This window comes from Nicotiana tabacum, chromosome 22 (genome assembly GCF_000715075.1).
Source record: "Nicotiana tabacum cultivar K326 chromosome 22, ASM71507v2, whole genome shotgun sequence".
Lineage (NCBI taxonomy): Eukaryota > Viridiplantae > Streptophyta > Magnoliopsida > Solanales > Solanaceae > Nicotiana > Nicotiana tabacum.
In genome coordinates, this window is record NC_134101.1 from 2,982,332 (window position 1) to 3,126,510 (window position 144,179).

Below are 144,179 nucleotides of genomic sequence, written 5' to 3' on the forward strand. Positions count from 1 at the left end.
TGACATGTTGGGGCTCGTCTTGTTCATTATATTTATTGGAATCCCTGTTTCTGAAATGATTCTTAGCTCGGTCGCTCAGAAATTCTCGAAGATGTCCGTTATTGAATAATCGGGCTGCTTCTTCTCTCAATTGTCGACAATCCTCCATTCTGTGGCCATGTGTGCCATGATATTTGCATATTTGGGTGGGATCCCTTTGTGTTGGATTGGTTTGTAGAGGTCGAGGCCATCTGGTATCTTTGATACGTCCGATAGCCGATACGATGGCGGTTGCGTCAACACTAAAGTTGTACTCTGATAACTGAGGTGCCTCTTTGGGTCCGATGGGCTTGTCGAAGCTGTTCTTACTCATGAGCCCTCGAGAGCTCTGACATCGATCACTTCTCCTTTCATTTTGTACAGGATTCCGCCCAGGTCCGCCGCTCCTGCGATCTCCATTATATGGCTGATATCGTTCTCTGTTCGACCTCGGTTCTCGATCGATATCCTTCTTAATTCTGTCGACGGGTCTAATAGGATAAACGGGCCTGGAAGGAGCCCCGAGTTGGTAGTCTTCAACCCTGATCTTCAATTGATACCGATTATGTACATCGGCCCAAGTGATAACCGGGTATTTTATCAAATGCTGCTACAACTGTTGTGAAGCCATCGAGCTTCAAACATTGAGTCCTTGGGTAAAAGCTTGAACTACCCAATCGTCGGCGATCGGTGGCAGGTCCATTCATTCCATTTGGAATCAAGATACGAATTCTCTAAGCATTTCGTTATCCTTTTGCCTTACCTTGAAAAGGTCTGATTTCCTAGTTTCGACCTTGATGGCTCTGGCGTGTGCCTTTACGAAAGAATCTGCAAGCATAGCAAACGAGTCAATAGAATTAGGTGGCAAATTGTGGTACCATATCATAGTCCCCTTTGACAGGGTCTCTACGAATTTCTTTAGCAAGACTGATTCGATCTCGTCATCCTCTAGATCATTCCCTTTGATAGCGCATGTATAAGAGGTGACATGCTCGTTCGGGTCGGTCATTCAGTTATATTTAGGAATTTCGGGCATTTAGAATTTCTTGTGAATCGGCTTGGGAGTTGCGCTCGGGGGGAAAGGCGTTTGCACGAACCTTTTGGAGTCCAGACCCTTCAATAATGGTGATGCCCCCCAGGATTTAATCGACCTTGGAATTGTAAGTTTCTACCTTCTTATCGTTTGCCTCGATCTTCTTTGCCCCTGACTCGATTCATTTTGTCAACTCTTAGAGCATCTTCATGATTGCAGGGTCGGTCCCCGATTCTTTCTCGTTCGATTTCCTTGAAGCTGATTCGACCCTGTGGACAACTTCCTGGGATGGCTCGGTCTCGATCATGTCCGGTGGGAGATTCTGGTTTTGGGACTGGGCTATCGCTACCTATTGAGCCTGCAACATTTCGAAGATTACTCGCATGCTGATCCCACCCTCTTCGCCGCCATAGGTGCTTTGAGCGGCCAATTGAACATCCCTATGGACACTGCCCTCGGGATCGACGGCCAAATTTGCGTTGATGGCTATATGCGAACTGACATCAACCGAATCTACAGCTGGAACTCCATCGAGATCGACCGGAGGTACGTCGTTCCCTTGTGCTATGATGTCATTCTCGCTGTAGTGGCCGGAATCATTGTCCACGTGAAGGGGTGTCGATTATGAGTTCGACATTTTGGTCCTAGAATCAAAAATACTCCAAAGAACAAGTTTAAAATAGTGTATGTTATGAAAGTTTGCACCAAATAATCACTATTATCCTTAGCCCCACAGTGGGCGCCAAACTGTTTACCCTAAAAATGGATAACAATTGAATTTATACGTGGTTTTAAGAATACGTGATATAACTTGGCACAAATTAAGAAGATAGATTAATATTGAAATTGACAATAGAAAAATAAATGCAAATCACACGTATCGAATTGCCTTGGCCTTGAGTTTGACCACCTTCGAACCAAAGATGTTTCAACTGAAGTATGAACAGGCTAATAGAGTAACAAGATAATAAAAGCTAGAAAGTGTCCGTATATTGCTTTATGTTGCGTTGATGTCCTCTCTTTTACAAATGATCCGACCCCCTTTATATAGTAGGGGTGTCCTACTTTTAGTACAATTCTATATAAGGTAAAAATCCTATGATTTGTTAATTATTCGGCCCCTCCTTGATACGCGCCGAGATTTTTGCCATGATTTACAACCGATCGCGGATATTTTATCTTTCTGTTATCCAGCTCGGCAAATTTTCCTCGACCTTGCCTGGTCTCGATTTTGCCCGATCCCGGGGTCAAAACTCACCTTAGTTCGATATAATTCGCCATCGAACCTTAACCGATCATATTTCAGTCTCGATTGGTCACATAAGGGGCGAGCCCGGTTTTGACCGTATACAAATATTTTACCTTGAAATTATATTTTTATACAGGAAGTAAAAAATAAAATCATGGGTTTAGTACGAGTACCAGCTTTTATACTATTTGATTAATGGGAATTATGATTTTAAAGTAATCAAAATGAGTAATTAAATCGATCAATCATCGTTGGCTTGCCTGATGGCGGCATTAGGCGCTATCATGACCTATAGTGGATTTTGGGTCGTGACACAAGCTTTTCTGGTAAACTTCAAAACCCACTGTGTCTCGGCAAATTCCAATATCAATTCTCCTTTCTCTAAAGTATTTTCCTTTTAGGTCATAGAAGACAAACCTATTTGACTTACTAACTATTATTTCTTCATTCCATGACCTGAAGATAGGTGAATAACACCTAGGCTCAACCAAATTGATGCTATACTCCTTCACCCAAATGCAACTTATTTTATCTTTAAGTATCCACAGGTCTAGAGTTGAACTCCAGTAGTACTGAGCCATGTCCAACACACAAAGCATCCCTTTCAGATCCATCAAATTCAATTCCATCATCTCATCAAAAGATGATGGGCGAGATATAGTTAGAAACTTTTCATTTTTGAAGTCAAACGATTAAATTCGATCGCAAAAAGAAGGCATATTAGCCTGCCAATACAAACATCCATTTACTAGCAGTCCTGGACCAAACGGACTACACGGAGAAATCTCAGCAATTTCTTTCCATCATTTAGAAATGCCACCAACTCCATTTAGGGTAAATACCTTGCATCTTATCTGAGGATTCCAATCATTTAACACGGGATTTGCATCGAAAATAAGCACCACTTTGTATTCATTAGTGGAATGAAGATATCCAAACCCAAATTTGTCACTTCCATTTAATACAGTAGGTGAACATTTCGGCAATTTAAAGAATTGTTGCATGACATGATTGCACAAATAAATGCAATTATCACCCGATAAAAAGAAAACTAAACCAATGGATACATGGAAACCGGATACGGGGAGAGGGAAATGACGTAAAGTGACAGAGTATACCTCATTGCTTTTTACCTTTCCTTCCATGTCTACGGAAACAAACTGTAGCGTGCACGTTTCTGACCGTCGGAAATAATTGATTTGCAGAAAAAGAAGTTGGGCAGTTTCCGTTGAATGTTCAAGGTGAGAATGAACGAAAAAAGGACTAGTAATCAAGCTATTCCACGACTTAGATGCGCACCTTAACATGGATAACGTATTCACGGGGCATCTTATAAAAATAGAGCTTATAACATCACCACACTACTCGAAAACTGCCAAATTTTGACCACCAATTTCGATCGAGATCGGTCGGAATTAAAGAAAAAGCAACCGATTTCCGACCGCTTTTAATTCGTCGGAAGAATAATGATCGCTAAGGCTTTGCGACCGACGGCAGTCGAAATTTTTCGACCGATTTCGATCGGTTAATTCAACTGTTGGTTGACCGCATTGACAGACAAAAATAATTATACCGACCGAAATAGGTCGGAATTATTTAAATTTTTATTTATTTATTTTTTAAATTATCGACCGACTTCGGTCGGAATTATAAATATGTAATAATTTTAATTTTAATAAACTGACCGAAGTTGGTCGGAAACAAAAATAATAATTAAATAAAAATATTTATTTTCGACCGACCGTGGTCGGAAATTTCAATTTTGGGGTTTTTGTATGAGAATTTCAACCGAAATCGGTCAATTTTCTAGGTAAAACCAGGCAGAATATGCTTGCTTTTAAGCTACACGACCTGCCAATTACAACTAATATCTATCCTATAATGACATCATTACATTACTGCCATTCAACCACAATTAACCAACAACTACCACAACAACAACTATGATTAACCAACAATAACCACAACAACAACTATACAAATATTCAATAACAAAATAATATCAACAATACAATCAACATTCAAAACTATTCCCAACTAAATATTTACAAGTTCAAAAATGTGTTTAGCAATATACACCATTCAATGAGTATTTTGTATTGCATCATGTCCATCTTCACTACTAGAAGGTTCATCGTCGGCACGGTTCGAAGGATTATATGTTATATTAATCTTAATTCAAATTAATTTATATAATTAAATTACATAATAAACTTTAGTTACAAAATCCCAAATTGTAAACCCTAATTTATACAGTTGAAAGAATTTATATAACTAAAATTAACAAATGTGGATAACTAATCTTCAAAGAGAAGAGAGGGGTATGATTTTGGGAGTGGCGCGGCAGTGGCGGAGGAGCAGTGGTGACGGTGAAGCAGTGGTGGCGCGGGAGAGACGAAGTGGGGGGTTTGATTTTGGGTTAGAAGGGAATGGTGAGGCGATTTGGGTGAGATTTGGGAAGGATTTTCGGATATGGAAGAAAGAGTGAGAGAAAGAGTAAAGAGAAAAATGGGGAAGAAACCCGTTCTCTGTGCCCTTAATTAGTTCGGTCAGAAAATTCCTTTTGACCGTTTGACTACACATATCCGACCGACATCAGTCGGTAATTAATTTTTAAATTATTTTTATAATTAATTTAATTATAAAACCGACCGAAGTCGGTCGATTTTTGTCAATTATATTCAATTGTACTGTGATATATATATATATATATATATATATATATATATATATATATATATATATATATATATATATATATATATGTGTGTGTGTGTGTGTGTGTGTGTGTGTGTGTGTGTGTGTGTGTGTTGTCCATATAAAAGTAATTAAAAAAATACATACAAGTTAGATTAATTAGCTTAACTAATATATGTGTGTGTGTCTATATGTGTGGGTGTATGTGTATGTATATAAATATATATTGAATTTGGGATATTATATATACGTAGATTGTAAGTAACAATAATCTATAAGTGTTTGACCATTTTGACCACTAATACCGACCGATTTATATATGTAACTTATTAAAAAAATAATTAAATATTTAGTGCTATAAGTTGTAGTGCTATATTAAAACTTAAGTTGTAGCAACAACAACATATACTAATATATATATATACACACACACATATATCTTTCTACACAAGGTCACACACACACACGCATATATATATATATATATATATATATATATATATATATATATATATGTGTGTGTGTGTGTGTGTGTGTGTGTGTGTGTGTGTGTGTGTGTGTGTGTGTGTGTGTGTGTGTGTGTGTGTCCACTAATACCGACCGATTTCGGTCGGTAACTTATTTAAAAACAAAATGTATAGTGCTATAAGATGTAGTGTTATATTAAAACATAAGTTGTAGCAATAACAACATATACTCGGTCAAATCACACAATTTGAGAATATATATATATATATATATATATGTGTGTGTGTGTGTGTGTGTGTGTGTGTGTGTGTGTGTGTGTGTGTGTTGTGCATGTGGCAAGACAAGGTGGTAACATTGTTATGCACGTGTATAAATATATGCATATACAATTTACTATTTTCGATCGATATCGGTCGGAAAATTTATAATTATAAGATAAATAATTATTTATTATAAAAAAAAATAATTGACGTAGGGCGGGCAAAAATTAAATTAAAAATTTCGACAGACATCGGTCGGTATTCTATATATTTTTTAATTAATTATTATTTTTGTAGATAGTATATAAGTCTGACCAGTCTTTGGTCAAAGATTGACCATTTTCTGACCGAAGGCTGTCGGATTTTGTTTTTTTTGTGGGACTACATAAACCGACCGATATCGGTCGGTATTCTTATTTATAATTTTTTATTTGATTTTTTCGACCATTTTATTTTATTTCAGATCGATTTCGGTCGGTATTTCTTTCCGACCGAAAGTCGGGCGAAATGTCTTGGATGAAATTTACCAGTTTTCTAGTAGTGGCAGGTAGCTTGTAAAACTCATTATTATTATTTGCATTATTCCCCTCCTCCTCCTCCTCCTCTGTACTTTTCCTTAATATTGATCGGTTCTTCTTCTTATTAGGCTGCAATAGCATCAAACCATGGCACATATTACGCTTTGAAAAATAAACATAATATTTCAGGAAACAACTTCAATCAAAACGGTAAAAATCTAAAAATTGAGCAAAATCCCTTATGGTTCAAAAATTAAGAGGCTAATAATATTGTGAATTTTTACCCACGTCGAGTAATCGTAAACTCCTTTATTGTTTCAATTTTTATTGGACTGAATAACTAAAAATCTCTCTAAACTTGACACGGATTATTAGTTACACCTCTAAACTATTCGTGGTCTTAATTACCCCCTGAACTTGGCCTTTTGAGAGCCATTACCTCCCTGGACATTGATGTGGCAAAGAGTGTGGGCGCACTCTCTTTAATTTTAAGCGTGTGAGAGTAAAGAAAAATTAGAAAATCAGCTTACAAGTACATTATTTTTTAACTTTTAATTGCATATAGTCATATATAATAATTTGTTTATTATAACTATGTATTTCTTCTTGCTTCATCTTGACATATAATGTGGAGTTTACTTTAACTTTTATTCTTTTTAATTTCTTCTATAGATATAATGTCTATTTATTCCAATAGCATATTTTTTCTTTTTTTTTTGGGCCAAATTTGTAAAAGTTTGGTTGAAACTCCATCATTTTAGCCAAATAGAAAACCTTTATTAAAAATAACGGAGTACTAGTTGTGTATTTTCTGTTATTTATTTTCTTTAGAAATAATATCTATTTATTTTTATTATTTATTTTTATTTTCGAGTCAAATCAGTTAAAAAATGGCTACAACTCCATTATTTTTTACCAAATAAAAAGGTATAGCGAAAATAATGAACTTGCAACCGTATACTCTTTTTATTTCTTCTTTTGATGCAATGACTATTTATTTCAATAATGTATTTTTACTTTTTCCGGTAATTAATATCTGTGAAACAATAATATTTTTAGAGCTCCATAATTTAGAGCTATATAAAAAATTATAGTCAAAATAATAAAAATCAAACTATGTATTTTTATATATTTTTAGATGCCTTGACTATTTAATTCAAATGTATAAATCTTTATTTTCAGGTCAAATTCAAAAACAATAACTAAAACTTTATTTTTTTTAGCCAAATAATTATTTTTAGCCTAAATAATGTAGTTTTAACCAAGGTTTATTATAAATATTATTAGAAAAAGATGATCTAAAAAAGTAACACATTTAAAAAGGTATAAAATATATTTTATTTTTTAAAAAATGCCACATGGACAGGAAAATTCACGTGGCAGCGAGTGCATGCCACTTCCTAGGAAGAGATCGTCCAAGGGAGTAACAACTATCGAATAACCAAGTATAAGGGGATAATTAAGACCATAAATAGTTCAAAGATGTAATCAATAATACGTGCCAAGTTTACGGGGGTTTTAAGGTATTTTGCCTTTTTATTGCTATGTCGCAAGGAAAGAGATGAACGAGAATGTGGGAGGGCATAACAGGGTAAAAATTGCATGGGGCGCCCTATTTGGTCGTCCCCATTTAACCTATACCCATATTTTTAAAATTATTTAACCTATACCCTAATTTTGACAACTTCAGATCCCGCGACCTATGCGCTCCTTTCTTCCTCCTCTTCTTTTCCTCTTCTTCTTCTTTTCTTTTTCAAACATGTTATCCTGTAAGTTACACATGTTATCGTTTCTGGAAATTGGACAAAGCGACAAATCAAGAAGAAAGAAAGACTCGCCACTGCCTCTCAAATATTAATACATCCCAACACAAAAGTACGTAAATAATAAAATAAGAGTTTATTGTCAAAACTCGAAGAAGTATCAACTGAAGTTTGGGACTGCAGGGACAAACTTCAGACATTACCAAGTTAAATTTTGTCTGAAGTTTGCAACTATCATGCCAGAAAAAATTATCTGAAGTTCAAATATAACAAGCTGATTTTGTCTGAAGTTTGCACCACAAACTGAAGAACTTCAGACTAATTTGTCTGAACTTTGCACCCCAACACAAAGTACGTAAATAATAAAACAAGAGTTTATTGTCAAAACTCGAAGAAGCATCAACTGAAGTTTGGGACTACAGGGCCAAACTTCAGACATTACCAAGTTAAATTTTGTCTGAAGTTTGCAACTATCATGCCAGAAAAAATTATCTAAAGTTCAAATATAACAAGTTGATTTTGTCTGAAGTTTGCACTACAAACTGAAGAACTTCAGACTAATTTGTCTGAAGTTTGCACCTCAAATTGAAAAACTTCAGACTAATTTATCTAAAGTTTGTACTACGAACTGAAGTTCTTTTGATTGCTTTTGCAAGTCAGGCCAAACTTCAGACGAAAAATCTGAAGTTTTACTTTGATAAGGTCACACTTCAGGCAAAAAATTCTGAAGTTCATACTTCAGACATAAATTCTTGCTACTTCAGGTCCCGTATATCTAAAGTTATCCGAATAGTGGGTACGCTTGCAATTATTTTTGCAAAGTGGGTATAAGTTAAATTGTGACCCAAAAACTGGGTATAGATGCAAATCCCCCATAACAAGCTATAAAGAAGAAATAAAGCCCAGGTTTTGTCGATTGGGCCTTCGACGGCCCAAGTTCTATGGCCACATAAAAATACGACGCCGTTATAACGGGAGCTTATTTCATTTTTGAATAAACCCTGGCGCTGCTTTGCCCTAAACCGTGGTGGTCGTGTTCGATCTTGCTTCGACTTAAGCCCTAGCGTGTTCTTCAATTTCTTCAGCAACAAAATGAAGCTCGTCAGGTCAGTTTAAAATCTTCAATTTATTCTCAAGTTCTTTTTTTTCCTTACGGTGAGCTTAAGTCATGGATTTGACTTTAAGTTTCTGTGCAGATTTTTGATGAAGTTGAACAACGAGACCGTATCAATTGAGCTCAAAAACGGCACCGTTGTTCATGGAACCATTACAGGTCACTCTCTCTACCTTTCTGTCAATTATTTTTGGCTTCTTATTCTTAGTATATAATTCTTATAGCTGTTTACTTACTAGGTATGGCCATAATTAATTTCTTAAGTTAAAAAGAAAAACCTGCGCTTTCCTAGTAGCCGTATTAGTCACGCCAATTCGATACTGTAGTTGCTGGGAGGAATATGCAAGTTGCTGAACTGAATTTTGGTTAACGTCACATGTTAAGTTCGTTTATACGTCATGAATGGTAACTGCAATAGCTTACCTCACTCTCCGTCATTACCACCACTAGCAGAGTTTGATTCTGGATTTGAAGTTTATGGATCTTTTTGTTGATTAAGTGATTTGTTTCATTAAAAGGAAAGGCATCAAGAAAATGCAGGATTACAAGGAGCTTAATTACAGGAGTGCTAACAAGTACCAAAAAGTGTCCAATACTAATTACTGGGACAATTTGTCCAGCAAAAACAAGTAGTTAAACATTTGTCTTTAGGTGAGTGGTTTGGAGTTGAGATGCCATCAAAACATCTTCTGTTTCTCTCATTCCATAGACACCAAAAAATAATTTCAGGGATCATAAGCCACATCTTTTTGATGAATTTATCAACTTTCCAAAGATTCCAACTCAAATATGCCTCTCAGATTCTGTGGCATGACTGAAGTTTATGGATTTCTACAACGTCTCAAGTTAATATACTATATTACATGAGTTTTATAGATATTTAGTGAATTGCTTAATAAATATATATGGTCTAAGCAAAAGCTACCAGGTGTTGAATTTGATGAAATAAGCACAGACTCAACGAAGTAAGATCTCTACTTCTCTTTCATGGCTGTACAAGTTGAAAGAAATTGATGTGTTCTATAGTTACTCTAATTGTTCAATAATTTCTTCCTAAGAAATTTTTTTCCCAGTACTATGGCAGACTTTGTTTTAGGCTTTCTAACACCGATATAATATCCTTCTCAAGAAAATATGTACGGACCCACATGAAAATTCTAATCATCAATGACCTTTTGTGCGTGCAAATACAACTATCTTGCCTCCCAAATAGTTGGGTTGGCTATACGAATGATGAATTCGCTATATCTGTTTTGCGCTATTCAGACTATTTCATTAATTCACACTTATCTGTACACTGACATACAAATCTCTAAGCAAACTAAAAACGAGGAACTTGGTGGCATGAACATGGTATTCATAGCATGCTTTTTGTTATTTTCTTAAGATCTTTAATGATTTAACTCCATTTCACATAATCTTTTCTTTAAAATTGGTGGCACTCCTTTGTGCATATTCTGGACTATTTGGCTGAAGAGATATAGAGTTTGTTTTGATGGACAGAAATGTTAAAAGTAAGTGTTTTCACTTTGGTGTAAAAGTAGTCTAGTTGATGACGAAGATCATTGTATGGGGTTTCCGGAGTTGTTAGGGAGATGCTGTAACTTATTGCATGGACATTCCCAGTAGCCCTGTGTAATTCAGTGGTACCATCTTCTTGTTCAAAAAAAAAATCTGTGGTACTATCTTGGTACTTTCTTAATGAACTTTGACCTTATACAAAAATATTTAAAACTATGTCTGGTTGGGGTAAAAAGGAAAAAAAAACAAAGAAGCTTAGGAGGAATGCAAATAAAAGAGGAAACTTACGAATCATTTCTTTTTAAGTAAAAATGTACAGGAAGCGAAAGTAGAGGGGTGCATATCCCTCTATCTATATTACATAGTCTATCTAAAATTTGATGGAAAAATGAAACGTATTTGTCTTTCTTCTCTTCCAACCATCCAAACAACCAGATGTACATGGCTACCCTGCACTTAAGGGAGGAAAATCAGCAGACAACCGATTCTTCACTTAAGGGAGCTGAGTAGTATGATCTATCTCCTTTATGCTACACATCCCATTATAGAACCAAACAGTGTACAAGTTGCATCTAAATCTAATGGCCACTTGAGTTTGAGATATAGTATTTCAAATACTTCTAAATTTTCACGGTTAAGAGCGTCCAACAATTTCACCTAGTGGTCAATGGAGTGTGTATAAACCTCGGAGGCTAGAGTTCAACTCTATGTTGCTTATCCTCCAAAGGTTCCACCACACCCGTGTCAGGTCGTTCAAAATTGCATTACTTTTGGATTACCCGATACAAACCGGTAGTTTTTTTGGAGGATTGAGTAACATATGTTTAAATCCCGGTAGAGACAAAAATGATACGTGATTTCTTTCCATCTTCCTAAGTCTTGGTAGGTAGAGTTACCTGATACCTATGCTGTTTGGAGGTAACAGGTAACGGTGGAATAGTCGAAGTATGCGCAAACTGGTCCAGATACCACACTATAAAAAGGTCCATAACCATTATTTTGTTGATACAATAGGTGTATAATGTAATGCTCTTCAGGAAATTAAGTGATGTAAGTCAACTATGTTTTGCATGTCGCTATAGATTATTTTGAGACCACTGCACTTAGTCTTCTATACAAGTGAAAAATTCTATGCTCAATCAGTTGGTCCAAGAGCTTTCTCATTTGCTGTGCAGAACCATGTTCCTTCACCGCATTGTTCTCCAAAATGTGCATTAGTTGCTCTTATCTCCACAAATATGACATTGATTGACAATCTTATGTTCAATGGTCATTTCATCTGTATGAAAAACTTGATTACCTAGTTGTTGCTATACCATAACTTTATGGTGTAAAATTGATTATATAAAAAATAACATGATGATCGATGCCTTTAACTTGTGTGAATTGTCATTGTCTATGTGAGGTGTGAGTAAGCTATTATTTAATGTTCGAGGTTAAAGTTTTAGGTACGTAAGGACAGAAGCTTAACACAGCAAGTTGAGTACTAAGGCTTGTGGTATTTGATATTTAGGTATGTAGAACTAGTGAAAATAGTGATGTCGTGTACTCCTTATCAAAAGAGAGTTTTTTTATCAAAAAATATGAGAGATGCCCTTTGCTTTCTTTCTCCCCTTCTCTACCCTCCCCCCTCTTTCCTATAAAAAGCACATACACGATTTAAAAAATAAACAGAACAAATAAGAACTTTACCATGCTAAATAGGCATGCCATGCAATCACGGGTCCTAATTTTGCACGGAAGCTCTAGTTGATGGCTATCTCTGTATTGCAGTTTGAAAGCTATCTCTGTTTTGGAGAACGAGGGTGGTCTAAAATAGATATTTGCCCTATTCTCATATTTATAGACCTCTATGAATTCTTCCATAATCTGTCGGATGACCTCTCCATGCTTTGTGATTTTTATTCTGTGAGTGGTTGCTTATGCTAATAGAAAATTGCTAGATATATTTGGGATATAGATATATGTTCTCTAGCCCATTGTTATGTGTTTTTGTATTAACTAGTCACAATGGCTACTGGTCTGTCTCCTTATTAGAACTGCTGAATTAAGGGTTGCGAGTTAGTTTCTAAGTAGAGTTTAATTTTTATAGGTGTGGATGTTAGCATGAACACACACCTGAAGGCTGTCAAACTTACTCTAAAGGGAAAGAATCCAGTGACGTTGGATCACCTGAGTGTGAGGGGTAACAACATCCGTTATTACATTCTCCCTGACAGCTTAAATCTTGAGACTTTGCTGGTGGAAGAAACACCTAGGGTGAAGCTGAAGAAGCCAACAGCTGGTATTGTCATATTCTCAAGGACTCTGTTCAAAAGTTTTTTTATGCCTTCTAGCTGTATGGGTTAAATTTCCTTGATGCTTGGTCATCCTACTAATATCCCCTTCCTGTGATTCTTCCTCTTCAGGAAAGCCTTTGGGACGTGGTCGCGGGCGTGGTCGCGGGCGTGGACGTGGTCGAGGCCGCTAAATGCATTCCAGCTCTTCTAATTTTTTGCAGTATGTCTATGTTAACGTATATGTATGGATGGAGAGATTTGCTCTTAATTTTCCAGCGGAAAAGAGATCAATCTCATGCAACAATTTATTCTGGATCTTTAAAATCAGAGCCTGTTATTTTGTTGCATCATATGGACCACTAACATTACTACCCAATCTCGTTCACTTCTGCTCCGCCTAAACAAGGCAGAACAATTATGGTTACTTTTGCATCCGGCCAGGTGCATTCCTCCCTTTTTATTTTCCTTACTATAAACTTTAAGCTTTTTTCACTGCATTAACCTTTACCCAACCTCCATAGTGCTAACACTTGAAGGAAGAAAAAAAGGACTGTTGGGACATCGGCCTGATCTGTTGAGTACAGTTGTTACTGAAGTAGGAGAAAGGCCAAAACATTTCTATCAGTAGCATTTGTCTAATTGAGTTAGTGATATAGTTATCTGTAGTGTTTGCAGACCGGCACACATTTTCCTTCATAATTTAGTCTTTTACAGTAAAGGATTTTATGCATGTGTGTATCTGGGCTTTCTTTTCCTAACTTGTTTATCTGTCAACACTATTAATCTATCAACTAGCGCTCAATCTATAAATCAACATTCTGTAATTCATTTTGGTTTTCAAGCTGTATTTTTGCATTTTGCTTCATTTCACCCAATAACGTTTTAACCAAACCGTGAAAACAATAGCCAATAGTAGTGCTTTCTCTCTTAATGAAAATGAGTCTGGTTGGTGGGATAAGGGATTATAGTTTTGATTCCAGGATTAGCAATCTGAGGATTGTTTATATCATAATTGTGGTATTATTTTTGTACCACATTCTGTATGGGATAACAATTTCCAGAATAAAACAACTAAATGACATTTCTTCTTTTTTCTCGAAGTTTTTTAAGAAAGACGAGGTAAAAATTAGAAATATGTGTATCCCAATTTATCTAGTTTAAACAAAACTCATATTTATAGTATAATATCCAATATTTTTATTCTAATGAACTAAACATATACAACAACAACAAGCCCAGTAAGTTCCCACAAGTGAGGTATGTGGAGGGTAGTATATACGCAGACCTTACCCCTACTCTAGGAGGGCAGAGAGGCTGTTTAGACCTTCGGCTAGGGAGTAGATGAAAAGAAGCATAGGTCATAAGTTAACAACAACAATATATTAAAAAAAAGAATCTTGTTATTATTTAATTCTTTTATTATAATTTAGGAATAACTTATTGCCCAACCAAACAAGGCGAATTATCCAAACTGTCATTCAATAAACTTTCCCAACCAAAAATAGCCCAAAACAAAATATCTACTAAAAAAGGCCCAAATGTCATTTTGGGCCCAAATAGTTTCAATTAATGTCAGTTTTTTTGTATTCGTTATTTTTGTAATACAGACACCGAGTTTTCTCTCTCTCTCTCTCTCTCTCTCTCTCTGCGATTTTTTGCTAAATTGAACCAAAATTGCTGAAATTGGCGACAAAACAAGAAACATTTGCGGTTATTTTCGTCTGATTTCAGGTAATTTGGAGTAAAATAATCTCTTGTTTTGTATATTTTTTCGGATTGCATGTGTTTTTGGAGAAGCAATGTTGCTTTTTTAGGCTTTTGCGACTGAATTGTTTAGTTAGAGTTCGTTGTATGTATCTGTTATAGACGATTTTGTTAGTTTTGGTCGAGTTTTGTATCAATTTCTTCACAAAACTCAGTAACCGTTTGTTCGTATAATTTTGTTTTAAAAAATTCTCGTTGAACCTAGTTTCAATTGTGAAATAGAGTAATATGACAAGACAAACTCGTTCGATGAGTTCATCACCTTATTCAAAGTCGGTTTCAATTGAGAAATTGAACAACATGAGAAGAGAAACTAGGTCGATGAGTTTATCTCCTCATTCAACCCCAGTTTTGGTTGAGAAATCGATTGATGAACGAAATATGGGAAGACAAATTCGTTCTGACAATGTTAAAGTGTTAGAATCTCGAAAGGATGTTGTTAGACAATCTGAGAAAAAGAAGAGCAAACTGGTTAAAGTGGATGATGCTGAAGGTAAGAAAAAACGTGTAGTGGAGGACGAAGTGAATTTGGGTGTCAAACTAAAAAAAAAAAAGAAGTAAGGTTCAGAAGGCAAAAAAAGTTAAAATTCCTGACAAAGTTTGTAAGGTACATACAATTTCAGTTATATTTTTTTTCTTTCTATTATTGAATCTTCTTTTAAAATTGGATTTAGTTTGTATTTGTTTGTTTTTAATTCGTGTCATTTATTTGTAGCCTAGGAAGCTTTATATTCCAGTTGGTGAGCCTTTTCCTATTACTCATTGGACATCATACACTAATGTGGACATCGTATCAGTTTTACAGTCAAAGCTGACTGATGTCCAGCTTCAGATGTTTAGGGAAAGCTGTTTTGGCTATTTTCTTGATTTACCTCGAGTTGCTATCCAGACACAACTTATTCGTTCTTTAATGTTTAGGGAGTTGGTTCAAGATAAGTGTGATCAATTTTATGTGAAATTGAATGACGAATGTGTTTTATGTTTTGGTCTTTGGGAATTTGGTGTTGTAAGTGGTTTAAACTATTGTGGCAATGAACATGTTGAGGGTAACTTCAGTAGACCCAATAGGTTGGTGGATACTTATTTTTCTAGTTTTGAAGCGGTGTCAAAGAAGTCACTTATTGATTGTTTTGAGAAGAAGAAATGGCAGTCTGATGAAGACGCACTTAAGATTACAATCATTTATTTCATAAACACATTTCTAATGTCCACTCTGGCTCAGAAGACATTTATAAGTAAACGTGATTTCTATCTTGTCGAGAGTGGTGAGTATGTGTCCTTTCCTTCGGGTAAGATTGCGTTTCGAGCTTTAATGAAGTCGGTGAGGGATAAGTTGATTTGAAAGTCTTGCACTACAGGTGTGGTTCTATGAATGTTGCACTGTAGTTGATCAAAAGTTTTTTATTCGCGTTGGAGATCATACACCACGCATGTTGAATTGGGAAACGACAGACAAGCCAACGCGTGAGGACGTCTCTACTGGTTTTTCAACAGCACAGGGAATACGGTACCAGCTTTTATGTATTGATGGGTTATACATATATGATACATTATAATTCATTGTGATACATCAAATATACAATTTTTATACATCTTTGATACATCTAGGACTGAAGCACTTTTTGTTACATTCGCAGTTTAAAAATATTTCTCCTACAACTGAAGAGCTAATCTCCTCTCTCTAGGCGATTCGATGGAAATTTGAGCAGCCATGGCTGCTTCGATCTCTCCCCAGCCTTTAACTGTGGGAGAGCAGATCCAAAACACAAATGAACCAAACCAAAATATAAAATGCCATCAATCATATGCTGCCCAAGTTCTGCCACCGAAATCTGATACAAAAATTCAAAAAACTGACTTGAATGCGGTTAAAATCATCCATGGAGAACCAACAATTGCATTTACCATGGAAGAAGTTAGTAAGTTCACAATCTCAGAAGGATTACACCAATCCGTCATCGTCAAATTTTCTTACGGAAAATCAGATCTGCGCGACTTGAATATTATGTAACTTGAATTTCATCATATACTAGTAAAATTTGATTTATATGAATATTATGTTCAGTTCTTATCAAGGTCGACAGGATATGTTAAAGCCAAAGGGGAGTAATTTTTCTTTCGGACTTTTCCATGGACGCTAGGATTCAATCCTAGGGAGGAAACATCGAAAGCAGTTGTCTGGATTTCCTTTCCAGAACTGCCGCCCGACTTCTTTGCAAAACAATCGCTACTATCAATAGCTTCAGCAGTCGGAAAGCCACTGGCCGTGGACAAAGCAACAAAACATCGTACAAGACCGAGTGCCGTAAGGGTTAAGGTGCTACTTGACTTACTGGACAAACATCTTAATCAAGTTAAGTTAAAAATTATTGATAAAATAACTGGGAAAGCTTTTGTATTTTATCAGCAGGTTATGTACGATAATCTACCAAAATATTGCTCGTATTGTAAACATCAAGGGCATGATGAACGATCATGTCGTGTGATGCATGGGAAGAGTAATACAACTGAAAAGGCTGGAGATAATGTACTGGGTATACTTAATGAGATAAATAATGTTGAGCAATATAAGCGAGACGCTAGACAGTTACTAAACGCAAAAAAATCTGGGCAAAAAGATGGAGTCCACCAGGCTGCTACAGACAAAGTTGCTGCCATTATTCCAATGGAGCTTGTTCAGTTAAATGTAGGGAACAAGGCAGTAGGTGTTGCTCAGTTTGTTAATCCTGTAGCAACATGGAACCAAGTCAAAGATAGTAGACCAAAGGCAAACACTACTTGCAAAGACAAAGACACTACTGGTAAGGAACTTGCTCTGATCGAGGCTATAACTGATACAGTAGCGGCAACAACAACTAATAAAGCTGTGATAATTGCAAATAAATTTGCAGTACTTGAAGAGAGAATGGAAGACATTGACTAGAATCGACAAGTCACAATGGTGGAAGAAGCTAGGGAAGTGCAGAAGATGGCTGAGAAATATCCTGATTCGACAAGGAAACAAGTCACTAGGTCTCCAACCAAGAAGCTTAACCATAAAGCTACTAAGTTTACTCCTGTTGGTCAAGGGAATAAGTCAGCATCACAAAAGGAGTCCACATCACAATGGGTTACTAGAACTTTTGGGCAAGGTGTTACTACAAATCAATCGTGCAAAGAAATTCCTTCACAAACCATTGACTCAAATGCAACAGGTGAAAAAGCTACTGCTACAAAAGAGAAGACAATTGACGGGGTTCAGAGGAGCTTTGGCATGCACAAGGAACATATTAATGTGCCCCTCAACCGTTCTTGTCAAGACATACCATTGCAAACATTTGTGAACTCACCTGAATCAGATGGAAAAACTACAGGTTCTATACAGCAGATGTGTTTCATTACCGAGGTACATCCTACACCAATTTCTGATGATGGAAGGGAGAACTCACTACCAGCACAAGGTCATAAATATGGATCCAGGAAGCCTTTACACAATAACACAACTGGGGAAGTAATTGCCAATGTTGGTTGTGAATTTACAATAGTTTCAGATAAGGAGAAAGCCAGTAATCATGATGCAGAGCCACATCAAAATACATTTAGGTCAGAATCTAAAAATGTCACTGTGAAGGGTTCACTGATTATGTATGAGCAACCGGGGTCAGCCATGGTCCCTATGGAATCTACTGCAATTGAGACACTGCCTACCGCATGTGCATCAGTAACTATATCTCCAATGCAGATTCAAATCAATGCACCATTAAAATCTCCTAACCAGATAATACATGACATTATTACTCACAACGAACTACCTTTGCAAATTCATGAAGCTTTTGCCAATAAAGAGCAGCTGGAAGATGACAGTGATGATGAAACTACTGCTGGGAACTTCAAGGCTATCGCAAGGGAAGGAGATTTGTCACCTAGGGTTACAGCTAAACATGGGAAGAAAGGAAAGAAGTTAACTCAACACAAAGAACAACAACCACCTATAAGAATCCTGCCCAAGAGGGCAGCCTCCACGACTAGATGATGATTAAGACACTCATATGGAACATAAGGTCTGTAAAGACTCAACATGACTTTCAGAGAGTTATCAACATGCACAGGGAACATGGATTTTTCATTATAGCACTCATGGAGCATTTCCAAAAATAGAGGTTTATTCAGAACTACAGAATGAGACTAGGCATTGAAACTGTAGTCTCAAATGTTAATGGCAAGATATGGCTTTTTCTTGACTCTGTTGTTCAGTGGGATTTGGTGAGTGACACTGATCAGGAACTAACTATCAAAGTTTATCATCAAGATATTGGTAAGCACATCATGATGACTTTCGCGTACGCAAAGTGTTCATCTCTGGACATATTAGAATTGTGGGATAATCTTTACTACCTTGCCAGAGACATGGAACTTCCTTGGGTTGTTGGAGGGGATTTCAATGTAGTTCTTAATGAAGAAGAGAAAATTGGTGGCTTGCCAGTGTACCCTCTAGAATATGAAGATTTTACTTTCTGTGTAAACTCCTGTGGACTGTTTGACATGGGTTACAAAGGAAGCCCATTTACTTGGTGGAATGGGAGGCCAAATGCAGAATGCATATTTAATAGATTGGAAAGAGTTTTTATCAACTTACCTTTCCAAACGTTATTCTCTAGTACTAAAGTGGAGCATCATATTAGAACAGGCTCCAACCATGCACCTCTCTTGATGAGTTGTGGTGATCAGACTATGCAAATTGCCAAACCATTCAAGTTCTTGAACTTCTAGACAAAACATGAATCTTTTATCATAGTGGTTAGATAGAACTTGATAGCATATTTTACAGGAGATCCCTTCTAGATGTTCAAACAGAAAATGAAGAGAGTCAAGACAGCTCTTTCAAAATGGAGCAAACTTACTTTTGGGGATATCTTCAAACAACTTACTTTGAGAGAGAATGTGGTCAGAGTAAAGGAAATTTTATTTGAAGAAAGACCAACATGTTGAGAATAGAATTGTACTACAGAAGGCTCAAGCTGAATTGAAAAAATATCTGAGCATCGAGGAACAATATTGGAAACAAAAGGCATGCATGACTTAGCTTGCAAAAGGGGACAGAAATACCAAATTCTTCCATAATCATGTGAATGGTAAAAGGCAAAAGCTCCAGTTGAAAAGAATTCAGAACAATGCTGGTACATGGATTGACTCACAGGAAACTATAGCTTCTGCTGCAGGGGAATACTACCAGAGGCAGTTCACACAAGAGGATGAGCCTTCCAACTTTGACATGCTAAACAATGTTCCAACAATGGTATCTTCTGAGTAGAATTTAGAGCTATGTAAAGTTCCTACATCAGAGGAGGTCAAGGTAGCAATTTTTTTATTTAAGTGGGGAAAGTGCAAATGGTCCAGATGGTTTCACTGACTAGTTCTTCCAAGTATGCTGCGATATAATTAGTGAAGACATTTACACATTGGTTAAGTTGTTCTATGGAGGGAGATTATTGCCTAAATCCATAACCCATACAAACCTTGTGTTGTTGCCAAAAAACAAAATGTCTACACTTTCTCATACCTCAGGCCTATAAGTTTGAGAAATTTTATAAACAAGGTCTTCTCTAGAGTTTTTCATGACAGGCTTGAGAAGTTTCTACCTTCTTTGATCTCCTCCAATCAGTCAGGCTTTGTTAAAGGGAGAAGCATATTTGAAAACATCATCTTAACTCAAGAAATTGTTATTGGCATAAGACTAAGGGGTAAACCTACCAATGTAGTTTTCAAACTTGACATCGCAAATGCATACGATAGGGTATCTTTGAGGTATTTGATGCATGTATTGAGGAAAATGGGCTTTGTAGAATGCTTCATCAACATGGTATGGAATTTAATATCCAATAACTGGTACTCAATTCTTATAAATGGTCAAGCTACAAACTTTTTCCACTCAACAAGAGGTGTCAAACAAGGTGATCCACTATCTCCAGCTTTGTTCATCTTTTCAGCTGAGGTACTATCTAGATCATTGAATAAGCTTTTTGAAGACAAGAGTTTCATAGGATATGGCATGCCTAAATGGACTGAGCCCTTAAATCACTTAGCCTATGCAGATGACACTATCATATTTGCTTCTGCTGATCAATATTCTATACAAAAGATTGTGGATGTCCTGAACAAATATGAACAAACCTCTGGCCAACTAATTAACAAAGCAAAAACATCTTACTATATGCATTCCAATACTGCTGGAGCACTGTTCGACAGAGTTGGAGCCCTTGCAGGATTTTCAAAAGGAGAATTTCCATTCACATATCTTGGATGTCTAATTTTTTACAAAAACAAAAAGAAGAAAAGAATACTACAGTGAACTAATTAAAAAGGTAAAGGCTCAACTGCATTCATGGAAGGGTAAACTTTTGTCATATGGAGGAAAAGCAACTTTAATCTCAAGTGTACTACAGCGTATACCTACTCATATACTATCAGTCCTTGATCCACCAAACAACGTTCTGGAACATTTACATAAAACATTTGCAAGATTCTTCTGGAGCAACAAAGATGAAGGAAGGAGCAGGCATTGGAGTAAGTGACAGAATTTGTGCTTACCAAAGGAGGAAGGTGGACTTAGCTTCAGATCTCTGTATGATGTTTCAAAGGTACTGTTTGGCAAACTGTGGTGGAAGTTCAGGACAACAAAATCACTCTGGGCAAATTTCATGTGGAATAAATATTGCAAAAAAGAACTGCCCACTACTGTCCAGTTTAGGCATGGCTCACATGTTTGGAGAAAGATGTTGGAGGCAAGGGAAGAATTGGAACATAAAATCTTATGGGAAATGAACAGAGGCACAAGCAACATATGGCACGAAAATTGGACAGGCCTAGGGGCATTATATCATGTTGTTCCACCAGAATTTGTCATCAATGAAAACATTCAGGACGTATCTGACCCGAGAGAAGGAAATGATTGGAATCATCATCTTCTGGCCTTAACTTTCCCAACAGACATTGCAGATCATATAACACAGAAAGTACATTTTGAAAACAGTTGTGAAAATTGGGATTCACCTAAATGGATGCCTACTGCATCAAGGAGATTTTCAGTATCCACTGCATGGCAATTAGTTAGGCATAAAGCACCAACAAATCCTGAGTACAAGCAGCTGTGGACTAAGGGATTACCTTTCAAGATTTCTTTCTTCCTTTGGAGATTATGGAAAGAAAAAATACCAACAGATGATATGTGGAGACGGAATGAATACATGGTGGTATCAAAATGTTGGTATTGCATTCAACCGGAGAGTGACACATTTCAACATATATTCCTAACAAGCTTAACAACAGATATAGTGTGGAAATTCTTTGGGCAGGCTGCAGGTATTGTTGATAACTTAGTGAAAGTACATCAAGCCATAAGAACTTGGTGGAATCTCTCATGTTGTCCCAAACTGAAGCCCATATTCCAAGCAGCCCCGACAGTGATAATCTGGGAACTTTGGAAAAGGAGAAATGTCATGAAGCATGGTGGATTAGTGTCTTGCTGCAGAGTTATTCGTGAAGTGAATAAAACATTACATAACTTAGCAAAGCTCAGATATCGCTGGTTAAAAAACATACCACTTCAATGTCCAGACATGATTGCATTCTTTGAAGGATATAAACCATCTTTAGTAACAAAGAGAGTTGCATGGAATTCACCCTATGAAGGATGGTTCAAATGTAACACAGACGGAGCATCGAAAGGCAATCATGGACAAAGCTCTTACGCTTACTATGTTAGAGATTGGAAAGGTGACTTGGTTTTTGCTAGGGCAGAAAAAATTGCAGATACAACCAACATGATTGTAGAAGCAAAAGCAATTGCTGAAGGGTTGACATTTTGTGTCCATCAACAACATCATCCTCTTATAATTGAGAATGATTCACTGGTAATGAAAAAGATAATAAAAGGTGAATGGAAAACACCCTGGTGCATAAGCAAGGAGGTGAATATGATCAAAGGAATCAAGGACAATTTCAATGTGATCTTCCAACACGTCTTAAAGGAGGGAAATACACTGGCAGATTTTTTAGCTAACCTGGCTTTTTCTTATGCAGGTACAATAACATTTCACTCATTCATTGAGTTGCCAAGTGCAGGTAGGAGAATACTCAACCTAGATAAGGCCCATATCCCTAACCTTAGGATAAGGGTAGCAAAGAGGAAGGCTCCAAGCTGATGTAATGCTGGATCAATACAAAAAACAGAGGAATATAATCACACAGGCTGCACACGGGATCAAACAGAATACTACAAATTCATGCATTATCACAACATCGACAATTCAATATCCTCCTTCAGCTATTTTTCAACTACAGTTACTCAGCTGACTCACACAAAATCACAATAGATTCTCGAAGACATCACACACCTGCCAAGCATCGGAGTGTGGCTTCAATCACCAGTGTTGTTCCTTTGGTTAAATATAATTACTGTATATGAAGAGGCTCCCTTTTCTACATATGCTTCAAGAGGAAATAACTGCAGTTACATCAAAGTTATCAGCACTGCTAGATACTACGTTGATCAGTGTACACTTTGAACATCTACTACATCTATCTTTCTGGAAAACAGTCGACAGTATACTTACTATTTGGAGCTGTTTCAATTCTCAGTGGTATTAGCTTTTATAATGCTCATTATGGGCATGCTATAGTAACAAATATGAAGGAACTGCATTGCTTATTCATGAGCATGGTGAACATTCTGTTTGTAATGGATCATTCAGCGCTGGGTCATAACTAAAGTCATAACATACATTTAATTGACAGAGTATATGGACATGAGAAGGTTGATCAGATGATCCTCGATTACAATAGGGAATTACTTTCAATGGTTGCGCTGGATAGATTGATTCAGTTGACTGACTGTATGGAGATGTGTGATTTTCCAGTGGTATTAGCATTCTATAATACTCATTCTGGGTATGATATATCACCATATGGGAAGAAACTACAGTGCTCCTTCTGGCTTGCACAGATTCAGTTGTGCTTAACTGGTATGTTTACGACAATTTACCACTGCAAGCTGGGTTTTAAGCAAAGAAATATCAAACATCTGTGTTCTATATCAACACTGATACTGGAGTTCAACCTTCTACACCATACAATGAAGCTATTTTATCTGTTATGTTGTACCTGTTATGGATTTACACTTACCTACTCCTTTGGATTGCAAAACATGGCGCCTGGTGAGAGCTTTGGAGGTGCTACATAGAGTTGTTTGCAATTGGTGTGTGAATTCATATACATCATTATCAGTTGGATGTCTTACATTAAAAATTGTCTAGCTTCAATTTTTCTGTTGGTTAAAGCTACAATATTTGGTAGCAATAGACATCTTTTGCAATTTTCTATTATTTACTTTTTGTAATTCAGCCCCAATTTGGGATTTATTAGTATATTAGCTGTTAGGTGTACCACCTAGTAGTATATTTGCTAAAAAGGGGAGATTTACTTTGCATGTTGAAGTTAACGATGAGTATCAGAAATATTTGACATCACGTAACAGGGAAAAACTTCCTATTGATGATAGTGATGATTTTGTCACGCCACCCCCGAAACAGATTAAAGAGCCTGTCCCACCAAAAAAGGCATCGGGTGTCCAACCTGTTTATTATGACCGTGAGTTGCAGAAGTTGAAAGCTGATGTTAAACAGGTTTGTATTGGTTTTTTTATATATATTATTTTTGAAAGTTTTATTAAAAATGTATATTCAAAGTCTATTATTTTTCTTATTTGTTACCTTCTTTTGTATCTCCGTAAGCAGTTAAAGTCCTTCATGGAATATGTTTATGATAAATTCAAGGAAGTCTTTGAGTTGATAAATTTCAAGGTATGTGTTTCTTTTCCATTGTGTATTTTCTTTTATTTTTTTAGTTAACTTACTGTATCCTTTTTTTAAAAATAGTTTGGTGCAAACGAAGACAAATATGGTGCACATCGAGAGAAAGACACGAATGGTCGTCAAGACAATAATAATTTTGTGAGCAATATGGAGTTTGGTGGCAATGAAGATGTTGACATGGATGGTTGTAAGGTGTGTTTAGTTATGCATTCTGCACTTTTCCTTTTTATTTTCTTTGTTGTTTTTTATACTTCGATTCTTTTTAAAAAAAAAATAGGTCGGTGGAAGTGAAGGCAAAGATGTTCCACATTCTCAAGGACATACCAGTGCACATCATCATAATAACATTGTGATCGATGCAGCAGATCAGTTAAGTGTCAATATCATAGAAGAACCTTCTGGTATGAAAGTTAACATGTTCATCGCTAAAGTAACTTTCACACCAGATGTAGCGCATGCTGGCGCTATTGGTGAGAATGCAGATGAGGCGGCATGGGAGATGGAGGCAGAATCTGAGAAAGAAAAGGTTCCCGAATCTCATACTGGCGTTGTTTGTATGACTGCAAGTGTTGATGAAGCGACAGGGGAGATGAAGGAACAATCTGAGAAAGAGCTTCCTGAATCTCAAATTGTTCTGTACCAGCCTGAATTACTTTCTGAAGTTTTGCCGCAAATGGAAAAAAGAAAGAGATATCCTGTAAAGGCCGTGCAGTCTCCGTTCATTATTGTATTTGATTCAGGATCCAATACTGGTGTTGTTGCAGCGAAAGAAAAAAAGCAATTTTTTATTGTTAAGCATCATTTTCAAAGCAAAATCTGAACTGGTGTTAACAACTCTTTGTTGAATGTATTTGATGCGTGGGGAGAAGAAGGGAAGTCCAGAAAGAAATGTTTCCAACTTCTGAGTTTTGTTCAGTTTTATATTTTAATATATTGTCATTTGTAGCATTATTTTATATCAAATCACTGTATCTCTTTGTGTATATCTGTTACATGGAATGAAATTTACCCGAACCATGTTAGTGAACTCAATCCTACTTATGATCTTGGGGTATATCATATTGAAGACAAAAAATAATTTTACACTTTGGCATATAATGGTCAGCCTTTGGATGACGCGGTATGTAAGAAGTTACTTTTACAATTTTTTTTTAAATTTTAGCCAGTGTACATGTGATCAGGACTCTTAAGTTAGAACAGATTATTAATTGTTATCTTGCCTGGCACAAGAGAAGTAGTGAGCATTCATTTTCCTTTATTTTCTGTGAATTTAGTTTGAAAAAGCGTAGCTGCTTAAAGCTTACGACCCTTCAGTGATTAATTATTTGTTATGTTTTGTTTCAGCACATTGATGTTTTGTTCTATTATTTGAGGAAGGAGGGAAAGTATGACAAAGACCTACCTGTAACATTCACCACCACAGATTGGTACTTCGACGAGAAAATTAATGAGTTGTGTCAAGCGTTTATTGATACGGATGGAGATAGTGAAGTGTACAATCTGAAACATGTCATTGTAGAGTATATTTAGGGGTATGTCTTAGATGCCAATATTCCATGGCACAATGTCAATCACGTCTTAATGCCAATTAATATTGCAGAACAATGGCATTGGATAATGGTTGTGATGTCCTTCAAGGATAGGTGCATTTATGTGTATGACCTATGCACGGTAGAGCTGCTCATCAAGCCAAAGTTTATAACACAATGCGAAAGTATTCTGTGTTGCTGCCTCATTTTTTCGTGCACATGCATTTCTATTTAAACAAAAAAGATATCAATTGGCGCACTAGTGTCTACAAATCAAAGGACTTGATTACCCCTTTTGATGTAAAACTAGTTGAAGGACTGCCTCAACAAGTCGAAGCGTATGAATTTCTTTTAACACAATCTGTTTTGTTTTTAGATTCTGCAGTTTGATAATTGTTGTTATTTTTATTTTTGTAGTGATTGCGGTGTATTTGCGACATCATTTGCCGAGTATTTCATTGAGAGCAAGACGTCTCCTAAAAAATTCAATGCCTATGCACACCAACGCAGATTTGGTCCTCTCTTGTGGGATTATGCTAGAAAGAGGATGGAACTGAACGCGCAAAGTGATGATGAGATTATTGGTCGATAGAATAAGTCGCGGAAGCGGAAGAAGTAGTTACCTTTGTCATTGTTGTAGGATGAACGCAATAATTTCGTTTTGTATTGTGTTATGTTATGTTGTCATTGTTGTAAGACGAATTAGATTTGTTTGTGTTTGAATTTTATGAATACTTTTAAGATTTGTACGACAAATGAGTTGTCTGCTCTGTTATAAAAGTTTAATGAGTTTTAATGCAATATTGGAGTATTGCAGTTTAGTTTATTGTGGTGTTTTCTCCCTTGATTTTGTATTGTGAATTCAAGATATAAAAAATATATGGTAGTTTGTGATACACTGTCTTTTCCAAATACACGCATGATACAGATATGATACACATATGATACATAAATGATACAGTCATTTTGGATTGCTGCACAGTTAGTTTCTTCACAATGAGTTCAGCAGTTTGTTTGGTTTCAAAATACGTATTGATGATGCCACACTCTTATTTGCAAATTTCTAAAACTATTTACACAGTTTTCTAGCTGCTACGACTATTTTCCATTAGTTAGCTTTGTTATTACACAAATACAGACATGAGTAAGAGCCGATACACAGAGATACATAGTTGATACCCAAGAGATATATAGATGATACAAATATGATACATAGCTGATACAACTTCTTTTTTAATCAAACAGATGTATAATTTACCGATACACATAGATACATAGGTGATACACAAGAGATACAAATATGATACATAGCTGATACAACTTCTTTTTTAATCAAACAGATGTATAATTTAAAAAATACACTTGCAACACGATTTTAAATGATAGATCAAATATTTGTTTATATCTAAAATTCAAATGACATTCTGCATTGATACAGTTCTTAATATATTGGGTTCTTCTAAATCTCTATGATATTCAGTAAAGTAAAATAACAAGTAATTCTAAGTTTGACATATTTCATCATCTCTTTGGATTATATCTACAAGTTTTCCTATTGTGATCTTATTCTCCACATTGTCCACATAAAATCGATATTTTTCGTTCCCTTTCAGATATTGGCTTACACCTCCCCTTCCTTGGCCTTCCTATTGATTTAGTCACGTTTGGTGGCAAGATTTTTTTATCTAAAACTTCAACAGGAATTTTTCATGTGCTTTCATCAGGAACCGGATAAATTAGAATTTCATAGGTCTTCAATAGGTACTTCGAGCAATACTCAATGTGATCAATGTATTTGTATTTTAATACTGCCCAAGCATGTGCACATGGCAGCTCATCCAATTGAAACCTTTCTACAGTTGCAAGTTCGATCTTTTAGGAGCACCATTTTTTACTTACCCTTGTCAAGTACTTAATATAAGTAACTCGTCGAAGGGGTCACCTACAAAATTTATCAACTACCACTAGTGGCAAGAAAGCATATACCCTCAAAACACATATACTTGAGAGCCTACAAGATTCAAAATAGCTTAATATGATGTCAAACTAACCAATATTTCAGCAGTGGGGTAGGCATAGATGCTACATTGAATTGAAAGCCTTATATACATGCAATTTGCTTACATAATGACTAATTTCTTGCATGCCCTAGAAGAAACAGAGAATAGAGGTAGACCAACCAGCTTTGAAAAGAAACAGAAAATCTGAAGCCTCGGGTAACAGAGATAAGACCCTCAATTACTTGAACACTATAATATTGTCTTTGTGCAAACAATGAATATTAGAAAACGTTAGCTTTAATCAATTTGGTCTCCATGTGCCTTGCAGGTGGACACTAGTTTAACACAATCACATAAAGGGTTCAAGATATAACAGATCCATGAATTCGATATGATTACATATTATATGCACAAGTATCTACAGATTCTAGTCATACATTCATCCGATGTGACAATTCGAGATTGTCCATCAGTATTGTATCATATTTTTTCCCAAGATCAATAAATGATTCTATTGCATTCTTTTGGTTTGTAACGTTCCATCATCCGATCAATTGCCTTATGTACTCCAGTAAAGGCAGTACTGGGAGTTCCCTAGCAGCCATGAGCGATGCATTGATCGACTCTGCAATGTTTGAAGTCATTGTCAATGTTTTGTTGACAGTGGAATGTGCTCTGGACCATCTTTCATACCCAACGTTAATTAAGTAATCTTTGACCCTCTTATCAATTCTCTCTACCTCAGCCATGTGGTAATCAAACTTCTCAACTGTAAATTGAAAGCCTTATATACATGCAATTTGCTTACATAATGACTAATTTCTTGCATGCCCTAGAAGAAACAGAGAATAGAGGTAGACCAACCAGCTTTGAAAAGAAACAGAAAATCTGAAGCCTCGGGTAACAGAGATAAGACCCTCAATTACTTGAACACTATAATATTGTCTTTGTGCAAACAATGAATATTAGAAAACGTTAGTTTTAATCAATTTGGTCTCCATGTGCCTTGCAGGTGGACACTAGTTTAACATAATCACATAAAGGGTTCAAGATATAACAGATCCATGAATTCGATATGATTACATATTATATGCACAAGTATCTACAGATTCTAGTCATACATTCATCCGATGTGACAATTCGAGATTGTCCATCAGTATTGTATCATATTTTTTCCCAAGATCAATAAATGATTCTATTGCATTCTTTTGGTTTGTAACGTTCCATCATCCGATCAATTGCCTTATATACTCCAGTAAAGGCAGTACTGGGAGTTCCCTAGCAGCCATGAGCGATGCATTGATCGACTCTGCAATGTTTGAAGTCATTGTCAATGTTTTGTTGACAGTGGAATGTGCTCTGGACCATTTTTCATACCCAACGTTAATTAAGTAATCTTTGACCCTCTTATCAATTCTCTCTACCTCAGCCATGTGGTAATCAAACTTCTCAACTGTCTATGCTTTGGCCATAGCAAAGAATATGTCTTTGAGCTGCAAATGGTTCTTCTTGCAATTCTTTTTACATTATTCCATAGATGCCATATGCAGATACAGTGAGGTACTTGTGGATACAATGTTGCCATTGCATTTTCAATGCCTTCATGCCTGTCCGAGACTTTTCACATTCCCTCCCTTTCCCCAAATGAATCCTTGAACCTCATGAAAAACCACTCCCAGGAAAGCAATATTCTCTGAATCTACTATGGCATATACGAGTGGTAGGATACTACCTAATAAATTGAATCATATATATATATATATATATATATATATATATATATATATATATATATATATATATATATACACACACACACACACACACACACACACACACACACACACACACACACACATACAATTCTTATTTTTACCTGCTGGATCTTGTGTGGATGATATCAATAATGTTCCTCTGTATGTCGATTTAAGAAAGGTTCCATCTACAACAACAACCGATTTACAATACTGCCATCCTTTTATAGACGAATATAGTGCAACGAAAGCATACATAAATATGTCTTTCTCTATTTTTTTCAAACTTACCACCGACATAGGATTTGTAAGAACCAGCATATAAAAGTAGCTTGGCAGCTTTTCATATGATTTGCTCGGGTTCCATCTCAGTAGTTGAACTGCATATTCCTTCGATCTCCATGCTTGCATATATGTCATTTGAAGACCATACTGCTTGTTCATGTCTCCAATTATGTCATTAGGAGTGTATATTATTTTTGGGTCTTTATACTTGTTTATCAGAAGACTGCCGATGAGTTTTGCAGTAGCTTGACGTTGTTCGTAAGATCTGTCTTTCAGTGGGCATGAGTGCAGTTTGCTGAAATTTCTTACCTTGAAAAGTTTTACTTTTTTCAGGCTCGAAGATTCAAAACACCAATCGCAGTTGTTGTTGATACACATTAGGCAGTACCTACAGGAAGGATATAAACTTTTTCATCAATAAATAGAGCGACATGAAATACAATGATATATAGTGATACACACTGCCATTAACAATACAGATGAAAAGATACAATAACTATACAGTACTAGACGGTGACAACCACAACTTAAAAGTGTACATCCACAAACTTACAAGCAACAACTTATTTTCTGCATAATTATGCTTCTAACATCAACTACGATATACATTGAGATACATAATTATACAGTAAATATTCTGATACCTGCTTTCACTTGATCTATTTACCTTAAACTGGAATTTTTCCTTTACCGCCAACTGCTTCATGACTTTGACTATCGTAGCCTTGTATTTATAAATTTGACCTTCTTCTACATCTATGTGTTGAGGGTCAGTTATTATTGTATTTTTATCAGATTTTATATCCTGCCAGTCTTCTCCATCCCCAAACTCAATTATGTTAATTGTATCGCCATTGTATCTCTCCTGTATAACTGAGCTTTGTGCACACTCTGAGGAAATCACAGTAGGATTTGAATTGTAGAAGATCATATCCATATCCTTTTCACTCGATGTTATACAAAGGGGATACATTGTAAATTTCGATCTTTTTTTCAGCTCAAGATATACACATACACCCATATTATTATGTATCACTATTGGTGGAGAACCGTTTTGGACAGTGTATTTGATTTCAATAACATTCAATGAAGTATCTATCATAAGTTATTTCAAAATCACGTCAACAAAATCTTCAAAACTTATATTTGGAGTAACTATTACAACATCGGCATTGTAATCTACAAAACTGTTGTCAACATTCCATCGGCCACCATACTGAATAAAAATTGGTAAATTTGCCATTGGAGTAGCTGAAATTAGGTCAAAACTCACTAATTCCTTGATTGATTTTGATTGTAGTTCGTAGTTCCTTCATCAAAGATGTATCTACAGAGAAATCGCGAAAGGAAATTGTTGCTTCTACAGTGAAATTGATCGATTTTTGAGTGAAATTTGGAGCTCCTTTTGAGAATATTTTAGGAGATAATATCGTGATTTACAGAATGTAGGTCTCTGTGAAATTAATACGCTTGAAAAACAGGGAAAGAAGGAAGATCTTTAGCGTGATTCTCGAATGGAAGAATCCTTCCTTGCATGTATCTCTAATTTTTGGCTAATTTTGGTAAGTGTCTAATTTTGGGCTAAAGATTGATAAGTTTGAGTTTAAATTGGCTATTTCTGTACTTTTCCCACCAAACAACCCCTAAGTACTTAATTTGGACAAAATTTGGGAATTTGAGCCCCCAAGTAATCGGGCCCAATTGAATTCTGTCTTAATAGCGCTAACCCGAAACTTTTGTCTCACTATAAAGAATAGACTCAAGAGTAATAGTAAATTGTCTCGAGAGCTGCGACCCAATACCCTCGTCTCTACGGCAAAAAAATTGGAATTTGGCGGTCAATCATCAATGGCGAAGAATAACTCGTTGAAATCGACAGCAGTTGTATTCGGAGCCCTAGCTTTTGGATGGCTGGCAATTGAGCTCGCTTTCAAACCGTGGCTTGATAAAGCTCGAGCTGCCATGGACAAGTCTGACCCTTCCCGTGACCCCGACGATGATGACGCCGATCAAACTTCAGAAGTCGATAATTCTCAGGTCGATGTTGATCCTCCCGAAAAAAGCAACTGATTTTAGAGTTCGGTTTAATTTTTGGGCTGTTGATCCTCCCGAAAAAAGTAACTGAATTTTAGAGTCCGATTTAATATTTGGGCTGTAAACCCTGGTAATACAGTAAAAACAACTCTTAGGAGTATTATTAATGTGGTGACTTCTTCATTTCTGTTTTCCTAGTTCTTATAAAATATTTCAGTTTCTAATTGTTACTATTTCCCTTGCGAGATTAAAAAAAAGTATTGCAAAAGTTACTAATTCGATTCAAGTTGGAATTTCAGCTACCTGCTGGTGTTGAAACATATGCTTAAAGTTAATTAGAGAGAATGTCACGGACTAAATAAGCTTTAGAAAGATTGCATTAACTTGATTTGGTATTCATAGGATGTCATTAGATTGTCCTTAATATAAGCTTTTGAAGTATTTGCTATGTTGATATGTATTACGCTTTATCTTTTGAAAATGGAAATGTGAAAGTAATTCGTTGAGAAGATGTCACACAAGACCAAAAATGATACATAATGTAAGATTATAAAGAATTTGATTAATATCAGGACATACAAAAATCCAATGCTACTTTGTTTAAAAATAATGTTTTTATGCCAAATTAGGGGTCTTTTAAAACTATATTTGTTTAAATCTCATTTTACAACATACCACATTTAGATGTCATCTCTGCCCAACAGTCCGGTTTTTTCTTTAATCTGTCTTAAATAATAACGTGTGGGGAGTAGTTTTCCTCTTACAATATTTCTGTACAGTGTTACACATCTCTACATACATTTTTACCACCTTTCCACCTATAAAAGAATCACCAAGAGGAATAATTGTTTATTGATTGTTTTCTATGGTTTCACTTCATATTTCTCTTTCCGTAATGGTAAATTTGTATTTTATATACATGAATACCCTTAACAAATCACAAATCTCAAAAGGAGATTTAGACTTTTAACGTGTTGTTGTTGATCCATCATACATCAAATAATATACTAAAAGATTGTCTATAGTGGATACACTGCATATAGCAGCAAATAAGAATTTGGAAAACTGTTTTTTTGCTGATTTTTCACACACAGACAGAGATTGTTGAAAGGATGCTGTCATTAAATTCGATTTGACAACTTAATTTCGCATAATCTCACCAGATTCACGGGCTATACATGAATAATATGCATATCCAAACGCCAATAATTTTGAAACAAATTCAGTTTCACTAAAAACCTCGAATTAGTTTTTAGTATTGAGGACTGTTATAGACAGTTGAATAGCAACTAATCACTTTTCAGTTAATGAAATGGTGAGGAGGACATGCGGAGTCATATCCAATATTTAAATTTAATGGGTTCAGTTTTTAAGATTTCAAGCATTAAACTCATTTTCATATTAAATTATGAGCTCAAATCTAATACTTGTTGAGATTTTAGTAAGTTTTTATATGTAAATTCATATTCATAGGTTAATTGAATCCATAGTGAAAAGGTTAAATCCGCCAGTGACAGGTGCAGCACGAGCCTGTTTGGATTAGCTAATTGTAAATAGCTGATAAGCTAGAAGTGCTGAAAATTATTTTAAGTACTGAAACTGATTTTTTAAATAAGCATTTACGTGTTTGGATAGACGGGATGAAACTGATAATAAGCAGTTGATGTGTTTGGTAGAAAAGTGCTGATAAGTTGTTCTTTTATTAAAATGACTAAAATATCCTTAAAAACTTTACAAAAGGTTATAAATTAAAAAGTTTCTTTGTAAAGAAAAAGATGAACAATGAATATGGAATGAAAAGAAAGTTAGAAAATTTATTTTGGGAAAAATATTTTGTGAATTAAAAAATATTATTAAGGATAAACTAGTAAAAACTTTGATCAAATTAAAAGTGCTTATAAGCTAAAAAGCCATAAGTTGAGGGTGACCAACTTATGACTTATGACTGATTTTAGCTTATAAGCACTTATAAGCATTTTGGGTATTTACCAAATGCGTAAATAAGCCAAAAAATACTTATAAACCAGTTTAACCAGCTTATAAACTTAGTCAAACACCCTTTTCGAAAGTTAGCTCTCTTTTTTACAAGCACAAAACAATAAACAACACTTGTGGCATCGTGGGTGAATTTAAGTTGGCTGACATATGTCTTCTACTTATTAGCTGTATTAATTAACACTCATTTCGGTACTTTCTTATCTCGATTACAGCCATTCGTTTAACAAATCAAAAAATTTAGCTACTGCTATTGATGTTAATGTGATGTACATTTTCAAATTTTTATCTCTAATAGTTTAAGTAACATTTAGGAATTGTTAACTACTAAATATTCAATAAAAAGATACTCTTTACACGTATTGATATTTCTTTGTATTATTACTCCCCGACTTATAATGTACCCTCTATTAAGAACGAATGAACGTTTCAGCCGCAGGCACATGCAATGCGAGCATTCGGATCCCATATATTAATCACTCCATTAGCTTTGTACTTATTTGTATTCAGACGGTTATTCAATTTTTTAAAATTATCTATCAAAGTTATCTTTCTTTCATTTGTAACAACAAAGTCACTTAACTATGTCTATAGCTCTCAGAGATCACTCAACCACATTTATCAAACGTTTGATCGCCAAATACCTATTTTAACATCTAAATTATCAACTTTTATCTTCTTCTTTTTTTTTTACTTTTTTAATATTATGATTTTTTCTCTTTTTAATCAACATTATGGACTTACCTATAGAACAAAAATATTTTTTTTAAAAAATTAAAAAATTATTTTTCTAGCATTATAATATCGAAATAATAATATAATTGAGCATAATATTCAAGAATATGTAATGTATATTAAAAAAATACTTTTATTTTAAATAATTATTTTCTATAGTACGTGCATGGAATATATATTTTAGAACTTTATTTTCTTTCATTCTCAATTATGTAAATAAATTTTTGAGTTTTTTTTGTTAATATCAAAAATATTATTACGAATAAATTGTTCTAATTAACTTTCTATTATGCTCAATATTTTATTATTCTAACACTATATATGCTTAAATACTATTTTAATTTTTTTAATTATAAATAAAATTTATTTATTCTAAGGTAAGTCCATAATATAAATTAAAAAGTGAAAAAAATTATTATATTAGAAAGCTAAAAAAAATAATAAAAAAGAAGATAAAAGTTGATAATTTAGAGGCTAAAATAGATATTTGGCGATCAAAAATTTGAGAAATCTACTTGAGTGACCTTCTGAGTGTTATTGATATAGTTAAGTGACTTTGTTGTTACAAACGAGAGAAAGTTGACTTTAGTAGACAATTTAGAATAATTGAGATGATTATTTGAGAAATAAACTCTTATTTCTGTTTTTTTATTTGCACTATGTAGCTCTCTTACACCGTTATCTTGACCCGAACTTAAAACATCTGATCAGATTAAAATAGAAGGAATAGTCTAGTCCACAATTTTATTTGACGGTTCATCTCATCTGTAAAGCTCATGCCATTGCTGCAAAAGAGTATTACATATAATATTACCTCCAATTAATAATATCTGCTCTTTAAAATTCTTACATCTATTTTTTTTTTTAAAAAGACATCTATTAGCATTAATCCAGGTTTTGTCTAATCAATCCTTTATTTCGAGAAATTTTACTATGTGAGTCACATAACTAACATTACTAATGTGAGTCTAGTTTACTTCTTGACAAGTGCACTCATGTTCCTACTTATTTATTTTAAAGCATAAGCTAAAAAAAAGTCAATGTTTAAGTCTACTTTTTTTCCTAATCAGAGGCTTAACCGGTGGCCAATAAAAGAAAAATAAAACGGGAAAAATCTTTTTCATTATATTATTATCTTATTACGGTATATTATTAGGTATACTCTTTCATAAAAAACTTTTTTATTGAAAATCTTGCATTTTAGCATCCAAGTAAAAATTAAAGGTACGAGCAATCTCCATATTTGTAAAATTTAATGCACCATATCTTGAGCTATTCAACCAAAGAAAATTTTAATAAATAGTACTCCACTCCAGTTAATATGACAGGTGAAAGAAAGTAGAAAATTAGAAATGTGAACTATAATAATTTTCAATTAAAAAGTACTCATTAGTTTATCATGTTTTGAATAATAAAACTTGTAATTTCGAAGAAATAAGATTTTCAATTAAAAAAAATTCTTATCAAAGCGTTGATCTTGGGAGATTTTTTTTTTCCTTTTACTGCCCATCACTTAAATATTGTCTTTTTTAGTTTATGCTTTAAAATAAGTAAGTAGGAACATGAGTCTATTTGTCAAGAAATAAACTAGACTTATATAAGTAACGTTGGTTATGTGAATCAGTAAAATTTCTTTTTTCTTACTACTTACCCAATAATAGTCTATAAATTGAAAAAGACATATTTTAGCACAAATTTAGTACGTAATTTGCTAAGATGACTAATATTGGAATGCAGTACTAATATCAATTCTCGTAAAATTTTGAGATCCACTTAACTACTTAGAAATTCGAGTTTAGGAGACAAATTTGTGCATTTTGTAAGTGAAAGTGAAGTGCTCCACGAATAGGAAATTCCGTTCTTTTTTGACATCCCACGTTAAGCCCACGTTCCCCAGAGATTCTGGGGAAAAAAAATTCCCGGCGGTTCCACCGGCTTTGTACACTTTCTTTTCACCGCTTTTCCGACATCTTCGCCAAAAAATAGTACTGAAAAATTCAGTAAAAAACAAATAGTACTCAAAGGTAAAAAATGTGTAAAAGAAGCCATGGAAATTTCTCCCTGTTGTCCGTTTCTTCAAAAAGAACATAGCAAAGCTTTAAAGCTCACCTTTTGTTTTTATTCACTAGAAGCTTAATAAAAACTCACTTATTACCAGATAGCAATAATAAGTGTGTAAACTGCATTTTCTGCAGGGACCCATTTTAGCCGTTTTGTTTTGAATGTTTGTCTTTAATTTGTCTACAACTGTCCCCACCTCATCATCCTCAACTTCTTCTAACTCTGTACTTTTTTACACACACACACACACACACACACACTTTCTCTCTCTAAAGAACCCCACTTAGCTGTATTCTACTGAAAAAGCTCTCTGTAAACACTTCTCAAAACAAAAACCCTCCAATATTTTTCAACTTTTTTTATTCTTTCCTCATTCTTTTGTGCTTTTTCAAGACTTGTTTATTCTATTTTGCTAATTGTGTTCATCCCTAGACACTCTTTTTTTAAGTCTAAAGCAGAGATGAGTGAAACCCCATCTCCTAGATTCTTAAACACAATGACCCAATTGAAAATTTTCAAGAAATTCAAACGCTTGAAGCTTTTTGAGCCATCACCAGGAGTACTTGGCTGCTTTTTCTTCACTGTTTGCTTATTCTTGTGTCTGTTCTTGTTGGATTACAGAAAAGTAAACAAAGGGCCTCGTTTGTATCAGCAAACATCCTTGTTTGCTACGTGGATTGGGCTCAATGGATCGTCTATTCCATATAACAAGAGTGAAAAGTGGGATTTTTTGGAAAAGGGAGCAGAAAGTTGTGATCTTTTTTATGGGAATTGGGTTTGGGATGAAAGTTATCCACTGTATAAATCAAAGGATTGTAAGTTCTTGGATGAAGGCTTTCGTTGTTCTGAGAATGGTAGACCTGATAATTTTTTTACTAAATGGCGTTGGCAACCTAAAGATTGCAACTTGCCCAGGTTTATTTACTTAATTTTCTTCTTATACTGAGTACTTTATTTACTTTGCTTGAGTTCTACTGGTAATTTAACTAATGAATTTAAAAGAGAAGAAAGTGAAAGAATTGCTTAAACCGTTTAGGTGTTGATATGATATGTTTTAGAAAACCCCTAATTTGATTTTCTTGCATAGCATTTCCTGCTCGTCTAGCTGATTAAGGTTTTGCGGATTTAAGTTATATATACTTACAGTTTAAAGAACTTTTTGTACTGAATTTTAACCCGTAATAGCAGGTAACGGGTTAGTTGACTTGTAATTAACTAATAAGTGACATGATTGTGTAAATATTGTTTACTCTTCAGTGCATAGAACTTAAACTCAAGTTATCCACATTGAATTACTATGTGAATTTAATTAGATATATACACTGACAGTGGAAACTTTGTTACACAATTTAACTGGTCGTAGCAGGTTCACATTCTATTTTGCAAGTTACCATTTCAGTCTTGACATAAAGAATTACCTATTAGGCCAATTTTACCTGATGGTGTGTATAAAGAATATGTACATCTGTCTGTGCGTAGAACTTAAAATCTTACTATGTTGGCTCTCGTTGAGCATCATCTAAAGTTGTTAGCTTAATGCTTTAAATTTAACATTGTTATTTTAAGAGGACTTTGCCGTCAGTTGGTGAGAGCTTTTCATAATCTTTTCCATGATTATTGAATGCAAATTTTGGTGTTTTGATTACTTTAAGCAGATTCAATGCAAAAGTTATGTTAGAAAAGCTGCGAAACAGACGGGTTGTATTTGTTGGGGATTCAATTGGAAGAAACCAGTGGGAATCTCTTCTCTGCATGTTGTCTTCTGCAGTTCCTGATAAAAGCAAGATATATGAAGTCAATGGAAATCCGATCACCAAGCACATGGGTTTCTTGATTTTTAAGTTCAAGGATTTCAACTGCACTGTTGAGTACTATAGAGCTCCATTCCTAGTGTTTCAGGGTCGTCCGCCTTCGGGGGCTCCCAAAAATGTTAAATTGACATTGAGGTTAGATCAAATGGATTGGAGCTCTGCTCAGTGGAAAGGGGCAGATGTTTTGATATTCAACAGTGGTCACTGGTGGATTCATGAAAAAACTATTAGAGAGTAAGCTCTTTTCTTTCTTTATCAATTTAAGCTCATAGAGCTGCTGCAAATAACTATTGAACACTGATTTTATTTTTATGTGAAGAACTAAGTCCAATAGAGCTGCTGCAAATAAATTATAGGCATGCTATTATTAGAATCTTTCCCAACACAGCCAATAGTTGTATTATACTGTTTGTTGCTATGGTTGTATATATTTCCTTTCTAGATTTCGCATTTAGAAAGCTAGAAGTAAGGCCCCATAATAACTAGACATATACAAAAAATCTATTAATTAAAAATCTGCAAAAGATTGGTAAAACATAAGAAAGTTGTTAGCAACCACAAGATATGTAGTACATAGTGAAATCTAGCATAACCATTTGCCACATATTGCCAGAACCTTCAAATTTGTTGAGCTACTTTATGGCAAGGATTTTCCATGGAAAAGAATAGTACACAACAGAAGACCAAATAACTGATAACCATTAGCGAGCACCCCGGCTACTATGCGCTTTAGATCTTCCAATGCTCTCTTTGCACATTGTGAAAGGAAAAATGAACGGATGGGAGGGGTAGAGTATTGAAAATTATTGGTGCTCAATGTCGTTTTTGGATTGTGCCCATGCACTAAGCATGTTTTGCATAAGATGTGTGATGTCCCCTCATTCATGGTTAAATACGTCCTTATGTTATATTTGGCAGTGAAGGATTCAGCTAATTGATCTAAACTAGGTACCTTAAGTACTGGATATGTTTAGCAAATTAGGTTTGGCAGTGCAGTCACTGGAAATGGTTCAGTAATGGATTGTCATTTAGCATAAAATAAGATTTAGAATTTGACTCCTCCGTCATGTATCAATAGGAAATATAAAAAAGCTATCATGAATTCATGATATGCATAATTGAAGGTGGTAAATTTGAATATCCGCATATTGAAGCTTCTTTAAATATGTTTTAGCTCTTTCATTTGGCCTTTTTTGTGTTAGCCTTGAGGTTGGCCTTCTTTCTGAAATTGCAAGGGTTCAGTGAGGTATGAGTGATTAGGATTTGTCGTTGGATTCTATTAGCTAAACAATGCTACCACTATTATGTATTCCCTAGCAATATTTATTAGGGAAAAACAACGTAATTTTTCTAGATAAGTAGCTTAAGAGGTTTGTATGAAGCTGGTGACTTGGATTTAGTTCTCTATTGTCCTCATCAAGTAAATATTATTCCTCAAGCTGTTTAGATTTGTTGCTTCTCATCACTAAGTAGTGTATTAACATTAAGCACTTTAAGGTTGCTATCAACGTTTGTTGCTTTTGTGAATCATGTAACTCTTGATTACCTGTAATACTAATAAGTCTAATATAGTTGTGACTTCTTGATTTGCTTACTTGATAGGGGATGTTACTTTCAAGAAGGTGGAGAAGTCAACATGACCATGAGTATTGAGACTGCATATCAAAAGTCGATTTTGAGATTGGTTGATTGGATAGGTCATGAAGTGAACATGACCAAGACGCATGTTGTATTTCGAACTTATGCTCCTGTCCATTTCAGGTATGTCTTTGTCTTGATCTGTTGAATGAAGGTGACTTTCTATAAGACGTAGGTACTGAGTTTAGACCTAGCTAGCCCTTGGAGATTTCTCGATTATCACAAATAAAATAAAAAGAGAAGAAGAAAAGGAAGATGAGAACATTTAAGGTTATGAGATTCATAATCCTTAGTATCTATTGGTCGTATTAAGTGAGGTCTGAGTTGTTATTGGTAGGGGTTGTACTTGTGTTATACTGTAAAAATGGAAGATATTGAGTGTATGTACGTGTCATACAAATTTGAGAAAACACACACCCGGTATGCATGTCCATATATCTGTACGCAAGTCAGTGTGTATCTCTACCCCACATTCAATGTTTCCTTTGCTTTTACAGACAGTTTAAGAAAATAATAGGTCAAAAGATCTCCACTCCAATTTGTCATAATTCATAACCTCCTCTTCCCCAAATTGTCTCTCGACATGCATATTTCAGTGGCATTGATTGTGTTCGAATTTCTGTTTCCAACATGGACATATCTGCTGTTACTACGCTATTTTCAATAATCAGATGGCAAAGTCCATGCTTACATCTTTCAATTCACGAGCTGGCAACATATTTCGTGACGATATAATATACATGCAGATTAGTTTATTCATTGCTTCATTATACATCTACTTGTATTTATTCAGTCAACAAGCGATTAATGAATCACTTTGATGAATAGAGGTGGGGACTGGAAGACTGGTGGTAACTGTCATCTGGAGACACTACCTAATATAGGATCGTCCCAAGAGTCGCTGAAGACATCATTTGAATATAACACAGTGATTAATGTGCTGTCAGAGCAACAGAAGAAATCAAAAGCGTGGAACTTGGATTTACTGAATGTAACAGGAATGACATTTCAGAGAAGAGATGGTCACTCATCTTTGTATTACTTAGGTCCTAAGGTTGGACCGGCTCCTCTCCACCGCCAAGACTGCAGCCACTGGTGTCTCCCCGGTGTCCCTGATACATGGAACGAGCTTCTGTATGCCACCTTCCTCAAACGGGAGTTAGCTCGTGCAAATAAACTTCTTGATCTCCCTCATGATAGGTAAAGAGAAACCATGTCAACAAGTTGTCCCCGACATTTCAAATGTTACGTCTTGTACCAAATGTAAGAGGAGTTGATTCTTTAAGTACTAGGATTTCCTAATCCTAGTACTCTTTCAGTCTCAAGGACTATAAGACTGCGTACCTCTGAAAGGAAACTCGAGTTAGAAAATCCTCAACTTTTGCGCCAAATGGTGTATTGCTATGGAGATTAAACATAAGGAATCTGTCCTTTTTCAAGATTAAATTTGAAAATATTAGTAGGGGCATTCTCTCCTGAGCTGATGATATACAACTTATGCAGTTTGTATGCTTAGGATTATTTAGAATCTTTGTACATAGCATTGTGTGTTGTATACAGAGACATTAACTTTTATACAAAATCCTGTGCATTTGATGCAATTGCAAAATTGTAAATACTTATCTTTTTATTTTACCACAACTTGAGTTGAATTGATCTTTGTCATATGCAATGTTCATCATGTTAATTCATAATGTCAATTGATTAGACAATGTTTTTTGGGTAGTACAGCTTCATAAATTCCTTTTTTTTGGGTGATTAGATGAGTAATCGACACGTCAAGATATTGAAGCAATCCAATTACCAGCACGGAACAACAATTTATTACCCTGCAACTGCAAGAGAAAACATATACTCTATTCGTTTCATTTTATGGGAATTTATTTCGTATTTAATCAAATTTAAAAGAAAAGGGATCATTTTTTAAATATAAAAAAAATTTAACTTAATTTTATATTTATGTCTAATATGTATATAATCGTGTGTTATTTTATACTTCAATGCTACACAAGAGGAGGGGAGAGGGGAGGGGAGGAGGGAGGAAATTTGTGTGGTGTCCAATTTTTGCGTGCACTAATTATAGGAAGGACCTGGTTCTTCTAAGTGCTCCTTAACATACTATTGCTGAAATAGTAAATGCGGAAAGTAAAGAACACAAGTATTTTACGTGGAAAATACCTGGCTCAAAAGGTGAAAAAACCACGACCTACTTCTCAGTAGGATTTTTCCAAACTCTCCACTAAATCACTGAGCCAAAAATTGCATTTACAAAATACTTTTGTAAATCTAGGATTAACTCTAACCCCGTTGTGGTAACCAGCCTCTAACTGCTGTGACAACTTCAAGTTAACTCTAACTTGAATACTCTGAGTACCTATTACAATTGCCTCTAGATAAAGTTGAAAGGTACAATATGAAAACACCTACTACAATTGAACTAGAATAAAAGACAAATACTTGGAACTGATTCTTCTATGTAGTTCATGTAGCTTCAAGTTTGCACACTTGAATCACGCACGAATTGCTTGTAAAATGCCTTGCTATTTTGCTCTCAATTCACGTTTAACTTCTGCTTTTGTGCATACCTGTAGAATGAGAATATCCTGCAATATATAGAGTTAGTAGATGAAGAAATAACTAGAGTTCTAATGCTACTCTTCCTTGGTGGAAGAGTTCTAGTTGATCTCTAACTTCTAACTCCTCCCTTATCTTGGATAGTGTTCTCTTTGATTAAGGAGTCCTTCTCCTTATCAATTATGCAACCTTTTCAATTAGGAGATATCAATTATACCAGGTTAAGCTAATCTCCTTCACGTGTATCCCACATGCTCGAATCTGCCCGTGTCTATGCACACAAGGGATTGACTTGGTTCATGCCTGAGCTTCCTTTGTCAATCTTCAAAACAAACCTTCACTTGGACCAACATTTAAAATTACAAGTTTTAAAAGTCGTATTGTCATACAAATATTATGACATACTATAAGACAACAAATTAAAAAGCCATTCTTTCTTTTTTAAACTCAATAGTCAGCCAAATAAAATTACATAAAGTGAAACAATGCGAGTATCAAGGATAAATGATAATTTTGTGATATAATTGAAGAACTCGCATGGTCAAAGATATTTATTATTACTATAGTTTTATGTTTTTGTCAAGTAGAGGTATCTTGTTAGAGAGAAAAATTTAAGCATCCGGCCACCTTTACAAAACCGTTAAAGTTGTAGCGTCAATTTATATATTAAGTCGATAAATAATTTTCCCCATATATCCAATGGAGGCAATTATATATATTATGTGGTTTTTTTCGTCTGTCTAAATTTTAATGAATAAATTAAGTTATCCTTGTAATATTAGTCACAAGCTAACTCGAATATCACGAATATAAAAATGGAAAAGAGCAAAGTTTTTTTTTCCTCCTAAGAGTAAGTTGATGCTCGCTCGTAACTGTAGCCATTACATTCAGACAGTGACCACGGTGTAGAAGATCTAGCAAATCTTTGTCCTATGACATTTCTTGGAAAGATAGGTCCCTCTCAAAATTATTGTCTTCATCTCCTAGTAAAAGATAATGGTACAAGTTCGGACGTAGCTGATGTGAAAGAAAATGAAACGCATGACAAAAAGAACGGTGACCTCGTAGTTAACAAAGTGAGTGTTAATTATAAAATTTTAGGTTCAAACCTGAGCAACAATAAAAATATTAGGTAATTTGTTGTCATTTGAGTTTTGATAGACAAATTATCTCTTATTTATGCTGGTTAAGAGATAACAAGCATGTAGTAAGTAAGCACAAGGCACAAGCTAGCTAGAACATTACAAAGTATAGTTTTAAAGGGAAAAAAGAGACCTAGATTTACTTTGATTATTACATGTACGTTTTACAAGCCTATAAGAGCAATCATCATACAGAAGAAACCTATGACGAGAGTGTGGTGTACTTTGTGAGAGAAACACAAATTATAGCCAATAGAAACACGAAACGTAGTCTTATAATGATAGAAATAGTGGATACTTTGGCTCGTATTTCGACACGTAAGGGCATATAAATCTTTGGACTTTCAAAAAGTAGAAGCTCTAATCTCTCCCAATTCCCACTGAGTCGTGATTGTATAAAACTGAGGGGCCAATGCTAAAGGAAAAGCGTCGGCTCCTATTCATCAGCTTCCAAATTTGGTCAGCTTTGTTTAGATTTTTTACCTATCTTCCGCGGAATGTGGTATTTGGTTGGACATGGATTACTTTTTTATTTCTAGGGCGTGCAAAATTCAACGGTATATGACTGTACATTATTAGTTTAAATATGTTACGACATTTTTGTCCTTATAAATATATGACATTAAAAATAAAAGTTGAAGTTTAAAATAAGTTTACTTCTAAATATAATAAGGTGTTATCTTTTTTTATTATTACTTTAAAAAAAAAGAGTATTGCCAATTTGTCATATGAAACTAAGTGAGTACAAAATTCCTTTTTTCACACGAGAATGGGAACTATTCTTTTTAGACTTTAACTTGATATTATATACTATAACAAATTGTTTATATTGCCAGTGCAATGTTATTTGTTATAATATGTTATTTATATTTTTTTTTTAAAAAGTAACTTATTCGATTTATTACGGATATTTACTTATAAATATCTTTTAGGTGGCCAAAAAGTTCTTTTGTGTACATATAAATCAGTTTTAAGCTTTTATTTTCTCTCTCACATGTTGTCAAGAGAGTGAACACATTTTCTCTACAATATCATGGTGTATTTATTCTAGTTCGAAAAAGTCCACGAAGGTAATTGACTCCCATAAAATATAAGTGTGTAACTATAAGTTCAGGGGATATTAGTGTCTTTTCTTTTTTTTAATTGTTAGTGTGAGAAAAATAAAGTAAAGTTATTTTTTTGGAAAAAACATAAATTTCTCTAGAATGTCCTAGTGTAGTATCCTTGATATTTCTCTAGTAGACACATCTAGATATTCTAGAATGTTGTGGAAAGATAAGGTTAACTAGTAGATACATCTAGATATTCTAGAGTATTGTGGGAAGATAAGATTAATTAGATTTTTCTTGTACAAGTTCTAGAATATTAACTAGAACCATCCTTAGAGAAGTATAAATATGGATGGTCTTAGGCATTTGTAACTAAGCCAAAATCAAGAAAGCCTTCTTTCCTAAACAAAGTTCTCATCTCCAAAACTTTCCTTCTCTTTTCAAAGCTTCATTTTCTTTAGTTGAATCTTCCTATTTTTAGTTAACGATCTTGGGCTAGCAGAAAGTCTCCAAATAATACTTTTCTTCTATTATTCTTTACATGTTATCAGAGCCATAGTTGGCTTCTAGATATATTTGAAAGGTCGGGTTAGTGATTGATTCAACTGGTTTCTCTAAATAGATTTGGGTGGTCGTGCTAACGGATTTTGGATGGAGTTATTGAACCGGTCCAACTACAAGGTATGAAAGACTTGTATGGAGTCATACCTTGTTGGTGAGGATTTGTTGTCAATGGGAGTAAGACAAGTCTTCCTACTGACGCACCGAAAAATAGCAATGCGCGTAAGAAGCGAAAGCAGATTAATGCTAAGACGGAGTTTATCCTAAAGAGGTTTATCTCTCCTAATTTATTTGATCATATTATAAGGTGTAAATTAGCTCATAAAATATGGAGGACCTTCGATCGGCTGTTCAACAAGAAGGATGAAGCTCAACTACAGATTTTGGAGAATGAGTTAGCTAACACCACTCAAGGTAATCTCTCTATCGTCGAGTATTTTTTGAAGGTTAAAAATCTGTGTTCCAAAATTTCTCTATTGAATCCGGACGAGGCTATCTCTGAAGCATGAATAAGAAGAATTATTATTCATGGTTTACAGCCAGAATATATTCCCTTTGTTACATCGATTCTAGGATAGGTTCAATAACCATCTTTGAAAAAATTTGAGAATTTGCTGTCATCACAGGAGCTACTAGCCAAACAGGTGGCTGGTGTATCTATCAAAAAAGGGGAAGGAAATGCTCTTGTCGCTAATAAGAGGAACTTTAAAGGAAAATCAAGAGATAGCATGCACTTTCGATTCTCAAGTGGTTCAAGCTCGCCAGGAAAGAAGGGGGAGTCTTCCAGCAACGGTAAAAAGCCTTTGAAATATTATCGTTGTGGCAAAGTCGGACACATAAAAAGGTCGAGCCAAAGAGAAAAATATGGCTCAAACAAAGAAAGCTGCTAAAGAAGAAGAAAAAGAAGAAGACTGGGGAAAGTGCTTCGCAACGGAGACTCGAGCAATAAATTCCATGGCTTCCATAAATTTTGAAAGAGAGTGGATCGTGGATTCAGGATGTGGGCACCATCTTACTGGAGATCAATCCAAATTCTCTACCTTTCGCAAATATAACGGACATGATGTCATTGTTACAGCAGATAATACGGTCCATAATGTGGAGAAGGAAGGCATTATTGTGATCAACGAGAAACAAAAAGACACTAGCACACTCAATAGTGTCTTTCATGTTCCAGGTATGAATAAAAATCTATTTTTAGTTGCAAATGCTATAGATGCCGGAAACTATTTGCTATTTGGCCAACGTGATATGAAGTTTCTCCTAAATATCAAGGTGCTCAAGGCATATATCATTCACTCAGGTAAGAGAGTTAATGATTTATATGTCTTATCTGCCTCTAATGCATATATTGAGAAGACGAGTAGCAATGATAACACAAATCTTTGGCATGCTACACTTGGACATTTAGCATGGATAAATTAAAAGCCATGGTAAAAGGATTGCCTAACTTAAGAAATTTTGGCGGAGGAGAGGTTTGTGAAGGATGTCAATATGGAAAGGCACATTGTCTTCCATTTGATAGATCCATGTCAAGGTGCAATGCCTCACTAGAACTTATTCACAGTGACTTGATGGGGTCAGGAGAACTCCTTTATTCTCAGGCTATTCTTATATGCTAATTTTCTTTGATGATTTTACTAGATTCACTTGGGTTTATTTTGTAAAGCACAAGTAGTAAGTTTTTAATAAGTTTGTGGAGTTCAAAGAAACAGTTGAAGACGAACTCAATTCCAGAATAAGGCGGCTGCAAACTGATAATGGCGGTGAGTTCACTTCAGATAAATTTCTTTCCTTTTGTCGTCGGCATGGCATTAAAAGAGAACTCACATGGGCTGATACATCACAACAAAATGGAGTGGCTGAAAGGAAGATCCGGCACTTAACTGAGACATGTAAGAGTTGGATTCATGCCAAGAATTTATCTAGAGCCTTATGGGCTGAAGGAATGAAATGTGTAGCGTATGTGATTAACATGATGCCGCTTTCTCCAAACAATATGAAGTCTCCCTACGAATTAATGTTTGGAGAAAAGCCCAACGTTAAACACCTCAGGGTTTTTGGCTCTATTTGTTATGTTCACATTCTGAATTCTCAATGGAGCAAGTTGGATGCCAAGGCAAGGAAATGCATCTTTGTCGGATATGATTAAAGAAAAAAGAGATGGAAGTATATGGATCCTAAAACTCATCTCTTTGTTGTCTCAAGAGATGTCATATTCGACGAAGTGTCTTTGTATATGGAGCTGCATTGGATGCAGCGAGTTCAAAAACCTTAAATAATAGAGATTCAAGCCTGCCCATTGCAGGTGCTTCTCTAAATAATACAGCTGACGAGGAGTTAAGATAAATGGGGAGCCTTGGACCTCAACAACATGAAACTCAACAAGAAGATTATTCAAGTGGTTTGGGATGGCCAAGAAGAGCTATTATCAAGCCAACTCGCTTAAGAGATGAAAATTTTATCTGTACGAATTCCTGTTTCTTTGCAGGACCAATTGATGATGAAGAACCTTCTTCTTTCGAAGATGCTAAAGGAATCAAAGAGTGGGAGCTTACTATGGATGATGAAATGGAGGCTCTGATAGAAATTCAAACCCTGAGCCTTGTACCAAAAGCCAAAGGATGTACATCTCATTTCCTGTAAATGGGTTTATAAAATCAAAAGAAGAGAAGATGGCAGCATAGATAGATATAAAGCAAGGTTGGTTGCTCGAGGATTTTCTCAAAAGTAAGACGAAGATTACAAAGAAACCTTCAGTCCGGTGACTAAGATGATCTCAGTCCGAATTGTGCTAGCCTTGGCAGCCTCGCATAATTGGAAGTTATGGCAACTTGACGTGAATAATACTTTCTTATATGGAGAGCTTAGCAAAGATATTTATATGGACCAACCACCCGAGTATATCTCTAATTTACATCTTGATTATGTCTGCAAACTTAAGAAGGCCCTTTATGGCCTCAAGCAAGCTCCACGAGCATGGTATGGAAAAATTGCTCAGTATCTACATTTCTGTGGCTATAATGCATCACAATCAGATCCTAGCTTATTTGTTAAAAAACAAGGAGACTTGCATATAGTTGTTCTTTTGTACGTGGATGATATGATAATAACATGAAACAATGAAGATGAAGTTGCTAGGCTTCAAGATGAGCTTTCCATAAGATTTGACATCAAGAAGTTGGGAGAACTACACCATTTTCTTGGCTTAGAGGTGACAAACATGAACAAAGGGATCTTTGTCACTCAAGAAGGATATGCCAAGAAACTTGTTGACAGGTTTGGATTGAAGCAAAGCAAAATATGTTCTACTCCTCTTGAGATAAGTACAAGGTTAAGGTAGGACGAAGGCTCACTTCTTGCAGATCCCAAGCCTTTTTGAGCTCTTGTTGAAAGTCTCTTGTATTTGACTATTACAAGGCCAGACATTGCCTTCTCTGTGGGATATGTCAGCAGATTTATGCAAAGCCCAAGAAAACCTCACTTAGAAGCTGCAAAAAGGATTCTATATATCAACTCAACATCAGATATGGGTTTGTTCTTCCAGAAGAAGAATGATTTGGTGTTAGCTGGTTATACAAATGGCAATTTTGTTGGTGATTTGGATGACCGAAGATCTACATCGAGCTATATTTTTCTCTATGATGGAACAAGTATTTCTTGGTGTAGCAAGAAGCAGGACTCAATTTCCTTGTCAACCACGGAGGCGGAGTATAAAGCAGTTGCTCTTACTGCTCAAGAATGTGTATGGCTACAAAGACTTGCTGAAGACTTACATCTACCTATATCAAAGCCAACTGTGATCTTTGGAGATAATTAAAGTTCCATCAAGTTTACAAATAATTCAGTATTCCATGCAAGAACTAAATACATTGAGGTGGAACACCACTTTATACGGAAAAAGGTTCTTGATGGAACTATCAATACTTTGGAAGTACGAAGTCAGGAGAATATTGCTGATATCTTCACCAAGTCACTTGATAAAGCTTCGTTCGAGTTCTCCCGTGACAAGCTTGGAGTAGTTTCCAAAAAATTACTTTAAGGGAGAGTGTGAGAAAAATAAAGTAAAGTTAATTTTTTGGAAAAAACATAGATTTCTCTAGAATGTTCTAGTGTAGTATCCTTGATATTTTTATGGTAGACACATATAGATGTTCTAGAATGTTGTGGAAAGATAATATTATCTAGTAGACACATCTAGATATTCTAGAGTATTATGAGAAGATAAGGTTAACTAGATTTTTCTTGTACAAGTTCTAGAATATTATCTAGAACCATCCTTAGAGAAGTATAAATATGAGTGGTCTTAGGCATTTGTAACTAAGCCAAAATCAAGAAAGCCTTCTTTCCTAAATAAAGTTCTCATCTCCAAAACTTTCCTTCTCTTTTCAAAGCTTCATTTTCTTTAGTTGAATCTTCCTATTTTTAGTTAACGATCTTGGGCTAGCAGAAGATCTCTAAATAATACTTTCTTTTGCAATTTCTTACAGGTAGGCTGCCAATTCAATATTACAACATTAATGTATGACTTTTGTTGACTTCTTTAGCACTGATTAATATGAAAAAGTTTTGTGGTTCGCTGTTTCATTTTGGAAACTAATTATCTGCCATAGTTTGAACTGTGGCTGTATCTTGTTTATTTCATTTTCAGATATTTCTGTCTGGGAGTTGATTCCATTTTAGCTTTGCGAACAGAAATATTGGCTCAAATAGAATCACGAACAAGCGCCAAGCAGTAGCCTTTCTCCTCTTTCACTACTTACTACCAGCCCCGCTCATATACTCTTGATCATGAGTGTAACGGTCTAACTTGATGGATCCATAATTTTTTTTACGGGTTTTGAATTTTATTAAAAGTAACTTATTGAGTCCTGGATAAGTTATATGATTTCTTAACAAAAATATAGAATTTTGGACAAAACTATCAAATTCTGCCGAACCAGTAGATTGAACTCCAGCTCCGCCTTTGAGCTTGTATTACTTTAAAACGTGTCAATATTTCCTTAGGTTTGCTTCCTTAAATATTCAATAAATTTTTCATGTTTTGATAATATGGATTTGCTTAGGAGTTTACATACCCCTTAGGGCTCATCATTTTCGCTCATATTATCTCAAAGCATTATATTTGCCCTTACTACTGTACAAGATTGCAAGTGCAAGACTCTAATATCATATGTAATAGCTTATCTCATTAGGTTCTTGGGCTTGCTTACTTAAATACCTAATATTTTTTTATATCTTGTTGTTGTGAAATTTGCCTAAAATATTATAATAAAAGTATCTAGCTAAATTATCTTTTATCTCTCCTTAAACATCTCACTTGATTAATAATCCATCAATTGGAAATTTGGAAAAGGAAAGAAAAATATGAAGAAAGAAATACTACTATACTTTTTAAATGATCAAATATTTTGAGACAAATTCAAATTACTAAATTTTTTAATATTTGAGGCGGCGAGAGAGGTGATAGGGGTCTCGACGGGCTACTCTGGTGGGCACAAAGAAAACTACTGGTGGAATGAAGTGGTCCAAGGTAAAGTGAAAGCGAAGAAGGCGGCGTACCTGAAGTTAGTAGGGAGCACAGGCGAGGAGGAGAGGAGAGCGAACAGTGAGAGGTATAAGGTAGCAAGGAAAGAGACGAAGCTCGCAGTCACGGAGGCTAAAACTGCGGCTTTTGCTCGTCTGTACGAGGATCTGGGGAACAAAGGCGGGGAGAAGAAGTTATTCCGGCTATCCAAGTCGAGAGAGAGGAAGGCTCAGGATTTGGACCAAATGAGGTGTATCAAAGACGAGGACAGTAGGGTATTGATAGGAGAGGACCAGATTAAACAGAGATGGCAGACCTACTTTCATAAACTTCTGAATAAAAAAGGGGATGGGGATATTGTGATAGGTGAATTGGAGTATTTCGAGAGTCATCGTGACTTTAGGTATTATAGGAGCATCAAGGTTGAGGAGGTCGTGAGGGCTATGCGTAAGATGAGTAGGGACAGAGCTACCGGGCCAGACAAAATTCCGGTAGAATTTTGGAGGTGTGTGGGTAGAGCAATTTTGGAGTGGTTAACTGGGCTGTTTAATATTATTTTCAGCGCGAAGAGGATACTGGATGAGTGGAGGTGGAGTACGGTAGTTCTGTTATACAAGAACAATGGTGATATTCATAGTTGTAATAACTATAGGGGTATCAAATTGCTGAGTCATACCATGAAAGTTTGGGAGATGATGGTAGAAGTGAGGGTGAGGAGGACGTTATCTATATCCGAAAACTAGTTCGGGTTCATGCTGGGGTGTTCTACTACGGAAGCTATCCACCTTATTAGAAGGTTGGTGGAACAATACATGGATAGGAAGAAGGATCTACACATGGTATTTATTGATCTGGAGAAAGCGTATGACAAGGTTCATATAGAGGTTCTATGGAGATTCTTGGAGGCAAAAGATGTGTCGGTTGCTTACATTAGGGCGATTAAGGACATGTATGATGGAGCGACAACTTGGGTTAGGACAGTGGGAGGCGACCCAGAGCACTTTTCGGCTGTTATGGGGTTACACCAAGGATTTGTACTCAACCCATTCTTATTTTCCCTGGTGATGGATGCATTGACACACCATATTCAAGGGGAGGTATCATGGTGTATGTTATTCGCTGACGATATGGTTCTGATTGATGAGACGCATGGCGGCGTTAATGAGAGGCTGTAGGTTTGGAGACATGCTCTTGAGTCTAAGGTTTTCATTTTGAGCAGGACTAAGGCGGAATACCTGGAGTGCAAGTTCAACGCCGATCCGATGGAGCAGGATTGGAAATTAGGCTTGAATCACAGGTCATCCCCAAGAGGGGCTGTTTCAAGTACCTTAGGTCAGTTATACATGGGGATGGGGAGATCGACGAGGATGTCACACACCGTATAGCGGTTGTTAGACTGGCCATGTTGTATGGGGATGAGTGTTGGCCAGTTAAGAACTCACATGTCCAGAAGATGAAAGTGTTGAAGAGCTCAGCTATGGAGTCTATCGAGTTCAAACACAGAAGATATCGGAGAGAAGAGAGAAGAAGAACAGTGAAAAATAAAATTTGTACAATCCTATAACCAACTAACTAACTACTACTTATACAACTAACAACCTACCTATCTTTACTTAATTATAGGTGTTAATTACAGCTCATTGACAGCTGTACACCCATACACCTAGAGTTATCTACACTCCCTCTCAAGTTGAGGGATGAAAACATGTCCTTCATTCCCAGCTTGCTCACTAAGTAATCATGTTGTGGACTATATAGGCTCTTTGTCAGTACATCTGCAAGTTGTTCTTTGGTTCCAATATGCTGCGTTTGAATCAGACCTTCATGAATTTTTTCCCTCACAAAGTAATAAACTATGTCAATATGCTTTGTCCTTTCATGAAAGATGGGATGTGCTGCAATTTGAATAGCAGCGTTGCTATCGCAGAAAAGTTGTATCGGAACTTCAACCTCAATGTTAAGCTCTCTGAATAGTCATGTTAGCCATGTAACTTCTGCTACTGTTGTGGCCATGCTTCTGAATTCTGCTTCAGCTGAGCTTCTTGAGACTATTCCTTGCTTCTTTGATTTCTACGATATCAAAGCTTTTCCAAACTTGATCACATAACCAGTTACTGATCTTCTTGTTTCCACACAAACACCCCAGTCTGAATCACAGTAGGCAGTTAACTTCAAATTTCCATCGGTTGGCATGAACAGACCTAGACTTGGAGTTCCCTTTATATACCTGATGACCCTCATGGCAGCAGTCATGTAAGACTGTTTAGGAGCATGCATGAACTGACTAAGTACTTGAACCACAAAGGCTATGCCAGGCCTAGTCATGGTTAAGTACAATAGTCTGCCTACTATTCTCTGATATTTCCCTTTGTCTTCAAGTTCATTGTCATTGTCACTACCATTCTTGGTGACAACCTTATCAAACTCCATAGAAGTTACCTTGTGATTGAACTCCAGTGGAGTAGTTACTGGCTTTCCACCTAACAAACCTAGTTCAGAAACTAGTTCAAGTGCACACTTTCTTTGGCACATTTGAATTCCTTTTTCTGATCTAGAAAATTCAATGCCCAAGAAGTATTTTAGTTCCCCGAGGTCTTTCACTTTGAATCTGACTTGTAAGTCCTTCCTCACTTGCTCAATCAGCTTCAAATTAGTTCATATTACTAGGAGATCATCCACATAGACAAGTATGACCACCAGATTTGATCCTTTTTCTTGTGTAAAGAGAGAATAGTCATAATGAGATTGTTTGAACCCCATATCCAATAGAGCTTCTGTTAACTTCAAGTTTCACTGTCTAGGAGCTTGTTTTAGTCCATACAAGGACTTGTTGAGCTTGCATACCTTCTTATACTCCCCCTGGCTTGAAAAGCCATCTGGAATTTGCATAAAGACTTCTTCAGAAAGATCCCCTTGGAGAAATGCATTATGCACATCCATCTGAAAAATGTACCAGTGAGAGGCTGCTGCTAGAGCCACCACAGACCTAACTGTAACCATTTTTGCCATGGGAGAGAATGTCTCATTATAGTCTAATCCATCCTGTTGACTATAGCCTTTTGCTACAAGCCTGGCTTTATATCGTTTAACCTCTCCATTTGATTTGTATTTTACCTTGAACACTCATTTGCAACTAATGAGAGATTTGTCCTGAGGCAAATCAACTATGGTCCAAGTTTGGTTTTCTTCAAGTGCTGCTATTTCTGCCTTCATAGCATCAACCCAGAGAAGATATTTGCATATTTCAGCATAGGATGAAGGCTCAAGAACTGCGGAGTAAGCAGCCAATAAGGTTTTATAGGTAGGGGAGAGGTAATCATAACAAACATAGGAGGAGATAGGATAAGGGCAGGAGGATAGCTTAGACTGCACTACATAGTCCTGCATCCACACATGTGGTTTAGACGGTCTCAAAGATCTTTTAAGAGCATCTACAACTGGCTGAACCATAGATTGAGAGGGTAATAAAGAATTGGGAGAAGAAGCAAAAGGATACAGTAATGAGGAACTGGGAGAAGAAGTAGAGGAAGATGGTGGAAGAGAGATACCAGGAGAAGCAAGGGTAGAAGAGGAAGGAAGAATCTCCTCAGAAATGGCAGAAGATACAGGATCAGACACTTTAAGCTCTAGAATAGGAAATAAAGGTGTGATTTGAGACTTCATGTCTCTGAAAGGAAAAATGTCTTCCTTGAAGATTGCATCTCTGCTAACAAAAAAATCTTTACTACTGAGATCATACAAATGATAGCCTTTTTGAGTAACAGAATACCCCAAATGCATAACAGTTATTGCTCTAGGACAGAACTTGTCAGTTTTCTTCACATTAGTAGCATAACATAAGCTACCAAATACCTTTAAATGCTGTAAGGAAGGAGCTTTAGAAAACAGTCGCTCAAATGGAGATTGACCCCTTAGAAGAATGGTAGGTAGCCTATTCAAAAGATACACTGCAGTTGTGACACATTCTCCCCAAAACTTTAAGGGAATGAATGCTTGAAACCTCAATGCTCTAGCCATATCTAAGATATATCTGTGTCTTCTTTCTACCATCCCATTCTGCTGAGGTGTGTAGATGCAAGAGCTTTGATGAATCACTCCATGTTCCTTAAGTAGCTAATTTACTTGTTCATTGAAGAACTCAGATCCATTGTCTATTCTAAGACACTTGACAACACAATTAAAATGAGTCTTGGTCAATACAAGAAAATCTCTCAGAATAACAACAGAGTCAGACTTATTATTCATTAAAAAAATTCAAGTATATCTTGAGTAGTCTTCTACCAGGGTCATGAAGTATCTTTTACCATCATATGTTGGGACTCTATATGGACCCCAAATATTAGCATGAATAAGATCAAATGCAGAAGTAGAACTGCTATTACTTAAGGAAAAGGGCAATCTTGTTTGCTTGGCAATAGGACATACAGTACAATTGTGATCTTTCACATGTAAGTTTTTCAGAGTACTAATGCTTATCAGAACCTTCAGGGGTGGATGTCCAAGTCTTCTACGCCACAAAGATATGTTATCACAAGATGTATGTTCACCCTCAGTTTTATTCTTAGTACTGAAACTAAAAATATTATTTACACATGAGTTATTTACATATGAGGCAGGCAGACAATGTTTACTGGCAGAATCAGAATTGAGTCGTACTTGTGAACTGGCTTTCAGTATGTAGAGACCCTGATCCTCCTTACCAATCCCTATCACTTTCCCACTGAAGAGTTCCTGAAATAAGCAGAAATCAGGAAAGAATGTTGCTAGACATTTTAGCTCTTTGGTGATCCTAGAGACTAATAATAGATTATACTTGAAGTCTGGAATGTATAGAACATTATGAAGAGTTCTATCTTGAAAAATATACGAATCACCAGTTTTCTGAATAGTTACTTGTTCTCCAGTAGGTAGATGTACTTTGTTTATTTCCAAACCTGTAAACTCCTTGAATGTACTAAGTAACTCCAAGTTGTGTACCATGTGATTAGTAGCCCTTGTGTCAACTATCCAGTTATTGTCGACTAGATTAGACATAAGAGCTGTAGTAATACCTGCAGGTCCTACTTTATATGTGTTGGCTACAAGTTCAACTTTTTTTCCTTGGTTCAGCATTTGCAAAATCTGAGAGTATTGTTCTGGCATGAAGAATTGAGCAGGTGATGAGAATTGTGTAGTTAAAGAGCTCCCAGCAGCCTGACAACTGGACTGAGACAGATTCTGCTACATATCAGGTGCTGAAGATGCTGAATTTGTATTGATCACATTATTGGCATAGTTGTTACGTCCTCCTCCTTTCTTTTTATACTTGAAATCAGCTGGATAACCATGTAGCTTATAGCAACTATCCTTTGTGTGACCTTTGAACTTGCAGTATTCACAATAAAGGGGAACCTTCCCATTCCCATAGTTGTTTCTAGGTCTGTAGCTACCTCCACGTGTTCCTCTATTGCTTAGGAATGCAGCATGTTCTCCAATTTCAGCACCAACACCACTAGCATTCCCTCCACTTGTTTTCCTTTGGCTCTCAACATTAACAATCATAGCATAAGCTTGGTTTATGTTTGGCAGTGGTCTAATCATGAGAACTTGATTCTTAGCATTCTCATAAGACTTATTTAAACCTGACAAAAATTGATACAATTTTTTAACTTGATAATGTTCAGCATATTGCCTAGACTCAGGGCATCCACAAGAGGGTGGAGGATCCAGAGTTTCATATTCATCCCATAGTTCATGTAATCTCAAAAAATACACAGATACTGAAGACACTCCCTGAACAAGTGTGGCAATTTCCTTATGCAAATAGCATGCTCTAGATGCATTCACTTTGTCAAACCTCTCTCTTAAGTCTTCCCACACCTTATATGCATTAGAAGCATATATTACTGTGCTAATTAGACTTGGAGAGACTGTGTTCATTATCCATGCTAACACAATTGCATTACACCTATCCCACAACTCGTGTAGACTAACATCATACATCTCCTTTCTACAGGTTCCTAACACAAATCCTAATTTGTTTTCACCGTAAAGAACAATTTTCATAGATCTACTCCAAATCGAGTAATTTTCAGAACCTTGAAGTTGAATTGAGATAAGAATAGAACCTTGAGTGTCTGAAGGATGAATGTATATTGGATGATTGTGATGAGCAAGCTCTAGGTTCTGTGGTTGAGCAGCCGGTGTACCTGAGGTTTGAGCAAATGGTATTTCTTCTCTTGTCGGCATCGTTGAGATGCAATTTCAGCAGAAACGCCTCCTTATCTCTTCGCAAAATCACAATCGAGCACTGGATTGTACTCGCAATTTCTCAAAGGAAACAAGCTATTCGTTGAGTTCCAGCCAGATACAGAAAAGCCCTTATTTTGGGACTTTTGCTCTTAGTTGAGAAATTGACTCAACAAATGCTGCTTGACACTCGTCTACTGCTTGCTGAGCTGAAGGATCTAACGCACAGCTCTGATACCATGTTGAAGAGTTCAGCTATGGAGTCTATCGAGTTCAAAGACAGAAGATATCGGAGAGAAGAGAGAAGAAGAAGAGAGGTTCCATTATAAGAACAGTGAAAAATAAAATATGTACAATCCTATAACCAACTAACTAACAACTACTTATACAACTAACAACCTACCTATCTTAACTTAATTATAGCTGTTAATTACAGCTCATTGACAGTTGTACACCCATACACCTAGAGTTCTCTACAGAAAGAAGCAGAAATGAGGATGTTGAGGTGGATGTGCGGGCACACTAAGATGGATAAGATTAGGACTGAGGATATTCGGGAGAAGGTGAGCGTAGCCCCCATGGATGACAAGCTGCGGGAAGCGAGACACAGATGGTTCGGGCACATTCAGAGGAGAAGCCTAGATACCCCAGTAAGGAGGTGTGAGCGATTGTCTTTGGTGGGTACGAGGAGAGATAGATGGCGTCCTAAGAAGTATTGGGGAGAGGTAGTCAGGCAGGATATGGCGTGGCTTCAGATTACCGAGGACATGGCCCTTGATATGAAGTTATGGAGGTCGAGCATTAAGGTTGTAAGTTAGGAGGAAGTTGTGCATATTTCTACTTCACACTAGAGTGAGGCTAGTCTGATAGGATTTGGTGTTAGACTGCTAGTGGTTAATATTGTGTTCACACTACTCTTCCGTTTTTCATACTGTTGGGCCTTATCTACTGGTTATTGTTTTGCTTTTCCTCTATTTTTTGGTTCTTGTGATGATGTTATTTTTTTTCTATGGTTTCTGTTGATGATACTGATATATTACCTCTTTTCGTCTTCTTTTTGTCTTCTTGAGCCGAGGGTCTATCGAAAACAACCTCTCTACTCCCTCGAGGTAGGGATAAGGTCTACGTACATATTACCCTCCTCAGACCCCACTAGTGGGATTTCACTGGGTCGTTGTTGTTGTTGTTGTTTTCTAGCAAGGCATTTGTGGTAAACTGGTAACAATTGCCTTCTAAATAGGTAAATGCATGTGAAAATCCTCGGTAATTATATGTAGTTACTCTTCAAGGACAATTCAAAAGCAGACCTAAGACTTTTACAACCTTCACATGCCATTCACAATTTTTTGGGTATTCCATCCGGTGTTTAGTATTCACATTGGGGTTCGACTAAATTCAGATTCGCGCCGGAAAGTCCCGCATTAGGGGTAAAGCGCTTCCTAGCAATGAAGACTCCATACCCAGGTCTCGAACCTGAGACTTATGATTAAGGATGAAGGAATACTTACCATTCCACCACAACCCTCGTTGGCCATTCACAAACTAAGTGACATGTACAATATTATAGCATGTGCAAAACTAACCTCAATTGGCTCCAACTTCTACATTTTACTCTCTTTCTCATTTCAGGAGAGTGGAGAAAAACTTTCTGATAATTTAAAGTAAAGACTCATAGATCAATGTAGATAGAGATTTAGTAGGAAACGGACATATTCCTTGTTAGCTTTTACAGAATGTGGGGGAAAAAAGACGCAGATGGTAAAGTTAGATGGACCACTTGATTTTTACCAGTCCCTTCAAGTTCTGGTGTAGGATGGATACCTCTGCCGAACCATATGACAATACGACAGCAGCGTACGCAGAATTTTGCAAAAATGCATAGTGTGGACTTATTGTTATAATTCGGGTTGTACACGGGTTTGGGTCCAAGGGATTCTAAGAGTTTACTTCGTATCTTACTGTATATACACAAGGTTTTCTAGAAAAATATTAAATGGACAAAGTTGGTTAGAGAGAATTAACATATATATATATATATATATATATATATATATATATATATATATAGCCGATCCTAACTTGTTTGAGATTGAGACATAGTAATAATATTTGTTGTAGTAATTATTTGATTTTTTTTTTGTGAATATCGGATGACACTACCACTAAGCGAGGGAACCGGTGAGACAATCAGGGTCCTATTTGCATGCCCAATTAACAACAAATTTCTCTTGATAAACTGTGTACTGATCTTTTTTTCTCTCGACCTAACCTGAAGTGACGCTGAAAATCAAAAATCTCAGGGGACAACCAAAGCAGAGTGCTTAACTAGAGTAAGTATACCAATGAAAGGAAGTGACTAATGACAGTCACAATTCAACTCATATATTCCAATTTGAATAGAAAACAGAACACCCTAAACCAACATTGATTGGTTTTAGATGCATTGCTCCTAACACAACAAAAACCAAAGTTGAGAAAGAAGATGCAGTGTAACAATGGATTCATGGTATATATTTGATACAAATGTCATAATCCTATAAATTAGTACAAATCTTAACTTTGTGAAAAAGAATGTGATTTCGAAAGGATGATGATGGGAATGCCTAGTGCAACGAACTTAACCTTTGAATAATCCCTCACTTCTTACTAAGATTTTTGCTGAGGAGAGATTAACCCATTATATATGCTCAAACCATGTCTAATTTTGAACAAGGAACAAAATCAACAGTATGCTTGAAAGTAGAAAATTAGGCATAAATGCTGAAGTACCTACAAGATTTTGATAGTTTGGAAAATGGTTAACTGAAATCACCAGTTAGGCATTTTCTCTTTCTCATTAACCAATTCCATTAAGAGCTTTCGTTTATTGTGATAAAGAAATTTTAAAGTATAAAATATTCATTTTGATACTCTATTTTGTCTGATAAAATTTACAATTTAGTCAAAAGTTTGCGAAGGTCAGCAGATTGTATTGATTGTTTGCAATTTTCTGTTTTCCTCGAAGACATAAACATATGCTTATCTGAGTAAAAGTTGACACCCCTTAGTCGTAAAGAATTATTTTTTCATGTGTATATACTATGTGCTGAATCCCTTGACTTCTTCATATATTTGCTTCTTTAAATTTTTAAACCCCTTAATGAAAATTTGGCCCGCTACTGATGGAGGCCAAGTTGGTCCAAGTGAATGGAGTTTAACTTATATATATAGATAGTATGAAGAAATTGTGCTCTATCAATGCAATTTTATCGGCTGTAACTGATCATTTGCATGTTTTTAACGTTCAAATTTATGCTTGCTACCTAAAGTTACCTGTAATTAACTTTCAAGTATAGTATAAAGGCCCATTCACATTCCCATGCATGTTATTGAAACAAACCTTTATACATTTTAGGGACATTTTTACCCAAGCCCCTTAGCCCTCCTCCCTGCGTCAACAGAAAAATTGCAGTTATGGCGGTTGGTTCATGACGAATGGTATTTGAGCACTTAGTAATTAGTATCAGATCGAATTGTTATGATCCTACAAGTAATGTGTCGAGTTGTACTTGTAGCTAGAGTTTAACTTTTATACACTTATCGTGTAAGAGAATTTTCAAATCACCTAACTGATAATTACAAATATCACTCATATTGGTAACTTGGAATCGGAGATAGGTTACCTACTATAATGTAAATATTCTTTTTGCCGATCATTATATATAAGTTAAATCTTACTAATACTATAGACAGCTTGGACATTCGGGCCAAAGTTAATGCATATTAAGTTGCGCAACCACAAACGGATTGGACAATATACTAGTATCAAATAACCTTGATTGGCGTTCGAGATGGTCCAAATTAAACTGCCATATGGACAACCATAATAACTACCTTTAGAAAATCACGACAGGAAAACAAAATAAAAGCTTAAATAGACTAGTAGCAACGATAATGGGGAAGACAAAGCTCCAATACAAAGCTTATTAGTAGGATTTAGGAAATGGCCACCCAAAATGGCTCCCAACTTGGAATCCGTTTGATCCTACTCCCACTTTCCTTGCATTTTCTTGGCCTTACGTACTCTCCTACCCCTTTTTCACTTCCTACATTTTCATGTTCATTGACTTGGGCTTCAGCTTCTTTTTCAGCTTGCTCATAACTATCAGGAATATGAGTGTTAATACCATCATTCATCAAAGAAAGTGTAAGCCTGCCATCTGCGCGTTCTGTTTGGAAGCAAGATTTGCATGAAGTGATGGTTGTGGCTTTCAAAATTAAGCGGCCGCCTCCGCGTTGAGGCCTGACTTGAACACCATTTAGTGAAGTTAGAGGGGGAGGAAAACTAGCTATCCGGTTATGTTTTTTAACAATTTCTCGACGTTTTGATCGTTGAACATCACGAGAATTCTCTTTTTCTGACAAGAAAGAAGAGTTTTCCTCTATGCCTTCGCTAATATCACTGCCTGTTTCGCTTCCTAAGTTCTCTGTGCACATTTCCAAGCTTTTAGGGCTAAGGGTGGAAGAAGAGCGGTTCATTAAAGGGTGAATATAGACTTCATTTTCTGCATTTTCTCTTTTTGCGTTATCTAGAGATTGTAAGAAACTCCATCCACAAATCTGGGTTTGCAAGTCATTGGAACGAACACAAATCTCTTCATTCGGTTCTACTCCTTTTGCTTCTGTTTCTTGCGAAAACATATTAAACTTAGACTGGGAAAAGATTAACGTGGGAGGGGACAGTTTGTTTATTAGGACATGTTTTTCAGGTAGTTGTGGCTCCATGCAAGATTGCAGCCCTTGACAGAGAACGGCGGTTGAGGCCATGCTGTTGTTTTTGAACAAGTACTATAATAAGAGAAACAGAGGAAGAACAGGGGATTTGCGGGGAAACACAAGAAGAAAAACAGAACAGAACAGAACAGAAACAGAGGAAGAACAGGGGATTCGCTCCACTGCTTAATTGAAGTGTGAATTTTTCTGGGTTTTTATGAATCCGTACGTTTAGAATGACGATAAAGATTTTACTAAGTGTTAAATGTTAAATGACCTTGGCTGACTGAACAATAATAGGGAAAAAAATAGAGGATTTGCTCAACTACGTTTTAAGTGTGAAGGTAAAGAATAGGTAATAGAGGAAGAGGCACTGAATGAAAGAGAAGTGAATGAGCAAGTTTGAATTTATAGGAACAAAATGTAACCAGCTTGAGAATTGGTAGGGTACAGTCAAGTGGTTTAAAACTCATGTTCTAATTTATGTGGCGGCTTATCGTGGGTTTAAAAAAGAAACAAAAACTTTATGTTGTTATAAAATCATAGCATTAAAAATGAAATAGAAATTGAATGGTAAATGATTTCTAAGCATGGGAACGTAGATTCTATTTGAAACAGAATTATAAGAAAATTAAATCATATAAAATGAAATATAGCGAGTGATAACATTGTGGCTAGGAGTTCTATTTTTTAAACTCTCATGATCACAATTTTCCAATTGGATTGTTATACTCTTTACTATTCTATAAAACAGCAATAACAACGTATCTAGTGTAATTCAACAAATGGGATTTGGAGAGGATAGTGTTTACGCAAATCTTACTGCTACCTTGTGTAGATTAGAGACCGTTTCTTATACATATTTTTTACTATGAAAAGAAAACAGGAAAAAAAAAAAGTTGGACAAAGTTGCGAAGGAGGGAGACAACTCAATGAATATATAACACATATTTTTGTATATACTTTTTACTAAACCATACTACTATGGTACACATCCTCAATTTAATTTGTTTACTTAACAATAATAAATTGGTACCATTCCATGTAAACATGAATGAGTAAATTTTTAGCAAAATAGGGTGATCTAATTGCAAAGAGGAGGAGCAGAACTTTTGATGAATTGATGCCACTAGAATTATTTACTTAGCTTTTACTCTTGCTACAAAATATACGGAGGAAAGGAACAAGGAAAAGTCGAAGAAAGTGGAATGCTAGAATAATTTGAAATTGGACGAAGCTCATTGGTCATTGTTTCTCTTGGTTTTTAGTCCTCTCTTTTTTTTTTCCTTTTTCTCTTTTTGTTAGTTTAGGTAGAAGACATAGATTGGCTATTTAGCCTCTATACAATAGATAAAATCTGATTGGTCAAATTAGGAATTACTCTGAAAGAGGATGAATTTTCTTTATTCTGCCACTACATGAGGAGAACCCAAACCAAGATTCTTTACTCCCTAAACATTTATTAATTCATCAACTTTACATGATCTAAGTTTTTCATTTTGATGTAAAAATATAATAACTTTTCATATATAATTTTGGACAAATAACCTTAACTAGCACAAATTTCTTCTTTCCAATGAATAAAAACAAATTCAAGAATCATGAACCACTTTCTCGAAATAAGCGTTATAGTTTGTTTTCAATACCCAGCGGCTGATAAGCGTTATAGTCTGTTTCCAATACTCAACGGCTTGATCAAAGTTGTCAAACATTTAAATCACCAAGCAGCACATAATGACATCTTAGTACACACTATAGAAGACTACATTAGTTTTATGAATCTTTTTTTCTTCTTCAATTTCTCCTCTTTTCTTGTATTTCATTAGAAAGATTTGATTCAAGCTTCTTCTTACCATTGCATAAACCTGCCACGATCCAAAATCATAACCTGTCGTGACGGCGCCTATCTCAATACTAGGCAATCCGAAAATCTCATTAAACCACAAATTCTTTTAAGCCTGAAAATATAATATTTAAATACAATACAAAATTCCACAAATACTTATTCGAACACTCCCCAAAACCTGGTGTCACTAAGTACATGAGCATCTAATATGGATACAAGTCTGGAACATAAGGTCTATAATAGTTCAAGACCAAAATACAACAAACAAGGAGGTAGGAAAAGAGAGACAAGGTCTGCGAAACACGACAGCTACCTCTGAATCTCCGGAAGATCAACTGCACGAGAGAATCAACACTCGCTATGTCTAGAAGCACTTGGATCTGCACACGAAGTGTAGGGTGTAGTATGAGTACAACCAACTCAGCAAGTAACAATAATAAATAAGGAATTGAAGATAATGACGAGCTATACAATTATAGTTCATTTTTAGTAATTCTCGCAAAAAATAGACATGCTTTCAAATCCAGCATTTTAAGTCAAATCAATTCTATACAGTTCAAGTTCATGTATTCAAGATATAAAAATCTTTGAGAAAATTTCACAACAATGACAGATAGCAACTAAGTGCAACAACAAATGAAAAGCAAGTACAGCCTCTCAGGACAATAATCACTCCCTCGGCTCCCAGCTCTCAGCACTCACTGGGCTTCCAGCCCTCAGCACTCGCACTCAATGGGTACCCGCGCTCACTGGGGATGTACAGACTCTGGAGGGGCTCCTACATCCCTAGCGCTATAATCTGCACGGACAACTCACATGTTGCATGGGGCAACTCACGTGCTATAATATAAATATCTGGATCATCACGGCCAACTCACGTGCTGCACGGACAACTCATGTGTTATAATATAAATATCTGGATCCGCACGGACAACTCACGTGCTGCACGACCAACTCACGTGTTATAGTATAATATAAGGATCCGCACGGCCAACTCACGTGCTGCATGACTAACTCATGTGCTATAGTATAATATCTCATAATTAGTCCATCGGCCTCACTCAATCATAAACCTCTCTAGTCTCTCGGGCTCTCAACAGTCATAAGATCAGCCCAAACAACAATGATATGATACATCAATAATGAACAACAATAGACTGAGATAAAATAATTAAGTCAGTTGTGACTAAGTACAAAACAACAATTTAAGTAGATAATTCAACATGTATACGACCTTTGTAGGTCCCAACAATACCAACATATAGCCTAAGCATGGTTTCTAGCATGACTTATAATCAAATTTTCACGGGACCGACCAAGTCACAATTCCCTCGTTGTACGCCCACACACCCGTTACCTAGCATGTGCGTCATCTCCAAAGTAATCACATCATACCCTCAGGACCAGATTTAAAACTGTTACTTACCTCAAACCGTGTAATTCTTTATTCCGCTATGCCCTTGCCACGAGAATTGGTCTCCGAAAGCCTCGTATCTAGCCACAAATAATTTGTTTCAGTAAATAAAATTTATTGGAATTAATTCCATATGAAAATATAATTTTTCCATAAAAATCCGAAATGTAGCTCAAAAATTTCCCGTAGGGCCCACGTCTCGGAACCCGACAAAAGTTATAAAATCCAAAAGCCCATTCAACCATGAGTCTACCCATACTAATTTTACCAAAATCTGACCTCAACTCGACCCTCAAATCCACAATTTAAACCAAGAGGTTTTTCTCATCTTTCCAACTTAATTCATCCATTAAATGATAAAAATAACCATGGATTCGGGTAATTTAACCAATATTGAGTTAAGAACACTTACCCAGTTGTTTTCTCTGAAAATCTCCCAAAAATCGCCTCAATCCGAGCTTCAAATCGTTAAAATAGAAAATGGCGTTCGCGAAGCACAACTCGACTGTCCCATAAATTTACCCTTCGCGAACGCGATCGTGGCTTCGCGAATGCGAAGCTTTACCAGCTCAGACCTTCGCGAACGCGACCAGCACCTCGCGAATGCGTAGAACAAGAACCTGGGGTCCCCAATAGCCTCACTCCTCTTCGCGAACGTGACACCACTAACGCGTTCGCGATGCACACACAGACCATATCTTCGCGTTCTCCCCTTAGTGAACGCGAAGAAAAAAACATCACACTCAGAAAACACTCTTCGCGAACCCGAGGGCCCACTCGCGAACGCGAAAGAGAAAATCAGAAAAATGCAGTAGCAGATATCAGCAATCTCACCAAGGCCAAAAATGATCCGTTAACCCCCTGGAACTCACCCCGAGCCCTCCGGGACCTCAACCAAATATACCATCAAGTCATAAATTATCATATGAACTTAGTCGAACCCTCAAATTACCTCAAACAATGCTAAAATCACGAATCATACCCCAATTCAAGCCTAATGAACTTTGAAATTTCAAGTTTCTACAAACGACTCAGGAATCTATCAAATCACGTCCGATTGACCACAAATTTTGCACGCAAGTCATAAATGACAGAACAGAGGTATTTCAATTTTAATAATCAGATTCCGACCCCTATATCAAAAAGTCACCCCCCTGGTCAAACTTCCCAAAATTTCAACTTTCGACATTTCAAGCCTAATTCCACCACGGACCTCCAAATAATTTTTCGAACACGCTCCTAAGTCCAAAATTACCATACGGAGCTATTGGAATCATTAAAATTCAAATCCGAGTTTGTTTACATATAAGTCCACATCCGATCACTTTTCTAACTTAAAATTTTCAATTATAAGACTAAGTGTCTCATTTCACGCTGAATTCCTTCCAGACCCAAACCAACTACCCCGGCAAGTCATAAAATAATTCTAAAGCTTTAATTGAGCAGTAAATGGAGAAACGGAGTTATAATACTCAAACGACCGGCCGGGTCGTTACATTCTCCCCCTCTTAAACAAACGTTCGTCCTCGAACGGGTTTAGAATCATACTTGGAGTATCAAATAGGTGTGGATATTTGCTACGCATCTCCTGCTCAATCTCCCAAGTAGCTTCTGCGACTGGCTAGCCTCGCCTCTGTACCTTCACTAATGCTACGTTCTTTGACCTTAGCTTTCGAACATGCCGATCTAAAATAGCCACCGGCTCCACATCATAAGTCAAATTACCGTCCAGCTGTACTGTATAGAAATCCAGAATATGAGACGGATCCCCGACATATTTTCGGAGCATGGATACATGGAACAGTAGATGAACACCTGATAGATTAGGTGGCAAAGCAAGTTCATAAGCCACCTCTCCAATCTTCTTAAGTATCTCAAAAGGCCCAATATACCGAGGGCTCAACTTGCCCTTCTTCCTGAACCTCAACACACCCTTCATGGGTAAAATCTTGAGCAGAACCTTCTCCTCCACCATGTGAACAACATCACGAACCTTCCTGTCGGCATAACTCTTCTACCTAGACTGTGAAGTGCGAAGCCATTCCTGAATTACTTTGACCTTCTCTAAAGCACCCTGAACCAAGTCAGTACCCAATATTCTAACCTCACCCAGCTCAAACCAACCCATCGGAGACCGACACCGTCTCCCATATAAAGCTTCATACGGAGCTATCTGAATACTCGACTGATAACTATTATTGTAAGCAAACTCCGTGAGTGGCAGAAATTGATCCTAAGAACCCCAAAAATCAATGACACAAGCGCGTAGCATATCCTCCAATATCTGAATATTGCACTCGGACTGTCCGTCCGTCTGAGGGTGAAATGTTGTACTCAACTGAACCTGTGTGCCCAATTCCCATTGCACTGCTCTCCAAAACTGTGATGTAAACTGCGTGCCCCGATCTGAAATGATGAACACCGGCATACCGTGTAGGTGAACAATCTCGCGGATATAAATCTCAGCCAACCGCTCCGAAGAATAATTAATACCAACTGGAATAAAATGCACAGATTTGGTCAACCGATCTACAATCACCCAAACCGCATCAAACTTCCTTAATGTCCGTGGAAGCCCAACTACGAAGTCCATGGTAATACGCTCCCATTTCCACTCCGAAATTTCAAGTCTCTGTAGTAATCCGCCCGGTCTCTGATGCTCGTACTTTACCTGTTGATAATTTAGACACCGAACTACAAACCCAATTATATCTTTCTTCATTTGCCTCCACCAATAGTGCAGCCTCAAATCCTAATACATCTTCGCGGCACCTGGATGAATGGAGTACCGCGAACTGTGAGCTTCCTGGAGAATCAACTCATGCAAATCATCTACATTAGGCACACATAGCCTGCCCTGCATCTGTAATACACCGTCATCTCCAATTGTGACTTCCTTGGCATCACCGTGCTGAACTGTGTCCTTAAGGACAAGCAGGTGTGGATCATCATGCTAGCGCTCTCTGATGTGATCATATAAAGAAGACCGAGAAATCACATAAGCCAAAACTCGATTCGGCTCGGAAACATCCAATCTAACAAACTGGTTGGCCAAGTCTTGAACATCCAATGCTAAAGGCCTCTCTGCTACCGGTAAGTATGCTAAGCTGCCCAAACTCTTCGCCTTACGACTCAAGGCATCGGCACCACATTGGCCTTTCCGGGATGATAGAGAATGGTAATATCATAATCTTTAAGTAACTCTAACCACCTCCGCTGCAGCAAATTAAGATCCTTTTATTTAAACAAATGTTGTAGACTCCGATGATCGGTATATACCTCACACTGGACACCGTACAAGTAATGCCGCCAGATTTTTAAGGCATGAACAATAGCTGCTAACTCAAGATCGTGGACTGGATAATTCTTCTCATGTACCTTTAACTGTCTGGACGCATAGGCAATCACCATACCGTCTTGCATAAGCACTGCGCCAAGACCAATACGCGACGCGTCATAATACACAGTATAAGACTTTGAACCTGTAGGCAACACCAATACTGGAGTTGTAGTCAAAGCTGTCTTGAGCTTCCGAAAGCTCTCTTCACACTCATCCGATCACCTAAACGGAGCACCTTTCTGGGTCAATTTAGTCATAGGCGATGCAATAGACGAGAATCCCTCCACAAAACGATGATAATAACCGGCCAATCCGAGAAAACTCTGAATCTCAGTAACTGAAGATGGTCTGGGCCAATTCTGAACTGCCTCTATTTTCTTTGGATCCACCTTAATTCCTTCACTGGACACTATATGTCCCAAGAATGCCACCGAACTAAGCCAGAACTCGCACTTAGAGAATTTGGCGTAAAGTCTCTTCTCTCTCAGCCTCTATAATACAATACCCAAGTGTTGTGCATGCTCCTCCTAGCTACGCGAGTACACCAGAATATCATCAATAAATACTACGACAAATAAATCAAGATATGGCTGGAACATACTATTCATCAAATGCATAAATGCTGCTGGGGCATTGGTTAGCCCAAAAGACATCACAAAAAATTTATAGTGGCCATAACGAGTTCAGAATGCCGTCTTTAGAATATCCTAATCCTAAATTTTCAACTGGTGATACCCAGATCTCAAATCAATTTTGGAGAACACCCTCGCTCCCTGAAGCTGGTCAAATAAGTTATTTATATGCGGCAAAGGATATTTATTCTTGATTGTAACTTTGTTCAATTGTCTATAATCAATGCACATTCGCATAGTACCATATTTCTTTTTCATAAACAAAACTGGTGCACCCCAAGGTGACACACTAGGCCTAATAAACCCCTTTTCAAGGAGTTCCTCAAGTTGCTCTTTCAATTCTTTTAACTCAGCTGGTTTCATACGATACGGAGGAATAGAAATGGGTTGAGTGCCCTGTACCAAGTCAATACCGAAATCAATATCTATGTCGGATGGCAAACCCGGCAGGTCTGCAGGAAATACATCCGGAAAGTCTCGCACGACCGGTACTAAATCAATAATAGGAGTATCTACATCAATATCTCTCACAAAGGCCAAATATGACAGACATCCCTTTCCAACCATACGTTGGGCCTTCAAATAAGAAATTACCATGCTAGGAACAAAATCTAGAGAACCTTTCCATTCAACCTTTGGCAATCCCGGCATCGTCAATGTCAAAAATTTTGCGTGATAGTCCAGAATAGCATGACATGGAGACAACCAATCCATACCCAAGATTAAATCGAAATCAACCATACCGAGTAATAAGAGATCAACTCTAGTCTCCAGATCCCCAATAGTTACCACACACGATTGATACACACGATCCACAGTAATAATATCGCCCACCGGTGTAGATACACAAATAGGTGAAACTAAGGACTCACAGGGCATATCCAGATAATGAGTAAAATACGATGATATATATGAATAAGTGGAACCAGGGTCAAATAATATAAAAGCCTACCTGTGGCACACTGAAACAATACCTGTGGCACACTGAAACAATACCTGTGATCACTGCATCTGAGGCAACAACATCTGGCCTGGCAGGAAAAGCATAGAATTGAGCATGCCCGCCACCTGATCGGCCTCCCCCTCTTGGGCAACTCCTAGCTGCCTGACCCCTACCCCGAGCTGGCTGGGCGGGTGGTGGAACCGCTGGTGCTGGTGTCGTCAGTCGAGGACTCTACTGTGGAGCGCCACTCAACAGCCTAGGACATTCTCTCTTGAAATGTCCAAATTCTCCATACTCAAAATAACCCCTCCTCTGATGGAACTACTGCTCCTGATAACCCGAGGAATTACCTGCAGAAGCCTGAGCGAACGAGGCATGATGAGAACTCTGTGCTGGTAGTGCACTGAATGAAGACTGGCATGACTGAGCACTGTAAGAATCGTGGCTAGCTGATGCACCACGATGAACTGGACGACTCGTCTGAGCGTGTCTATAAGAACGACCCCCAACGCGGTAAAACTGACCCCCTAAAGGAACACCGTTGTAATCACCTGGACCACGAGGCCTCTTAGCCTCTCTCTCTCTCCACGTTCCTAGCTGCGAACCATCTCTATCTGCCGAGCAATGTCCACTACCTCATCAAAAGTAGCACCAGATACCCTCTCCCTAGTCATAAGTAACCGTAGCTGATATGTGAGGCCATCAATGAACCTCCTAATCCTCTCCCTATCAATGGGAACCAACCAGACTGCGTGACGAGCCAACTCAGAAAATCTCATCTCGTACTGCGTCATGGACATATCACCCTGGCGAAGCTGCTCAAACTGTCTGCGCAGCTCCTCTCTGTGGGACTGAGGCACAAATTTCTCCAAAAAGACCACGGAGAACTGCTGCCAAGTAAGGGGTGATGCGCCAACAAACCTACGCCTCTCGTAAGTCTCCCACCATCTGAGTGCAGCCCCAGAAAACTGAAAAGTAGTGAATAAGACCACACTGGTCTCCAGAATACCCGTTGTCCAAAGCATCCGTTGACACCTATCCAGAAAACCCTGAGCATCCTCTGACTCGGTACCGCTAAATGGTGGAGGTCAAAGCCTCTCAAATCTCTCAAGTCTCCTCTGCTCATCATCTGCCATAACAGGAACTATCGGGGCCTGAACAACTGCAAACCGGTTGGGCTGGTAGTGCCCCCGGTATCTGAAGTCCCTGTACTACCTGGTCTGGAGTACGGGCAACAGGGGTATGAGTACCTCCCCCGGCCTGAGAAGTGGCAGGTGCGGCCTGAGCCAAAACCACCTGAGCCAGACCAGTGCAAGCTGCCAATATCTGGGCCAAAGTCTCCTGAAGGCCTGGAATCTCAAGGGGCACAGCTAGTGCCTGAGCTGATCCTGTCGGCTCAGCTATATCTGAAATATGCCCATGAGCTGGAGCAACTGGTGGTACTATAGGTGCTGGTCCAACTGTGGTACGAGCTACACCTCGACCCCGGCCCCGGCCTCTCGCGGCCCCAACTGGTGGCACTGGTGGCTGACCGTCTGATCCGGTAGTACGTGTCCTCACCATCTGTGCGAGAATAGAGTAACAAAAATTTAGTTTCCGGAGTCAACAAAATCGCACGACAGAATACAAGAAAGTGAAATTTTTTAAAGAGTTCTATAGCTTCTCGAAGATAAGTACAAACGTCTCTGTACCGATCCGCAAGACTCTACTAAACCTGCTCATGACTCGTGAGATCTATGTAACCTAGGCTCTGATACCAACTTGTCACGATCCAAAATCCTAACATGTCGTGATGGCGCCTATCTCAATACTAGGCAAGCCGAAAATCTCATTAAACCACAAATTCTTTTAAGTCTGAAAATATAATATTTAAATACAATACAAATTTCCGCAAATACTTATTCGAACACTCCCCAAAACCTGGTGTCACTGAGTACATGAGCATCTAATATGGATACAAGCCTGGAACATAAGGTCTATAATAGTCTAAGACCAAAATACAGCAAACAAGGAGGTAGGAAAAGAGAGACAAGGTCTGCGAAACACGGCAGCTACCTCTGAATCTCCGAAGATCAACTGCACGAGAGAATCAACACCCGTTATATCCAGAAGTACTTGGATTTGCACATAAAGTGCAGGGTGTAGTATGAGTACAACCAACTCAGCAAGTAACAATAATAAATAAGGAATTGAAGATAATGACGAGCTACACAGTTACAGTTCATTTCCAGTAATTCCAGCAAAGAATAGACATGCTTTCAAATCCAGCATTTTAAGTCAAATCAATTCTATACAGTTCAAGTTCATGTATTTCGGATATAAAAATCTTTGAGAAAATTTCACAACAATGACAGATAGCAACTAAGTGCAACAACAAATAAAAAGCAAGTACAGCCTCTCAGGACAACAATCACTCCCTCGGCTCCCAGCTCTCAGCACTCACTGGGCTTCCAGCCCTCAGCACTCGCACTCAATGGGTATCCGCGCTCACTGGGGGTGTACAGACTCCGGAGGGGCTCCTACATCCCTAGCGCTATAATCTGCACGGACAACTCATGTGTTGCATGGGGCAACTCACGTGCTATAATATAAATATCTGGATCCTCACGGCCAATTCACGTGCTGCACTGACAACTCATGTGCTATAATATAAATATCTGGATCTGCACGGCCAACTCACGTGCTATAGTATAATATAAGGATCCGCACGGACAACTAATGTGTTGCACGGCCAACTCACGTGCTATAGTATAATATCTCACTCGGCCTCGCTCAGTCATAAATCTCTCCAGTCTCCTGGGCTCTCAACAGTCATAAGATCAGCCCAAACAACAATGATATGATACATCAATAATGAACAAATAGAGACTGAGATAAAATAATCAAGTAAGTTGTGACTGAGTGCAAAACAACAATTTAAGTAGATAATTCAACGTGTATACGACCTCTGTGGGTCCCAACAATACCAACATATAGCCTAAGCATGGTTTCTAGCATAACTTATAGTCAAATTTTTACGGGACGGACCAAGTCACAATCCCCTCGGTGCACGCCCACATGCCCGTCACCTAGCATGTGCGTTACCTCCAAAGTAATCATATGATACCAATTTTTGGGGTTTCATACCCTCAGGACCAGATTTAAAATTGTTACTTACCTCAAACCGTGTAATTCTTTATTTCGCTATGCCCTTGCCACGAGAATTGGTCTCCGAAAGCCTCGTATCTAGCCACAAATAATTCGTTTCACTGAATAAAATTTATTGAAATTAATTCCATATGAAAATATAATTCTTTCCATAAAATCTGAAATTTAGCTCAAAAATCGCCTGTGGGGCCCACATTATCGGAACCCGACAAAAGTTATAAAATCTGAAAGCCCATTCAACCATGAGTCTACCCATACCAATTTTACCAAAATTTGACCTCAACTCGACCCTCAAATCCACAATTTAAACCAAGAGGTTTTTCTAATCTTTCCAACTTAATTCACCCATTAAATGATAAAAACAACCATGAATTCGGGTAATTTAATCAATATTGAGTTAAAAATACTTACCCGTTATTTTCTCTGAAAATCTCGCAAGAATCGCCTCAATCTGAGCTCCAAATCTTTAAAAATGTCCCATTTTCTGAACTTAAACTTTCTGTCCAGACCTCTCTTCTTCGCAAACGCGACAGGTCCCTTCGCGAACACGACCGTGGCTGCACAAACGCGAAGCTTTACCAGCTCAGACCTTCGCGAACGCGACCACCACCTCGCGAACGCATAGAACAAAAACCTGGGGTCCCTAATAGCCTCACTCCTCTTCGCGAACGCGACACCACTAACGCGTTCGTGATGCACACACAGACCATACCTTCGCGTTCGCGTTCTCCCCTTCGCGAACGCAAAGAACAAAACATTACACTCAGAAAACACTCTTCGCGAACGCGAGGGCCCACTCGCGAACGCGAAAGAGAATCAAAAAAATGCAGCAACAGATATCAGCAATCTCACCAAGGCCAAAAATGATCCGTTAACCCCCCGGAACTCACCCAAGCCCCCCAGGACCTCAACCAAACATACCATCAAGTCCTAAAATATCATACGAACTTAGTCGAACCCTCAAATCACCTCAAACAATGCTAAAACCACGAATCATACCCCAATTCAAGCCTAATGAACTTTGAAATTTTTAATTTCTACAAATAACTCTGGAACCTATCAAATCACGTCCGATTGACCTCAAATTTTGCACACAAGTCATAAATGATATAACGGAGGTATTTCAATTTTCATAATCGGATTCCGACCCCGATATCAAAAAGTCAACCCCCCTGTCATACTTCTTAAAATTTTAACTTTCGGCATTTCAAGCCTAATTCCACCACGGACCTCCAAATAATTTTCCGGGCACGCTCCTAAGTCCAAAATCATCATACTGAGCTATTGGAATTATCAAAATTCAAATCCGAGGTCGTTTACACATAAATTCACATCCGGTCACTTTTCTAACTTAAATTTTTTAATTATGAGACTAAGTGTCTCATTTCACTCCGAATTCCTTCCGTACCCGAACCAACTACCCCGGCAAATCATAAAACAACTGTAAAGTATAAATTGAGCAATAAATAGAAAAATGGAGTTATAATACTCAAACGACCAGCCGGGTCGTACAAAACCAGATTGAAGAATCAAGAAATCACTTTTTTCTCAATTACTTCATAATGCTGTCAAATGTCTTTTAAACCAATTGAATACATTATGTCCTCTTAGCATATACTTCTTTCGTTTCAATTTGTTTGAACCTTTTCGAACAACAAGAGTCAAATTAACTAATTTTCAATATGAATTCGGACGTAAATTCTTTAAGTTTTTATAAATTAAATTTACATATGTAGAAACTTTATAAAAAGTACGATAAGTTACAAATAGTTAACAATTGTAAATATATAAAATATGCCAAAATAACAGTATGTACCCTGTTGGGGCATAGAGAAACCAAATCAACATCTTATTGGTTTTTGGTTGAAGCTTTTCTATTTATTGGTCAATCTTTTAAGACACAGAATTGCAGGGACAGCTCGTGGAGAACCAACACTTTGCACTATGATTGTGATTAATAATTTTCAAGGTTGGATCCTAGTAATGCGTTATCTGGTTGGCTCATTAATATGCAGTATTAACCATTAAGAAGCAGGCAACTCTTTTTTAGTATCTCGCATTCAGTGTTTGTTTCTTATTTTTTCTTAACCTTTGTCCTGTACACCGTACCTACTACTCTAGGCAGCATACGTTCCACCCCTCCGTTCTTCCTTAGTTTTAGCTCCCGTTTGGTCATAGATTTTGTAAGTTTTTTTTAATAATTTTTTGGCAAAATATATTTGTTTATAGATTTTATCATCCCTCCTCGTTAGAGACGAAGTCAGAATTTGAAACTTATGGATTCGTGTTATTGAGTTCTAAATTAACAATTTATACATATCAATGCATTTTGTAAGACAAATATAGGTTTTAGATCAAAATTAATGTGTTCGGACGAACCCGCAAATACTACGTTAGCTCCGCCCCTACTTCTTCCGAAGTCTTAGTCCTTATAGTTCTAGAAATATTTTGTAACAAGTATACATGTGTTTCCTTTTGGATTCATGATTTAAATTTTTGAAAGTAACGTATCTGCAATATTCTTTTGTGACGGGAACGAAAATTTTGTTTAATTTTTCTATAAAAAAATCAACAATATATATATAGGTTCAATCGAAAGAAAGTATGCATCCACATTATGGTATTCATATATTCATGTATGGTTTGTGCTCGTGTTTACTACAATTAGTTAACTCAATTATTAAATGGTACAAATTACTTGTACTATCACAATGAAGATCTTAAGTTATCTTTGCGCTTACAGTATTGACCTCAAGTCATCTAATAAAAGCAAACATATAATTGTTTCTACAACTAAACGACAACAACATAGTCTGTTGATAAGAATGTCCCCCACAGTAAACCCTAGCCATAAACTAGGGTTCCTTTTAATCTTTGCTACTGATTCCTTTTGCTTTGTTTAGAGATTAATTTGTCTCATATTAGCCGACCAAGTAGCTTGCTGCTGCACCACTTGACCTTTCTTCACAGGCAATTCTTACTTAAAATAGTGCATTGCTTGGTATACTTTCGTAAAGGTCTTAAATGGAAAGACAAAGGACCCTATTTAGGACTAACCGCTGTTAATTCTTTAGAATTTGTGATTTTAAACATGTCATATTATTTCAATGACAATAGAACATATAATTAAAGGTAAAATAAAAAGTTTAAAGTTAAAAAATTTTCCAATATAGTAAGCTGCCGTTCTATTTGAAATAGACCAAAAAAAAAGGCTCTCTTACCATTTTTGTAAAGGCCTCAAATGGAAAGATGGAGGACATGTTCACAGCTAATGCCTGCCAGACATAAATTCAGCTAATAAGCAAATTTTCAGTTTCAAATACGTACTATTTATTCAAAAATAGCTTCAGCACTAAAAATATATTTTTAAAAGCTAGTTAACCTGTGTCTGGATAGGGTAGTGTGTATGCAGACCTTACCCCTACCATGAGGTAGAGAGGTTGTTTCCAATAAACCCTCGGCATCCTTCCCTCCAAGAACTACCCACCTTGCTCTTGGGGTGACTCGAACTCACAACCTCTTGGTTGGAAATGGAGGTTGCTTACCATCAGAGCAACCCCTCTTGTCCCTAACCTTTTACATATGGCAGCAAGATAATTGCTTCCCTTTCTGCACCTTCTCCGACCTTCATTTCACATATGCAGAATTTGAACATAGAATTTAGTCTAATATTGCCTAGTTTATATCTGGACTTAAGTTAGAATACTTCGGCTAACTCCAACCAAAGGAATTATAGCCAAACTATAATCTAGTTGTTTGAAGATAATAGTTACAACCCAAGATTAAGAACCAATGTCACCATTGCTGTATGACTTATATAGCTTGCCTGACACTAATGGAACTCGAGAACCAATTACACCATTTGTAGCTTCATTGAGTAGGTTCGGCAGTATATACATTTCTAGCTTGCAAGCATTTCTGAACCACCCCAAAATTCACATGAAAGGCGCGAACAGCTTCCTGGGCTTTTCCCCGTCTATATACTTTTATGTTGATCGGAAGCTTCCAAGAATTTTCCACAAGCTTCAATTGACATGCATGAAAGCACTAGAACAAGGTCTGAAATGCACAGGTCTACCTGGGTGGCCGTTCTAGTGCTATCCAACCAAATTTCCCTTTCCGAAAATCTTGCAAGATACGAAATGCTGCTTGGTTATTGTCCGAGTTAAATAACTGAGCAGCGAGCTTCTGAACAAATCTGCAACCAAAACAAACAAAGATCAAGTTGGAAATATAGACCAAATTCCTGCAAGGGTACACATAATTCCAGATGAACCATTTGGGTATAATTTTCCATACATACGTTCTACCACAGCGCCCATCTGTCTCAATCTTGTAGCGGTCACGAAGAGCTTTATTACCTGGTCAGAGTGACCCATGTCAGAAAAATAGAAGGCAACACCTATACAAGCAGCTTAAAATGAATACTTCTGGGCAGACCCTCCAATTCCTAATGGAATCGCTTGTTACATTCCAGAGGCTCAAAGTGCATGCCCAGGTGCAATAATAGATCTATTAGGATGAGTAACTAATCTTGTCTAAATAAGATCTGGTAATGATTTCTGACGCACAGTATCTTCAATGACGTTTTACCAACAAGAACCTACCTACACGAGTGAATTGTATGTGCTAAAGTGATTGAAGTCTCCAAATATTTTCAAGCGGGAGAGCAGTATATCTGAAGGACAGGAAACATACCAACAGTTGGAAGCTTCGAAAGCATCTGTACAAGAATGGCCGCAACATCTGTAGCATTATAAGATCTCTCTCCGATATCATCACATATGGCTAGCTTTATTGCTGCTGCCTGATCACTGATCCTCATTGGAATTATGCCAGGTGAATCCAGTAGCTCTAGATCTTTCCCGAAACGGACCCACCTTTTCAAAAGGAGCAGGTAGAAAATTAAAAGGAAGAAGAGACTGTAATATCTAATCTAGTATTTTTAAATTAAATTGACGAATACCTTCCTTTCAGCATAACAATTACACAGACCTAAATTATCCAGTGGTGAAAATCTTCTCAGTTCCACTTAGCAGATCAATATTTTGAAATAGATTGCTATATATTTAAAATTGCACCAGTTTCAACATAATGCTTAATTTTAAAATGAATAGAAAGTTGAAATGATTCACGAGGTGTCGGAATGAGATGGCGAAATAGAGAAGAAAGTACAACCTTATCACCCCCCCCCCCGGTCACTTAAAAGTAAGAAGAGATACACGCTTCGGAATCAAAATTGTGTGGGATTCTTTTTGGAATCAAATAGCTAATGAACTTGCGGCAAAAGGAAAGAGTAAGGAGCTCAAGACATACTTCAGCTCTCTGGTAACACCTGGTCTTGGGGCTGCAGGACACATCCGACGCTTCAGCAAACGATTTACTAGAGATGACTTACCAACATTTGGATACCCGACTACACCAGCTCGAACCTGTCAAAACATATAAAATATCTCACTAGAAAAAATAACACAGAAGAAGCAGATATTAAGTCTGCTACGCTAATTTTCTCATTTCATCAACTAGTGAACCAAATAAGATCTTCTATTCTGCTACATAATTTCCAAATGTTGCTCATCAGTACATTGGTACAGGAGTATGGCAACACAAATAATGCTTTTCCACTGGTGTACAATCAAACCAAATTATCAGACGGTAAAACTTTGAAGTTTAGCATTGAACTCCTTGCATTTCTTTTATATCACCAGAGATGCTTCCAACAGTCTATATGTATATGATGAAGATGACATATTAAATACAATGCAAAATCAGAATTGGAGTGCTACCATTAGTCATGAACCTACTGAATTTGGTGGATTGAATGAAAGAAATCATTGGTACTTGACAACTGAAATGGGCTCACGCAGATCTACCAGTTCAAATACTTCTGACGGTCTATATGTAAATGATGAAGATGACATATAGGTACAAAAGGGAAACGAGATTGCTAACTTTAGTCACAAACCAACTGAATTTGGTAGATTGAAAGCAAGAGATTTTTTTAAGTTTCATTTGTCTTGACAACTGAAATGAGCTCATGACAGATCTACAGTCTAAAGGCATGGATGATATGAGCAATTATCAGTCTTAGTAAACTCACTGGACGAGGAAGTAGTCCTTTTTCTCTACGTTTTATGTTCACAGTACCCGCTAATGCTTTTGCCAACCTGCCAAGCTTCAGTGTTCCCTGAAATTTGCCCAATACGTGAATCAACAGAAGTATAATAACACTGTTCGTTCTAGCATAAACGAGTGCACACTATTCCAATTACCATTCCAAGCTGGCCATTGGAGAAAACAACTCTAATCCCTTGCTTAGCATAATAAGTTGCCCAAGCATTCCGATCAGCAGTTGATATCATATCCTCTCGATTCAAAACCAAAATCCTCTTTCTGTTGCCAAGCCATGAGTCCATCTGCTCATCGAAATTGAATTACTAACAGAACAAGTAGATGACAGTTGAAAAGAGACAAGATTAGAATCCCACATGCAAGAGGAGTCTTTTGCTGTTATAAAATGCCAGTGATCATGAATTTACATACTCTACAATGCATAAAACAATATGTATACCACAAGTTGATTAATGGCTTGATATCCTAAATGGAAGTCAAGAAAAGTAATTATGAACTGCAGTTTGCATGTATAATCTATCCTGGTTCAAAAGAGGTTCTTGTGTATTTACTTCGCAGCACAGTCTTCGCATCATTAGAAAAACCTTGTTTGACTTAGCTGAAAGGGAATAGGGTCAAACTGCCACCTAACAATTATCTAGTCTTTGAAACGGCAAACCATAAGGTGATACAAAGACTTGTTAAGTATATCATTAATTTTCTCAAGTTCAAAACACTAATGCTAAAATGAATTAAACTGCAATTCAATATGGCATTTCTAAGCCAGACTAAGAAAACTTTGAGATGGAGTATCAGTTCAAACTAAGCACAACAGCTATGTAGAAAGAATGGGCCAGGGCTATGAAATAGTTGGCCATTGCTATATAGGCAATCAATAAGCAGAACACCTAGCAGTCACAAGTCTAATCAGAAATTGTCAAAGCATAATACATATCAGATTTTAAATGTAAAAAATGCACTTCAAAGCACTTTCTCCAATTTTACATAACATCAAGTCTTCAGTGGTAAAGGTTGCTTAGGATGACACAATCAGCATTCGTCCACATTTACCTAGCTGTTGGGAAGGCAGTCTAGGTTACTAGCTCATTACTCAACCAAAGACAGCATTCAAGCATACAACATAACGTTCAATAACCTAGCAAAATGCACAGCCCAAAAAACCATTAGATAAATTTCTAACCTGCGGATGACTTGTGGACATAGGAATTCTTGCATCTCGAACCTCTATGACAACATCCATCAGTTTCAACTGTTCCTTAAGCTCTTTCTCAGTTTTTGCGATATGACCAGGATACCACTATTTAAATTATAGTAGCATTAGTATTAGAAGGTAAAACATTTGGAACCAAATGAAAAAGTTGAAACGATTCAGAAGTGCAATGTCAAGTTCACACCTTGTACATACCTGAACTGGTCGTAAAGTCTTTGTCCAATGATAAAGATCAGCTTCTACATCATTCCAGTCATATTCTTCTTGGAAGCCTTCAAAAGCATTATCAAGTTTTAAATTCGCATTGCCAGACTCTCCAGCACCTTTCCAACCAACAACCTGAAAAGTTGATTCACAATACGTTATTTCTTGAAACAGAGAATAAAAGAAAGTGATAGTAGAAAAGTTGATTCACGATAACGTTATGAGAGTCTCCAGACATTTTGTAATATGATTAGCGAAAGTTGTACCAAAAAATCAACAAGAGCAAGAAAGAATTGATCAGAATTCAGATGATAAATATTCCCCACATAAGAGACAATTTTCTGCATCTGACTGTTGCATGTGATAATGGAATAACGAATATATCACTATGCTAGCCTAATAGAAAAACAAAAACATAATATAAACCACAATCCATGAATGTCAGTTTTAGCCATAGCTTCAGCTTACTGAAAAGGGGGGGAAACAGATGAACGTATATATGCCAACATGCAACATGGAAATAAAGCATGAAATATAGGCATTCTGCAGCTTCAAAGTCACCATGCTTTTCACGTTAGGTCAAGTGAGAAATGATAAAATTCAAATAACTTGTATTACATGGAAGAGTTAGAGCTAGCAAAGCAAGCTCAAAGACTCACAAAAGGATGCTGTTAATTTTTTAACTTCTTGGTATGTCTTGTCAAAATGAAAAACAAGCTGAACAGGTTCTATGGACCGACTGCTACATGAGACCGCATTAATTTTTGAAAGAGATCTGAGACTGTCATATGCTCAATGATGGATTTGGTTTTTCGTTTATATAAATAGATATAAGTTGATAGCACCCTCCACTTCCAACCAAGAGGTTGTGAGTTCGAGTCACCCCAAGAGCAAGGTGGGGAGTTCTTGGAGGGAGGGAGCCGAGGGTCTATCGGAAACAGTCTTTCTACCCCAGGGTAGGGGTAAGGTCTGCGTACACACTACCCTCCCCAGACCCCACTAGTGGGATTATACTGGGTTGTTGTTGTTGTTGTTGATAGCAATTGATGAAACCCCAGATCAATGCAGTCAGAAAGTTACTCAGCTAAGCTAGAAAAAGGAAGTCTTTTGCGAAGCTGAAACTGCACGTTTGTATTCATTGATACAATCAATCCAGTGGTCTGAACGTATACCCTCAATATTCCCGATGCTCATTTCTGGTTATACCTCAGCCCATAACATCAAAACAAGGCACCTTTCAAAAAACAAGAATCCTAGCTTGACATAATTGTCACATACCATTTACTATAATTCCAAAGTCTAGGCTCAGCTTCAAAACAACCACATAGGAAATCGCCTTGCGCCCATGAGTTAGAAAAGAACATAATGTTGACTGATCCTTGAGCAAATAAAAGGAGCCAAGACATTTGGTTCATTAAAGCTGGCACTCAGAGAATGGACATGGCATCCCAAATACTGATGGCTTGCTTTCGTTCACCTTTATATATCTTTCCCGTCATTAGCTAACTCTGCCTTTGGACTCGAGTTATCTCATGCTTGTTCACCTTTACGTCACACTGTATTCAGCAGCTCACTATCTTTATCATACCTTCACTCTTTGGCCCAAAAGAAGTGCCCTACGGAACCTACCTTACTGGACCTCGGTGGATACACAGATTCAACCTTACATCAAAGGTATTTTACTATACGCTTGCTCAATTTCAATTGATTGAAATCCAATTACATTCCCCTACAACATATTCGCGGATTTACCATGTAACATATGGGTTCACGCAAACCCAGTAGCTTTTGCTCAGTCGGTGTATATTTATTGTTAGGATCGGGAACCCGGGTAGTGCGGAATTTAGCCAAACAACGGTATAATGACAATAACAAAGACAATGGAAGTTGATAATAACGGCAATTAAAGAATATAAAGAAGACACAAATTTAACGTGGTTCGGTCAAGGTGACCTACGTCCACAAGCGGAGAGGAGCAATTTCACTATACCAACAAGAGTACAAAAGAGAGTACAAAATTAGAGTAAATACTCTAATTAATCCCAAATACCCCAAGACAATAACGTCACAAGATCACTCCAAAGAAAGGGTTCACACAAGTGTTTCCCAACACTCACTCTCTTACAAAATACTCTATAATGAAATAAAAGAGGAGAAAGAAAGATAAGAGTGAAAAGCTCTTGAATTGGTGTGTTTTCAAATGAGGAGAAACTCCTCTATTTATAGCAAGAAATCCTTGGCCTAATAATGGATATTATGTCATGGCAAATGTCATGATTCACAAATTTGTTATAATGGATATTATGTCATGGCAAATGGATATTATGTCATGGCAAATGTCATGAAAATTTGGTCATATTACAAATCTCCACCTTGGCCTAATTTCGGCTTATATATAGTAAATTTATTTCACCTTCTCCGCAAAAACCCCAATGGGCAAAATCATTCTTCATAAATGCCAATCAAGTTCAGGCAAAGCTTGAACTTGGACACTGGAAGAGGTTTTGTGAACATGTCAGCAGGATTGTCTCTAGTGTTGATCTTCTGAACAGAGACTTTTCTTTCAGCAATGGTTTCTCGGATGAAATGATACTTTATATCAATGTGCTTCGTCCTCTCATGATACATTTGATCTTTAGTCAAGTGAATGGCACTTTGACTATCACAGAAAATGGTAATACCACCTTGGTGTAAACCGAGTTCCGCAAATAGACCCTTCAACCATAAAGCTTCTTTGGTCGCCTCGGTCACTGCCATATATTCTGCTTCGGTAGTAGATAAAGCTACTACATGTTGTAATGTAGCTTTCCAACTAATAGCGCAACCACCGATGCAAAATACATAGCCTGTCAGTGATCTTCTTTTGTCAAGATCACATGCATAATCTGAGCCTACAAAACCAACCAAAGTGTTAGCATTTCTCCCAAACTCCAAACATGTGTTTGAAGTACCTCGCAAGTATCTGAGAATCCATTTCACAGCATGCCAATGTGCTTTACCAGGGCAAGCCATATACCGGCTTACCACGCTCACTGCTTGTGAAATATCTGGACGTGTACAAACCATTGCATACATAATACTGCCGACTGCACTGGAATAAGGAACCTGTGCCATGTACCTCTCTTCTTCCTCTGACTGCGGGGACTGAGCAGCTGATAACTTAAAATGAGCAGCAAGAGGGGTACTAACTGGTTTAGCATCTTTCATGCCAAACCTCTCCAAGACTTTCTCCAAGTACTTCTTCTGGGTCAGAAATAGCCTGTTGGCTTTTCGATCTCTTTTGATCTTTATGCCAAGGATTTTCTTAGCTGCTCCCAAATATTTCATCTCAAATTCACTTTTCAACTGAGTTTTCAAATTGTGAATTTCTGTTAAATCCTTAGCAGCAATGAGCATGTCATCAACATATAATAATAGGTACACAAATGAACCATCATTTAACTTCCGGAAGTAAACACAACCATCATACATGCTCCTCGAATAACCATGACCCAACATAAAGGAATCAAACCTTTTATACCATTGTCTTGGAGACTGCTTTAATCCGTACAAAGATTTCTTCAACAAGCAAACATAATCTTCTTTTCCTTCAATTTCAAATCCTTCGGGTTGATGCATGTATATTTGTTCCTCAAGTTCGCCATGTAAGAAAGTTGTCTTAACATCAAGTTGTTCTAATTCCAAATCATACATGGCAACGAAGGCAAGCAAAACACGAATAGAGCTATGTTTAACAACAGGTGAGAAAATATCATTAAAATCAACTCCTTGTACCTGACTATAGCCCTTTGCAACTAATCGTGCCTTATACCTCGCATCTTCAACCCCTGGAATGCCATCCTTTTTCTTGAAAACCCATTTGCAACCAACAATTCTTTTCCCTGATGGTGGCTTCACAAGAGACCAAGTACCATTCTTGTGCAGAGACTCAATTTCTTCATTCATTGCAATCAGCCACTTGGCTGAGTCAGCACCAGAAACTGCTTCTGAATATTTTGATGGTTCTCCAATTTCTTCAGTTTCCTGTGCAACTGAAAAAGCAAATGCAACATAATCTCCAAACCTTAATGGTTGTTTACCTTCTCTTATTGGTCTATGTTTGGCTATAGAATACTCTTCTTCTTCTGGTTCAACTTCAGGAGTCTCAACTTCAGGAATTTCATCTTCTGTCTCAACTTCAGGAGTTTCAACTGTATTTTGCTCCAAAGTTGATGAGCTTGGCTCAGAAGGAATGCCAATCTCAATCTCCACCTGGTTCTGTGTACTCTTTCCTTTATTTGTATTACAAGAACTAGAAGACTCTTTTCTAGAATGTAGCATAGAGGATTCATCAAAGGTTACATCTCTGCTAATTATAAATTTTGGTACCGTGGAATCAGGATACCATAGTCGGTATCCTTTCACCCCATATGCATACCCAAGGAAAATGCACTTTTTAGCCCATGGCTCTAATTTTTCATCATTTACATGCAGGGCAACCAAATATCTTTAAATCAGAATAATTAGCAGGAGTACCTGACCACATTTTTTCTGGAGTCTTAAAGTTCAAAGGTGCAGAAGGAGCTCGGTTGACAATATAACAAGCTGTAGAGATAGCTTCTGCCCAAAAGGCGTTTGTCAACCCAACATTTGAAATCATGCAACGAGCCCTTTCCAAAAGAGTTCTATTCATCCTTTCTGCCACACCATTTTGCTGAGGTGTCATTCTCACAGTACGATGTCGAGCAATTCCTTCATTCTTGCAAAATTCGTTGAATTCATCATTACAAAATTCCAAGCCATTATCTGTTCTAAGCCGCTTAACCTATTTTCCTATTTGCTTCTCAATCAAAACTTTCTATTGTTTGAAATTTAAGAAAACATCGCTTTTATTTTTCAGGAAATAAACTCAAACTTTCCTTGAATAATTATCAATGAAAGTTAACATATACCCGGCACCACCTTTTGATGGGGTACGTGAAGGACCCCAAAGATCTGAATGAATGTAATCCAAAATACCTTTTGTTCTATGAATCGCTAGAGATTTGAAGCCGACTCTTTTCTGCTTCCCGAACACACAATGTTCACAGAACTCCATATTTCCGATACTTTGGCCACATAAGAGACCTCTTTTACTTAGGATGGAAAGACCTTTTTCACTCATATGCCCCAATCGCATATGCCACAATTTGGTGATGTCAGAATCTGATTTATCTGATATTGAAACTGCAGCATCACATGTAACAGTAGATCCCAAAAGAGTATACAACGTACCAGATCTGCGTGCTTTCATGATCACAAGAGCACCATGAGAAATTTTCAGAACTCTACCTTCACCTGTGTACTTGCACCCAAGAGATTCTAGAGTGCCCAAAGAGATGAGATTTTTCTTCAAGTCAGAAACATGTCTAACATCGGTGAGAGTTCTTACCACACTATCGTATATTTTGATTCGGACTGTACCTTTTCCAATAACTTTGCAGGCAGCATTGTTGCCCATCAAGACAATTCCACCTCCAATAGATTCATATGTGGTAAATAAATCCCGACTGGGACACATATGATAAGAACAACCCGAATCTAAAATCCACTCATTGTTAGATTTGAAACTATTATTAGTTGCTAAAAAAATAGTTCCCTCGGTCTCATCAGCAGCTACACTTGCTTCGGCAGTGTCAGTATTTTTGTGCTTATTTTTCTTTTCTGTATGCTTTTCTTTGTTTTTCAATTTAAAGCATTCAGAAATAATGTGACCTTTCTTATAACAATATTTGCACATGACATTTCTGTATCTGGATTTTGACATTGATTTAGGTTTCTCACTACTTGAATCTTTCTTATTGGATCTACCTCTTATGAATAAACCTTCCCCTTGGTTCCCACTAGTTTTCCCAGTAATATCTCTATCTATTTGTTCTTTTGATTTCAAAATAGATTTGATATCTTTATAAGAGATATTATCCTTTCTATAAAGTATAGTATCTCTTATATGTTTAAACGACTGGGGTAAGGAAACAAGCAATAACACAGCTTGATCCTCATCTTTGATTTCAGCATCTATGTTACTTAAATCCATAAGAAGAGAATCAAAAGTATCAAGATGAGTAAGTATAGAGGTACCTTCAGCCATACGAAAAGTGTAGAATTTTTGCTTTAGGTAAAGTCTGTTTTCTGTTGTTCTTTTCATATATAGGGTTTTAAGCTTTTCTCATATGCCTTTGGCTGAGCTTTCTGCTGCAACTTCACGCAAAACCTCATTTGAAAGATTTAAAATAATACTTGTTTTTGTCTTTTTGTCTATGACAGCAAACTCTATATCCGTCATTTTATCTGGCATCTTCTCCTTTCCTTGCAGTGCCAAATCTAAGCCATCCTGAATTAGGATAGCTTCCATCTTTAATTGCCACATTCCGAAGTTTGCACTTCGGTCAAATTTCTCAACATAAGACTTTGTTAGAGTCATTTTGGCTATTTAAACTAACCCGGTTAGATCTGGCTCTGATACCAATTTGTTAGGATCGGGAACCCGGGTAGTGCGGAATTTAGCCAAACAACTGTATAATGATAATAATAAAGACAATGGAAGTTGATAATAACGGCAATTAAAGAATATAAAGAAGACACAAATTTAACGTGGTTCGGTCAAGGTGACCTACGTCCACAAGCGGAGATGAGCAATTTCACTATACCAACAAGAGTACAAAAGAGAGTACAAAATTAGAGTAAATACTCTAATTAATCCCAAATACCCCAAGAGAATAACCTCACAAGATCACTCCAAAGAAAGGGTTCACACAAGTGTTTCCCAACACTCACTCTCTTACAAAATACTCTATAATAAAATAAAGGAGGAGAAAGAAAGACAAGAGTGAAAAGCTCTTGAATTGGTGTGTTTTCAAATAAGGAGAAACTACTCTATTTATAGCAAGAAATCCTTGGCCTAATAATGGATATTATGTCATGGCAAATGTCATGATTCACAAATTTGTTATAATAGATATTATGTCATGGCAAATGTCATGAACCACAAATTTGTTATAATGGATATTATGTCATGGCAAATGTCATGAAAATTTGGCCATATTACATTTATTAAGAAATCCACTAAATATTTTATTGTGAATCCAGCAATTATTGTATATTAAGTTGAGGTCGTTATAGGAAGTTAGGAACCCATAAATATCAAATCGTGAGCCACCTCTATCCGATTCAATTAGCTTCAACAACTATTTTCACATTCACCTTATCCAGTTCCCAGTAGTGCTTCCTCGAACTGAATTTGTTGTCACTAATACTATTCGAGGAATTAAGCAGATTTTACTTTTGACTAGGTTATTTCAAACTTAAACATAGAGGTAATAAAAGAAACGAAATTTTTAAAAAATGCGTCATTTTTTAATTAACTGTAAGCAGCTACTGCAGCACTAGAAAGAGCTGTAAAACAAGATGTAATTGTAACGCTTCAAATTAAAATTATTTTCAGGCTTTTAGGCCACTGTGCCTGCGTAAATGTAACACAGTAAATAGTTTTTTAGTGTTACCTGAATTGTGGATGAAGAAAGAGGAGGAAGCGCAGAGGAGGTAGCTGCCGGTGGTTGACTGTTCCGACAATTGAGTGACCGGCCACCGACGAGTGTTAGGCCGGAGCTGTTTAGCAACATCCCAGGGAGCTGCGTAGCCATCGGTTGGAAAATTATCAGTACAAGTACCGAAAGCCTTTCTTGTTTGCACAGGATATTTTTTTTTGTCTAATTTTAAATAGTAAGTGATTTTTAAATAAATAATTACTTTTTTTTATAATTTATAGAAATTCTTCTTCTTCTTTTTGTGAAACAGTTAACTTTACGTTGGAGCTTTAGGTGGACATTAGCTCTAAAAGTTAATTTTATAGCATTCAGAAACAGTGATTGTTAAAATAAAACTGTATTAATGGACGTAATAGATTTAGTTATCTTATTGTGATCAAATGTAGCACAAAGGATAAACGTTATGTTTGATGCAAAAAGCCTTTGCATTTGTAACAAACAATCCGATGTTAAAAAATTGAGTTATGTTTATGCAGAAACTGTTCGCATTGTTACTTCAAAGGACCTTCTAATTTTTATAATGTTTGAAAAATTAATGCTTTGTTATAAGAAAAATCAAATTATGGTGGATGTCTACTCTTCCTCCGTGATCTTCTCAAATGCTTAATGACATATTCAATGACATATTTCTATGCTTAATAACATATTCAATGACATATTTTTCTTCACTTTTCATGCATATATAAAGGCCTTGTAATAGATAGGAAAACACACACAATTGAAGAAGAAAATCTCTTCCTTCTCTCTATCTCCATTTCTTGTTCATGTTTTACTAAATTGCTTTTATTTCATAACAACATGTCTTGTTCATGTTTTACTAAGTTGCTTTTATTTTATAACACGTTATCAGCACGAATTGCTCATTTCATAATCTTCTATGTCAAGACTATGTAAGTTATAAGCAGGCAATGAGATCAAGTACAATGAAAAATGTCTTGGATGATAATACAAAGATAAGTTTTACATCCATCTAAACCCATTCATATTTTCATATCTTTGCATTAACTTTATGTGCAGTGTTTAGTAAAAAAAAAATTTTCAATTGTATCCAGTGAAATAAAAAACTGGAAAGGTATGTCTTTATTTGCTACATCTCTTGTAGGACAAAGATAATATTCTAACGTATATATATGTTCTGACCTTTTACATACTATGATAGATAATTATTAAGGTAATTTAGTAATAATATTTTTACCATCACATGATGTATTTCATTGAAAGCAAAATTATCAAATATGTAGGCGATTTTACAGTACCTTGCAAATTTGGCATTCGAATATACAATCAATATAAACTCAATATAGTTATAATTTATAATAGTCACAGTTATGCATTAAGCCTTAAATATTTTTGCTGGAAACATAAGGCTCATTCCTCCGTATTGGATTTTTTTGAAGTTCTTATAGTCTTTGAAATATAAGTGGTTATAGGTTATCTGCACATTTCCCCTAATTAATTTATTAAAATGTAAAAGTGATTGTATCATTTGAAAACAAAATGGCATATATCCTAACTAGCATTTTTGTTGCAGAGGAATTGTTTCAAGATTGAAATAGTTATATATGTCTTCTTGAAAGTTAATTTACTTATGCCTATAATTATGAAGTAATAATATTTTAAAGGCTCGAGTGCGAGTCCTAGTGAATTTTGGCCCATTATGCCAAAGTTTGAGGGTAAGACAATGGGTTCAAGTCCCAACGCACTATGTTGATGAAAAGATGTTGGATTCAAGTTTTAACGCATTATGGCATGGCATGCCTTTATATGGGTAAGGCATTGGGTTTGAGTCCTAATGCACCATATTGATAATAATAATAATAACTAAAGAAAAAATAATGTAATTTTCATAAAAAAAGCATGAAGCTTGTCCCACTTGATTTGCTCCATTCTTGAATTGAATGTGATAGCAGTGCATGATAAGTCTAAATAAAGACAAGTGGTTGACCAATGAATGTGGGCGTGCGAAAGGCCAAAATAATAATAGTTATCACTATGGTAATTATAAAAAGGGAGAAATTCTTTGAAGAGAATGTGACTTGTGATAAACATTGAGATTGCATACTCATTCCTGAAAGTGAATGTGAAAATATATATATGATAAAGATTATGCATAATAATGTACTTGTGCATAGTTGGATAAATACTACAACTCACCTCTAAGGGAGGTTTGAGACAAAGAAAGATAATGAATATTATTGTGTAGTTACATAAATATATCATTGGTTGCATGCATATGATACGCCAAAATATATTTTGTCATGCCTTATGAAAGTTATTAAAAGCAAAATTAAAGCAAAAAAAAATTATTTTGCTTGTGATGATTTTGAACATTACAATTATTATGATATGATTCTCTTTGTGAAGGAGACATTCATTATATGGATGGTGTGACAAAAGATCTTGTAGTACAAAAACAGTTAAGAGTTCTGAAAGAACTAATTTGTTACTACCCGGATGAATGAAATTGTTCATAACATTAATATTGTAGTAAGTCTCAAAAGAAATATTTTGATTTATAAATATATTAGCCAAAGTGGTTGGCATATTGAGACTATAAATGAAAAGAATATTGAATATCTTTATATTACTATAATCATACCGGGTGAATATAAAAGGTTACCTGACTTTTCTTTTATTTGTACTACACAAGTATAAGCATGATGATGCAATCACAAGCCACAAGTAAACTAGAGGTTTACTGAAATAAATATTAGTTGGCATGACCAGTTGACCATCTCGGTTCAATTATGATGCGAAAAAATTAATTGAGAATTACATTGGCATATATTGAAGAAATATAAGATTCTTCAAGAATTCTCTTGTGCTGCTTATTCTCATGATATACCAGTTAAGGTTAGGGATTGAATCCCTTGATTTCTGGAACGAATAAAAGGTGATAAATATATGGGGCCCAGTCACCTTCCATGTGGACCGTTTACTATTATATGATTTTCATAGATGCATTTATTTTATGGTCACATGTGCATTTGTTATCAACTTGTAGTTTGGCTTTTGCAAGATTGATTGCTCAAATTATTAGAGCACAGTTCCAGAATATAAATTATGATGATTTATCTTGATAATACTGGTTTAAATCCAAGTTGGTTTAGTAGAAATTGTATGCCTCCAATTATATCTAAACCATTGGTTATGAGAACAAAATTGTCAAAATAAAATTTGATATTTGATGTATTATTTAATATACAACAGCACTTGTAAGCATCTAGCCAAGTTATGATAAGTTCTCCCTATCACAATCGGTTCAGGGTCAGGAATCAAATAATTTCTATCTAGAAATATGAATGTGCTATATGATTTAATTGTTCCACCACAGTACACAAAGATGGATCCTCAAATAAGGCTAGGGATATGTGTTGGTGATCCCAACAATAGTGGGAGAAAATGGGCAGCTGAAAAAGTAATGCATATAATGAAATATTATGAGTACATCGAGATCCTCGTACGAGAAAATGTGAACTTGAAGTTCAAGTGATAATTCATTTGCAAAATATTGCCGGGCGTATTTGCTGACCTAAAGCTAAATGTCATATTCAGCTGCTAATGCTCCAAATAAAATAAAGTCCATAATGAATAGAGTCCATGGCATGCATAAAGCATAATAGACTAATCGGTTCCAAAGATAAAACTCCTTGAAGAAGGAGAGGAGCAAATATTCAAGATGGTCATAATAAGGAGGCAAGTGCTCTAGAAGAGCACCACGACATAACACTTCATAAGACCTCATGGGAGAGGCTCAGGTACCTGAAAATAATAAGATAAAGAGATCTCAATAAGTTATGTCTTTATTGAATAATAGTAGAACCGATATAAAATGATCGTCGACGATATTGTTAATATAATGTAGCGCTCAATATTATTAATATTGACGAGGATCTTGAGCTCAAATCTGTCATGAAATTTGGACAGATAAATAATTGGCCAAATGAAAAATACGCAATGAAAATTGATTTCACATGAAAAATATGAAGTTGAACGGATAGTCCCAACACCTGAAAGTATAAAGCCAGTTGAGGTATAAATGTATTCTTGTGCGAAAAAAAAGAAGAAGGTCAAGTCGATAGACATAAAGACGACTTGTGTCACAAGAAGATTTGCAAATATCCTGGCATTGATTATATAGAGACATGTTCTCCTGTGGTGGATGTCGCCATTTCAGGTTTTAATCTGGCAATACAAGAAAAACGTGATATGCGTATAATGGAAATCATTGAAGGATTTAAATTGTTCTGAAGCATATTAAGGTTTCCAAGTAATTTATTAAATAAAGCTTCAAAAATCCTTATACGGATTGAAACAATTAGGGCACATGTGGTATAATCGCCTAAGTAAGTACCTGTTGAAAGAAGGGTACAAGAATGATTCAATTTGTCCTTGTGTCTTTATAAAAAGATCTGGATCTAAATTTGTTATAATCACCGTGTATGTTGATGATTTAAATATCATTAGAACTCCTAGGGAGCTTCCTAAAGCAGTAGAGCTTCCTAAAGTAGTAGACTATCTAAAGAAAGAATTTGTAATGAAATCTTGGAAAGATAAAATTTTGTCTTGGTCTACAAATTGAGTATATGAAAGATGAAATTTTTGTCCATCAATCAACATACACTAAAATAATTTTAAAGCGATTTTATATGGATAAAGCACATCCATTCCGACCTCATGAAAATAATGAAGAGCTTCTTGGTCCCGACGTACCATATCTTAGTGCAATTGGTGCACTAATGTATCTTTCTAACATTACAAGGTCTGACATAACTTTTTCAGTTAATGTCTTAACAAGATATAGCTCTGCTCCTACAAGGAGACATTGGAATGGAATCAAACACATATTGCGGTATCTAAAAGGGACTACCGATATGAGATTATTTTATGGAAATAATTGCAGTCCTGATCTTGTTAGTTATGCCGGTGCTGAGTATTTATATGACCCACAAAAGGTTTGATCTCAAACAGGCTATGTGCTTACATATGGAGGCACTGCCATATCTTGAAGATCGACTAAGCAATCAATCGTGACTACTTCATCTAATCATGATGAGATAATTGCTATTCATGAAGCAAGTCGAGAATGTGTATGGTTGAGGTCTATAATACACCTTATTCGAGACAAATATGGTTTGAAGTATGACAAACTACCCACAATTTTGTATGAAGACAATGCAACATGCATATCCCAGTTGAAGGGAGGATTCATAAAATGGAATAGGACAAAGCACATTTTACCAAAGTTATTTTTTACACATGATCTTCAAAAGAATGGTGATATCAATGTGCAACAGATCCGTTCAAGTGATAATATGGCTGATTTGTTCACCAAATCTCTACCGACGTCATCCTTCAAGAAACTAGTGTACAAGATTGGGATGCGAAGGCTCAAGGATGTGAATTGATGCTCTCATCAGGGGGAGTTAATACGCGTTGTACTTTTTTTTCCTTACAAGGTTTTGTCCCACTGGATTTTTCTTGCAAGGTTTTTAACGAGGCAACCAAAAGGCGTATTTCTAAATATGTGTACTCTTTTTCCCTCACTAGGATTTTTTTTTCCCATAGGTTTTTTTTTCTAATAAGGTTTTAACGAGGTACATTATCTATGGACATCCAAGGGGGAGTGTTATAAGAAAAATCAAATTATGGTGGATGTCTACTCTTCCTCCATGATCTTCTCAAATGCTTAATGACATATTCAATGACATATTTCTATGCTTAATGACATATTCAATGACATATTTTTCTTCACTTTTCATGCCTATATAAAGGCCTTATAATAGATAGGAAAACACACACAATTGAAGAAGAAAATCTCTTCCTTCTCTCTATCTCCATTTCTTGTTCATGTTTTACTAAATTGTTTTTATTTCATAACAACATGTCTTGTTCATGTTTTACTAAGTTGCTTTTATTTTATAACATGCTTGAAATTTTTTCTAAAGATTAATTGCTTTGTTAGATAATCAAATAAAAACTTTCGATTGTTTGTAAGCTCAACTTTTGTAAAACTTGAAACAAACGCCTAACCTTTTTATGTTTTCGGAAAGCCTCATGCTCGTATTGCTCTTTCTTTTTTCTTTTAACGACGTTCTTGTTGGATTATTCACAAAGGAAGAGAAGTCCAATTATGCAAAATCAAAATAGAGGTGTAGGTCATTCAAAATGAAAAATATTTGTTGCAACTGAACTTTCTAAGCTACGTTAATAGTCGGAACAAATCTAGGATTGCACTCAATGAGGAATTACATTGGCTCTTGCAATTAGAGACGAGTGCAATTATACTATACATTAAAACCTGTCTTACAATTAATCAAAAACCAAAAATGAATCTAAATCGACATCAGAGGTCAGCTTGAATTGGCCTGGTCAGCGCCCTTACAAAGTACGTACGTGTCTCAGGTAATATACGTTGAATCAAATGTGAATACCTACATGTAACGAGATTATATTTGGTTAATACACAATTACACACAATAAAATAAATTTTCTATCTTCTGACTAAAATATTATTCAGCTATTTCTATTTGAAAATCTGTATTTCCAACAAAAGGCGAAACTTCTGTGATAGAGCCTGACAGCTAATGCAAGTTAAGATGTGATCCCCAGCTCTCCTAACCCAACCCAACCAACCCGCCAAACCAAAGGAAGTGATAACAAGACCCCCAGTCAATAGTACGGGAAGAAACTTACCAATATCCAGTATTTACACCAAACCACGTGAATTTATCATGGTTAAGTATAAATTGAGATGAGAATACGCAACAATTAGTTATTGGGCAAGTGATGGAAATGTGTTAAAAGGCATATGTCATGCATTTATAGAATTGGTGTAAACACCAGGTGTGTAAGTTTTTTCCAATTTTATTATCATGAGATCATATAATAGTTTGTCCGCATGCGTATTTGTTTGGGATATGCTTTTTTTTTTATTCAAGGAATGACGAAATAAAAGGATAGTAGGAACTGGACATACCATGGCATGACGCTTAATTTGTCGAACTTTTCCAAAATGAATAGAATGCAAGCATTTCGTAATGACAAAGCATTAAAAGCCTCCGACAGCTCAAACATGAGAGAGACATTTTCCACAGAGATATCCTAGAGAAGATGAAAAATATCAGGGTAAAACACCGACACAAATTGCCCTCAAAAAACAAAAAGGTTCCAGAACTCACCTGTGCAATTGCATACTCGCATAGACGCTTAAGACCCTCTAGAAGATATTGATCTGCAGCCCTTAGAAGATCCTGTGCGACATCCATATTAACATCAACTGATCCAGTGTATATGTACCTGGAAGAAAGAAATTTCCTGTCTTTAATATTGGTAGATTTATTTGTACAAATCTGAATCCCAAAGACAGAAATTAAAGAGTATTGCACCTCATCATCAACTCAAAAACATTCCATGGAATGTTCGGAATCTCTATGTCTTTGGCATCTCTCTCCTGCAATGAATAGACCACAAATCATAAGAGTATTGTAGTCCACGTTTGTGCATTTGGCCAAGTCACAGAACACATGCTCACAATATTTCAAATAAAGATGTTTGCCTCTTAGCTATTCTCCTCTTGCAAAGACCATTTGATACCGTCAGTGTTAAATTTGTCCAAAGGGAAAGGTAATCCATAGAAAAACTTTGGGGCAAAAACTACTTTCCCTCTCGGGTTGCTAATGATCAAATTAACAACAAATAAAACCTAAAAAGTAAAACAACAAATTTTTTTAGGCCAAGAATTTGACTTACCCTGTAACCACCATCAAACATTGCTCGAAATGCATCAGACGAAGCAAGTAAACAAATTCTGTGGGCATAAAAACGTTTGCCTGATGGAGGACCACAGAAACAATAAAGACACAGCATGAAACAAAGAAGAAGAATATTTGAATCACAACACTGTTGCTACCTTCAACTAAAAATGTCACATCGGATAGAGTGGAATTATTTACATACTGCTCACCCAGATAGACCTGCATTGGGAAAATGCAAAAGGAGAAAATATGGAAAAGTGATACAGTATAGGGATCAAATAAATTGTCTAATTACTCCACTATGAATGGTTACAAGCAACATATATGTCAAGTAAGAAAGCAGACATAAAAACTAACAAACATGAAAAAGATCAGACAACATTTTTTTTTATAACTGAGAAATCCCCAAGGGCCAACGGCACACGGGTCGGACCTCAGTAAATAAAGGACCCGCATCTCTGCCCTTATCCAATTGAATAACAAGCTTTTGTCTGCGGCAGCATTCGAACCTGTGACGTGTGCCTAACCCGTGACAACATTTTATAAATTACTGAAGAAAGTGAACATCAAGTAAACATTTTATAAGTTTCAAGTCTTGAGGTAAGGCTAGCAAATGGTGGTTGACATATAAACTATAAACAGATAAAGCTTCAAGAATCACAATCAATGCTTAAATTTGAACATCATCAATCAGTTCAGGGAACATCTTTGAAAGGCTTGATGATAATACGAAGATAGCTTAAATGTTAATTCAATGTGAGAAAGCACTAAAGTGTAACAATGAAGAATTAATAGAAACCCATAAATGACTAAAAGACTATAACACTACTCGTGTTAGAACTTAGAACCAAAAACTAGAACAAAGACTTTGATACAGTAATTAGAATGAAACCACAGAACAAACCTGAGGAGTCGGAGATGGAGGAGCTGCATCGATCGGTGAAAGCGAGCTGGCTTTGTTAGCCAACTTGCATAAAGCTACAGAACCGTCTCTTTGGTGCTTCAAGTTTGTTGATTCTAGAAGCTCCAAAAGCAATTCTAATCCTACAAGAACATAGTCCACATAGTGGACATATTGTCACAGCCTAACCAACACCCCAAGAAAAATTGTTCCAAGTATCTGAATGGAACACATACATACCATTATTATCAATAAAAATTGTCTTTTGGTCATCTGGTGAACAAAGATGGGCAAGAGCCAGAGCAACTCGTTTTTGAATAACCTTTTCCCCAACACGCATCAAGTACAACAAATAGCCTAATACCTGCAAAGGAGGGCAAAAAGGTTTGAGATATAACCATCAGTAACCAATGAGACTTAACAAAGAAATTTGCCGTATTGAAGGAAAGAGAAAAAGAACTGGAAACTGGGGGATACAACACATATCATAGCTAGAAAAGACAAAAAAAAACTTGGCATGCATTAGCAAAAGAAATGCATTGGTTCAGTTCTTATACAAAACATGTGCTTCACTACCAACAAATGAAAGTTTGTATCAACAAATTCCCTGCTATAAATAGAAACTCACTCGTCCGTGAATCTTCTCTTCTAATCTTTTCAATGTCTTCGCTACACAATCTCTAGTTGGCTGAAAAATCATTGAACAATATCAAGGCTCATGGCAACAATAAAGAAGAATAATGAGAAAATCACTATAAGGCTATGAAATTGTTAGTCCTTTAAAAAATATGTTAGCACAAAATAGCAAAAACGAGAAAAAAAGAAAGGAATCATACTTGAACAATAAATTCTCCATCCTGAAGCATTTGAACACCTCCAACCTTTACAAGATCTGCAACATTATCCTATAGCAGAAAGTTGCACTAAGTCAAATGAGATGTAACACATCGTAACAAATTTAAAAAGCATGTAAAAGCATGAAATCTGGGTACAATAACAAGATATATGATCGGATGAGAAGTAACACCTCGTTATCAGCAAGCCCATAAAGAGCAAATGCAGCATTATGTTGTAATGATCCATTTTTTGAATCAAGAAGCTTCAGTAATGGGATTATTCCACCGCAATGAGCAATACCAGCCTGATTGTGTGTGTCCTGTACATCATGGAACCAATAACTCCCAATCAACTAGAATCCACACACATAATTCTCAAATCATATGAACTCCTAAGAGAAAGAAAGAAAAGAAGAACCCAATGCTCTACCACATTCCAGCCGTACTGTACTACAGTTAAGAAAAGAAGAGCCACATGCTTTGGCCCTTCACGCATTTAATGATATATCACAAAATTAACATTATCCCCTGAGAATATTAGGATAAAATGTAACTTCCCAATTGAAAGGTGTTAATGCAAAATATCAATTTGCCGTTATCCGACAAGTTATACTACTTTAGGGACTCCTAGACATGTATATAATATTTCAAGACATGAAACCACTACTCACAAGCATGATTCCTTGTTTTACGTTACTCCTAAGTAACAAGTTCTTTTTAACAAGTGGGCAAGCCAATATACAAGATATTACAGCATCCTTTTTTATGAAACAAATCAAAAACAAGTATTCAAGTGTCACTCCATGATCTATCATCCAAAAATACAAGTCAATCATTCAACTAAACCTCAATCCTAACGGGTCGCCCATATGAATCCTCTGTAACCATTCTGCTCCATTAAGGCACAAGTGATGCCTATTCATCATCCGACATAGAAGTAAATCCAGAAAATAAATTCTTGAATGCTAAACTTGCTGAATAATCATAGAAACATGGTCTGCTGGAACCCCTACCAAGTATATTTTCTGGTATTATGTTTGATTGATAAAAGGGGTAAGCCCATGTAGAAAATCCCATGAGCATGTGTCATACTTCAAAAGAGACCTCAGTAATCATGAAAGGTAAATCCACGATCATCAACAATCATCACAAGTAATGCCAGAAAATAAATATGAATGGTAAGCTTACAGAATAAACTAGTAACACAACAGAAAAATTACTTGATAACCACAAGGAGACAAAATACCCTAAAGAAGCTCTGTAAGGATTTCAAGTCACCTGCGCCAACCTTCCCAGGGCAAAGGCTGACATTTCCCTTAGTTGAGCATCCGGAGATTCGAGCATCTCAATTAATGGTGGTACAGCACCTCTTTGCACAATGTGTATCTGGAAAACCATCGCAAAAGATTAAAGCATAACTCAGAATAAGTTTCTTTAAATGCTAATAAATCAAGAGTTTTACTCCTCTTTATGACATTAATAGAGTACAATAGTATCATCAACCTTACAGTCTGTGTCGGTTGCTGCAAATTGTCCAAGCAATAAAGCAGCTTCCCTTTGGCTCTCCGAACAGGAGGAACTATCATATAAAAACTTATCTTGAGATGCCATAAAGAGGAAAAGACAAAAGCGAAGCATATCACATCTAGGTCCATCTATGGAACTCTGCATATGATAAGCAGCTAGGAAGTAGAAGTTGTACATGACCAGCCACTCAAAAATTATAAGATCCAACTATACCTAAGTAACCCAATGACAGGTTGTAAAGCTCCAGCAAGAAGAACGTCCTTTTTGATATGTGGTGATGAGTGCACCAGATTTCCAATGACCCCAACCTGTCGTGTACAATTTTATTATGTCTAGCAATGATTACCACTCGAAGCATAGACACAACCTTATACCTACTTAACTATAGAAACAAAAATAAAGCTAGTAATATGAAACTGTAAAATGATGCCTAACCGCTTCATAGTGTATAGCAGTATCTTCGGACCGCAGCATTAGAATAAGAATAGGTAGTGCATTGCATTCAACAATCTGAAATCAATTCGGAGAAATTATCCCATAGAACAGATAATGCAAGAAGTTCAGAGATAATTTTCATAAATCAGAAAGCTACTAGCCTGATTTTTGTTCTCATCATTTTTAAATGCCAAAGTTCGCAAGGCTCCTGCAGCTGCTCTTTGCACCTTTGAATCAACAAACTCAAGCAATTCAACAAGAGGAGGAATACCACCTTCAATCCTACACATACAAAATAGAGATGAAGAATGAAAAACATGTCTTTTTTTTTATTTTCTTAGAAGACCAAATTTTCAGAGAACAAAAAAACTAACCTGACTCGACTTTTGATGCTGCTATTTTCATGAGCAAGATTGGTGATTGCATCAGCTGCTCTCCGGATAACACCATTGACAGCACGAGAATTTTGTGCATTCCTGTGCCTCTTCAACAGATCCACAAGATGAGGCAGAGCTCCAGCATCAACAATGAGTTGCTGGTGCTCCGGCTGTCAGACACAGAAACAGTTAAAAACACCTCCATCTAAATTATTAACCAAAGAAGGACCATACAGGATAGACAAGAAATAGAAATTCCTGTTGAGAGACAACGAATTGTTAAGAAACACAAGTATTCAATTGTTCTGGTAACTGTCATCGTAAATGAAATCGTTCATCTTCTCAGTGGCAAGCCAAATTGTACAGGCAAATATGCAGGCAAAACCAAAGTACCAATTAAAGTGGAATGTATTCAGTAACAAAACATAGCTCCTATTGTATAAGCAAGCTCATTTATTCAATAACAGACCATAGCTCCTAATTCCTATTGCATAAGCAAGCTCCTCTATATAGCAAACATTGCCTTCTCATAAATACGATTTCAATACTAACTTTTATGGCAAGAAGCCCAAGTGTAAAAGCACTTCCTTTCTCGACCTCATGCTCATACGGCATCTCTCCACCATCTCCTTCAATCCCAAGGGACGGCACCTGAAGATGCTTCACCAAAGCTGGAACAGCACCACAGTCTACAACCACGTTCACAATTTCCTCTGCAACACAAAAATCCTCAAATATCAAAACCAAACTCTCCGTCCCAAACTGATTGAAATAAACCAATTCAACTCTCTGCATGTACATACTGATGTCTCTATCCAGACACGTTTGACACTCTACACTTTGCTGTATTCAAACCATAAGAATTTTGACTAACATTTGCAATGAATGTACTTATTCTCGATATCTAAGTCTAATTTTTCAGAAGAAAAAAAATCGAATCAATCTAATTAACTTGCAAAAATTAATTGAATTGACTCTCGAGAAGAAAAAATGCCAAACAGCTGAATTAACTCTACACTTCCCCCATATTCAAACGAAACGAATTTTACTAAACATTTATAATGAATTTTTTCATATAACACAATACTTTCGTGCAGTTTTTTGAAATCCAAGTTTACTTTTGTAGAAAATAAAAATTAAACTAGCAATCGGATTAAACTTCAAAAAATTAGTTGAATTAACTCTACATAAGTAGAAAAGTGCATGTACATGTAAAATTTCTGATCCGGTAGAAATGAAAAGGAAAACGAGATTTTGAGTTACCGTTCTTAGCTAGCTCGGAGAGAACGTGAATAGCACGTTTTGCGGAAGCTCGATCTGCTTCAGTTGAAGAAAAAGTAGATTCGAGAATCTCCACTTGCGTACGAACCTCAGGGGCGAGATCTTCATGAGAAGAGACTTTGCGATCGTCTTCGAAATCTTCGTCTAGCTTTCTCTTCAAGCTTCTTCTACTCCCGGAACTCGACGAAGATTGTTTGCTCCGCTTTGCCTGATTCTCCATGGGAGAGAGAGTGGATTGAGAGGAGTGGTGGTGCGTGGGAGAGTGTGACACAGTGCAATAAGTGTGTGTAGTGCGTGTGCGGGGTAGTTTAGGGATATAAATGTTACTGTGTTTCACTTGGAGTGGAAAAAAGTGACGGCGTTCCATTTTTTATTTTTACGTGGGACGGCGTTTTAGGAAAGAAGTTTTGAACATAATTTGCTCTCTCCCGCCATTATTTTCACAAACCCAAACCAACTCGTCTGGGCTGGTGAAGTTGTTGGGTGGATTTTTTACATAAATAGCCCGGCATATTCATTGTTTATTTTTTTTAGTCACATATATATAGTTTATACATTGACTATACATAATTATACACATATAATATATATATTATATTCTTTCCGACTATTTTTAGTTTAAGTCGTTTGGTGGGCGGTTATTTGGATTAATTCTTATGGTCGGGTTGTAGACCTTTGACACCTTTCAAGTTTTTACTGTAGAAATAGGGCCCACTAGCCACTTTTCGACCTTGCCTTTGAAACATAACCAATGTCAATCTGGACTCTGGAGTTTCACTTGTGAAGTTTAAAGCTTCAGGATATTGGCTATTTTCAACAATAGGGACTTAAAAGTGGCTATTTATGAATTTTACCCGTTTTACGTTATGATAATATAAACATTGTGTTTGTACATGAAAAGGTGAACTTTTAATTTCCAAAATACATTTTGGAACATTTTTTAAAACAAATGACATCTTATAGATCACGGAGTACAAAGTAACATCCACGTGACTAAATTTTGTTGGTCAACAATTGATGGATATAATGTACGCAGTGATAGACATGTATATGTCTAATGGTACGTAACTAAGTCGCTGTAAATAGCTATAGTTTTTTTATACCTCATTAAATTTTGTTTATGTGATCATTAAGTTTACATATATTTGCGTTCTATGCTTTGTTTCCCTTTTCTTGGCTTCATGGCTCCCACGATATTTGATCCTAAACCATTAATATCCTCAATCGTTCAACATAATTTGAGTTTCTATGGGGTGGTGAGCTTATTATTTTTGATAGAAAAATATGAACATAAAGGAGGTCATGAGATATATATGTTTGTTTACCCTTAAAATGGACTTCGGGCGTACCCCAAGTCGTTGGACGGGCTCTTCCACGAACGATGTTCTCAGAGTCGGCGTTGATGGCCACATGCGAGTTGGCGTCGACTGGGTCTGCAACTGGAACTCCGTTAGAATCAGCATGGGGCAACTCGTTGCTAGGCACTATTGTATATGGTAGAAACTGAGCTCATCTATTGCATGATAGATCGAGGATGAAACATAATGGATTGAAGATCGACCATAGGTTTCATTGAGCATAAGTACGAGGTTAGAACATGCGCCTTCAAGATTATCGAACTCGTGATCCCGGAACTAACTCTGGCTAGGAATTAGCTCGAGAGAACATCATCGAACCAAAATAACGGAAGGCCAGAATATCCGTAACCGGTAGGATATCACGGCGAAAATCTTGACACGTATCAATGAAACCGATTAATTAGCGAATCATGGGATTTTTTACCTTATATAGAGTTGTACCTAAAGTAGGACCCCTCTACTATATAAGATGGGTCTGCTTATTTGTAAAGCACATTGTAACCGGCATTCTAAAGCAATATATTGTTCTTTCTAGTTATTATTAGCTCATCACTCTATTCCGGCACCGATTGCAATATTTTTTTGGCTCAAGGGCGATCAACTTTCAAGGCCAAAACTGCTTAACTTGTGTGGTTTGCATTTACCTTTTACCATTAATTTTAATTTTAATTTGATTTTTTATTTTTGTATCAAGTTAATCACGTATTCTTCAAAACCGCGTATAAATTTAATTGTTATCCGATTTTGAGGGTAAACAGTTTAGTGCCCACCGTGGGGCTAAGGATAATAGTGATTATGTGATACAAATCTTCATAACACATACTGCTTTACACTTGCTATTTGAAGTGTCTTTGATTCCATGCTAAAATACAAAAATGTCAAACTCTCAATAAGTACATCTGCATATTGACAACGAGTCCGGTCACTAAGGTGAAAATGATAATATAGCACCTGGTAACAAGATACCACTTGTTGATCCCGCTGGAATTCCAATCGCAGATTCGATTGACGCTAATTCGCATGTGGCTATCGATACAAACTTGCCTTTCGACCCTGAAAATAACATTCATGGTGGAGCCCAATCGGAGACTCGAAACACACAAAACGTTGAAGGAGATGGGATCAGTCTACGAGTGATCTTCAAAATGTTGCAGGCTCAATAAGCGGCGATAGCTTAGTTACAGAATCAAAGCCGCGCATCGAGCAGGGTTGAACCCGATCCTCCCCGGGAAGTCACCCGCAGGGATGAACCGATCATAGAAAGGTCGAACAAGCACGAATCGGGGGCTAACCCCAGATCATAAAGATGCTCGAGGAGCTAACAAAAAGAATAGAATCAGGGGAGATGAAGATCGAGGCAAACAACAAAAAGGTGGAAACCTACAATTTCAGGGTAGACCAAATCCCAGGAGCACCTCTGATATTGAAAGGCCTGGATTCCAAGAAGTTCATGCAAAAACCTTTTCCTCCGAGCACTGCTCTGAAGCCAATCCCCAAGAAGTTCTGTATGCCCGAAATACCCAAGTACAACAGAACAACTGACCTTAACGAGCACGTAACCTCCTATACATGTGCTATCAAAGAGAACGACCTGGAGGACGATGAGATCGAATCTGTTTTGTTGAAAACATTCGGGGAAACCCTGTCAAAGGGAGCTATAATATGGTATCACAACTTGCCTCCTAATTCTATTGACTCATTTGCTATGCTTGCAGATTCTTTCTAAAAGCACACACAGGTGCCATCAAGGTCGAGACTAAGAAATCGGATCTTGTAAAAGTCAAATAAAAGGATAATGAGATGCCCATGGAGTTTGTGTCCCGGTTTCAAATGGAACGGGTTGTTACATGGGCCGACGTGCATAACCGGTATCAGTCAAAAATTAGAGTCGAAGATGACCAACTCGGGGGCCCCTTTGGGGTCTATTTATCCATTCAGAACCTTTGACAGAGTCAATAGAGAGATCGACCGTGAACCGAGGCCAAATAGGGATCGGTATCAACCATATAATGGAGATCAGATAAGCAGTGGGTACGGGCGGAACCTCATGAGAAGCGAAAGGAGAAATGACCGAGGTCAAAGCAGTCGAGAACTTATGACCAAAAATGGCTTCGACATGTCTAAAGACGCACCAAGGCTATCAGAATACAACTTTAATATCGATGCTACCACCATTCTATCAGCTATCGGGCACATCAAAGATACCAAATGTCCTCGACCCCTACAGTCTGATCCAACCCAAGGGGATATTCCACTTAGAGATGTGCATAAACGGGCATCGCAGGCCAAACTAACCGCCATAGCAAGTAAGCCTTGAAACTTGCTTGGATTTAGGTATATAAGGTTTGACACAACATGTTGCAAACCATCTCATCCCCACACCCCTAAAGGGATCCTAACCAGATGTGCAAATATCATGGCACTCACGGTCATAAAACGGAGGATTGTCGACAGCTGAAAGAGAAAATAGCTCATCTATTCAACAATGGGCATCTTAGAGAATTCTAGAGCGACTGAGCCAAAAATCATTTCAGGAACATGGATTCTAACAAACAGGCAGAACAAGAAGAGCCTTAACACGTCATCAACATGATCATCGGCGGGTTTGCAGGGGCCGATGTTGAAACACACCAAAGTATCCATCACTAGGGAGAAACGAACTCGAGACTACATACCAGAAGGAACTTTATCTTTCAATGACGAAGATGCGGAAGGGATCGTGCAACCCCACAATGATGCATTGGTAATATCTGTACTCGTAAATAAATTTTGGGTTAAACGTGTGTTAATTGATCCAGGTAGCTCGGCCAACATCATTCGATCAAGGGTCGTTGAACATCTCGGTCTGCAAAACCAAATCGTGCATGCAGTTCGAGTTCTAAACCAATTCAACGTGGCTTGTGAGACCACTAAAGGCGAAATAACGTTACCGGTAAACACCGTCGGGACCATCCAAGAGACCAAATTTTATGTGATCGAAGTGGACATGAGTTACAATGCTCTATTTGGAAGGCCATGGCTCCACAACATGAGGGTGGTGCCTTTGATGCTGCACCAAGCATTGAAATTCCCAACACCTGACGGAGTTAAAACTGTCTACGGGGAACAACCGACTACAAAAGAAATATTCACGGTTGAAGAGGTGACACCGACATCTACAGTTTCAACATCGAAGGGCCCAAACCAGGTGGTCAAAAACGGGGCAAAATAGCAATCATTGATATCATTTTCGGCAGATTCGGACAAACAAGAGGAAGTCGAGAATGATGATTATGAGGTTCCCTGATCTTTTATAGCCCCCGATGATTTCAACGCCACTAAATCGACGGTCGAGGAACTGGAACAAGTCATATTGCGAGAAAACTTGCCTGATCGAAAGGTATACCTGGGCACGGGGCTATGCTCCAAGCTCAGGGAAAAGCTCATTAAATTTCTTATAACTAACGAAGATTGTTTCGCTTGGTCCCACCTCGATATGACAGGTATCCAATCGGAGATAACCACTAACAAGCTGAGCCTGGACCCGAAGTTTCATCCGGTTAAACAAAAGAGGAGACCCCAGTCCGAGATCAAGCATGCTTTTATCAAGGATGAGGTATCTAAACTTCTTGAAATAGGGTCTATTCGGGAGGTCAAATACCTGGATTGGTTAGCAAACGTAGTGGTAGTCCCTAAAAAGGGAATAAACCAAGAATGTGTATAGACTATAAAGAATTGAATAAAGCATGCCCCAAAGACTCTTTTCCTTTGCCCAACATAGACCGTATGATCGATGCCACGGCCGACCACGAAACCCTCAGTTTTTTCGGTGCCTATTCCGGGTACAATCAAATATGGATGAACCTGGGTGATCAGGAAAAAACTTTATTCATCACTAAATATGGCACACACTGTTATACCGTAATGCCGTTTGGATTAAAAAATGCTGGTGCCACATACCAACGCTTAGTAAATCGGATGTTCGAGGAACAAATAGAAAAATCAATTGAGGTTTACATTGATGACATGTTAGTTAAGTCCCTGCGAGCAGAGGACCATTTAAGATATTTGCAGAAAACCTTCAGCATAGTAAAGTAGTACAACATGAAACTGAACCTAAAAAGATGTCTGTTTGGAGTGGGGTCGGGTAAGTTCCTTGGATTCATGGTATCCAATCAGGGAATCGAGATCAATCCTGATAAGATCAAAGCCATCGAACATATCATGGTCGTGGACAACGTAAAGGCCGTGCAAAGGTTAACTGGGCGAATAGCCGCCCTGGGGCGATTTATTTCGAGGTCGTCCGACAAAAGCCACTGATTCTTCGCACTGTTAAAGAAGAAGAAGAACTTTTCATGGACCTCGGAATGCCATCGAGCTTTGGAGGAACTCAAAAGGTATTTATCGAGCCCGCCCCTACTTCATACACCGAAGGCGGACGAACAACTGTACTTGTACTTGGTGGTCTTGGAGATAGCGGTAAGTGGAGTCCTAGTTCGGGAAGAGCAAGGTACACAATTTCCAATTTACTATGTTAGTAGAACCTTAGGTGAGGCCGAAACTAGGTACCCTCACCTGGAAACACTGGCGCTCGCTTTGTTAAGTGTCTCTAGGAAGCTAAAACCGTACTTCCAGTGTCACCCCATATGTGTCGTAATATACTTACCCATTGAGGAACATTATGTATAAGCCCAAACTCTCGGGCTGATTGATCAAATGGGTCGTAGATATAAGTGGCTACGATATTGAGTTTCGACCTCGGACCGCCATTAAGTCTCAAATTTTGGTAGACTTTGTGGCCGATTTTACGATGGCCCTAATACCCGAGGTCAAAAGAGAGTTATTAGTTAAATCAGTAACTTCCTCGAGAATCTGGACCCTCTTCACGGACGGCGCCTCAAATGCAAAAGGGTCTGGACTTGGCATCGCACTAATGCCACCAACGGGTAATATAATTAGATAATCTATTAAGATTGTGAAATTGACTAACAACGAGGCCGAATATGAGGCCATGATTGCATGCCTTGAACTAGCCAAAAGCTTGAGGCAGACGTGATAGAAGCCAAATGTGACTCCCCCCTCGTGGTAAACCAAATTAATGGAACATTCAAAGTCAGAGAAGAACGAATGCAAATATACTTGGAAAAGTTGCATGTGACATTACGTCGGTTCAAAGAATGGACTCTGCAACATGTACCTCGGGATCAAAACAGCGAGGCTGATGTCCTCGCTAACTTGGGGTCGTCTGTCGAGGACGACAAATTCAACTCGGGAGAATTCGTACAACTTATGAGATCGGTGGTGGAAGAAGGCAACGCCGAGATCAACTCAACGAGCCTAACTTGGGAATGGAGGAATAAATACGTGGAATATCTCAGGTCCAGTAAACTGGCCTCGGATCCAAAAGAGTCGAGGGCCCTACGTACAAATTTGGCCCGATTTAGCTTGTCCGTAGACGGAACCTTATTCAAAAGAACATTTGATGGCCCACTTGCAATATGTATAGGGCCGGGGGATACTGAGTATGTTTTGAGGGAAATCCTCGAAGGTACCTATGTAAATCATTCGGGCGTCGAATCACTGGTTCGAAAAACAATCAGAGCTGATTATTACTGGATTGACATGGAAAAAGACGCAAATGAGTTCGTTCGAAAATGTGATAAATGCCAAAGACACGCTCCGATGATCCATCAACCCGGGGAGCTGTTCTACTCGGTTTTATCGCCATGGCCATTCATGAAGTGGGTAATGGACATCGTTGGCCCCCTTCCTTGGGCACTAGGTAAGACTCAATTTATATTATTTATGACTAATTATTTTTCTAAGTGGGTGGAAGCCCAGGCATATGAGAAGGTCAGGGAAAAGAAGGTCATCGATTTCATTTGGGATCACATCATATGCTGATTCGGAATGTCAACCGAGATCGTATGCGATAATGGGAAATAATTCATCAGAAGTAAAGTAACCAAATTCCTCGAAGATCACAAGATCAAAAGGATCCTATCGACACCTTATCACCCTAGTGGGAATGGACAAGTTGAATCTACCAACAAAACCATACTCCAAAACCTTAAAAAGAGGTTAACCGACGCCAAAGGAAGATGGAAAGAAATATTACTCGAAGTCCTGTGGACGTACCGTACAACCTCGAAGTCCAGTACCGGGGCTACCCCATTTTCTTTGGTTTATGGCACCGAAGATTTAATATCGGTCGGGGAAACAAGTATCAGATTCTGATATGCGACAAGGGAATCGAACGACGAAGCTAAGAGTACGAACCTGGAGCTATTAGACGAAAGGCATGGGACAACCCTTTGTCCGGTTGGCCGCCCAAAAATAGCAGATCGAAAGATATTATAATCAAAGGGCCAACCTTCAACACTTCAATACCGAGGACTTAGTACTAAAAAGGTCACGCTAAGCACATAAAAACTGAATGAAGGGAAATTGGGGTCGAATTGGGAAGGACCGTACCAAATTATCGAGATCACCGAAAAAGGATCCTACATGCTTGGAACAATGAACGGCGAGCAACTACCGAACAACTGGGATTTAGCTCACTTGAAACGATATTAGTGCTAAGGTAAGATCCCATCCATTTCCTTTTACTTATATTTCGGACTAACTCTTGCAGGTGACCGACAAGGAAAAGTACGTGATTTTAGGTCTGAAAGCACGCGTTGCACTCTTTTTTTCCTTGAACCGATTTTGTCCCAAATGGGTTTTCCTGCAAGGTTTTTAACGAGGCAGCAAGTAAATCATGCTAACTTAGAATCAAAGGCCGGTAGCGAACTGGTGACGGTGATCAAAACAGTATTCGAGGTCTCTCTTCGATCAACCTCGAACACTGGGTGCATTACCCTCCGATATTGACTTTAGCATGGAAAGAGACTTCAGGATTGAAGGGTCTTGATCGATAGGATTCAATGTAAGGTCCAAACGGTATAATGAACCATGCCCGCATAGATTGCTCGTACCCTGACATAAAGCATGTACACATACGTTACTATTATGCACAAGAATAAAGAGAAGTCTCTTCCTTGCAAACATCTTGTCTTTTAAAATCTTTTCCTTTACATTTCTTTAGGAATTCCCTGCTTCCGATCCCCTAACTGAAACGAGCCCAAGGGCCACCTTAACCTAAGTTCGAATAATCACTCTCTCACTCGAGGACTGCCGTCCGGAAATAAACTCGGACGGTCCAAGCTATTAAACCTCGAAGGTATATTACCTATTAAGCAACCCCCGAATTTTATAGGCTAAGGCCACCCCCACTCGGGGACTTCCATCTTAGGCAAACCCGAATTACACGGGACAACACCCGAACTATAAAGGCTACGGCCATATAAACTCGGCTTAGAGACGTCTGAAGCTTGTCATAAAAACAACAAGGCCTTGAAATTTTCTTACCTGGCTCCAAAGGTTATCCTCAACAGATTGTGACTAAAAGTCATAGTACTTTGGGGAAAGAAAACTTTTGGTCACACCAAACCCCAACGATGCCTTAAAACGAAATAGTTGAAGGCAAGGTTTCTTCGAGTCTCTAAACAAAAACCAACTGTTTTATGCCAAGGCATGTAGATCTTTGCAAGTAAAAATAAATAAAGCAAAGAGAAAATTTGAAAGTTATTTAAGGGAAAAGCCTTATATTCATAATAAAAAATTTCTCTTACAAGGGCTGAACTGCCTGATGAAACTTTTTACAAGCGCCAAAAGCGGCCTAAAAAATAAGACATCTAAAAAAGCCTAAGTGGCTTAGTCTCCTCCTGGGGCCGCGCCATCACCTTCGGGGTCTACGCCATCTTCGAGCTCATCCGAATCTTCAGACTCCTCGGAATCCAACTCCTCGGGGTAAGCCAGCTTCCTGGCATGGGCGTTGGATACCTTGTCTTTCTCGATCTCAGCCAGTAGGTCAAAACCCTGAGCTCGAACTCCCTCGTGGGCCTCCCTTCAGGATTGCCACCTCATATGCTCCACTAAGTTTCTCACTTGGGCCTGAGTCACCTCGGCATCAGCCTTATGCTGGTCCACCCGCTCATCAACCTCAGCCTTAACCACAAAAACCTCCGACTTGGCCATCTCAAGTTCCTTGGCTAGATTTTCTTTGCCGGAGACCACCGAGCTTAGTTAAGTCTGGAGCTCCTTGATCTTTTTGGCATATACCAAGGCCTTTTCTTTTAGAGCCCGGAGCTGGACCTAAGTCGAAGCCAGTTGTTCTTGGGCAGTCTCCTTTTCCGAGGCCAGGCAGTGCATATTTTTCTTCCATTCTTCGGCCTCAGCTTTCACCGTGTCCACTTCCACCTGGAGCTTCTCGATCTGGTCAAATCTCTTTTGAACCTGCAGGTTCGGGTCATTAGCCACTGTGTCTGAATCGTCGTCACTAAGTTCAAATACTCGTCTTACCTGCTCGACTAGGTCGGCATGCTTCTTCCGAGCCGCTTATAACTCGGCTTGGAGCTTCTCACTCAGGAGTTTGTAAACACCTCTCTTCTCAGTGAGCCCCCGAGCCTCAGCCTCGTGTTGATTTAACTACTCTCGATATCAGAGAAAAGTTTAATGATGAAGCACCGAGGCCTACAAACACAAAGAAGAATGTTATGATTGTTCACAACTTAATCTAAGTACATAATAGAAAAGCTTTCGAAGTAACCCCATTCAATGCTTGTTGAGCTTCGTTGAAAAGACTTGGGGCCTCCACCGAGTCTATTTTGGCCTGATCCTCTTCGGTCACCAGACATCGAAGATAGCTGGAAACCCCATGGGGCAGAGAGACCCCGAGCATCCTCCGATACGGATATGATGATTGACCGCTTTCGGTTAGGATCTGCACTCGGGGCTGGAAACCGGTCAACCAATCTCGGACTCAAAGAAGATCTACTGGTTCCCGAAGATGGCATCTTATTTGGTACCGGTAAATTACCTAACCTGGTAACATCTTCTGAAGCGGTAGAATCCATACCGTCGAAGAAGTTCTTGAAGGAATCTGCTACCCTTTGAGGCCCCTCACTTGGTCGTCCTTTCAGCGTCCGAGCCTCATTTATCATAGAATCAGTAAACGAAGGCGATCAGGAGAGATCTATCACCCCAAGGACGTCCTTCGGTACATTATCTTCTGCTCGAGAAGCACCGGCCACAGTCTCTCTGTCGACCCCCTTAGCTTGGGGCAAAATGGGCTCAACCCTCCCAAGTTCGGAGGCCTCAGCCACTGCCTCTCCATCGGCCTTCTTGGGTGGAGGCAGCTCAGTACCGCTCCTCACACTGGTCATCAATTCAGAGTCTTCTTCTTCTTCTTCTTCTTCTTCTTCTTCTTCTTCTTCTTCTTCTTCTTCTTCTTCTTCTTCTTCTTCTTCTTCTTCTTCTTCTTCTTCAGACTCATCCCTCAACTGATAGAGTGAGTCCGAAGGGAGTTCTCGGGTGCTGGTATTTTCTTTAGATTTTCGCACCAGTCGCCTCCTCGGTTTTTTCTATTTAGGCCCGGAGAACTCGAAGCTTTTCTTCTTTCCTTTTCTTTATCCTGCTTCACAACAGGGGGCTCGGTAAATGTGTCATCATCACTAGACGGAGGCCTCATCTCAACTTCTTTTGATAAACCTGCAAAGGGAAAGTAAAACAAGTTAGAAAGAAACAAAGTAAAAACAAGGTCAAATGTAAAATAAAGAAAGAATCTCACCATGAGAAGGGCTTTTGTGACATGATGCCCTCGACCCACTCCTTGAGTTGAGGTACTGCATCCGACATCCGAACAATGGCTGCATCACAAAGAGTCGATAAGAAGAAGGGCAAAAGAAAAATAATGAACAGAACACTAAAGGCAAAGTTGTACTTCCGCTTCATGTTCCATTTCTTGGTAAATGGCATGTCCTCAGCCGGTATTAAGTCCGAGGTCTTCACTCGAATGAATCGGCCCAACCAACCTCGGCCTCGTTCCTCGTCGATGCTCGATAATGGGGCCTTGCTGGCCCGACGGGCAAGTTTTATTAGCCACCCTCAATAGAGTTGGGGACTATACATACACATAAGGTGGTCGATGGTAAAGGGACACCCCTCGAATTTGCTCACAAAGAAGCAAAGAAGAATTACAATCCTCCAAAATGAAGGATGAATCTGCCCGAGAGTCACCTCATACCTTTTGCAATAGGCTATAATAACTGGATCTAGAGGACCTAGCGTGAAAGGGTAAGTGTAAACACTTAAAAGACCCTCCACGTGGGTGGTGATTGATTCGTTGAGGTAGGGACTATTATGAGCTTATCGACCCAGTTGCAGTCATCATTGACCTTCTCGAGGATACTGTCGGAGATCGAACATATGTATCTCGAGACTGGATCGCACCGACCCGGTACCGAGTAGGTTTTCAAACTTGAAATAGGCTCCGGTTGGACACCCCGTAGGGACGAACAAATTTAGAGGGGGTTCTGGTGTCGTCTCCTCAGTAGCTACAGGCAAAACGTTCTCAGATGATCTCGAGGAAGAAGGCTTTTCTTTTTGAGGAACGGATTTTGAAGTCTTTGCCATTGCTTCTAAATAGAGGAAAAAAGAAGGTGCTGATAAAAGAGGAGGTGCAATTGGCGGATAACTTATGAAAGCTTTCAGAAAATCAGAAGGGAAGAGGTTTTAAACCTAAGCCAGAAAACCAGAAGATGAGAGTGATAAGGTTTTCTTAAAGCACAAGAGCAAAAATTTGAATGTAGAAGTTCTAATGAATGGAAGGAGGAGGTATTTATAGTTTTCAAACGGCGGTTTAAAACCTGCAGTGGCTGACCAACAACTGACGAACATTTAATGCCATTAAGATGTGACTGACGAGATGTTTCGCTTATTTTGTCGTTTCTGGCGTAAGGTATCGGGACAAGGATCGAGGGCTCATATCGTTTCTCGTCGTTTACTCTCCGAAAAATGAGTGGACTATCTGTATATGGTAGAAACCAAGCTCATCTATTGCATGACATATCGAGGATAAAATATAATGGATTGAAGATCGACCCTGGGTTTCATCGAGCTTAGGTACGAGGTTAGAACATGTGCCTTCAAGATTATCGAGTTCGTGACCCCGGAACTAACTCTGGCTCTGAATTAGCTCGAGAGAACATCATCGAACCAAAATAACGGAAGGCCAGAATATCCGTAACCGGTAGGATATCACGGCGGAGATCTTGACACGTATCAATGAAACCGATTAATTAGCGAATCATGGGATTTTTTACCTTATATAGAGTTGTACCTAAAGTAGGACCCCTCTACTATATAAAATGGGTCTGCTTATTTGTAAAGCACATTGTAACCGGCATTCTAAAGCAATATATTGTTCTTTCTAGTTATTATTAGCTCATCACTCTGTTCCGGCACCGATTGCAATATTTTTTTGGCTCAAGGGCGATCAACTTTTAAGGCCAAAACTGCTTAACTTGTGTGGTTTGCATTTACCTTTTACCATTAATTTCAATTTTAATCTGATTTTTTATTTTTGTATCAAGTTAAATCACGTATTCTTAAAACCATGTATAAATTCAATTGTTATCCAATTTTGAGGGTTACCAACTATATTGTTGTTTTCGCCGTGATGGCCAGATTCAGCATCAATGTTCAAGTGAGCAGACTGGGAGTTTGACATATTTAGGTTGACCTGAAATTAAAATCTCAAAGAACAATGTTCAAGGTAAATGTGAAAAAATTAAACTAAGTTAGATTCTTTGAAAAACCGCATTATTTAGAGCATGTCCTAATATGGTTTTGAATAGATGTAACGAATACACAGAGGATTGAAACGTCGAGAGTCAACTTTAACTAGTTTGGAATAGGAACTTAGTTGGTCGAATGAATTTGAAGTATATATTACCCACTTAATAACGTAATGGAATTTGTTGGTTGGAGGAAGCTTAGTGTATTTGCCCCTAAAGATATTTAAATGTTAATTTCTCCCAAATGTTATTGTAATAGTTTAGGACCTGTATTGAAGTTTTTTGCCATTATCCAGCACTCTAGCGGTAGCCATGCATATTGGGCTACTTGGACACTAATAGCCAGCCAGATTTAATGTTTATTTTTTAGATGTTATACACTGATTATATACGGTTATATACATATTATAAACGGTTTATACATATGTTATAGATCCGTAACTATTTTTAGTTTAAAAGGTTTGATAGAAAGCTATTTAGGTTAATTCTTTCTTGGTTGGTTTTTATGATGGAAACCGAGGGAATCTCGAGTAGTGCATCAGAAATTGAGGAACAATACTACTTGCCAAAATCCTTAAAGTTAGTCGAAGAGAATATACAACACACCCAAAGTTGTTATGAAAATGATAGGGACAAATATGCTTTACTGGACTATAAGACAGAAGCTGAAGGAGTATGGGCATTTTTTAAGAGTAGATTTGCCACAAAATGTAGACAAGACAAGGAATCCAATGACCAAATTGGCATGGGAATACCACTGGAAGATAGTGATAATGAGAACTAGCAAGAAACGAGAAGGTTTAAGGACAAGACAGCTACACGTGAGTTGAAATTTAGAGAATATGGTTTAAAGTTTAAACGATATAGCAATGAATTTAAGGAAATATGTTATCTTTATGTTATCTTGCTACTTTAATTTAGGTAAAGGAGATTGTTTTAATTTGCTAGCATGGATTTTGGTAGGATTGATGTTTCAGTTCAGCTTATTTCTTGAAAGAGGATTAATCTTGTAAAAGATTGCACTCTTCTTGAATGCTACTTAACCTAGTAGTTAATCTTTTAAAGAAGAACTATATATAGTCATCGAAATTTGTAAGGGAACAATAGAATATCTTTGTTGATTCAAGCCCAAGTGTCTTATATGGCTAAATTAAACTTAAGGAGTTAATTTTCTGCTTTGAATTCAGCAAGGTTTCTTAAAATTTCACGACCCAATGTCAAGATGTACCAGAAACACAATAGTACATGTTAAATATAGTACTAGATAGCTGCATTTTCTAGATGCAAGGTTTGAATTGTTTATCTATGCCCTTGTCGAACCTCTGTTTCCATAAAATGAAGCAGTACTGTGCACACTTTGAATTTTGCTAAGTTCCTCAAATTTATTACCCACTTCAACAATATACCACAATATCCCCCGCTCCCAGCCATTTGGGGGAAGCATGTGTCAACCACTTCGTCAGAAAATTTCAATGTGTAGGTAGATAAATATAAGTTTTTATTGTATATATGCTATATATATTGATATCTTTTAGCTTTTTCGTGAGGTCCATTCTTTATATTTTGACCTCTCCTTAGTGAAAATTTTGGCTAGCGTAGTTAATTTATATGCATTAGTGTTACAATTATTTGGACTTTATGCACACATTATACACACCAACGAGATTTAAGCTTTCCTGGGAAAAGCTTCAATCTCGAATTAAACAAGAGAAATTCTTGACCTGGATCAACTCGCGATGTTGGATGTACTTGTCATGCCACCTCTTGGTCTTTTCTTTATACAATTTAGCATTTTCATATGCGTGCAATCGAAACTCATCAAGCTCGTTGAGTTGCAACAACCTATTCTCACCGGCTAAATTCATATCCATATTCAGTTTTTTAATTGCCCAATAGGCTTTGTGTTCAAGTTTGACGGGCAAGTGGCGCGCCTTCCCATAAACTAACTTATTCGGAGAAGTACCTATGGGAGTCTTATATGCATTTCGATATGCCCATAATGCGTCGTCCAACTTTCCGGACCAGTCCTTTCTATTTTCACTTATTGTTTTCTCCAGAATATGCTTCACCTCTCTGTTTGACACTTCCACTTGACCACTCGTTTGGGGGTGATAGGCGGTGGCAACCTTGTGCTTAATTCCATACTTTGCTAGAACATTATTCAACAATTTGTTACATAACTTATCAACACCCTTGGAGTCCCAAAGCTTGTGAAGATGTGCTTCTTTACAAAGTTTACCACTATCTTTGAGTCATTAGTGTCACACCTCCTTTTTCCCGAGGGATGGGGGATAAGAGAGTTTTTTTTTAATTAAAGTGACATTATTCGAAATGAGATTATTTATTTAATCAGAGTCGCCACTTGGGATAATTATTATGGTGTCCCAAGTCACCAGTTTATTTTAAAATCCTAAATCGAGGAGATTGACTCTATTTATGGTTAGCGAACACAGAAAACCGGGTAAGGAGTTCTGTTAATCCGGGAGAAGCTGTGAGACACTCCTAAGTTCCGTGGTTTTAGCACGGTCACTTAACAATTAATACTTGGCCTAATTATCTGACTTATTATATGTTTTAAACCTATTGTGCATTTTACCTTTTGACCACTTTTAATTATTTGCTTAATCACTTTTAGTATTTATGGAATTTATTTAAACAAGGTACGATGTCGTACACTTGTCGTTTTGGTACACATTGCAAAATGTGCCACCTGAAACACACCCGCGATTTACAACATGTTTATTTTTATTATTATTTGAAGTTATGGTCAAATCGCGTGACGTATCATGACTATGCCACGGGAGTCGTACCCATAGTCACGATGATTTATTATTAATCATGCGTAAAGCAAGCTATGATATTCATGAATTATTTGTCTTAAACTAGTTTGAGATTTGTAAAGCCATAAGAGTATGTCATTGTAGAAAAATATGAAATAGATTAAATTAATTATTCAAGGACTACAAAAGGGGGCGGATGTATGAGATTAATGGGCTTAGCAGATTTCAATCTTTGGCCCAAAGATAAAATAACTTTCTTCCTTAGCTTAGAGTAACCTCACAACCCCACTTCCTTCAACGACTCATGTGTCTATGCCCAAAAATTGGATCTTCACGAGTGACATAATTCTAGTTAAACTTGTTTAACAACTTAGCTCTATACTTTAGACAATTGACAGCTTAATTTAAAATAAAGACGGAACTACTAAAGCACATTTATTAACACATGAAGGACTAAATAACCAAACAGAGATATAACCTTGCGTGAGCTTCCATTTCAATAAGAAATTGTCTTTTTCTTATGAACAATCACAACTCACTTATAAATTAGCAAATTTCATTAAACCATTCATGGATGAACCCTTTTATCAGAGAAAATGCTAATGAACTAAGATAAATATACAAAGGGGAAGCTCAAAATTTGGCAGCATGTTTAACAGAGAATAATTTCATTCATTCAAGATATAAATGAACACCAAAGAACATCAAAAGAAAAACAAACAACGCATATCATTAATCAAAACAAGATAAGAAGTGGACCTCAAAAGTTGAATCTAAAACTTTACGGTTTTACAGCTTTGAATCTTAAGCATATTCAGACCGCACGCAAGACCTCAAACGGAACATCGAAACTTGCCGGCGACCTCAACTAAAAACCTCATTATTTTCGACTAGGTTTGGATGGTAGTTTTTGGTATTAAAAGGGTTGTTCTATGGAGGTCTAAGGGCTGTTTTGGGTGGTATTTTGGCTGGAGTTTTTCGAAAGAAATACGAAGAAAGAATGACACGAATAGAAATTCTCTTAGCGTATAAGAAGCAAAAACATTTCTCTCAAATCCCTCCTCCCTATTTTTTCCTCTTTCTCCCCTTTTCTTTTTCCTCACATTTCTCGTCTATTTATAGAAAAAATTTCGAAATTTTTAGATTTGTTTTTTATTATTATTATTTTATTTTTTATTTTTTAATTAAAAAAAATTCCCACTTCACATTTTTCTAATTTGTTTTAAAAAATAATTCCCACTTTTCTTTACTTTTATTTTTTAATTTCTCACTTTTTTACTTTTATTATATTTAAATTCTCACTTTTTTAATTTTTCACTTATTTTACTTTTCTTTTTTTAATTTCCACTTTCTTTAATTTGTTTTAAAAAAATTAAGCTACCTTTACTTTTATTTTTTAATTCTAAATTTCTTTTACTTTTCATTTTTTAAAATTTCCACACTATTTTACTTTTATTTTTTTAATTTTCCACTTTCTTTTACTTTTTATTAAACAATTTCCACCTACTTTTACTTTTATTTTTTAATTCTATATTTTTACTTTTCCTATTTTTTAATTCCTATCCGAAATTTAAAAAAAGTAACTTTATTTAATTCATTTTATCTTAAAATTAAAACAAAAATAATACTAATAATAATTGACCTTTTAAATTATTATTAATTTTTACCCTATATAAAAAATGTATCAAAGCTAAAAAATATATATTAAATTTTTGAAAATATTTATATAGTATAAGGTGATAAAAATTCAAATATAGTCAAAAATTAGGTGCTCACAATTGCCCCTCTTTTTTTGGAAACATGAAGAGTTATCAGGCAAAGACTAGGTGAGCCATGTGACTAATTTTTGACCAAACCATTATTCAAAAGGAAAAGAAATAAAAGATAGGGTGCAACCGAGTCCTGATTTTGGATAGCCTACATATCCCGGGTTATAGTGGAATTAGGTCGCGTGTAGTTCAAGAAGAATGGTGGAATGATGAGTTGAGGAGTCAGGTGAGGTTCCGTCAAGGCTTCGGTCCGCTGTCCTGCTATTATAACTAAAAAAAACTAAACAAGCCTATCAGTTATGAGTTACAAGATTCCTATCTATGACTCTTCTGAAACTTGATCTTGAGTCTTGACTGATTTTTCACGCAGACTCTGATCTAAACCTTGATACTCGCTAGCTGTAGGTTCTAGTTCATTGTTCTATAGCTTCTTCTAATCAAAACGGGACTCCAATGCTCGTGGCTTCAATCATGTCTTGAGTATTCCACATCTTTTCAAGTGCTTTTGCATTTTGGATTCACTTATTTTTTTCTTTTCTTTTTTTCTGAATTGAGACTTTTTCTTTTGGTCATATCGAACCATGTGCCTCGAGTTAAAACCTACTCTAACACCAAAACAAACAAACAAATGAAATATTTCTGCCCCAGTTTGCACTAGAAAAATTTCGTGAGTTATTGTAATAAAATTCTAAACTACTTCTTTATTGAAAACAATAAAAGTCGGGATTGGTACACCCCAAGAAAACAGAGACTAGGTATTAGAGACCCTATATTGGAAAAGAGACTAGGGAGTGAAGACCCTATGTCCAAAATAACTTCAACTAGGGAGTGGAGACCCTATGTCTCAAATAATCATCAACTAGGGAGTGAAGATCCTATGTTGGAAAAGCAGACTAGGGAGTGGAGACTCTATGTATAAAAACATCAACTAGGGAGTGGAGACCCTATGTATAAAATAATCATCAACTAGGGAGTGGAGATCGTATGTTGGAAAAACAGACTACGGAGTGGAGACCCTATATCTATAAACATCAACTAGGGAGTGAAGACCCTATGTTGGAAAAGAAGACTAGGGAGTGGAGACCCTATGTCTAAAATCATCAACTAGGGAGTGGAGACCCTATGTCTAAAAAAATCAACTAGGGTGTGAAGACCCTATGTTGGAAAAAATAGACTAGGGAGTGGAGACCCTATGTCTAAAAATATCAATTAGGGAGTGGAGACCCTATGTTGGAAAAACAGACTAGGGAGTGGAGACCCTATGTCTAAAAATATCAACTAGGGAGTGGAGACCCTATGTTGGAAAAGCAGACTAGGGAGTGGAGACCCTATGTCTAAAAACATCAACTAGGGAGTGGGGACCCTATTATGGAAAAGCAGATTAGGGAGTGGAGACCCTATGTCTAAAAATATCAACTAGGGGGTGGAGACCCTATGTTGGAAAAGCGACTAAGGAGTGGAGACCCTATGTTTAAAAATATCAACTAGGGAGTGGAGACCCTATGTTGGAAAAATAGACTAGGGAATGGAGAACCTATGTCTAAAAATATCAATTAGGGAGTGGAGACCCTATGTTGGAAAAGCAGACTAGGGAGTGGAGACCCTATGTCTAAAAACATCAACTAGGGAGTGGAGACCCTATGTTGGAAAAGCATACTAGGGAATGGAGACCCTATGTTGGAAAAGAGACTAGGGAGTGGAGACCCTATGTCTAAAATAAAATCAACTAGGGAGTGGAGTCCCTATGTTGGAAAAGAGACTAGGGAGTGGAGACACTATGTCTAAAATAAAATCAACTAGGGAGTGGAGACCCTATGTTGGAAAAGGCGCCTAGGGAGTGGAGAACCTATGATAAAATACAATCAACTAGGGAGTAGAGACCCTATGTTGGAAAAGCGATTAGGGAGTGGAGACCTCATGTCTAAAATAAAATCAACTAGGGAGTGGAGATCCTATGTTGGAAAAAACAACTAGGGAGTGGAGACCTTATGTCTAAAATAATTTCAACTAGGGAGTGGAGACCCTATATTGGAAAACGCAGCTAGGGATTGGAGACCCTATACTACCATGATTTGGAACTTCTTCTTTTTTTTTCTTTCTTTTTAATTTCATATATATATTTTTTAAGAGAATGAGTAAAATACGGGAAAGAGTTTGGAGAAGACTTCCCTTTTGGAGTTGTCACTGTTGCAAAGCTGTTTCTAGCTCTCACGTGTTTTTTTTTCTTTTTTAGTTGCACCTGCTTCTTGCAAGACTGGTTTTGGATTGCACTTGTTTCCTGTGGTTCAAACAAAGAACAATTTGTTAGTTTGAAACAGTGGTTGGTTTTGCAGCCTTAAGTGTTTCAGTCACTTGATCTCGGCCCGTCTTCTTTGATGGTACTTTCAGCTGCAACTGGTTGTTCCCAGAACACCGATTTCATTTCTAGCCCCGGAGAACCCTTGGATTTTCCAAAATTTTACATGACGGTTAGTCGCGTGGGATTTAACCTTTTTCAGCTTCATTTTTCCTTGGTAGGCTTTTCACTTCTTTCTTCTAAATTTAACTTCAGAGCATTGGGGAACCTTTGGCTTTTCAAACTTTGCCAAGACGGTTAGCCACGTGAGACTTAACCTTTACAACTTTATTTTACCTTTGTAGGCACTTCAATTTGATTTCATCCTTCTAAGAGCTTTTGATTTTGGAGCATCGACTGCCATGGCCAGTCGGGGTTGACTTGATGCCCCTGCCGAGCATGTGGGTGCCTTTTTTGTATATTAGCTTGTATCAAACGAGAGCCCTATAAATAAGTCTTACCATCCTTTCTTTGTCTTAATTTCGAAACAGAGTTAGACCCAAAGAGATTCAAAGAAAAACAAACAGTAGAATAGAGAATGAATTTAGACAAGAAGTGTCCCTTTCGGGGAAAGGAAAGAAGGACTTATCTGGAGTACCTGCGGACTTCAATGAACATGACATGCCTTTTGGACTAGATGCCTGATATGTGTAAACTGTCTGACTCTCAGAAATTCATCACCACTTTTGCCTTGAAACCGAGATATCTTGCCTAGGACTGTGTCAATGCCAATGGTTGTGAAGATCCTATTTTCGATTAGTGGCGCCCTTTGCGGGTTTTCACTAACTGACCTCTCTCATTTCTCTTCTCATCGTTGCCTTATAGTGCTCTTTGCGAGTTTTCAATAACAAGACTCTCATTCTAATTTCTTTGTGTAATTCTAATTTCTCATTCTAATCACTAACAAGAAAAACCTTTTTGAGAATTAGAGCCCCGATCCCCTAATGATTGTTTCCCCCACGTTTGTTTGCGCTATTGGGACTTCCCGGAGTGATTGGTTATGGAATTCAGAGAGTTTTGGGACACTTAGTCCCTAGTCGTGAGTTTAAGACTTAAAATTTAGACCGTAATTGGAACTATATGAAGACGGATCCGAAATGGAATTTCGTCGACTCCGTTAGCTCTGTTGAGTGATTTTGGGGTTAGGAGCGCGTCCGGAATATGTTTTGGAGGCCTGTAGTAGATTTAGGCTTGAATTGGCGAAAGTTAGTTTTTCGGCGATTTCGACCGATAGTGAAAATTTTGATATCGAGCTCGGAATGGAATTCCGAAAGTGGCTGTAGGTTTGTAATGTCATTTGTGTCCTGTGTGTAAAATTTGAGGTCATTCGGACTAGATTTCATGTGGTTCGGCGTCGTTTGTAGAATTTGGAAAGTTTTAAATTCTTAGGCTTGAATCCGTGCTTAATTCATGATTTTGGTGTTGTTCGATGTGGTTTGAAGGTTCGACTAAGTTCGTGTGGTGTTTAAGGATTGGTTGGTTATGGAATTCAGAGAGTTTTGGGACACTTAGTCCCTAGTCGTGAGCTTAAGACTTATAATTTAGACCGTAGTTGGAACTGTATGAAGACGGATCCGGAATGGAATTCCGTCAACTCCGTTAGCTCTGTTGAGTGATTTTGGGATTAGGAGCGCGTCCGAAATATGTTTTGGAGGCCTGTAGTAGATTTAGGCTTGAATTGGCGAAAGTTAGTTTTTCGGCGATTTCGACCGATAGTGGAAATTTTGATATCGAGCTCGGAATGGAATTCCGAAAGTGGTTGTAGGTTCGTAATGTCATTTGTGACCTGTGTGTAAAATTTGAGGTCATTCGGACTAGATTTAATGTGGTTCGGCGTCGTTTGTAGAATTTGGAAAGTTTTAAATTCTTAGGCTTGAATCCGTGCTTAATTCATGATTTTGGTGTTGTTCGATGTGGTTTGAAGGTTCGACTAAGTTCGTGTGGTGTTTAAGGATTGGTTGGTTATGGAATTCAGAGAGTTTTGGGACACTTAGTCCCTAGTCGTGAGCTTAAGACTTATAATTTAGACCGTAGTTGGAACTATATAAAGACGGATCCGGAATGGAATTTCGTCAACTCCGTTAGCTCTGTTGAGTGATTTTGGGATTAGGAGCTCGTCCGGAATATGTTTTGGAGGCCTGTAGTAGATTTAGGCTTGAATTGGCGAAAGTTAGTTTTTCGGCGATTTCGACCGATAGTGGAATTTTTGATATAGAGTTCGGAATGGAATTCTGAAAGTGGCTATAGGTTCGTAATGTCATTTGTGACATGTGTGTAAAATTTGAGGTCATTCGGACTAGATTTGATGTGGTTCAGCGTCGTTTGTAGAATTTGGAATATTTTAAATTCTTAGGCTTGAATCCGTGCTTAATTCATGATTTTGGTGTTGTTCGATGTGGTTTGAAGGCTCGACTAAGTTTGTATGGTGTTTAAGGATTGGTTGGTATGTTTGGTTGAGGTCCCGGGGGCCTCAGGTGTGTTTCAGATGCTTAACGGAATGAATTTGGACTTAGGAAAAATCAGGTGCTTTTGCTGGTTCTGCTGTAATCGCACCAGGTGGGAGCCCGCATGTGCGAGAAAATTGGCGCAAAAGCGGAGTTGGATGGATTGGTCAGGGGTCGCAGGTGCGTTGGAAAAGGCCGCATCTGCGATACTCGCAAATGCGCAAGACCGTTCGCAAGTGCATAAGTTACGCAGAAGCGGAAGGGATATCCGCAGGCGCGCACGCGCAGGTGCGGCCCTTTAGTCGCGTTGTGAACGTAGAGGGGGAAAGTGAATTGCGCAGAGGCGTACTTTTTCTGCACAAGCGCACCCACAGGTGCAGAAATACCTGGGCAGTGGTTAAAATCGAAGGGCTTCACGTTTTTTGTCATTTTTGACTTTGCAAACTCGGTTTAGGGCGATGTTTGAGAGCATTTTCGAGGCATTTCTTTAGGTAAGTCCCTTGTGCTTATTTTTTATCAATATTCTTGCTTTGCCATGAATTTTGCCACCTAGTTAGTGTGTATTTAAGGTGAAAATTGGAAGTTGGAGGCTAGAGATTTGGAAGTTTGATTTGTGGATTTGGAGGACCAAATGGTGTAAGATTTTAGTAAATTTGATATGGTTAGACTCGTGAGTGAATGTGTGTTCAAAATTTATAATTTTTACCCGATTCTGAGATGTGTGCCCGGGGAGAAGGTTTGGGCGTTTTTCCTAATTTCACGCCTTAGCTTCGAATTAATTAGTTAAATTAGTTACTTGTAGTTATATTTACATTATGAAATTAATTTGAATAGATTCGGGCCATTTGGAGGCGGATACTCATGGCAAGAACGTGATATCGAGTTGATTTGAGCGGTTCGAGGTAAGTGGCTTGCCTAACCTTGTGTTGGGGACTTTTCTGTTAGGATATCTTGATATTATTTGGTGTGTAGGCGCCGTGTACGTGAGGTGACGAGTACGTACATGGGCTGTTATTGCAAAAATCCTGTTTATCCCTTTTAAATCATAAATTGTTTCTCTTATTAAATCGCACTAATACGTTTAATTGTTTAGTTTAGACTAGAAATGCATGCTTACGTGTTTTAACTGCCTATTTGACATTCTGTGCGCCATGCTTAGTTAAATCCCTATTTTCCCTATCTGTGATTAGTGTAAACTGTATTCCGGGACTACAGACATATTCCGGGAGATCCCCATGTACTGCATATTCATTCGGAACTACGGGACGGTATCCCGGGAGATTCCCCATTATGTCTACTTTGTTCTGAGCCGAGGGCTCCCTTGACTGTTAAATTTTCGAGAATTTCTTTAATTGTGTTACCGTAAATTTTACTTATATCTTTTACTGTTTAATTTATTATATTTACTCTGGTAGAGCCTTGACCTGACCTCATCACTACTTGACCGAGATTAGCCTTGGAACTTACTGGGTACCATTGTGGTGTACTCATGCCCTTTCCTGCACATGTTTTCGTGTGCAAATCCAGGTACGAGCTATCAGCCTTGGGGTTAGTGCGTGATGCTGATTCTAGGAGACTTCAAGGTACTTCTGCTTGCGTCCGCAGATCTTTGGAGTCCCCTTCTACTCCCTCGCCTAGAGACTTTCTTTATTATTTTCAGATTTTTCTATAGAGCAACATAGATTATAGCAGCTTGTGACTTAGTGATATTCCACGTCTTGGAAAATTATTTTGTATATGCCGAGTGGTACAACTTTTGGCTATTCACAATATGCTATTTATCTTTAAGATGTTGTGTTTTCTTTACATTTTTTTCTCTCTCGTAATATTAGGCTTACCTAGTCGTAAAGACTAGGTGCCATCACGACACCTTACAGAGAATTAATTTGGATCGTGATAATTTGGTATCAGAGCAATAGGTTCATAGGAGTCGTGATTCACAAGCCTGTTTATTAGAGTCTCGCGGAACGGTGCATTGACGTCCGTACTTATCTTTGGGAGGCTATGTAACTGTTAAGAACAATCATATTCCTTTGATTTCCTTGTCGTGCGAGTTATTTACATCAAAATTCTAAAACTCTATTCTATTCTTTCTCACAGATGGTGAGGACCCGTACTAGGAGGACCGATGATCAGGCATCCGAGCCCCCTGGAGAGCCGCCAGAGGTCGAGGTCAGGGTAGAGGACGACCACGCGGTGCAGCCCGAGCACCTGCGAGAGCTGCGTCAGAGAAGCCCCCAGCAGCTCCAACTGGAGGTCCAGCACCGGAGATCCCTATTGCTACTCCAGCCCTCTAGGAGACTTTAACTCAGTTCATGAGAATGTTAAGAATTCTGGCTCAGGCTGGACTATTTTCGATAGCTCCCGCTACATATCAGGCCTGGGGATGGGCACAGACTCCCGCAGCCCGCACTCCTGAGCAGAGGGTCCAGGTTGATCATGCCCTAGAGTATATTCTTATGCCCCCAGTGGCTCCGGTTCAGCATGAAATCAGGGTAGCTGCTTCTGAGGCAGAACAACTCAGACTTGAGAGGTACAAGAAGTACCACCCACCTACTTTCAGCGGACTAGCTTCAGATGATGCTCTAGTTTTTTTTTAGGAGTGTCCTTGTATTCTCCGCACTATGGGCATTGTAGAGACGAGTGGGATTTCTTTCACTGCTTTTCAGCTGAGGGGAGCAACATATCAGTGGTGGCGTGCCTATGAGCTGAGTAGTCCGGATGAGGCAGCCTCACTCACTTGGACTCAGTTTTCATAGATCTTCTTGCGCGAGTATGTTCCTTAGAGCCTCAGGGATGCTTGGCGTGCAGAGTTTGAGCAGTTGCGTCAGGGTGCTATGACTGTGTCAGAGTATGCAGTCTGTTTCAGTGAGTTAGCACATCATGCACCGGCTCTGGTTGCTACAGTCAGAGAGAGGGTGCGTCGCTTCATTGAGGGACTCCACCCCAGTATTCGGACAAGTATGGCCAGGGAGTTGGAGATGGACATCACTTATCAGCAGGCAGTGAGCATTGCCAGGAGAGTGGAGGGCATGTTCTCCCGGGATAGAGAGGAGAGACAGGCTAAGAGGTCTCAAGAGACTGGTCATTATTCAGGAGCTCGTGCACTAGCAGCACGCTATGGTAGGGGTTTTGTGAGTAGCCCTGTTCATTCAGCTCTTCCAGCAGCCAATAGTGTTCCAGCTCCTCCTAGACATCAGGAGACATATTATGCACCGCCAGTATCTAATATGCCTTCTACTCGAGGTGCTATTATCGGCCAGTCCAGCAGGCCAGGTCCGAGTGAGTCTTAGCCGTCGCGTCCTCCGAGAGGTTGTTTTGAGTGTGGTGACACTCGTCACCTGGTTAGTGATTGCTCCAGAGCTAGGAGGGGTGCACCTCCACAGACTTATCAGCCTCCACGTGCTCTATCGGGTCCTCCGGCCATTCTTCCAACCCCACCTCCTCAATCAGCTCGAGGTGGAGGTCGGGGAGGTCGAGGTCTCCCTAGAGGGGGAGGCTAGGCCAGGCATTATGCCCTTCTAGCCCGTTCAAAGGCCGTTGCTTCAGATTCAGTCATCATAGGTATCGTCCCTGTCTGTCATAGGGATGCATCAGTATTATTTGACCCATACTCTACGTATTCATATGTGTCTTCTTATTTTGATCCATATTTGGGGATATCTTGGTATTCTTTGAGTTCCCCTATTTATGTATCTACTTTTGTGGGAGATTCTCTCGTTGTGGACCACGTATATCGGTCGTGTTTGATTGCTCTTAGTGGTTTTGAGACCAGAGCCGATTTGTTATTACTCAGTATGGTAGATTTTGATGTTATCTAGGGCATGGACTGGTTGTCGCCTCATTATGCTATTCTTGATTGTCACGCTAAGACCGTGACGCTGGCTTTGCCAGGCTTGCCGAGATTAGAGTGGAGAGGTACCTTAGAGTATACTCCCCGCAGGGTCATTTCATTTCTTAAGGCTCAGTGAATGGTTGAGAAGGGGTGTGATGCGTATTTGGCCTATGTGAGAGATGTCAGTAAAGATACCCCTACAATTGAGTCAGTTTCAATAGTGACGGACTTTCCAGATGTATTTTTAGCTGACCGTACGGGCATGCCGCCCAACAGAGATATTGATTTTGGCATTGATTTATTGCCGGGCACTTAGCTTATTTCTATTCCTACCTATCGTATGGCCCCTCCTGAGTTGAAGGAGTTGAAGGAGCAGTTGCAGGAGTTATTTGATAAGGGATTCATCAGGCCCAGTGTATCACCTTGGGGTGCTCCGGTCTTATTTGTGAAAAGAAGTATGGTTCTATGCGTATGTGTATTGATTATCGGTAGTTGAATAAGGTTACAGTGAAGAACAGGTATCCATTGCCTCGTATTGATGACTTATTTGATCAGTTACAGAGTGCCAGAGTGTTTTCCAAGATTGACTTACATTCAAGTTATCATCAGTTGAAGATTCGGGAGCCGGACATCCCAAAAACTACTTTCAGGACCACATATGGTCACTATGAGTTTCTTGTCATGTCATTTGGGCTGACCAATGCCCCATCAGCCTTTATGCATTTGATGCACAATGTGTTCTGGCCTTATCTTGATTCCTTCGTCATTGTGTTTATTGACGACATCTTGGTATATTCCCAGTCTCGGGAAGATCATGAGCAGCACCTGAGGACCGTGCTTCAAACTTTGAGGGAGAAGAAATTGTACGCAAAATTTTCTAAGTGCGAATTCTGGCTTGATTCAGTGGCATTATTGGGCCACATAGTGTCTTATGATGGGATCAAGGTAGATCCGAAGAAGGTAGAGGCAGTGCAGAGTTATCCCAGACCATCATCAGCTACGGAGATCCGCAATTTCCTTTGTTTGGTGGGGTATTACCGTCACTTTGTGGGGGGATTTTCATCCATTGCACCACTTATGACTAAGCTGACTTAGAAGAGTGCTCCATTCAGGTGGATTGAGGAGTGTGAGGAGAGCTTTCAGAAGCTCAAGATAGCCTTGACTACAGCCCAATATTAGTATTGCCTACAGGTTCGGGGTCCTACACTGTCTATTGTGATGCCTCGAGGATTGGCCTTGGAGCGGTATTGATACAGGATGGTAGGGTGATTGCCTACGCGTCTAGACAGTTGAAGGTGCATGAGAAGAATTATCCAGTCCATGATCTCGAGTTAGCAGCTATTGTTCATCCCCTGAAGATCTGGCGTCATTATTTGTACAGTGTTCCTTGTGAGATCTACACTGATCACCAGAGTTTACAGTACTTGTCCAAGCAGAAGGACCTTAATTTGCGTCAGTAGAGGTGGTTGGAGCTACTTAAAGACTATGATATCACTATATTATACCACCCAGGGAAGGCCAATGTAGTGGCCGATTCCTTGAGTCGCCAGGCAAAGAGTTAGGGGAGTTTGGCATATCTTCCGATAGCTGAGAGGCCCTTAGCCTTGGATGTTCAAGCCTTAGCCTGTCAGTTCATGAGATTGGATATTTCAGAGCCTAGCCGGGTATTAGCTTGTGTGGTTGCTCGGTATTCTCTTTATGACCGTATCAGGGAGCGCCAGTATGATGATCCTCATCTTCTAGTTCTTCAGGACAAGGTTCAGCGAGGTGATGCTAGAGATGTGACTATTGGTAATGACGGTGTGATAAGGATGCAGGGCCGGATCTGTGTGCCCAATGTAGATGGGCTTTGGGAGTTGATTCTCGAGGAGGCCCACAGCTCGCGGTACTCCATTCATCCCGATGCCGCGAAGATGTATTCGGATTTGACACAGCACTACTGGTAGAGAAGGATGAAGAAGGATATAGTTGGGTTTGTGGCCAAGTGTCTCAACTGTTAATAGGTCAAACATGAGCACCAGAGGCCGGGTGGATTACTTCATAGGTAGATCCCAGAGTGGAAGTGGGAGTGAATTGCCATGGACTTTGTAGTTGGACTTCCACGGACTTTGAGAAGGTTCGATGCTATTTGGGTGATCGTGGATCGGCTAACCAAGTCAACTCATTTTATTCCAGTGTTGACCAATTATTCTTTTGAGAGGTTGGCTGAGATTTATATTAGAGAGATTGTCCGCCTTCATGGTATTCCAGTATCCATCATTTCAGACAGAGGTACACTATTCACATCACGATTTTGGAGAGTCGTACAACATGAGTTGGGTACTAGGGTGGAGTTGAGCACTTCCTTTCACCCTGAGACGGACGGGCAGTCCGAGAGCATGATTCAGATTCTTGAGGATATGCTCTGTGCATATGTGATGGAGTTCGGAGGGTCATGGGACCAATACTTGCCACTTGCAGAGTTTGCCTACAACAACAGTTACCAGTCTAGCATTCAGATGGCACCGTATGAGGCTTTGTATGGTAGGCGGTGTCGGTCCCCAATGGGATGGTTTGAGCCGGGCGAAGCCCGATTGTTGGGTACAGATTTGGTCGAGGATGCCCTGGATAAAGGTAAAGGTGATTTAGGAGAGACTTCGCACAGCCCAGTCCAGGCAGAAGAGTTATGTAGATCGTAAGGTTCGTGATTTGGCATTTATGGTTGGTGAGTGGGTCTTGCTTCGGGTATCGCCTATGAAGGGTGTAATGAGGTTCGGGAAGAAGGGCAAGCTGAGTTCGAGGTTCATCGGTCCTTTTGAGATATTGCGGTGAGTTGGAGAGGTTGCTTATGAGCTTGCCTTGCCTCCCAGCCTAGCAGGAGTTCACCCGGTATTCATTTTGGACAGGCAGGTCAGAAAGCTCAGGTCAAAGAATATTGCTTCAGTAAAGGTTCTAGTGGAGAGGTCAGCCAGTCGAGGAGGCGACTTGGGATACCGAGCAGGATATGCGCAGCCAGTACCCTCATCTTTTCACAGTTTCATGTATGTCGTTATACTCGTTCGGGGACGAATGAATGTTTAAGAGGGGGAGGATGTAATGACCCGGTCGGTTATTTTGAGAATAAGAGCCATGATCCCCTAATAACTTTTTTCTCCACGTTTGTTTGCGCTATTGGGACTTGCCATAGTGATTGGTTATGGAATTCATAGAGTTTTGGGATACTTAGTCCCTAGTTATGAGTTTAAGCCTTAGAATTTGAACCGTAGTCGAAACTGTGTGAAGACGGATCCAGAATAGAATTTTCTCGACTCTGTTAGCTCCATTGAGTGATTTTGGGGTTAGGAGCGCGTCCGGAATATGTTTTGGAGGCCTGTAGTAGATTTAGGATTGAATTGGCTTTCGACGATTTCGGTCGATAGTGGAAATTTTGATATCAAGCTCGGAATGAAATTCCAAAAGTGGTTGTAGGTTTGTAATATCATTTGTGATCGGTGTGTAAAATTTGAGGTCATTCGGACTAGATTTGATGTGGTTCGGCATCGTTTGTAGAATTTGAAAATTTTTAAATTAATAGGCTTGAATCCGTGCTTAATTCATGAATTTGGTGTTGTTCGATGTGGTTTGAAGGCTCGACTAAGTTCGTATGATATTTTAGGATTGGTTGGTATGTTTGGTTGAGGTCCCGGGGGCCTCGGGTGTGTTTCGGATGCTTAACAAAATGAATTTGGACTTAGGAAAAATGAGGTGCTTTTGTTGGTTCTGCTGTAATCGCACCTGCGCAAGGATGCCCGCAGGTGCGAGAAAATTGGCGCAGAAGCGGAGTTGGGTGGATTGGTCAGGGGTCACAGGTATGTGGGAAAAGTCTGCATTTGTGATATCCGCAAATGCGCAAGACCGTTCGCAAGTGCGCAAGTTACGCAGAAGCGGAAGGGATTTCCGCAGGCGCGCAGGTGCGGCCCTTTAGTCGCAGGTGCGAAGGTAGAGGGGGCAAGTGAATTGCGCAGATGCACACTTTTTCCGCACAAGTGCACCCGCATGTGCAAGCCCAGGTTCCGCAGGTGCGGAAATACCTGGGCAGTGGTTAAAACCGAAGGGCTTCGCGATTTTTGTCATTTTTGACTTTGCAAACTCGGTTTAGGGAGATTGTTTAGAGCAATTTCGAGGCATTTCTTGAGGTAAGTCCCTTGTGCTTATTTTTGATCAATAATTTTGCTTTGCCATGAACTTTTCTACCTAGTTAGTGTGTATTTAAGGTGGAAATTGGAGGCTAGGGATATGGAAGTTTGATTTGTGGATTTAGAGGACCAAATGGTGTCGGATTTTAGTAAATTTGATATGGTTAGACTCGTGAGTGAATGGGTGTTCAAAATTTGTAATTTTTACCCGATTCTGAGACGTGGTCCCGAGGAGATCTTTTGGGCATTTTTCCTAATGTTACGCCTTAGCTTCGAATTAATTAGTTAAATTAGTTGCTTGTGGTTCTATTTATAATATACAATTAATTTGAATAGATTCGGGCCATTTGGAGGCGGATACTCATGGCAAGAACGTGATATCGAGTTGATTTGAGCAGTTCGAGGTAAGTTGGCTTGCCTAACCTTGTGTTGGGGACTTTCCCCTTAGGATATCTTGATATTATTTGGTGTGTGGGTGACATGTACGTGAGGTGACGAGTACGTACACTGGCTGTTATTGAAAAAATCATGTTTATCCTTTTCAAATCATAAATTATTTCTCTTATTAAATCGCACTAATGCGTTTAATTGTTTAGTTTAGACTAGAAAGGCATGCTTACGTGCTTTAACTGCCTATTTGATATTCTGTGCACCATACTTAGTTAAATCCCTATTTTTCTTATCTGTGATTAGTGTAAACTGTATAAATTCGAGGCCATACCTGTCATTTTATCTTGCATTGCATATTTAAATTGGGACTACATACGTATTCTGGGAGATTCTCCAGCACTGCATATTTACTTTGGGACTACAGACGTATTCCGGGAGATCTCCTAGCACCACATATATACTTTGGGACTACGGACGTATTCCGGGAGATCCCCCAGTACTGCATATTTACTTTGGGACTACGGACATATTCCAGGAGATCCCCATGTACTGCATATTCATTAGGAACTACGGGACGGTATCCCGAGAGATTCCCCATTGTTTTTACTTTGTTATGAGCTGAGGGCTCCCTTAATTGTTAATTTTTTGAGAATTTCTTTAATTGTGTTACCGTAAATTTTACTTATATCTTTTACTATTTAATTTATTATATTTACTACGGTAGGGCCTTGACCTGACCTCGTCACTACTTGACCGAGGTTAGGCTTGGCACTTACTGGGTACCATTGTGGTGTACTCATGCCCTTTTCTGCACATGTTTTCGTGTGCAAATCCAGGTACGCGCTATCAGCCTTGAGGTTAGTGCGTGCTGCATATTCTAGGAGACTTCAAGGTACTTCTGCTTGCGTCCGCAGATCTTTGGAGTCCCCTTCTACTCCCTCGCCTAGAGACTTTCTTTATTATTTTTAGACTTTTGTATAGAGCTACATAGATTATATCAGCTTGTGACTTAGTGATATTCCGGGTCTTGGGAAATTATTTTGTATATGCCGAGTGGTACTACTATTGGCTATTCGCAATATGTTGTTTATCTTTAAGATGTTGTGTTTTTTTTTATATTTTTCTCTCTCGTAATATTAGGCTTATCTAGTCGTAAAGACTAGATGCCATCACGACACCTTACGGATGGTTAATTTGGGTCGTGACACTTTACTTCCCATCTCCTTACGGTACATGTGAGGGTTTTCACCAAAAAGACTCTCTCATTTCATTTCTCTCATTTTCGTTGCATCAGATCGTGTGATTGTATCCTCCAATTCTAGAACATTCTTATCGATTGATCGGAAGGACTTTGAAAAAGGTTTGGGTGCAAAGGATTTGGACTGACTTACAATATCGGAACCCTTCGGGTGAAACCATCGCCGAACCACTATAAATTCTGCCCCAGTTTCAACTTTTGGGGAATGCGATTTTTTATTTTGGTGTGACTGAACCCCAGAGAGAGGCTACCTACGTATCCTTTCGGAATCAAGTCAAACGTAGTTCAAGGATGAGAACTTTGTTTTTGATTCTCTTTTGTTTTGGTTTTCTTTTCTATTTTGGTTTCTTCTCTTTCTTTTTCCTTTCCTCATTTTTCATTTCATTTTTTGTTGTGCAATAACGCTTTTAGGTTCCAAAAAGGGTAACCAAAGAAAAGGTAACTGACTCAAAGGGGTTGCAAAGGGTTTATAGCGTTTGGGTATCAAGAATGAAAGCCTTCGTTATTTCAATCAGAGAGTATTAAAGTTGCGTAAAAGGGTCAAATATAATAACTTTTGACCGCATATGCATTGACAGTTGTCTCGGGGTCATTTTTTTCGATTCTTTCCAGGTATAATGCTCCATTTTGTAGTACTCTCGTTATAATGTATGGACCATTTTCAATTTGGAGCTAATTTTCCTTTAGCTTCTTCATGAGGTGGGAGGATACGTCTTAGAATGAGTTGTCATTTTTCATATTTCTTGGGTCACACTTTCTTGCTGTAGACACGAGTCATTCTTTGTTGGTACAACTGCCCGTGGAAAACTGCGATCAATCATTTTTTATCAATCAGTGTCAATTATTCAAATCGGTTCTTGACTCAATCTTTATCCTCAATCTAGGCTTCAACAATGATCCGAAGAGAGGGAATCTCAACTTCGTTCCAATTTTCTATTTATTTTCTTATAAACATTGTCTTCAAAACATTCTGCTTTTTGATTCATTATTTCGAGGTCTGACAGCGTTTTAGGATCTGGGAATGAAGTCCGCAAGCATGTCATGTTATTAAAATCTGCATTAACAGAACTGAAAAGAGAATAAGAAAAAGTGACAAAATTAAGAAAAGAGACATTCTTGGACAATGAAATATTAATTTGATTTGATTTTTTTTTTGAATTTTAAAGATAGAAGAGTTACATCGGAAAGTAAGACAATAAAGTAAAATATCCGGATCACACCCTGATATAATCCGAACGCAGAAAAGATAGCAAGACTGGCTACCGAAACTCTCGTCTAATGGGGAACTTTCAGGCTTGGCGATCGTTTTTCGGCTTTTCTTCTGTCTCGACAATGGTTGCAATGACCTTCGGTGCCGAATCAAATTCCTCATATCTCTAATTTTTGTTCATCAAACCCTCTGAACCACTCTGAACGGTGTTTGTTGTGGCCTTAAAGGCAGCATGACTTAAGATTCGGCCCGTTTTAAAACTATTTTTTACCATCTCCCCAACTTTGATAGCCTCGGGGAACGGTCTACCCGTAGCAGACATCATGTTCTGGAAGTAGTCCGCCTCTTGGGCCTGTAGAAAAACCGTAGTCATTTATACTTCGTCCATTTGAGACTTTACCCTGGCGGCTTGCTCGAGCCATTTCATAGCATATTCACAAAAACATTCCGCGGTTTCTGGACATAGAGTTCTCTTTTTAGATTTTTCACTCTTGCTTTTTTTTTTTCTTTGTTATTTTTTTCACTCTTTGCTTTTCTTTTTTCTCACTCACTTTATTTAATGGCTATGATTGAATCCTATGGGGATTACCTACATATCATGACGCCGCATGCATCTGATCTTGCGTAGTTCAAGAAGATGGCAGACCTCGGAGACCCCTTCTACTCTTTCTCATGTCCATTATCTTCTCTATTTTTCCTTGTTAGACTCTGATGTATAGAGACACTAGATTTTCCTTCTGTAGTTTGTGATTCGCGATGTTCCGGGTTTTGGAATTTGTTGTGTATTTTTGAATAGTTGGTTAAATTTATATTTTTATTTCATAATTCCGCAAAATGTTAGGCTTACCTAGTTGTAGGGACTAGGTGCCATCACGACGTTACATGGAGGGAAAATTGGGTCGTGACAAGGCTCAAACACATAAAAATCAGATAATAAACAAAAGCCAACTATAATAGTTATTCTAAGCTTGAATTCTGAACCCTGAATCAGAGATTCTGGGTTCGCTCCCCAGCAGAGTCGCCAGAGCTGTCACACCTTCTTTTTCCCCTGGGATGGGGGATAGGGGAGTTTTTCCAATTAAAGTGACATTATTCGAAATGAGATTATATATTTAATCAGAGCCGCCATTTGGGATAATTATTATGGTGTCCCAAATCACCGATTTATTTTAAAATCCCAAATTAAGGAGATTGACTCTATTTATGGTTCGCGAACACAGAAAACCGGGTAAGGAATTCTGTTAACCGGGGAGAGGGTGTGAGGCACTCCCGAGTTTCGTGATTTTAGTACGGTTGCTTAACAATTAATACTTGGCCTAATTATCTGACTTATTATAGTATGTCATTGTAGAAAAATATGAAATAGATTAAATTAATTATTCCGGGACTACAAAAAGGGGCCGCTGTATGAGATTAATGGGTCTAGCAGATTTCAAACTTTGGCCCAAAGATAAAATTACTTTCTTCATTAGCTTATAGTAACCTCACAACCCCACTTCCTTCAACGGCTCATGTGTCTAGGCCCAAAAATTGAATCTTCACGAATGACATAATTCTAGTTAAACTTGTTTAGCAACTTAACTCTATACTTTAGACAATTAACAGCTTAATTTAAAACAAAGATGGAACTACTAAAGCACATTTATTAACACATGAAGGACTAAATAACCAAACACAGACATAACCTTGCATGAGCTTCCATTTCAACAAGAAATTGTCTTTTTCCTACGAACAATCACAACTCACTTATCAATTAGCAAATTTTATTAAACCATTCATGGATGAACCCTTTTATAAGAGAACATGCTAATTAACTAAGATAAATATACAAAAGGGAAGCTCAAAATTTGGCAGCATGCTTAACAGAGAATAATTTCATTCATTTATGATATAAATGAACAACAAAGAACACCAAAAAAAAGAAGAAACAACTCATACCATTAATTAAAACAAGATAAGAAGTGGACCTCAAAAGTTAAATCTGAAACTTTACAGTTTTACAGCTTTGAATCTTAAGCATATTCTGACCACACGCAAGACCTCAAACGGAACATCGAAACTCGCCGGCGACCTCAACTAAAAACCTCATTGTTTCGACTAGGTTTGGATGGTAGTTTTTGGTATTAAAAGGGTTATTCTATGGAGGTTTAAGGGCTGTTTTTGGGTGGTGTTTTGGCTGGAGTTTTTCAAAAGAAAGACGAAGAAAGAATGACACGAATAGAAATTCCTTTATCGTATAAGATGCAAAAACATTTCTCTCAAATCCCTCCACCCTATTTTTTCCTTTTTCTCCCCTTTTTTTCCTCACATTTCTCTTCTATTTATAGAAATATTTTCGTAATTTTCAGTTTTTTTTTGTTTTTTTTTAATTAAAAAGAATTCCCACTTCCCATTTTTTTATTTTTTTAAAAATAATTCCCCACTTTCATTTACTTTTATTTTTTAATTTCTCACTTTTTTACTTTTATCATATTTAAATTCCCACTTTTTTGACTTTTCTTTTTTTATTTTCCACTTATTTAACTTTTCTTTTTCTTATTTTCCACTTTCTTTAATTACTTTAAAAAAAAAATTCAGCTACATTTACTTTTATTTTTTAATTCCAACTTTCTTTTACTTTTTATTTTTTAAAATTTCCACATTATTTTACTTTTATTATTTTAATTTTCCACTTTCTTTTTACTTTTTATTAAATAATTTCCACCTACTTTTACTTTTACTTTTTAATTATATTTTTCTACTTTTCCTATTTTTTAATTCCCATCCGAAATTTAAAAAAATAAAAAAAATATTTTTTTTACTTCATTTTATTTTAAAATTTAAACAAAAATACTACTACTAATAATAATAATTGACCTTTTAAATTATTATTAAGTTTTACCCTATATAAAAAAAATATAACAAAGCTAAAAATATATATTAAAATTTTGAAAATATTTACATAGTAGAAAGTGATAAAAATTCAAATATAGTCGACCGCCACCAAGATGTACCTGTGACCATTAGAGTATAGGAATGATCCCATGAAATCAATCCCCCAAACATCAAAGAGCTCTACTGCCAGAATATTTTGCAAAGGCATCTCGTGCTTCTTCGTGATTGTTCCGGTTCTTTGGCACATGTCATACTTTTTTAACAAAGGCGTGTGCATCCTTAAACAATTTTGGCCAATAGAAACCCGATTGCAGCACTTTTTGGGCAGTTCTGTCCCCACAATGGTGACCTCCATATGGAGAAGCATGGCAGTCATGCAATATTGCGTTCATCTCCTTCTCAGGGACACACCTTCGTACCAACTAATCTGTGCACTGCTTATATAAGAATGGCGCATCCCATATATAGAGCCTCACATCATGTATAAACCTTCTTCTTTTATCAGGTGTCAATTCTGGTGGCATTACCCCACTTGCAATAAAATTCACATAATCTACATACCACAGGGCTTCACTTGAGGTGATTGCTAATAAATGCTCAACATGAAATGTTTCTTTGATCAACCCTCCCTCCCAGCTACATGGTTCCGATTTTCTAATCTGGACAAGTGGCAACCACTTGATTCTCTGTTCCTTTTCGATCTCGGATCTCCAAGTTAAATTCTTGCAATAGGAGGACCCAACGAATCAGCCTCGGCTTGGCGTCTTTCTTTTCAAGCAAGTATCTGATAGCTGAATGATCTGTGTAGACGATGGCTTTGGTTCCCACTAGATAGGATTTGAACTTGTCATGAAAACGATCTAGGGTTATGGGCTATCTAACATTCCTATTGTATTCTTCAATTGAATTTACTAACTAATTCATCTAGCTTATTGGTTGACAGGGTTAATATTGCTCATAAGAATCTATCGAGTTCTTACTCGCCTATTCAAGCTAACCTAACGCCTATATGTCTATGGAGTTAGAACTAGCAAGAACTCATTTATAATTCCTGTACATCAACCAAGCAAGGCAATTAGGTATATGTCTATCCTAACCGTGAATCTGTTCCCCTATGCCCAGGTTCAAGAACTTGCTCTATTCAATCCTATATGTAATCTAGAATTCCCACTTTCGAGTTCAATTCTAGATTCGTAGATAGTATTCAATTGGTGATCAAGCAATCAAATAATTAAACACAAGATTGAATAAATAAACCAAAATAATAAATAAGAAATCAAAATCAATATCTGAATAACAATATTCATGAAAGAACCACAATCCTAGAACGTGAAGTTTAGCTCCACATAGACATGGTAGAAAAATAACAAATCATACAAGGAAATATAAAAATTACTAAGTTTGGCAGAAGAAAGATGGAATTTGATAAATTCCGGCCTCCACGGCGGCTCTGTGCTTGTGTTTTTCTCTAGAAAGCGTTATCTCCTCTCAAAATAGGTTTAGGTTGGCTTTTATATGAGTTGGGGGTATCTTGGGGTCGAAATAATCAAGTCCCGGCCGAAATAGGACATGTTCACATTTTGAGTGTCCAGGGTAGCGTAGGGCACTGACCTTGGCGCTGAACTTTTCAGCATTCTATTTTGTGCGCCACAGGTAGCGCCCCACGCTGCCTGTGGTGCTCAACTGGGCCATTTCGCCTTTTCTTCCCATTTTCGCTCCAATTCGCGCATTTTTGTCCAAAATCGCATTTGAATGATTCCTACACATAGAAATACCATAAATTATCACAAATCATTATATTATACATCCGAAATCTACGAGACATGAGCACAATGCGAGGTAATATACATAAAAAAATGCATACTTTAAGCCGAATATCAACACCCCACACTTAAATGTTGCTCGTCCTCGAGTCAACCAACAAATTACTCTATCTTTGAGCACTCTACACCAATGATCATGGTTGATAGCAACAATTAAACTCTAGCATATGCAATCACATACATTTTCCTTTACTTTTGTCATTCTTCAAAAATATTCAAACAAAGACAACATGCTCACAAGAATCCTAGCCTTAAAAACCAACTCAATGTCCCAATGCACTCATGGCTTGAACACCCAACATCCTAGAGAAGTCTAATAATGTTACATATCCTTCATGAAACTATGTGCCCTCACAACAAAAGCAAAAAGAGTAAGTTGAATCTACACATCCGAATCTCATGATCAAATATAGTTTAAGGACTCACTTGTATATAAAAGAAAACTCTCACTCTCACAAAGAAGTCACATGCATGCAATTGATACCATATGCTTGCCCTTAATATAAATCTCTACTAATATAAGCTCACTCGATCTAAAATCAATTAGGAGTTTTTCATGGTTGTAATGTGGGCTAAGGGATAAGTAGGATATATTTAGGAATAGTGACTAACCCTCCTAAGAACTTTAACACATCACATAATCAACTTTAAGTGCAAATTCTTCAATCCCAACTTCAATTTCACAAACAAAATCACCCTAAAAAATGTTCCCTCATTCTTTAAGCACTATCGTTCTTTACACTCCACTAGCAAAAAAAAATATTTATTCATCTATATTTTTTTTCTCTTTTTTTCCAACTATTTTTTCTCTTTTGCAATTTCTACTAGTGGCATATTCTTTTACAAAAACATGTGCACCTTTCTTCATATTATTGGTTTCACTCAATAGTCATCCCACACTTAGTCCCTTCTTACTTCTTTTAGCGCTCATTTTACAATTAAAGTGATTTAAGAGGTAAAAGGATCAAAAATATCAATTAAAAACAAAAATGGTATAGGCTTGTAATGTGGATGCCAAATAAAAGTTTATAGGCTCAAAGGGGTTAACTAGAGATAATTTTTATTTGTGGTAAGCACTAAGCTCAAAAAGATCAAACAAGGCCTAAAATTATTTTTCAAACCGAGCATCACCTAAAAAATTTCTTCAACTCACATACCCGACAAGTTCTAGGTACAAGTACAATATATAGACTACACAAAAACCTCACCACACATGGCACGTGACTCACTAAGGATTGTCTCATTCCGACTCTCAACTAATGCAAGTATTCATGAAGCCACGAGATATTAAGTACAAATCACAAAGTGAATATAAGTTAAGTAAATGAGACGTAGGCGTCATAAGACATGCTATCCAATTATACAAGGCAACATGAACGACTTCAACACATAGGAAAGATTCTACACATATCAAAGCCTAAACATGCTACTATCAAACAAGTCAAAGGTGCCTAGGTTCATCTTTCTTCCTCCATTTATTTCCTACATCCTACTCAAAAAATAAAAAAAATTACTACCCGGTTCAAGCTACATCCCATGAAAAAGAACCAAGACACAAAGAAAATCCACAGGGGATTATTACTACCTAAAGTAAACTAAAAGACATTTTTACGTATGAATGTAATGAAAACGATCTAGGGTTATGGGCTATCTAACATTCCTATTGTATTCTTCAATTGAATTGACTAACTAATTCATCTAGCTTATTGGTTGACAGGGTTAATATTGCTCATAAGAATCTGTCGAGTTCTTACTCGCCTATTCAAGCTAACCTAATGCATATATGTCTATAGAGTTAGAACTAGCAAGAACTTATTTATAATTCATGTACATCAACCAAGCAAGGCAATTAGGTATATGTCTATCCTAACCGCGAATTCGTTCCTCTATGCCCGGGTTTAAGAACTTGCTCTATTCAATCCTATGTGCAATCTAGAATTTCCACTTTCGAGTTCAATTCTAGATTCGTAGATAGTATTCAATTGGTGATCAAGCAATCAAATAATTAAGCGCAAGATTGAATAAATAAACCAATATGACAAATAAGAAATCAAAATCAATATCCGAATAACAATAGTCATGAAAGAACCACAATCCCAGAACATGAAGTTTAGCTCCAGATAAACATGGTAGCAAAACAACAAATCATACAAGAAAACATAAAAATTACTAAGTTTGGCGAAAGAAAGATGGGATTTGATGAATTCCAGCCTCCACGGCGGCTATGTGCTTGTGTTTTTCTCTCTAAAATGCCACCTTCTCTCAAAATAGGTTTAGGTTGGCTTTTATATGAGTTGGGGGTGTCTTGGGGTCAAAATAACCGAGTCCCGGCCGAAATAGGACATGTTCACGTTTTGAGCGTCCAAGGTAGCGTGGGGCCCTGGCGCTCAATTTTTCAGTATTCTGTTTTGTGCGCCACAGGTAGCGCCCCACGCTGCATGTGGCGCTCAACTAGGCCATTTCACCTTTTCTTCCCATTTTCGCTCCAATCCGCGCACTTTCGTCCCAAATCGCATCTGAATAATTCCTACACATAGAAATACCATAAATTAGCACAAATCATTATATTATACATCCGAAATCTACGAGACATGAGCACAATGCGGCGCAATATACATAAAAATATGCATACTTTAAGCTGAATATCAATAACACTAAATGAAGAGTTTTCAAGCCGTTATCAGTCGACCAGGAAGAAGCGAGGTTCGTGGCCTAGATGTCAATAAGGGTCGAGGTCGAGCACCGTTGGCAAAGCTGTAACGGCTAGTTTTCGAAATAGAATATTAAAGAGAATATTCTAGTGGATATTCTCTGCACTTGTACTATTATGGTTTGTTAAGAAAATGTCTCATATAAATAAAAAATAAGATGATGGTGTAAGGCATGTGGCATTCATTTGACAAGAACAGACTTTTGAATGAAGATTCTTTCTCTCTCTTACAAAGATACAAACACTACATTTTCATCTAGATTCTTGTTCGTATTATCCCACACCCTTCCATCAGATCCGAGAATAATTCGAACATTCTGGGATTTGTCTGTCACTCATCGTTGTCATAAGGGACAATCAACTAGTTCATACTTTATTGGGTGAATCACTCCTTCTATTTACTTAAATGTCATTTATTGTTATTTATTGCTAGTTGTTGCTGCATTATTGCTCATATTTTTTGGAATAGTTAAAGTATATTGTTGTCAATCCTCCGCCACATCTGACCAACATTAGTCATATTTTCTGAAATAACATCTATAGATATTATTATTAACTAAATTTAACCCATTATTATATAAATTTAACTGCTTAAACCGAAAGTTACGCTTTTTGGTCAAACAACAATAGAAAATACAATTGATTTCAAGAAATTGATAACTATTTGTAATCATCTTTTAGCTTAACTAATAACGTAACAAATTTTTACATTATTAACATATAAAAATTTAAACTTGATGGAAATTAGGACGAATTCTCTTTCCCCATACAAGAAGGATAACTATGCATGTTGGCCTTATTTTAACACATCCTCAATTGATAACATAACATGAATAAATCATTTTAGATACTTGTCGAATATATATATCTTTCATCCCAATCTTACTCGCATAGAAATTCATGTGAGATGAAGGGACATGCATTTATTAGCGACAATGGAGTAAAATCATTTGACACCACCAAGGGGAATACACACATTTCCACACAATAACTTCCCATCCTCCCATGTCTCCAGATCATGCACACGTGCGACTTATCTCTCTCGTACATAGACAACTTAATTATACGAGAGACATCGTATGTACGAGATTAATTGTAGCGTATTTCTATACAGATTTTGATAAGATCTTGTCCCCTCGCAGTTGTTCACAGACAACCTATATATATATATATCAACTCAATTGCAAATATATGATTATTAATATTGTATACGGGTAAAATCGAGCCCGATGATCACCCCGATTTTTCGGTGAGGCAAACGGAGCAAAGACGTGACTGTAAGGAATCAGAGTCAAAACCAAGAGCCTCTCGTATCAGGACCCGAGTAAAACACCTGCCCTCGGAGTCATCGAGGCCACGTCCCCGGGTCTGGTTCAAGTCCCAAGACTTTGGAGAACATTACCAGACGACCGCACAAGACTAACAAAGGATCGTGATATCCGTGTCCAAACGGATATCACGACGTGAATCTCGGCCCATATCGGCAGCGAAAAGGAAGATTTTTATCTTTATTAGAATTGTACCTAGGGTAGAACTCCCCTACTTTATAAAGGGGAAGCTAAGTATTCATTAGACACTCTGTAACACGCACACCAAAACAATATACTTCTACTCTCTATGTTTCTAAAAGTTATTTAAAGTTCTTAATTTAGTTCATAAGTTTTTCATAAGATATAGCTCGGAACTGAAGGCAGGTTCCTTGTTAGGCCTTTAACCGAGCTCGGACTCACTATTATCATCGGTTTGACTATTTACTTTATCTTTTATTTGCTTATCTAACGCTATTAATCACTCGTATTGAATTAGTCCACATATCTTAAAATCGCGT

At 37.5% G+C, this 144,179-nt stretch overlaps 8 protein-coding genes across 8 annotated transcripts; 3 read left to right on the plus strand and 5 right to left on the minus strand.

Annotated features, from left to right (window-relative positions):
- The first annotated feature begins 8,987 nt into the window (after positions 1-8,987).
- On the plus strand, positions 8,988-13,267 carry LOC107768173 (small nuclear ribonucleoprotein SmD1b). Its single transcript, XM_016587277.2, has 4 exons — positions 8,988-9,112; positions 9,203-9,279; positions 12,734-12,925; positions 13,050-13,267. The coding sequence occupies exons 1-4, from the start codon at positions 9,099-9,101 to the stop codon at positions 13,109-13,111; spliced, it is 345 nt and encodes a 114-aa protein (XP_016442763.1). The 5' UTR covers positions 8,988-9,098; the 3' UTR covers positions 13,112-13,267.
- A 5,575-nt stretch (positions 13,268-18,842) lies between these two features.
- Positions 18,843-21,012, plus strand: LOC142176735 (uncharacterized). The gene is made up of 4 exons (XM_075244967.1): positions 18,843-19,417; positions 19,803-19,959; positions 20,061-20,086; positions 20,286-21,012. Exons 1-4 carry the CDS (start codon positions 18,843-18,845, stop codon positions 21,010-21,012), a joined length of 1,485 nt encoding a protein of 494 aa, XP_075101068.1.
- A 16,147-nt stretch (positions 21,013-37,159) lies between these two features.
- On the plus strand, positions 37,160-41,975 carry LOC107775496 (protein trichome birefringence-like 10). The gene is made up of 4 exons (XM_016595235.2): positions 37,160-37,840; positions 38,581-38,970; positions 40,339-40,497; positions 41,203-41,975. Exons 1-4 carry the CDS (start codon positions 37,386-37,388, stop codon positions 41,576-41,578), a joined length of 1,380 nt encoding a protein of 459 aa, XP_016450721.1. The 5' UTR covers positions 37,160-37,385; the 3' UTR covers positions 41,579-41,975.
- Positions 41,976-54,350: 12,375 nt separating this feature from the next.
- Positions 54,351-55,244, minus strand: LOC142176739 (uncharacterized). The gene has a single exon (XM_075244976.1). It carries the CDS (start codon positions 55,242-55,244, stop codon positions 54,351-54,353), a length of 894 nt encoding a protein of 297 aa, XP_075101077.1.
- A 1,203-nt stretch (positions 55,245-56,447) lies between these two features.
- LOC107775499 (uncharacterized) lies at positions 56,448-57,455 on the minus strand. Its single transcript, XM_016595237.2, has one exon. The coding sequence runs from the start codon at positions 57,453-57,455 to the stop codon at positions 56,448-56,450; it is 1,008 nt and encodes a 335-aa protein (XP_016450723.2).
- Positions 57,456-61,430: 3,975 nt separating this feature from the next.
- On the minus strand, positions 61,431-62,261 carry LOC107775501 (protein FANTASTIC FOUR 2-like). Its single transcript, XM_016595239.2, has one exon. The coding sequence runs from the start codon at positions 62,259-62,261 to the stop codon at positions 61,431-61,433; it is 831 nt and encodes a 276-aa protein (XP_016450725.1).
- Positions 62,262-77,135: 14,874 nt separating this feature from the next.
- LOC107775498 (DAR GTPase 3, chloroplastic) lies at positions 77,136-88,800 on the minus strand. The gene is made up of 9 exons (XM_075243894.1): positions 88,596-88,800; positions 81,067-81,210; positions 80,842-80,958; positions 79,802-79,945; positions 79,630-79,716; positions 78,846-78,961; positions 78,228-78,409; positions 77,833-77,890; positions 77,136-77,727 (listed from the first exon to the last, which is right to left on the minus strand). Exons 1-9 carry the CDS (start codon positions 88,734-88,736, stop codon positions 77,604-77,606), a joined length of 1,113 nt encoding a protein of 370 aa, XP_075099995.1. The 5' UTR covers positions 88,737-88,800; the 3' UTR covers positions 77,136-77,603.
- Positions 88,801-94,774: 5,974 nt separating this feature from the next.
- LOC107832425 (ARM REPEAT PROTEIN INTERACTING WITH ABF2) lies at positions 94,775-102,136 on the minus strand. The gene is made up of 19 exons (XM_016660272.2): positions 101,737-102,136; positions 101,026-101,186; positions 100,471-100,643; positions 100,258-100,378; positions 100,097-100,171; positions 99,875-99,969; positions 99,638-99,713; positions 99,413-99,520; positions 98,326-98,454; positions 98,135-98,203; positions 97,927-97,986; positions 97,539-97,662; positions 97,302-97,441; positions 96,553-96,616; positions 96,393-96,472; positions 96,029-96,093; positions 95,822-95,939; positions 95,620-95,744; positions 94,775-95,074 (listed from the first exon to the last, which is right to left on the minus strand). The coding sequence occupies exons 1-19, from the start codon at positions 102,119-102,121 to the stop codon at positions 94,987-94,989; spliced, it is 2,256 nt and encodes a 751-aa protein (XP_016515758.2). The 5' UTR covers positions 102,122-102,136; the 3' UTR covers positions 94,775-94,986.
- Between the last annotated feature and the right edge of the window lie 42,043 nt (positions 102,137-144,179).

What these genes read in the sequence shown, in the direction of transcription:
- LOC107768173 (XM_016587277.2), top strand. An exon ending in TGTTCATGGAACCATTACAG is followed by an intron (nt 9,280 to 12,733) that starts GTCACTCTCTCT and finishes TAATTTTTATAG; the next exon opens with GTGTGGATGTTAGCATGAAC. An exon ending in GCTGAAGAAGCCAACAGCTG is followed by an intron (nt 12,926 to 13,049) that starts GTATTGTCATAT and finishes CTTCCTCTTCAG; the next exon opens with GAAAGCCTTTGGGACGTGGT.
- LOC142176735 (XM_075244967.1), top strand. Translation starts at nt 18,843, where the DNA reads ATGAGACTAGGCATTGAAACTGTAGTCTCAAATGTTAATGGCAAGATA. An exon ending in TAAACAATGTTCCAACAATG is followed by an intron (nt 19,960 to 20,060) that starts GTATCTTCTGAG and finishes CAAATGGTCCAG; the next exon opens with ATGGTTTCACTGACTAGTTC. An exon ending in TCACTGACTAGTTCTTCCAA is followed by an intron (nt 20,087 to 20,285) that starts GTATGCTGCGAT and finishes TTTTCATGACAG; the next exon opens with GCTTGAGAAGTTTCTACCTT.
- LOC107775496 (XM_016595235.2), top strand. Translation starts at nt 37,386, where the DNA reads ATGAGTGAAACCCCATCTCCTAGATTCTTAAACACAATGACCCAATTG. An exon ending in AAAGATTGCAACTTGCCCAG is followed by an intron (nt 37,841 to 38,580) that starts GTTTATTTACTT and finishes TACTTTAAGCAG; the next exon opens with ATTCAATGCAAAAGTTATGT. An exon ending in TATGCTCCTGTCCATTTCAG is followed by an intron (nt 40,498 to 41,202) that starts GTATGTCTTTGT and finishes TTTGATGAATAG; the next exon opens with AGGTGGGGACTGGAAGACTG.
- LOC142176739 (XM_075244976.1), bottom strand. Translation starts at nt 55,244, where the DNA reads ATGGCTAGAGCATTGAGGTTTCAAGCATTCATTCCCTTAAAGTTTTGG.
- LOC107775499 (XM_016595237.2), bottom strand. Translation starts at nt 57,455, where the DNA reads ATGCCGACAAGAGAAGAAATACCATTTGCTCAAACCTCAGGTACACCG.
- LOC107775501 (XM_016595239.2), bottom strand. Translation starts at nt 62,261, where the DNA reads ATGGCCTCAACCGCCGTTCTCTGTCAAGGGCTGCAATCTTGCATGGAG.
- LOC107775498 (XM_075243894.1), bottom strand. Translation starts at nt 88,736, where the DNA reads ATGGCTACGCAGCTCCCTGGGATGTTGCTAAACAGCTCCGGCCTAACA. An exon ending in TGTCCACAAGTCATCCGCAG is followed by an intron (nt 79,946 to 80,841) that starts GTTAGAAATTTA and finishes TTCGATGAGCAG; the next exon opens with ATGGACTCATGGCTTGGCAA. An exon ending in CCAATGGCCAGCTTGGAATG is followed by an intron (nt 79,717 to 79,801) that starts GTAATTGGAATA and finishes GGCAAATTTCAG; the next exon opens with GGAACACTGAAGCTTGGCAG.
- LOC107832425 (XM_016660272.2), bottom strand. Translation starts at nt 102,121, where the DNA reads ATGGAACGCCGTCACTTTTTTCCACTCCAAGTGAAACACAGTAACATT. An exon ending in ATGGAGAATTTATTGTTCAA is followed by an intron (nt 97,987 to 98,134) that starts GTATGATTCCTT and finishes ATGATTTTTCAG; the next exon opens with CCAACTAGAGATTGTGTAGC. An exon ending in AAATTAAGCGTCATGCCATG is followed by an intron (nt 95,075 to 95,619) that starts GTATGTCCAGTT and finishes CGTTACATGTAG; the next exon opens with GTATTCACATTTGATTCAAC.